The sequence below is a fragment of the Citrus sinensis genome, chromosome 9 (assembly GCF_022201045.2).
Source record: "Citrus sinensis cultivar Valencia sweet orange chromosome 9, DVS_A1.0, whole genome shotgun sequence".
NCBI classification, from domain to species: Eukaryota; Viridiplantae; Streptophyta; class Magnoliopsida; order Sapindales; family Rutaceae; genus Citrus; species Citrus sinensis.
Window position 1 is genome coordinate 28,353,400 of NC_068564.1, and position 139,699 is coordinate 28,493,098.

At 35.6% G+C, this 139,699-nt stretch overlaps 18 protein-coding genes and 2 non-coding genes across 31 annotated transcripts; 6 read left to right on the top strand and 14 right to left on the bottom strand.

The window, feature by feature from the left end:
- Positions 1-5,919: 5,919 nt before the first annotated feature.
- On the bottom strand, positions 5,920-8,074 carry LOC102615900 (cytochrome P450 71D11-like). 2 transcript variants are annotated; one of them, XM_006474858.4, is made up of 2 exons: positions 6,979-8,074; positions 5,920-6,725 (listed from the first exon to the last, which is right to left on the bottom strand). In XM_006474858.4, the coding sequence occupies exons 1-2, from the start codon at positions 7,876-7,878 to the stop codon at positions 6,102-6,104; spliced, it is 1,524 nt and encodes a 507-aa protein (XP_006474921.1). In that variant the 5' UTR covers positions 7,879-8,074; the 3' UTR covers positions 5,920-6,101. The 2 variants fall into 2 exon arrangements, with proteins under 2 accessions (XP_006474921.1, XP_006474920.1); XM_006474857.4 differs by having other exon boundaries at positions 6,970-8,070.
- A 16,126-nt stretch (positions 8,075-24,200) lies between these two features.
- LOC102621109 (desmethyl-deoxy-podophyllotoxin synthase-like) lies at positions 24,201-26,036 on the bottom strand. Its single transcript, XM_006475056.3, has 2 exons — positions 25,097-26,036; positions 24,201-24,920 (listed from the first exon to the last, which is right to left on the bottom strand). Exons 1-2 carry the CDS (start codon positions 25,988-25,990, stop codon positions 24,291-24,293), a joined length of 1,524 nt encoding a protein of 507 aa, XP_006475119.1. The 5' UTR covers positions 25,991-26,036; the 3' UTR covers positions 24,201-24,290.
- Positions 26,037-30,655: 4,619 nt separating this feature from the next.
- Positions 30,656-32,668, bottom strand: LOC102615599 (cytochrome P450 71D11-like). The gene is made up of 2 exons (XM_006474856.4): positions 31,730-32,668; positions 30,656-31,551 (listed from the first exon to the last, which is right to left on the bottom strand). The coding sequence occupies exons 1-2, from the start codon at positions 32,615-32,617 to the stop codon at positions 30,928-30,930; spliced, it is 1,512 nt and encodes a 503-aa protein (XP_006474919.1). The 5' UTR covers positions 32,618-32,668; the 3' UTR covers positions 30,656-30,927.
- Positions 32,669-38,328: 5,660 nt separating this feature from the next.
- Positions 38,329-39,913, bottom strand: LOC102615316 (serine acetyltransferase 1, chloroplastic-like). The gene has a single exon (XM_006474855.4). It carries the CDS (start codon positions 39,836-39,838, stop codon positions 38,639-38,641), a length of 1,200 nt encoding a protein of 399 aa, XP_006474918.1. The 5' UTR covers positions 39,839-39,913; the 3' UTR covers positions 38,329-38,638.
- A 5,463-nt stretch (positions 39,914-45,376) lies between these two features.
- On the bottom strand, positions 45,377-47,804 carry LOC102615024 (30S ribosomal protein S10, chloroplastic). The gene is made up of 3 exons (XM_006474854.4): positions 47,432-47,804; positions 46,768-46,812; positions 45,377-45,837 (listed from the first exon to the last, which is right to left on the bottom strand). Exons 1-3 carry the CDS (start codon positions 47,636-47,638, stop codon positions 45,526-45,528), a joined length of 564 nt encoding a protein of 187 aa, XP_006474917.1. The 5' UTR covers positions 47,639-47,804; the 3' UTR covers positions 45,377-45,525.
- Positions 47,805-50,300: 2,496 nt separating this feature from the next.
- Positions 50,301-52,085, top strand: LOC102620814 (pectinesterase QRT1). The gene is made up of 4 exons (XM_052433499.1): positions 50,301-50,831; positions 50,995-51,190; positions 51,307-51,854; positions 51,938-52,085. The coding sequence occupies exons 1-4, from the start codon at positions 50,536-50,538 to the stop codon at positions 52,083-52,085; spliced, it is 1,188 nt and encodes a 395-aa protein (XP_052289459.1). The 5' UTR covers positions 50,301-50,535.
- A 368-nt stretch (positions 52,086-52,453) lies between these two features.
- Positions 52,454-57,146, bottom strand: LOC102614334 (uncharacterized). Of its 3 annotated transcripts, none has more exons than XM_006474852.4 (6): positions 55,998-57,146; positions 55,513-55,607; positions 55,316-55,438; positions 54,119-54,937; positions 53,448-53,664; positions 52,454-53,311 (listed from the first exon to the last, which is right to left on the bottom strand). In XM_006474852.4, exons 1-6 carry the CDS (start codon positions 56,290-56,292, stop codon positions 52,818-52,820), a joined length of 2,043 nt encoding a protein of 680 aa, XP_006474915.1. In that variant the 5' UTR covers positions 56,293-57,146; the 3' UTR covers positions 52,454-52,817. The 3 variants fall into 3 exon arrangements, with proteins under 3 accessions (XP_006474915.1, XP_006474914.1, XP_006474916.1); XM_006474851.4 differs by having other exon boundaries at positions 55,316-55,441; XM_006474853.4 differs by having other exon boundaries at positions 55,316-55,424; positions 55,998-56,052.
- A 2,090-nt stretch (positions 57,147-59,236) lies between these two features.
- LOC102620551 (DNA-dependent metalloprotease WSS1) lies at positions 59,237-60,833 on the bottom strand. The gene is made up of 5 exons (XM_025097479.1): positions 60,679-60,833; positions 60,399-60,588; positions 59,611-60,070; positions 59,388-59,509; positions 59,237-59,290 (listed from the first exon to the last, which is right to left on the bottom strand). Exons 1-5 carry the CDS (start codon positions 60,831-60,833, stop codon positions 59,237-59,239), a joined length of 981 nt encoding a protein of 326 aa, XP_024953247.1.
- Positions 60,834-62,482: 1,649 nt separating this feature from the next.
- Positions 62,483-65,365, top strand: LOC102614039 (uncharacterized). Its single transcript, XM_006474850.3, has 6 exons — positions 62,483-62,991; positions 63,460-63,802; positions 64,140-64,224; positions 64,407-64,493; positions 64,593-64,838; positions 64,930-65,365. The coding sequence occupies exons 1-6, from the start codon at positions 62,837-62,839 to the stop codon at positions 65,004-65,006; spliced, it is 993 nt and encodes a 330-aa protein (XP_006474913.1). The 5' UTR covers positions 62,483-62,836; the 3' UTR covers positions 65,007-65,365.
- Positions 65,366-68,435: 3,070 nt separating this feature from the next.
- On the bottom strand, positions 68,436-70,999 carry LOC102613261 (zinc transporter 11). Its single transcript, XM_006474847.3, has 3 exons — positions 69,868-70,999; positions 69,238-69,296; positions 68,436-69,159 (listed from the first exon to the last, which is right to left on the bottom strand). Exons 1-3 carry the CDS (start codon positions 70,322-70,324, stop codon positions 68,632-68,634), a joined length of 1,044 nt encoding a protein of 347 aa, XP_006474910.1. The 5' UTR covers positions 70,325-70,999; the 3' UTR covers positions 68,436-68,631.
- Positions 71,000-71,269: 270 nt separating this feature from the next.
- LOC102613553 (mitochondrial import inner membrane translocase subunit TIM50) lies at positions 71,270-75,102 on the bottom strand. Its single transcript, XM_052433493.1, has 11 exons — positions 75,004-75,102; positions 74,632-74,970; positions 73,979-74,067; positions 73,856-73,892; positions 73,441-73,502; positions 73,225-73,338; positions 72,608-72,712; positions 72,428-72,526; positions 72,099-72,255; positions 71,884-71,986; positions 71,270-71,500 (listed from the first exon to the last, which is right to left on the bottom strand). The coding sequence occupies exons 2-11, from the start codon at positions 74,927-74,929 to the stop codon at positions 71,452-71,454; spliced, it is 1,113 nt and encodes a 370-aa protein (XP_052289453.1). The 5' UTR covers positions 74,930-74,970; positions 75,004-75,102; the 3' UTR covers positions 71,270-71,451.
- Positions 75,103-75,164: 62 nt separating this feature from the next.
- Positions 75,165-75,249, bottom strand: TRNAM-CAU (transfer RNA methionine (anticodon CAU)). The gene is given in 2 exon segments: positions 75,165-75,200; positions 75,212-75,249. It is a non-coding gene; the product is annotated as a tRNA-Met (tRNA).
- A 1,787-nt stretch (positions 75,250-77,036) lies between these two features.
- On the top strand, positions 77,037-77,651 carry LOC102612961 (uncharacterized). The gene has a single exon (XM_006474846.4). The coding sequence runs from the start codon at positions 77,207-77,209 to the stop codon at positions 77,516-77,518; it is 312 nt and encodes a 103-aa protein (XP_006474909.1). The 5' UTR covers positions 77,037-77,206; the 3' UTR covers positions 77,519-77,651.
- Positions 77,652-81,232: 3,581 nt separating this feature from the next.
- LOC107176515 (uncharacterized) lies at positions 81,233-82,303 on the top strand. The gene has a single exon (XM_015529171.3). It carries the CDS (start codon positions 81,382-81,384, stop codon positions 82,174-82,176), a length of 795 nt encoding a protein of 264 aa, XP_015384657.1. The 5' UTR covers positions 81,233-81,381; the 3' UTR covers positions 82,177-82,303.
- A 4,995-nt stretch (positions 82,304-87,298) lies between these two features.
- Positions 87,299-88,701, bottom strand: LOC102620265 (uncharacterized). The gene is made up of 2 exons (XM_025097478.1): positions 88,659-88,701; positions 87,299-87,732 (listed from the first exon to the last, which is right to left on the bottom strand). The coding sequence occupies exons 1-2, from the start codon at positions 88,699-88,701 to the stop codon at positions 87,299-87,301; spliced, it is 477 nt and encodes a 158-aa protein (XP_024953246.1).
- On the bottom strand, positions 87,338-92,521 carry LOC102612459 (meiotic recombination protein SPO11-1). 8 transcript variants are annotated; one of them, XM_052433049.1, is made up of 19 exons: positions 92,404-92,521; positions 92,181-92,280; positions 91,618-91,691; positions 91,401-91,502; positions 90,969-91,046; positions 90,623-90,692; positions 90,456-90,525; positions 90,344-90,380; positions 90,020-90,067; positions 89,850-89,908; positions 89,747-89,778; positions 89,507-89,612; positions 89,226-89,346; positions 89,067-89,130; positions 88,882-88,991; positions 88,659-88,804; positions 87,910-87,985; positions 87,682-87,732; positions 87,341-87,464 (listed from the first exon to the last, which is right to left on the bottom strand). In XM_052433049.1, exons 1-16 carry the CDS (start codon positions 92,489-92,491, stop codon positions 88,782-88,784), a joined length of 1,182 nt encoding a protein of 393 aa, XP_052289009.1. In that variant the 5' UTR covers positions 92,492-92,521; the 3' UTR covers positions 87,341-87,464; positions 87,682-87,732; positions 87,910-87,985; positions 88,659-88,781. The 8 variants fall into 8 exon arrangements, with proteins under 8 accessions (XP_052289012.1, XP_052289014.1, XP_052289013.1 ...); XM_052433051.1 differs by having other exon boundaries at positions 87,342-87,464; positions 90,676-90,692; positions 90,976-91,046; XM_052433050.1 differs by having other exon boundaries at positions 87,344-87,464; positions 90,676-90,692; positions 90,973-91,046.
- A 4,001-nt stretch (positions 92,522-96,522) lies between these two features.
- On the top strand, positions 96,523-97,443 carry LOC102612157 (two-pore potassium channel 1-like). The gene has a single exon (XM_025097477.1). It carries the CDS (start codon positions 96,523-96,525, stop codon positions 97,441-97,443), a length of 921 nt encoding a protein of 306 aa, XP_024953245.1.
- Positions 97,444-113,218: 15,775 nt separating this feature from the next.
- On the top strand, positions 113,219-115,923 carry LOC102611284 (two-pore potassium channel 1). 2 transcript variants are annotated; one of them, XM_025097598.2, is made up of 3 exons: positions 113,219-113,565; positions 114,409-115,337; positions 115,456-115,923. In XM_025097598.2, the coding sequence occupies exons 2-3, from the start codon at positions 114,436-114,438 to the stop codon at positions 115,616-115,618; spliced, it is 1,065 nt and encodes a 354-aa protein (XP_024953366.1). In that variant the 5' UTR covers positions 113,219-113,565; positions 114,409-114,435; the 3' UTR covers positions 115,619-115,923. The 2 variants fall into 2 exon arrangements, with proteins under 2 accessions (XP_024953366.1, XP_006474903.1); XM_006474840.4 differs by having other exon boundaries at positions 113,220-113,637.
- A 1,850-nt stretch (positions 115,924-117,773) lies between these two features.
- LOC102610985 (uncharacterized) lies at positions 117,774-118,563 on the bottom strand. Its single transcript, XM_006474839.4, has one exon. It carries the CDS (start codon positions 118,343-118,345, stop codon positions 118,001-118,003), a length of 345 nt encoding a protein of 114 aa, XP_006474902.1. The 5' UTR covers positions 118,346-118,563; the 3' UTR covers positions 117,774-118,000.
- A 10,059-nt stretch (positions 118,564-128,622) lies between these two features.
- On the bottom strand, positions 128,623-128,726 carry LOC127900101 (small nucleolar RNA R71). Its single transcript, XR_008052126.1, has one exon. It is a non-coding gene; the product is annotated as a small nucleolar RNA R71 (small nucleolar RNA).
- Positions 128,727-139,699: the final 10,973 nt, after the last annotated feature.

Below are 139,699 nucleotides of genomic sequence, written 5' to 3' on the forward strand. Positions count from 1 at the left end.
CTGTAAAGAGGATTCCGAGATATATCAGAGGAACCTCCGATGTTGCATTATATTATGGAGGATCAGAATTTACTGTTAGGGGCTATGTGGATTCAGATTTTGCAGGAGACCTTGATAAAAGAAAATCCACTACTGTCTATGTGTTTACACTTGCGGGAGCAGCTGTAAACTGGGTTCCGAAACTGCAGACCGTTGTGGCTTTATCTACAACCGAAGCAGAATACATGGCAGCTACACAAGCTTGTAAGGAAGCTATTTGGATACAAAAGTTATTGGAGGAGCTCGGGCACAAACAAGAGAAAATTTATGTGTTTTGTGATAGTCAGAGTGCCTTGCACATTGCAAGGAATCCAACCTTTTGTTCCAGGACAAAGCACATAGGAGTTCAGTATCACTTCGTTCGAGAAATAGTGGAAGATGGAAGTGTAGATTTGCAGAAAATTCATACCAAGGAGAACCTAGCAGATGTTTTGACCAAACCGATCAATACTGACAAGTTAATCTGGAGCAGATCCTCTTGTGGCCTAGAAGAGATGTGAGCAACGTGACAATGGCGAAGCAGAAAGGATGGTGTGGAGATTGATTGGTTCGCAATCAAATTTCTAAGTAGGAGAATGTCAATGCCCCACCGAAAAGGGCATAGGAAAAGAAGAAAGAAAACAAAAGAGGAAGAAGAAAAAGAAGAAAGAAAGAAGAAAAAAGATAAAGAAGAAAGAAGAAAAAGAAGAAGAAACAAAAGACAAAGCAGCGGGCCGCGTAAAGAAAAAAATAAAATAATAATAAATAATAAAATGCACAGTAGCTGAATTTTAGCTATATAAGGAGGGGCGTTTCCCTTATTTTGTGCATTGAGTTCTTCAATTCTTTTTCTTTATTTAGAGAGTGATTTTAAGAGTTTAGTAATTTAAAAGTTTGGGTGTATTGAGATTTTAGGTAGTGAGCTAAAATACTACAATATTTGTAACTCCTTTTCACTAGTAAAATATTTTCCTTCTGTTTTCGTCCGTGGACGTGGGCTAAAAGCTGAACCACATAATTTCTTGTGTCCCTGTGTGATTTTGTGTCTCATTATTTCTCAATTTCACTTTAGTTGCGTGTCTGCTACACCCATCAATTTACTAACATAACCCCTATCTTTTTTTAACTAAATTAAGATTATATGATGTCGTTATATATTTTGATTTGGCCAAGAATTTCTTATTGGTGAAGGCTTCAATTTAGCCAATAATTTTCTCTTTTCAAATCTTTTGAGATTGGCTAAAATTCTCTCTCCTAATCAGGCTTTCGTTATTTGTAAGAGAAATTACCCATGGATGAAAGTAAATGCTGACTATAAATATTGTCTAAGTTATAATTGTTGTTTTCTCTTATATAATATTTAATGGTCTAGCAATTTCATATTATATCTCTACAATTTTAAGGGAAGATGTGCTTATGAAATTGTGAAGAATAAAAAGTTGGAGAAAGACAAAGAGAAAGATGTAGAAACTGTATTAATTTCATATCAGGGTATAATGGATATTAAAATGAGTTTGTAAAGTAAAATAGAAATTTTTAAATTTTGTAAGTGATTTTATTAAGTAATTGAATTTAATAAGTATTTTTAATGAGTTCAAATAACCTCACTAATTTTATGATTACATTTTAATTTCAATTTCAATTTAATTCCAAAATTAGCCCCATTCCTTCTTCTCCAACTAAAAACTCTCTTGGCTCTTTGCAACTTTACATGTTTTATATATAGAACTTGAAATCTTACTAAAAGAAGATAAAGTCACTTTTTTTTTTAGGTCCTCTCTCTTCGATGATTTGATGATGGATGTCAACTAAATTGAATTTTAAATTTATGAAAAACTTTTAGTTAATCATAAAACAAATACTTGGAATATAGTAAAGTTTTTAATTAATCATAAAAGAAGTTGGTGCTGGTGGTTGGTACGATGACTGAGGGCCGATAGACTAGAGCTGTTGGTTAATTATGGCCAGGATTCATGTGACTACTCTTCTTTGGTGATGAGAAGAAAGGATGAGTTGGTGTAATAGTAGTGTTTTGTTTCTTTTCCATTTTATTTTGCAATACATATTTTATAGAATATGATATTTTAGATTAACAACATTTACGAATGTTTTAAATTTTGAATTAATTCTAAATTATGTAGGACATTATTTTAGAACTTTAGAATTTTTATTATGATCTAATTACGCTTCGATTAGAATGTAATCTAATTGTGTTGGCTTGGTTCAATACTAAAACGATATCTAATGACATCTATCATATCCCGCTTCCGCTACGCCGCTCCGACATTAAATCTCTTACTCTTTTATATCATATTTACCTATTGGTTTTAACTTTCTTGTTTCCATGTTATTTTTCAAAACCTTAAAGGCTAAGGAACAATATAGCATAATACAAATAAACACACACAATTTTAAAAAAGGAAGAGCAGAAGATTTTTGTGGTGTTTTTGTTTTCAACGAAAGGAGTTCTTGAACTTTTATAATACTTTTGAAGGAAGAAAGTTAAAACTGATAGATATTTGATAACCTTTTGAACTTATGGTTTATTTAAGATTTTATGTGTTAAATATAATGATTTGTGTGTTATATTAATGAAATTGTGAAAGCATGATCATATATATTGACTTTATGTTTTTATTGAGTGGAAGTTGTGCTTTTGTGTAATTTTGAAACTATGAACAATGTGGATTGAATGCTATATAACTACTATTTTCATTGAGTCTTATGCAAGAAACTTTATAATTTATTAAACTAGATATCATTAGGTTCTATTGATGTGTTTTGTTGTTTAAAAACTCATAGTTTATTAATTGCAATGATTTTTTGAAATTGAAACACTGGTGATGGAAAATTTTAATTTTTAGCAGCAATTCTCATTTCTATATTTTATTTCATAACCCAAATGAGTTTTGAATATTATGGGAATTTTTATTATGGAACATATGTATGTCTTTTTTCTGTATATGTCAATTGGTAACTTTTACCATTATAGAAAAATCATTAAGAATCATGTTATTGGACTCTTAGCAATCTTGAAAACTGTTTTTTAGAATTGCAAAGGCTGATATTGAAGTCAATTTGAGTTAATTTTTTATCATTAGTACCTTACAAATTTTAATACTAATTTCTTATTATTTCCTCTAATTGTCAAAACTTGAATTACTATTTTTAAACATATGTAATTAAAGTTATGAATTTTTGAATCAATAGACCTATGTTTATATTACCATTGGATAGTTTGACATTTTTGTGGAAAATCTGTTTCCGGGGAATTATTTTTTAACGCTAATTAATTTTATGAAATTTTATATTTGCATGTTTACAGCAGCTCAATGTAATATTTGTGATTTTTTAACATATTTATAGTTTGTTAAAAATTAGCTTGTGTAGGATGGTTGGTTGTAATTTAGCGAATTGAAATGCTTAAGTGTTAACGGCTTAAAGATGTTTGGGTTTCCCATCACGTTTAGAACTAATAATGTTATTGATAAGAATTTTGTCTTGATAATTATAGGCGAGCTTGTGTGATAGAGGTTATTCTTTGATTACTTCATATTAAGGTAAGTGAAGTCACGCATATAGTTTAATATAAAACATATGAAAAGAATATTGTTTACATTATGAATTGGCATTTTATAGTTTTATTACTAGGATATATTTTGTGAAACTGAATATATATCAGTTAAAGTATATTTTAATTGAATAAATTTCTTGTTAAAATTGTACTTTGTCTAAATTATTTTCTAAAATAAATTATAAAATAAATAAATTTCAAACGTTTAGAGAAAGGGACACAAATTTTTTTGGAAAAAAACATTTAAATCTCAATTTGTTAACGGTTTAAATAATTAAAAAAAATTATTATGGTACATTCCTTTAAAAACCCTCTTCTAAAAATCATAAACCTAAAGCACTAAATTCAATTGATTAAACTATAAACCCTAGCGAAAAATTGCAGCCGCTATTCGGCCTAAACCCTTAACAAAATTCTACACGTTGACCCCGCCGCACGCAGACCCCCACTGTATCCCGTACGAAAATAAAAAGAAAAATGCTAAAGAAAGAGAAACACGAGAGAAAGTGTATTGAAAAGGAAGAGAGAGAAAGTGGGCTGGGTAGAGAAAGAGAGTAAAATTCTCTCATTTTCTCTCGTCTTTCTCCCGTTTTTCTCTCTCTTTAGCATTGCTCAAATAAAAATAGGTACAAATTTACTTTTCTTTACAGAACAAGAGCTGGAGTATGAATAAGCTAGCGCCATGAGTTTGGTGATAATCTCACTAACAAGAGAGAGAGTTATAATTAGCCAGAGAGCTATCTCTATCTCTATATCGTTATGCATATCTTGATATTCTCTCTCTATAAGAAATTGGACTTTTCTTCAGCGTTTCAACGCCATCACCCAGTAGCAATCATCGTGCCTTCTTCTCCTTTCTTCTGACTTACCACCATCATCATCGTTACTCCCTCACCACCACTCAATACCTTTCATCCCCTTTCAGTATTTCATATCCCAAAACCAAACCAACAACAATAAAGCACACAATTACAAGCACGAGAAGAATAGAACAAGGAATAGCGGAAATACAAGCAGCCGCTTCATTTCCCCGCTCAATTGCTTACTCACCTGTTCCCTAGTAATTTAATTAAAAATCAAACGGTTAAATTGGGAAAAATAAGAAATTAAATTGGATTTGTACAGAAAAATTCAGACCTTTATAAATAAGGTATGTTTGTAATTTTATTAATAATTTATGGGTAAAATAAACAAGTGAATATATTGATTTGTTTGTTAGAGGGAGATAATAGTAATTATAAGTTGAAAATAAATTTTCTGTTAAAATTAACAAAATTTGTTAATAAATTGGATTTAAATTTCTTTTTTAACACGTTTGAGTTTTGTGTCACTTTCCCTAAACAGTTGGGGTGTAGCAGTCCTTTTCCCTAATAATATAAGAGGTGATGATACAACCACAAACACTTTTACAAACTGATTTGAGATCAATTAATTGGTTGAATAAAAATATAAAATAATAAAAATAAATCATGTGAACCAAGATATATTTAATCTAATTAATTTAATCATGTCATATCAATTTGTTTAAAAAAAAAAAATTATAAGAGTTTGTAGGTATGTTATTACTCTAATAATAATAAACACGGTTATAATAAATAATAATAAACAGTCTCCATCTTTAAGACTCTAACAGCTCCTCTATCGCAGTACTCTTATCTCATAAGTCTTATCTCCCCCTATAATTTATGAACTGAATCTCCTTCTTCTTTTCTTCTTCCTTTTTTTTTTTTTTTGGTATTTTTCGTTTATAGCTCTTTTCTTTATTTGCCTTTTTTTACGCATTTCTAGATTCTAATACAATTTATTTAATTTTATGTTGGTAAAATCACCAAAGATCTGTAAAGATTTACACTAATCTTTGCAGATTTGGGTATTCGGTTCTTCATTGTAAGTAAGCATGTAATCTTTTCTTTAGAAACGCCATATTTAATAATTTTTTATCTGATCAAATATTAAAATGTTGAAAGGACAATTAGATTTTCTTATTTTTGATAAGAAGAAAAATTGTATTTAATATTTATAAAATTCTTTTTTCCTCCTGCTAAATCCTTTTCAAATCTTTGTGGCAAATGATCTAGTCTCGAGCATATAAGATAGGAAGATGGACTGAACAGTTAACACATTATCAAAAAGTAGTCATTTAAAAAAATTAATAACGTATATCAAAATTATAATAATTATCATTATTATTGTAAGTTGGTATATTGAAGAATAAACTAGCTATTATATATATAAATTTTAAACACAAATTTAATTTGCACGTAGTAAAACTGTTAATATATATGTATTATTTAACCATTTTTAAATTTATCTTTGGAACCTGTAGATTATTTTCATTTTTAAAATATAGGATTCAAAAATAGTATTATTTTCCTTTTTGAAATATAACATACAGAAAGTAATACAAAAAGCATATTTAAAACGATAGCAAATAAAATACGTTCCTATGGTTCTGCTCATGTAGCCACTCTGAAACACTCCTCATTTACGAAAATTTTTCTTTAGTTTGTTATGCAACAGATGAAGGATGGTATGGGATAGGAGTCATGCACAAATCTTGTTTTCTTCTTACTGTCACGCCAAAGGCCTCGGTCATGTCCAAATCTTCATGCTTTATTCCATTTGGTAGTTTCCAATCAAAATGGTATAATAACATCGCGAGTGGAAGCTCCACGCTGGCTAGACCGAATGACATTCCGGGGCATATTCTCCTGCCAGCACCAAACGGGATATATTCAAAATTAGTCCCCTTGTAGTCAACTGAATGATCGAGGAACCTCTCTGGAATAAAGCTCTCAGGTTCGGTCCAATACTCAGGATCTCTACCGATCGCCCATGCATTAACAATGACTCTGGCTTTCACAGGTATGTCAAATCCATTAATTTGACATCTCTGTCCACATTCTCTTGGAATCAACAACGGAGCAGCAGGATGTAACCTCAAAGTCTCCTTAACAACTAGCTTCAAAAATTTCATTTCATCAATGCTAGTTTCATTAACCTTTCCTGTTCTATGAAATACTTCTCTCACCTCAGCTTGTGCCTTTTTCATCACCCTTGGATTTTTCATCATTTCACACATTGCCCAATCCACAGTCGTAGCAGATGTCTCACTCCCAGCAGCAAAGATGTCCTGAAAGTGGGTTTATGTGCATGAGTTTGTGCGGATAATAATATAGTGTCACTCATCTTATCACATAATACTCAACTAATGTTGATTTGGGTCCCACGTTAGTTAATAGACGAGAATTATTTGGTTTATAAATAAGATAGGTCACTACGAATTCTACGCCAAAGCCCCCAACAACTAACATTAAAAGAAACAGCGTAATGAAAAACAAAGTGCAATTGATGATAGTAAACGTATAGTTACTCACAGAGATTACCGCTTTAATGTGGTCTGTAGTTAAGAAAGAATCAAGGTCTCCGTGCCCTTGAATTTTCAACAGAACATCAACCAGATCTTCATCATCACCAGTTTTGCAATTCTTCAATGTTGCCTTGCGCTTCTTATGTTCATTGATAATGTTTTCAACTATTCTGACACCTTCTTGATGCAGCGTCTCCACCTGAGACTTGTTTCCAGTAAGCCACTGAAGCAATCCAATGGACGGAAACACATCTGCAATATTAAAACCTGATATCACTTTTGTTGTTTCCTCTATAACTGCGACAAACGCTTCTTGGTCTCTGGATCTGTTTCCAAAGGCTGCCCTTGAAGTGATACCATACATTAATGAGTGAACGTTCTGAGTTAAGTTAATAACTGATCCAGCTTTTGAAGAAATCCAATTAATGAGATCAGACACTTCTGCTTCTCTTATTGATTGGAAAGATTGGACTCTTTTGGCGCTCAAAAGCTCAGATACACAGATTTTTCGCAGTTGTTTCCAAGAATCACCATATGATGAAAAGATTATATCACGATAATTATAAGACAAGATTTGTGCTGCTGGAAAATGAGGCCTGGATGCAAAGACAACATCATGGGTTTTCATAACCTCTTTGGCAACCTCTGGGGAAGATACAATAATGGTTGGAACTTCCCCGAGTTGTAGGAGCATAAGAGGTCCATATTTCTTGCTCAAGTCTCTTAGTCCATGATGGGGTAGGGAGCCAGCAAGCTGGTACAAATTTCCTATAACAGGTAATTTCCATGGCCCTGGTGGTGGATTTGAGATTCTGTTATTGGTTTGTGATCTCTTCTCTAGTTTCAGCACAGCTAAGGCAGAGAGGAGAATAGCCAGAAGGATGGACGAGGTGGTAGACAGCCCAAGAAGCTCCATGTGAAATGAACTGGAGAATGGGGATAGAATTTTTACTAGTCCGTTAGTATATCCACGTTGTGTATCTTTTGTGGTCTTTCATCAAAAATATCTTTAACTGGTATTCTCTGTCGTGTTCTTCATCAAAAATATCTTTAATTAGTATACAATTTGAAAAGGTGAAGGACGCTGTTTGGTTGCATTACCTGTGTCCTATTCTGACACTTCCACAATAATATGGCTAAATATCGGTTGGCCACTATAAAATAGATGAGTAATATATCTCGAATGTCACTGAATATTTCACTTTTATCGATTTAAATGATATTTATAGTATAAAATCTTTATAATATAGGAAGTATAAATAATAAAGGGCTAAGAGAAATAAGCCATGAAAATAATGCTTTTATTCTTCTCATGCACTGCCCTGGGCCCAGCAATCGCACAAATCAAGTGATTATTGCCCGTATTTACAGTGATTTGTGACGAATGAAAGTTAGCCACATGTAAATACAAGTTACCACATCTAATCTAATTTCTTATAGGTGACTTAACAAAACAGCTGTAACAGTATTGGCACTTCAACTAGCTCAGCTAATTAGCTAATATGAACTGGTGGGCTGATGAATCGAGTAAGACGAGGTCATGCATGGAAGCGGTGTGCGCCTCGTAGAAAGCCACCAGTTTCATAACAATTCATTTATTTAGTCTTTGTGACATCAAACACCTTACGCCACCAACCTTCTATGTTATTGGATCAAGTGTCGGGAAATCAAAACCTCTCCGGTTGTTAATAAATCACAACACAGGGTTAAAACTAGGATATTTTAACATGGAGAACTGCTATGAAAATTTGTCAAAAGGAAATAAAGAACTCTTTTGAATGAGTATGATACATTCGAATACAATCAAGTAAGTAATTATCACAATAAAAAATATTAACACTCTCAACAATCTTTAAAATAAAAATTCCCAACAAATCCATCTCGACGAATATTCCATATAAGCATTTCTAAGAATCTCAAGTATGTGAAATCCCAAACTCCACCACCAATTAAATAAATTATATAAACATTAATCTAGGTCAATTAAAATAAATAAATATCCACAGCATAGAGATTTTTATGAGGAAACTTTTGGTCCTCACAATCTAGAGTGAAAACCATAGCACATGATTATATCCATGTGTTGATGAAATAATTCATTATGAAAATAATGTGAGTTCACAATGGATGGACTAAATTCGAATGCGTCAACACTCACCATCCTCATAAATTTTCCTCCGCTTGAATTGAGCGTCAAAATGACCTCAGGAGATAAGGATAAGAGTAATAGGATAATGGCTCAAAGACCTCGCATTAATGAACTTGATGAAGTTAAAGATGAGAGAAGAAATAAAGACTAATTTGATTCTTCGTGTCTAAAAATAACATAGATTGCACTCTAAATTTCAAAAATGACATCCATTCATCCATCTAGAACTCAAAAATATTGAAATGATCATTTTTCTCCTAAACCTATTATGAATAGTTTTTAACACATGATTTTAACAAACCTTGATATATTGGGCATTTCACACTAGATTTTCTCGAAAATTAACTCCACTTGAACTCCACTCAAGTATAATTTTCTTTTTTACACTTTTGTTTATTATTTTTTTCCTTAGTGAGTTTAGGTGGTATTTATTTTTGGGGTGCATATTACTTTTCTTTGACAAGGTGGTGCATCTACCCAATAATGACCTATAATTTAGCATGTCTAATGTGTTCTTGAACGGGACACACAAATTTTTAATTTTAAAATTAAAAATAAAATTTATGAATTTGTGAATCCCATTTGACCGACACACCACCTCAATATGGCGAAACATATGTTGTCTCATTTACCATACACTAACTATGACATGGTCATGGTATACGAAGCAAAAAATAATGATGATGATAATAATAATAATAATAATAATAATTAAAAAAAGCTTGCAAACTGAAACTACAATGATTTAATAAGCATGTGAAATGTTCAGTAATTAAGTTCCAGCTTTCATGCACACATCTACTGATATAGAAGGCATACAAACAAAGGGAACACTGAGACCTGTAGGACATCAAATGCAACACTTAATGAGATTCGCTACATGGCTGCAGTTTTGCCCCTTGCCACTTATTCAACAGTAGGCGCACAATGATAAGGAATGGGGATGATGTGTAGATCATCTTTTCTTCTACTAAATATTTCTCTCACCTCAGCTTGTGCCTTTTGAATTATTGTAGGATTTTTCATCATTTCGCTCATTGCCCAATCTACAATTGTGGCAGATGCATCGCTGCCAGCAGTAAAAACGTCCTGAAATGGGATTTATCATTTGTGTATATGCACGAGTGAATTAAACCATTATGCAGTACTATTTTGTTTCAAAGCACTATATATGCAACTTGCATTCAACTAAGAATATAACGAAAAACAAACTATATAAATTATTTAGTTAAAAGCACGGTCCCCACGGTTTTTGTCACCAAGTAATATTTCGAGGATGAAGTATCGTAAGGCCCAAAATAAATGATAAAGACTTTTTTTTTTTTTTGGCTCTTGTGTACTCAATGAAAAACCTAGGATCTGATCTTAATTAAGAAGCTACTCCAAGCTAGACCTTGGATATTAATTGTATTTTCAAAAAAACTAATAACCGCTTTTTATTATTTTCATTAAATTTAGGCCTTTTTACGTTCACAAAAAATTAATTATTCTTATATTAAAAATATATCATTCGAAATATAATACCAAAAACGCCCTTAATAACTGAAATAAATTATCTCCTGCGTTCGGGTTTTTTCCAAAAAAGGGGAAAAAAAAAAGAACAAGCTTGTTGTAATTAATTACTTGCAGTTATAACTGCTTTGATGTTTTCAGTACTTAAGTGAAATTGATCGTGACCACCAAGTTCTTGAATTTTCAGAAGAATAACAACAAGATCTTAATCTTCTTCAGTCTTCGAAATCTGCAATGATGCCTTGCCCTTCCTATGATCATTGATAATGTTTTCAATAATCCTGTCAACTTTTTGGTGCACCCTCTCCGCCCCTGACCTGATTCCACTCATCGATTCAAGTAATCCAATAGAAGGAAACAATATTAAGATTTCCTTCACCCACTTCCACAAATAGTTCTTGATCTTTGCATTTGTTCCCAAAGGCAGCGCTTGAAGTGATACAATACATCAATGAGTTAACTTCATCACTTAAGTTAATCACTGATCCTGCTCTTGAATCAATCAATTTAATGAGATTAGAAACTTCTTCTTCCCTTATTGATCAGAAAGATTGGACCCTTTTTATGCTTAAAAGCTCCGAAATGCAGATTTTTCTAAGTTGTCTCGAATAATCACCATATGGTGAAAAGATTATGTCACTATAATCATAAGACATGATTTTGGCTGCTACATCTTGAGGCCTTGATGCAAATATGACATCATGTGTTTCATCACTTCTTTTGCAAATTCCGGGGGAGATACAAGGATGGTACAAACTTCTCCGAGTTGAAGGTCCATAATAGGTCCATATTTTTTTGCCAAGCCTCTTCAAGCTCGATGGGGTAGGGACCCAACAAGCTGGTGCATATTTCCGATGATAGGTCGTTTCCATGGTCCCAGGGGTAGATTGGGAATTTTGTTTTTGTTATTAGATTTCTTCCCAAATTTCAGGAAGCAATAAAAGAGAAGAAAGGCAAGAAGGATAGATAAGAAAAAGGAGAATCCAAGCGCCATTTGAAAATTAGAGGATAAAGAGGATTAGGGGAATGTTATTAGTTAGTAGAAATGTTTTTCTTTGATATACAATTAAGTTCTTGATCTCGGGGGTCTTTCATCATGAATATCGTGGGGAAATAAAATTAATAATAATTGCTTTCTTTTTTATTAAATCAAAGCATTGGTTGATCTCTATTTATAGTCGAGCCGGATTTGTTACGAGTTACTCCGTTAGTTTTAGGGCAGTGAGTGTAATTCTAGTACTGAGCTGTTCTAGGTTGTTTCAGAGGTGCAATATTTATTTTTGCCAAAGCATGATTTGAGGATTTATCATGTCTCAAGGAAGTGTAATCAAGCTGCTGATGGGTATCTAAATTTGCTCTCTTAGCTGCTGTAATTTTCTTGTATAAGTGGAAAATTTTCCATAATATTTATGCTATCATCTTTGAAATTCTATTTCTTGAAATAAAGTTGTTTTTCGTTTTTATGAAATAAATTTCACTTATTAAAAAAATATTTCTTGAAATTAAGAGTTCTAATTTAAAAAAACAAACGGCTAATTTTAAGGCAGTATTTTAATTTCCTAAAAAAAATAGTTTTTTAAATCCATTTGGCCAATTGGCCTTGTATGTATGTCATGGGGTCACATCGTGTTTTGGAGATTATACTTAATTTTAACCTATTCAAAGATATTTGTCTCTATCCTATATTTGGAAAAACAAATAAAAAATAAAATGTGATGTTGCAAAAGATTGAGTCTTATATGGCTGCTCTGGGACCGGATTTCTGCTGTATCTTTCATAATTAAAGAGAATTCGTAAAGTGCAAAGGCTATTTGAATTTTTTTTAAGAACAATAAAGTAAAAGAATAAAGAATATTTCCATGAAATAATTAAGTTTATACATTTTTAGAGCTTTCATGTATAAAAATAAAAAATAAAAAACTACAAGGTTAAGGTTCAATTTGAAATAAATGTGCCCAAGTGGAAGTAGCATAGGTAGGTGAGTCATCGTGAGTGCATGCTAAAAAGAATAAGAAGAAGAATTTATGAATTCATAAATAGTATCCATAAATTATAAAATCTCTTATTTTAAGTGACAAATAATATCTTGATTGCGAAGGAAATACCTCAAAATATAAATTTAGGATCCAAACTTGATCCTCAGGCTGGCTGATGTTGAACGATACGTGTAAAAATAAAATTGCCAAGCATTAAGCCAAATGCAATTAGTTTCATCATCATCACATTAATATTTTCAATGATGGTTACTTCTTAATTATCATCGTCGTGATCGCAATCACTTAAAACGTGCCGGAAAAGTATCAAAAACATAGAAAATTAGATCAGTCAGGGAAAAAAAATTAAACAGTACAAAACAAGACAAGCAGAAAGAACAACTCTTTGATGAAACCCTTGACATGCCCTTAAATTAATCAATAAAACCTTTTGGTTTGCATTATTAAAATATTTTAGAAAATTGAATCAGTCGCGGGAGACCGCCGGTACCCTGTAGGGGGAAAAAAACCAATTCAAAATAAATAAGAAACGATAACTCTGGTTGAAACCTTTAACTTTTGGCCTTAAATTAATCAATAAAATTAATTTTTGGGTTTCATTATTAAATTATTTTGCTGTCCTACCGACCAGGATGTAAACATTTCCTGAAGTATCTGTAAGGTCAAAGTTGTGCGGGAAAACAAGAAAATACATTTTTTTAGTGGGAAAATAAATTTATCTAAGACGTGCGCAGATCTATTAGCAGCAGTACTCAGGGACGAAGTTAGGAACTTTTTTTCTAGGTTGGGCTAGATTAATTTTTTTCAAGTGAAAAAAAAAAAAAAAAAAACTTTAAGTAAAGCCGTTAAATCAAAGCATACCCTTAGAGCAACACTTTTTGGGTTTGAGAAATACCTTGTGAATTAAGTTTATTTAACAGTAAAAACTATCAACTTTTAAAATGTGACTATGGTAACTCATGGTCATGGATACTATACTCCCCGACGCGACACTGTTAGATGATTTTAGTTTGTTGATTTTTAATTATACGATGCTCAAATTGTAGGGTACATTATTCTTAAAAAATCGCAGAGACTCCTATTTTAAAGAATTAAAAGTCAAATTAGTAATAAATATTTTACCATCACAAGCATATTTGAAACATAATAAAAAATTTTAAAACAAGATAGAGTGAGAAAGAAGAAGTTAGGAAAAATGTCAGTTGCCAATTGTTATGATATATTAAGCGATGAACACGAAAATAATATTGTGGCAATTGTGTAAATATAACATTGGCATTTTTGTTAATAACGTATGGTAATTTTGTGAAATTACAACACAAGTATTGTAGAAAAAAAAAATTTACCAAATTGTAGCTAGGATATGGCCCATCCCTATCGATGAGCAGCTTTGCCCTTGGCAGTACTTGTACTGAAATAAGCATGATTTCAATGCGTGTCAGTACAAACGAAGGAAAATAACAATAATAATAAATAAATAAATAAATAAAATTAAATGGGAAATAGAGGTGTGAGGATGAAAAATGCATGAGCCTCTATTTGTATTAATGAATATAGAGAAATTAAAGAGCTATAGTGGGATGAAGTTTCTTTGAATTAAAATTGAATAAATCGACTGTATTTATTATATTGCATTAAATATTAGTAGTAATATCATATATGTTACGATGTTAACTAAAACATTCACATAATTAATTTTATTTTTTTTCGTGTTACTTTTTCAAGTTTGTAGTTTATATGGTTATTTTCTCTTTTGTTTTAACCATCATCCTATATTTTTACTATAGAAAAGGTAATGCCTTGAGTCATGTCCTCTAATGAAATTAGATAGAATTTAGATTAGATATATCATAAATGGGAATAGATTTTGATTCTACTAAAAGATAAACAAAAAAAAAATGGAAGACATTTAACTTATTGAGAAGAGAGGGTTTTTAAAAATCTATTGAATATATAAGTGGTAAAAGTAATTATTTTACTGAGACCAAAGTGTCATTCCTCAATAAAAGTATGGGAATATAACAATTCTTCGCTCCAAAGAAGAATTTATTGGTTTACACTCCAATTGTGCTTGCTTAGAATTTAGCCAAACACCTTACATGCAAAAGTGTCTAGCTTGACAGTTGTAGCTAGTAAATTTTCTATATTTCTGATAATAAGATATTTTATAGCTAGAAACACCTCTGAAATATTAAAACCCGTAAATTTTTCGATTTAATTTTCTATTTTTTTTATGGTGGGAGAAAATTTACAGTTGCCCAACTGAAGGATAAGCTAAAAGCATATCTGAAATATTAAGTCTTCGTTTGGTACAACTTTTAAAGTAGAACTTATTTAAATAGAACTTTTATAAATAGAGTTTTTACTAAAAGAAAAGTTTAGTTGTTTTGTTATTAATAAGAATTTTTATTAAAATTTTATAAAATTACTTTAATAGACAACTTTTTTAAAGTTATATTATGAAAAGAATAAATAAGATTGTCAAATAAGTAGAGGATATTTTAGATATTTTGACATTTAAAAAAAACTTTTCAACCTCTACTTCTAAAAACCCAAAATTTGAGTTTTTACTAGTAAATGTAAAATAGCTTATTTAAGCTTCAAAAACTCTATTAGAAAAACAATCAAACAACAACAAAAATTGTAATAAAAATTTATGAAATTAAATAAGCACTCATAGTCATTAAATAAGTTATACCAAAAGGCACTAACCACTCTTATAGTTTCTTCCATAAATGAGAAACGCTTCTTGTTCTCTAGATTTCTTCTCCCAAAGGCTGCCCTTGAGGTGATACCATACATTAATGAGTAAACTTTTTCAATAAAGTTAATCGCAGATCCTCCCTTCGAAGAAATCCAATTAATGAGATTATTAACCTCCTCTTCTCTTTTTGATCGGAAAGATTGCACACGTTTGGTGCTTAACAGCTCGGACACACTGATTCTTCCTAGTTGTTTCCAAGATTCACGATTTGGTGAAAAGATTATATCACCATAATTATAAGAAAGGATTTGTGGTGTTTGAACATGAAGTCTTGATGCAAAGAAAACATCATGGGTTCTCACTTCTTCTTTAGCAACTTGTTGGGAAGATACAACAATGGTGTGAACTTGTCCGAGTTGTAGGAGCATAAGAGGTCCATATTTCTTGGCCAAGTCTCTTAGCTCGAGGTGCGGTAGAGAGCCAACGACCTGGTGCAAATTTCCTAGGACAGGTAGTTTCCACGGCCCTGGTGGAGGTAGATTTGGAGTTCTGTGATTGGTTTTGAATTTCTGCACTAATTTCAGCAAAGTGTAGGCAAACAGAAAGAAGGGGCAAGAAGGGAGAATCCAAGTTCCACGTGTAAAGAAGAAGACATTGCGGGTAAGATTTTATGTTTAGCCAGTTAGTAGAATTGTATTTCTTATCGGCTTGTGTTATGTTATATATTTTTTTTTTTCTCGTAAAAAAATAAAAATCAGAATGTCCTTAAATAAAATCATTTATAGGAAATTAATATTTTAAAAAAAAAATAATGAAACTACTTTGCACAGCCTTCTATCCATGATTCATGAATTGATCATAATTCGAACTATCTTGTCGTTAATTTGCTTTTTTACCCTAATTCGTGTTTGTGGTTAGCCAACGTGACAGGCTGGCCATGAATGACACATATATCGACTTGCACGTCTCCAAACCTTTAATGCTCACAATTTGCGTACAACAAGAGGATTTTCCTACTTATAGGCGAGTAACCAACTTTCTAGTTGCTAATTGCATTAAGTACATACATTCATAGATCAACTTAGAATGGGGTTCATGAAACTGTTTTAAAATTATCGACAGTTTTCTAAATAAATGCACCTTCCGCATTTTAAACATTGATCATGGCACTTCTCTGTGTTTGGTCAGAAGAAATTAGAGGAGAGAAGATAAATAGAAGAGTGCTGCTATTTGCCCCGAAATCGCGCCCCGAAATCGCACCTCGAAATTAAAACGCACCGTTTGTTCTGAGTTAATCACGTGTCTTGCTTTATAAAGGAAAAAGTTGGGGAAAGAAAAAGCAAAAGTTGTTTCTTCACGTTTCTTCAGTCAAACACGTGGGCCTAACTTGTTAAAAAGTTGGGGAAAGAAAAAGCAAAAACAACGTTTCTTTGTTATTTCCTTTGAAATTTTGTCTCCACACGTGTTGTCCAATTTTGTCTTCACTTTCCATTTCACTTCTCTAGTTAGCAGCACTCTGAGCTTTCACTTTCCTGTTGTCAAATTTTGTCTTCACTTTCCATTTCACTTCTCTAGTTAGCAGCACTCTGAGCTTTCACTTTCCATTTCACTTTCCCGTAAAGCAAGGTAAACATTTTGCTTTCACTTTTCATTTCTCTTTCCAGTTAGCAGCACTCTTTTTCTTCAGGCAGATTCGTCACTTAAGTCATTCAGATCTGAACTCAACTCTTGTTCGATGGTTCGTTCTCTTGCTCTCGTTCAATTTTCATTATTGTGTTTGATGCATGTATCATCATCTGATGGGTGGTTTTTATGCTGGCTTCTTGTGGTAGAGGTAGCTTTATTTATTTAATTATTTTTGGTTAATTGAATTAGTTATCGAGTCGGATACTGTGGGTGTGGTTGCTATAACATTTTGTAAATTACAAAAATTAAATTGGACAGATTTTACATATTTCGCTTGCTATCAAGTCGGATACTGGATTTGGATGTTTGGAATGATGAATATCGGTTGTGCTTTGCTGCTACTGTGCTTAGATCCTTAATTATCTGTGTTATGCTTGTTTTGGTCATTTCTTCTGGGGAGGTGGTGTTCTGTTTCTTCAGGGTTGAAACAGAGGGTTGCTTGGTGTTTGGTTATGAACATAGTGATTTTTTGTTTGACTTACTCTTGCTTCTTCTATTTTTTATTAATTTTTTATTATTTAAAAATGTTTAGATTGGTATGTTTTTGATGTATGCCTGAATTGATTGGCTTATTTGAGTTTGATTAAAATGCTAAATAAATGGTGGAAGCAAGGAATTGAAAATTTGATGATAGTTTGTTATTATTGTAGGAACTTGATGTAGTTATATTTTAATGGACGAATATTGCTTCAGTACATGAATCATTATGGGCAACAGATACCATGCTTGTTTAGCAACATGAGCAACCAATCTCGAGAGAGCTTTTCTCATGTTTCTATTTTATTTTCCTTCAGCCCTAGGAATTGGACACTTTGACACCCTGGGAATTTAATTTCTGTTTTATTTGTGTGTAACTGGTGCTGTAATTGTTGTATGTTCTAATTTATTTTCGATTTTTTTTCTGTTTCGTAGTTTCGAAAATCAATTAACCACAATGTCAACTAGCACAAGTGAAATTCGAAACTCACAGCAGCTATGTAACGGATGCGGTAATTACATGGAGTTATTAACGTCACGTACAACAAAGAATCCAAATCGTAAATTTTGGCTTTGTAAAAGATGTAATAATTTTCAATGGGCTGAAGATCGTAAACCAAGCGAAGAGAAAATTGATTTGTTAGTGGAGGAGGTTAGAAAGTTAGCATTAGAGATTGAGTGTTTGTCCATTAAATTCCAATTATTATATGATAACGAACTTCGAAGGAGACAGACACCAAAATATGATTACATTAAAATACTTGTAATTGTTGTGATATGTTATCTATTCAAGTGTTATTTTTAAGTTTTATTATTTTGTACTATGTATTAATTTGCAATTGATTAATTGATTAGTTGATGTCAATTGTTTCTTTATCCCATGGCAATTTCTAGTTTTGTGAATTTCCAAGAAATTTCCTTCGTGTTTTCACTTGTTTATTTTGGAACTAGCTAAGAAATTTATTGACATAATGTACATGCGGAATTTGAACATAACGTTCTTGCATGGCAAAATCTTCATACTTGAAATCGTGACAAAATTTGACAACAGGAAAGTGAAATGGAAAGTGAAAGCTCAGAGTGCTGCTAACTAGAGAAGTGAAATGGAAAGTGAAGACAAAATTGGACAACACGTGTGGAGACAAAATTTCAAAGGAAATAACAAAGAAACGTTGCTTTTGCTTTTTCTTTCCCCAACTTTTTAGCAAGTTAGGCCCACGTGTTTGACTGAAGAAACGTGAAGAAACAGCTTTTGCTTTTTCTTTCCCCAACTTTTTCCTTTATAAAGCAAGACACGTGATTAACTCAGAGCAAACGGTGCGTTTTAATTTCGGGGTGCGATTTCGGGGCACGATTTCGGGGCAAATAGCTTTTTCCTAAATAGAAAGGAGGGAGTCAGAGAAAAATAAGGAAAGTCAACAGGTCGTGCATCAGGAGTTACGGTATGTGTACAACACTCATCCATATAACGTAGCTATAGTACGGCATAGCACAATCACACTTCATCAAGGCACGAAGCATGTCACAGCACACATGCAGGCTGAGTTGGACTTAAATTCTTTTGCACGTGGGTTTTAAAGCACAGCATAATTTGAGATGAAAGCACAACATAATCTAAGATGAGTTAAAGTAATGTGTATGAAAAAAGTTCGTAAAAAGTACGGTTCAAGTTTTGTGACTAAATTTTATTTGAATTATATACTACTACATATTAATTAAATAAATAAAGAAATTTGAATTGAGCAACAATAAATCTAATAACATGTCATTCTATTTTAGTTTAAAAGAATTTTTATGATTAAATTTAATAATAATAATGCGAAAGTCAAGACAAGCATTTTGACAAAGACAAAGCTTTATGATAATTTGTCAAAAAGCTTGACAAATTGGCAAAACATGTTGACATATTGGCCAAAGTTTAGACACCGAATACAACACACACCAATCATCTTGACGATTTGCCAGAGGTAGGTGCAATAGTGCAATTTTGCACTCCTATAAATAGAGAACCAATCTTCACTTGTATGCATCCCAATATTTAAGAGAACAACAATTCAATTGTAAAATTGTTAAGAGAGTGAGCAATTGAAAAGCGTGTAATTGAGAGGTTTTTCCTTTCAAGTGTGTGAGAGTATTGTGTGTATTTAAGTTTTGGGAAGTGGGGTTTTCTTTACTCAAATATTGTACTCTAATAATTGTTAATGATACAATTATTTTTTTTTCTCCCATGGATGTAGACATATTGCCCAACCACGTTAAATTTTGTGTTTTTTATTTTTCTTATAATTATTTAGTGCACTTGATTGTGCCTTATGTGCACAACAAATAATAATATCAAAAAGTAAACTCATCATGAGAACCGCTTTAATGTTATCAGTTGTTAAGGGACATTGAACGTCTACATGTTCCTCAATATCTAAAAGAACATTTACAAGAGCATGTGCTTCACCCATTGCCTTGCATGCTCTATGGTCATTGATGATGTTTGCAAATATCTTATCTGCTTTTTCATGCATCCTCTTAGTTTCAGACGTCATACCACTAAGCATCTCGAGCAATTTTACTGAAGGGAGCATATCGGCAAGACTGAAAACTCCTCCAAGCTCTATCATTTACTGAAAAACTTCTCCTCTGTCTGTGTCTGCCACCGAAGGCCGACCTTGCAGTAACGTCATTTGATAATGAAAATATCATTTTAGTAAAGCTGATCGGCAATCCTGCGCTTGAAGAAGAATTGATGGATCTAATGAGATTTGATGCCTCTTCTACTCTTATTGTGCGGTATAATTGCACACGTTTTAGATTGAGCATGTCTAATGTCCAAATTTTTTGCAGTTATCTCAAGTACTCTTTATATTCTGCGCAAGCGATATTAAAAGTCCAATACTAATTTCATGATCCAATTCAATTACATCTCTCCAAGCCTAAGTTTAAAGCCCAATTTATGGAAGATTCAAAAATTGCGTAGAGAATGACAGATATTTCTAATTTAAAAATATTTAATGGAGATAAAAATATAAGTTTAGAAATTTCTTGGAAATTTACAGATATTTGTAAAATGTAGTGTCAAATATTTTGCAATCTAATATTTGCATAATTTGCATTGGTTCTAAGTTACTATAAATACCTCTAAGCTCTTTGTTATAGGCATCAAGTGAAAAATAAAGAATTAGAAGAGAAAATGAAGAGTGAGCCACCAGTGTTGTAATATTTCTCTTGTAAAATATCAATAAATTCCTTCGGTTTAGTAAAATTCTTCTGTTGTCTAACTATTTTTAGTTTTAAGCAGTTTAGTCCTCCTGGGCTTTCAACAAGCGATGTTTGTAAAGTTGAAGTCAATGTCCTTGCCGCTGTTAGATGGGGCCTTTGAGCAAAATTGAGATCATGATTTTCCTTACCTTCTTTGGCAGCTTCCACCGAAGAAGCAACAATACGTGATACTTCACCAAGTTTAAAGGTGCTTCAAGTAAGCAAGCAAGTGCATGTTTCCTAGGAGAGGTAGCTTCCATGGCCCTGGAGGTAGATTTAATATTGTTGAGTGATGATTGATTTTTGATTGCTTCCAGATTCTCAGGATCATGCAAATGAAAAGAAAGAAGCTCAGGAAAATTGGAAAGGGGTGAAATCGTATTCCATGTTGCATATGTAAGATTTATAGAGGCAGAGATAAAGCATGGCTTAACTGCGAATGCCTGAATTAAATCATCAAAATTTATGCAAGTTGATGGAGCCTTGCAACAAATCTTTTATCGAAATTTTAGAGTACCTTTATTGTATTACATTCAATTAATATATGTATGGCATGTTTGCAAGAATTAATATAACTACTAACTATATGATAATTTTTTAAAATAAATGTACACGTGTCATGTACACATGAAGTGAATGTAATATAACAGAAATACTCTAAAATCTCTCCACTTGAGATGCCTTCTATCAGATTTTGTCATCTAGATCGGCATTTGATATTGTTGCTCATTAACTGCTTGAATCAGAAAGATCTACTTTCAAACGTTTAGACAAGATCTGAAATAAATTTTTTTTTTTTTTTTGACAAAGGTTGTCTAGCTTTAAAGCTTTACATCCTTTCACACTAGTTGTTAAAAACTTTAATAATATCTAATTTTCAAAGAAAAGTTCCATGAAGATCTGAGCATTTACGAATTTCTAAAGTTCCTATGATACATGTCCATTATTGAGATTGAAATTTAGCTATTATTATATCATTTATTATTAATTATCACTTACATAAATTTTACTCAGTAAAAAATACATATCACTTGCAACTCTCAATTTCTCTATATACAATTTAATTTTGAGTGATTTCTTTAGTTAAATATATAATAATTTCTCAACTTTATTCTTCGATTTTATTCTTCGACTAACTACACGTGTTGGATGCCTACCTGCGTAGCTCTTGAAAAGTACGTAGAAATTTGAGAGTATTGGGTAATAAAAATAATAGAAATTTAAATAAATAAATAAAATTGTAGTGCATGTAAATTATCTCAACTCACTAGAAAACATAGTAGAAACTATTACTTGTATCAATTAACATAAATTGACATCTAAACTTTCATTGCACTTGCGGGGAACTTCAATTTTAAACTTTAGAATGAGGATGATAAGGAATGGGAGCTAAAAGTAGATCATTCTTCCTTCGTATTGCAGCGCCAAAATCCTCGGTCATATCTAGATCATTGATCTCTGCCCCATTTAGGAGTTTCCAATTGAAATCATAGAGCAATTGAGAAAGTGGAAGGTCAACACTGGCAATACCAAAAGATATGCCAGGACACATCCTTCTTCCCCAAGTTGAAGATGCTTCAGTGGACTGTGGACCATATTTCTTGGCCAAATCTCTCAGGCAGTGATGGGGCAGAGAGCCAACAAGCTGATGCAAATTTCCTATGAGAGGTAACCTCCAAGGTCCTGGGTGTATATTTAAAGTTGAGTGACTATCTTTTGATTTCTTCCAAATCATGAAAATGATAAGCAGGAAGCTTAAAATGATTGGACATGGTGTTCCATGTTATAAGGGGAGAGAGTTCACTTACTAAGGATTAATTGTAAAAGCAGATTGGTCTGAAATCCAAATTAAATGGGTTCAGGTCGGCGAAGCCTCGAGCAGTTTTCTCTGTTTCACATTTTACGCGGCTCCGCTGAGTTTTGGTTTTGTCTTCTAGCTAGTAGCTAATTTACTGGGGATGGTATCTGCGTACATTTGCAATCTTAGTCTTATAACTCACCATAGAAACCAGTTTTTTTTTTCTACCACTAATATGTATGTTCTAATCAAAATTATAATACTATTTAACCAATTAAGAACCTATTGGAACAGCTTAGTTCAAGTCTCTTATAGTACTACCAGATTTACACCTTTATAAATATTGAAGGAAATCTACTCTTAAGTGAAAAGATTACTACCCGTATCCAATTTTAAAACTAGGAGGGAAGAAGAATCATAGCATATGTTAGGACTCCAACTTATGCCTTCAAAAGTTTTTAAGGGTGTGGATTTTTATGGGTTAGAAGCCTGCCTTAGTTACTACGACTAGAAATTTCTCAAGTTGTCCTTTGTGAGCATTCATAAGTGTGCTGCTGCATTGTTTATTTGTTTTTAAAATATTAAAAGCATAAACACGTTTTGAACTCCCCGGGAATAAATCCATGGCTACGTGGCTGGTGATATCATCGTCCATTCATGTAAGATACTCCTTAATTAGATATTGCAGATAGTTCTGTATTTATCATTAGAAATTCTTGAATACTAGAAATTATACATTTGTGTTAATAATATCAACTTTCCATGACATTTGAAATGGAAATGGAAATCCTTCGAGAAATGAACAGGAATGGGAGATCTTCAGACATTCCTCACCCCTGCTTGTACCCCAAACTTTAAGTTTATGCTAATGTCTATTGCGATGGATCTCTTTTATTAAAATCCGGATCAGATATACCGCTCAAGTAAACCTCAACAAATAAGGGAAAACTTGAAAATTAGCTGTTGAAATGTATATTTAAGAGAAAACTTGAAAAAAGAACAGCCACTGATAGAAAGCAAGTGCATGAGCCCTGGAAGAATGCCAAAGCCAAACCATAAGTATATTACCTGAGAGCATAACTTGACTCCCATGCAAGCCATGCATGACACATGCATGTGCAGTTTCACGTGTGGAAATTGTAAAGATGAGTACTGGAGCCGTGATTTTGGGATGACCTTAATTATCAAGTTGCTTTTGGGATAACCTTATCAAGTTGTTTTTTATTATCTTGTACGAAATATTAGTTAAGTCGTTATTTTAATATTTATTTTATTGATTTCAGCCGTGATTGTAGGTTGAAAATCAAGGTCTTGTGATTATAAATAAGCTCCAGAATATGAATAAAGGCATTGAGATTTTAAACTGCAATTATTTGGTTATTTCTCACCACAAGCAGAAACAATATCACTAGCACTACTTGTAATCGTTAGCTGCATCTGACTGGGACCTAACAGCCACGTTCTCGGAAGATTAGTATATATGATAATCCAGATTCGTCAATTTATTTTATGACACGTCTGGGTTACAATCACATGAAGCTTTCAAGAACTAATAATAATAATAATAGCTTTCCCGCGTTTTGTTTCGGTTTAGCCTTGTTTGGCTACCTTTTATATAAAAAATAATAAAAATAATAATAATAATATGTTAAACAAATAGAAGTCCACACAGTTTAAACAGCACATACATATCAACAATAAGCAAAAGGAGGCAAGCCTGACAATGCATATCTAGAAACTAGGAACACACGCGAGACTATTATTTCAATTCTTCAGAAGGTGGACGATATGGGGTAGGCACTAAAAAAAGATCATTCTTCCTTCGTACTGATCCGCCAAAATTCTCAGCCATGTCTAGATCATTGTTCTGTTCACCATTTGGGAGTTTCCAATTTAAATGGAATAGCAGTTGAGCGAGTGGAAGCTCAATATTAGCCATGCCAAAAAGCATTCCTGGACAAATCCTTCTTCCTGCACCAAATGGGATATACTCAAAATAATTCCCCTTGTAATCAATTGAACTATCCAGAAATCGCTCTGGATAGAAGCTCTCAGCATCGTTCCAGTACCAGGGATCCCTAGCAATCGCCCACGCATTAACAATCACCTTAGATCCTTTAGGTATATCATAACCTAAAATCTTACACCTCTCTCCACATTCTCTTGGCAGTAGCAAGGGAAGAGGGGTGTGCAATCTTAGAGTTTCTTTGACAACTAATTTTAAGTATTGTAACTCATGAAGGCCTATTTCATCAACATTTCCATTTTTCTCAAAGGCTTGCCTCACCTCAGCTTGTGCCTTTTCCATTACTCTTGGATTTTTCATCATTTCTGACATCGCCCATTCTATCACTGTGACTGATGAGTCAGTTCCAGCTATGAAAATATCCTGAAATAGGCAATTGTGCACCTTGGTGAACTAACCATACAGCTTAATTAATTCAATCTTACAATTAACAAAAAATAATACAAAGAAGACTAGGTTTCTGAATCTATAATATAAGGTACCTTAATATTTCGGTAAATTTAAATCATGATAGATCTAGGCACGGGGAAAAGACTTACAGTGATTGCAGCTTTAATGTTATCGGTTGTTAAGATGAAACCAAGTTCTCCATTTTCTTGACAATTCAACAGAACATGCACAAGATCATCTGCCTCACCTTCCACAGTTTTTCCTAGTGCCTTGCCTTCTTTATGCTCGTTGATGATGTTTCCAAGAATTCTATCTAGTGCTTGATGCAGCCTTTCTAATTCAGGCTCAATCCCAGTGAGCTTCCCAAGCAATTTAATCGAAGGGAATACATCAGCAAGATTGAAACCTCCACCCAACTCGATAGCTTTGTGGAAAACTGTCATAAGTTCTTCTTGGTCCTGGCATCTCACACCAAAAGCTGCTCTTGTAGTGATGCCATTTATTAAGGAAAATACCATCTTTGAAAGGTTGACCGGCAATCCTGAGTTTGAAGAAATGGATGTAATGAGATTTGATACTTCTTCTTCCCTGATTGATCGGAAAGATTGCACACGTTTTGCACTAAACAGCTCCAATGTGCAAATTTTTCTCAGTTGTCTCCAATAATCTCCATGTGGTGCAAATGCAATGTTAGTAAAATTATAGGTGAAAAAACTAGCAGCTAGGAGAAAGGGCCTTGAGGCGAAACTCATGTCATGAGTTCTCATTACTTCTTTTGCAGCTTCTGGGGAGGAAATCACAATATGCGAAACCTGGCCAAGTTGCAAGTGCATCAGTGGACCATATTTCTTGGCCAAATCACTGAGGCAGTGATGGGGCAGAGAGCCAACAAGCTGATGCAAATTTCCTATGACAGGCAACCTCCAAGGACCCGGGGGTAGATTTAATAAAGTTGAATGATTGTTTTTTGATTTCTTCCAAATCATGAAAGCAAAAAGAAGGAAGCTTAAAATGATTGGAAAGGGGGGAAATTGGTGTTCCATGTGTAAGGGGAGAGGGTTCGCTTACTAAGGATTAGTTATGGAAAGCAGATCGATAGGCAATCCAATTTAAATAGGTGCAGGTTGGTGGAGCCTCCAGTAGTTTGTCTGCTTCCTATGGGTTTTCAATTGAAAAATAAAAAATAAAAAAAGAAATTGCTATTTCTTTAACAGATTATCCTCGATCACGATGTTCAGACACGTCATGGACGCTTTAGTTTTAAAATAATAATAATAATAAATACATCATCAGACACTGAATAATTCACAACCTCGTCCCATTAACTCACCATAGAAGAAACGTTTTTCTTTCAGTTATAATAATTACCCTTTTTTTCTTCCTTCAAAATCAAAGGCTAATTTTAAGGCAATATTTTATGTTCCTTCAAAAACCCCCCCAAAAAAAAAAGTAATGTCTTCTTTAACTTGTTAGTTTAACAAAACAAAAGTCCATTTTCCTTGTACGAATATCATGAGATCGTGGGGTCTCTTTCTTGTGTATCTGGATTTGGCATATTATATTTTAAACCTACTGAATGATATTTGGCTTTTGTCCTGTATTGGGAAAATAAATGAAGAATAAAATGCGACCTTTGCAATTGCAAAAGATCTAGTCATATATGGTGGCTATGAGACCGGATTTTTTGCCGTATATTTTGATAATTAAAGATTCTTTTAATTTATATACTGAGAAAAATTCCATGAAATAAGGGTCTGGTCTGCTATGTACAATTTCGTTGAGCCCATTTTCTCTATATTATTTATAATTTATTCATAATTATTATAAAACTTTCACATTGTACAATTTCTTTGAGCCCCTTGTACTCTGTTTTATTCATCGAAACCCTTAGAGTACCAATTCGTCCCCTATAATTTTTAAATTTTCAAAATACCCTCCATTTAATAATTATTTTGTTGTAATTATAAATATAACTATAATTTTAAAATGGATTATTATTATTAATTAATTTTTATTAATTACAATAATACAAATGATGTTCAAAGCTTCCATTCTTTTTGGGTCAAAAGAAAAGGATTTTTTTTCCCAAGTTTTTGGTCATCCGTAGGGTGGTCCTTTATACTTAATTCTTTGACATAAATGAACAGATCATACATATAATATTCTGCCCAAAAACAATTTAAAAAAAAAAAACTCTTTTATTTGAATATATCATTTCGTTATGAATTTCTAACAATAAAAATTTTAATTATTGTGATTATTATTATTATAAAAAATAAATTAATAATAATAATTTAACTAAAAACTTATTATCAATTATTATTAATAGATTAATTAATTATAATACTTTTTATTCTTGTTAATACTAATAATAATATAATATAACAAAATAATTATTATAATTATAATTATAATCCATTTAATAATTATTATATTTTTTAATTAAATGGAGGGTATTTTGGAAATTTAAAATTTATAGGGAGCGAATTGATACTCTAAGGGTTTCAATGATATAAAACAGAGTACAAGGGCTCAACAAAATTGTACAATTTATAAAATTTTATTATACTTATGAATAAAGTGTAAATAATATAGAGTATAAGGGGCTCAAAGCAATTTTGTAAAGCAGCTATAAGGTGCAGTTAAGGTAACTTACAGCTGCTTTCGTCTTTTCTGCATTGTTACTATAAATATCTTTAAGCCCCTTGTACTTTATATTATTTACTATTTATTAATAAGTATTATGAAATTTTTTGCATTGCAAAATTGCATTAAGCCGCTTGCACTCTGTTTTATTTCATTACAACCCTTAGAGTATCAAATCTATCCCCTATAATTTTTAAATTTCCAAAATACCCTCCAGTTAAATAAAATATAATAATTATTAAATAGATTATAATTATAATTAAATTTAAGAAAACACTTTAAATAAGCTTTTAATCAAAATATTACTTATTATCATAAATTTTAATAGTATAAAATAACTTCAAGACCATAAAATGCAAACAACGTTATTCTTTTTATAAATATTTACATATATTACTATAATAAACATTATGCTTGAATTCACTTATTTCGATCCGAAACAACCAACAATAACCCCAATCATACGATCTTATCCTTGGCTTACAAATATGAAGATAAGATTCTCATCAATATCTTATTCAATTCTAACCTTGTCAGGAAACCCATAAATTCTTAAACCATTAACTCTAACTTAAGCACGTTAATTCATCAAACTTCTCTCGACCATCTTAGAGGAGCTAATTTCTAATAAGGTATAAATATGTCGTAAAAAATTATAAATATTACAAAGAGCTACTATAAGCATGTTTGCATTCAATAAAAGATTTCACAAAATTAATTAGAGTTCGAAAACATCTCCGAAAACTAATTTTCCATAACAACATCAAAATTGTCCGATGATAATACAAACAGAGGACTGCTAATTCAAAAATTCATAACTTTAGTTACATATGATCAAAAATAGTCATTTTAGTTTTAACTATTAGAGTAACAATAAGGAATCAAAATTAAAATTTATAAGGCACTTAGTGATGAAAAAGTAATCTAAACTGGCTTTAATATCAACCATCACAATTGTGTAAAACAGTTTCTAGGATTGCGGCAGCCCAAATCTATGATTTTTAATTATTCCTATACAAAGCTAAAAACTACGAATTTAGATATACAGAAACTAGACATACACATGTGCAACAATAAAAATTCCGAGAACTTTTAGAAGTCATTTGGGATATGTAATAGATTATAGATTTAAGGATTGTTGCAGTTTTCCAATTTTGAAAAATCATTACAATTAATATACAATGAGTTTTTAAATATTTAATAAACGATAAAGTTTCATGCATGGGGCTTAATGAAAATAGCAATTGTATAGTATTTAACCCACACTATTCACAGTTTTAGGATAACCCAATAACACCACTTCCACTCAATAATATCATAAATCAACACATGATCATGCTTTCACAATTTTTTTTCAATATAACACATGTAAAATCATTCAACCAATATACAAAGTCATAAATAAAACCAGAAGTTCAAAGGATTATAAAATTTTACCTATCTTCAAACTAAATTAAAACTCAAGAACGTTTTTCAATGCAAAACGAAAACACAATCAAAATCTTTTTCTTCTTTTTATTCAAAAATATGAACTTACTCATGTGTTTCATACTGTATTCTTTTCTTTATTAGCCTCTACGCTTTAATGTAAGAGGAGATTTTTTATAAGTCAAGTTTTTTAATACTCTTATCCATTAATGAATCTATTTCTTTTTTTAATAAGGTATTTAATAAATTGGTAAAAAAATTGCATATAAAATACATATAAAAAATAATATTAATAATAAAACAAAGTACGGGTGTTATAGCTTGTGACCTAGCGAATGTTTATTTTATCGTGTTGGATTTTCTTTTATTTAAATCAGGACCAGATATACAGCTCAAAAATGAAAACAGAATTAACTGCTGATACTGCAATGTATAAACACTTGAAATAAGAGGTTATGGTCCAATATCCAATATGGATTTAATATTATAACATAACTGGAAATCGAAGGCACCCCTCCCTCCGACATTCTTCCGAACCGGTGTCCATGGCAGCACCCCATAATCAATTGGGTGATGTCATAATCCCAGACGGATACGGTACCTGCTCTGATACGAGATATAACAACCGATATGGGTAGAACACACCCTTAAAAACTGACTTCTAAAGGAAAGATTTCCCGTGAGCTCATGTTCCTTTATATTATTCTATACCTTGTTGCATATGAATTCTAACACATGATCAACCAAGTACTTGGAAGATTAACATGATCATGTTCCTCAATTTATATTATGACTTGCTTTACATCTATTTGTTCCATGTCGATCGATCGTTTCTGGTTTCCAGCATTGTTGGCGTTAATTGCTTATTCTAGAGCTGTAAACACGCCATGTTGAATGTGTCCTGGAACTGGATTATGATGAAGTCGATGGAAGCAGGTTAAGTTAACTGATTACACAAAGCCAGGTGAGTAAACAGCTTTGACGTTATCATTGTTTATCTTAAATTCAAGTTTGCTATTCTATTACCTGCAACTTTATGCTCTTTGATAAAGCTTCCAACCATCTGTCAATTTCAGGCCCTATTCACTGATGATATGAAACAACTATTATATTGCTCACTTACCTACTTTTTCAAAAATTAAAAAAAAAAAAAGAAAGTTTTGAAGCAACACATCAGCCATACCGACAAAAACCACTGCCACCCACTACTGATAACTTTCCACCAGCTCCTCAAATGATTTTTCCCTTTACATTAATAACATATTTACTAGCGCTCAAATCTTAAAGCCCCAGCCTACAGTAAAGCCATTTATTCTCCAGTACTGTTTTTCTTCACTAATTCTTGTCAGTCTCTCAATTAATTGCTAAATACCACTTTTAATAGCGTTTAATTCAGTACAAAGAAGACTATTTCAAGGACTTGCTACCTCACGAGAACTCTTGGGTACTCCCTTCACACACACACACACACACACACACACACACACTTCCTCATCAATTGAATTCTCACTATGTGTAATATTTCTCATTCAATCACTAAGTATGAATTAGTAAATAAATGAGTAACAAAAATCCAACGGACGAAAGTGTACTTTTAATCTAGTAATAAGTGTACAGCAGTATTATAGGCTGTGTGGTATGTAACTGATGGTGGTGCCTCACCTTAGACATTCTCTTTAATCAATAATTACAATGAATTGTAAAGAAGCATTTGTTTCTGACTATTAACAAAGAGAATAGAACAGCTTACATATAACATTTTCACCCAAGCTTGAAACAAAAACATTATTCAGAAACACGAGTTATTCCCTCCCAACAATATTAGCGGTACTGGCATCACATAACATACCTACATGATGGGGAGAACAATTATTCAAAATTATACTGTAGTTTTTTCTTCTAGAGCTTATGCAACAGCTGGAGGATTATAAGGGGTGGGAATCAGGCACAGATTTTGCTTTCTTTTGACGGTCACACCAAATCCCTCTGTCATGTCTAAGTCCTCATTCTTCATTCCATTTGGTAGCTTCCAATCGAAATGGTACAAAAACATGGCAAGTGGAAGCTCAATGTTGGCATTGGCATATGTCATTCCAGGGCACATCCTCCTACCAGCACCAAATGGGAGAAATTCAAAATTAGCACCCTTAAAGTCTATAGGAGAATCAAGGAACCTCTCTGGAATAAAGCTCTCAGGTTCAGTCCAATATTTGGAATCTCTTGTCATCGCCCATACATTAACAAGTACTTGTGCTTTGGCTGGTATGTCGTATCCATTAATATTACACGTCTCTGCACATTCTCTTGGAAATAACATTGGAGCAGAAGGATGTATTCTCAGAGTCTCTTTTATAGCTAGCTTCAAGTACTTCATTTCCTCAAGGCCCGCTTCATCGACTTTCCCCCTTCTATTAAAGACTTCCCTTACCTCATCTTGTGCCTTTTTCATTATTTTTGGATACTTCATCAGCAAGGACATAGCCCAATCTACAGTTGTTGCTGATGTCTCGGTGCCAGCACTAAAAACATCCTGAAAACGGATTTATGCATCCAACTTAAAAACATTATTCGAAGATGGAGTTTGACACATTAATATTATACAAGCCTTGCGACTGGCATCTCTATGTATATTTATATGAATTCAACTCCAAGGATCTACTAACAGAAGTTTAAACCAAAAAAAAAAAAAAGTTTAATAAAATACTAACCATGACAACAGCTTTGACATTTTTGGTATTTAGGGGAAATTCAAGATTACCATCCTCTTGAGCTTTCAACAGAACATCAACAAGATCTTCAACTTCTTCCTTCTTACCGCTCTTCGATCTCATCGCCCTGCGCTTCTTGTGATCCTCAACAATTTTTGAAAGAATTTTGTCTGTTTTGTTATGCATCCTCTGCATTTTAGCCTTGACTCCAGTGAGTGCTAGAAGAAACTTGATGGAAGGATACAGATCAGCAATACTTGAACCAGCAAACATTTCGGTGGCTTCACTCACAACCGCTTGGAATGCTTCAATGTCTTCATTTTTCTTACCAAAAGCTGCCCTTGAAGTAATACTACACATCAACAAAAATACTTTCTCCGTAAGATTAACAACTGATCCTGCCTTTGAACCAATCCAATCAACAAGATTTGTCACCTCTTCTTCCCTTATTGATCTGAATGATTGGACCCGCTTCACCCCTAAAAGCTCCGTGACACAAATTTTTTTCAATGTTCTCCAGTAAGGACCATATGGTGCAAAAGCAATATCAGAAAAATCATAAGACAGTATTTGGGCAGCAGGAACATGAGGCCTTGATGCAAAGACAAGATCATGAGTTGTCGTAATTTCTTTTGCGTAATCTGGAGAAGATACAACGATGGTGCAAACTTCTCCAAGTCGTAGGTGCATGAGAGGTCCGTATTGCTTAGCCAAGTCTGCTAATCCACGATGAGGCAACTCATAGCGAGCAAGCTGATGCAAGTTGCCAATGATGGGTAATTTCCATGGCCCTGGTGGTAAATTTAGTTTCTCGTTTCTTCTGAATAGCTTCAGAATTATAAAAAGAGAGAGAACAGATATGATAAGGATTGAGAAAGAGAGCTCCATGACCCAAAAAATGGTAAAGAATCGCAATGAAGGTTAAGAGTGTAACTTGCCTGTCCTTGTATTTATATCAACTGCAATCAACTTGTTAGCACTAATTCTTGTTAAGTGTCCACTACTTTAAAGTATTTGTTTCTTTATTGTTGTATTTCATTGACCAACTGTTAATTAATTTTATTAGTATCTAAAAGTAGTGTCGAACTATTTGCTGGGATATATATATTTGTGGGAAATGACAAATGTAGGGAATTGCAATAATGATGATGGAATTTCATTATAATAAATTAATGTGTGTACAATTCTATCGGTACCAAAAAAAAAATTAATATTAATGGATAAATTGTGAAAAAATAAAAAGGATTGTATTTAAAGACACGTTACAAAAGCTATTTTATTTAAGATGTTATTTAAATCACTAATTTAGTGATGTACATGCGTTAAGTAAAAATTCTCTTAGAATATAATAAAGTACTTATTTACTTGCTTATACTACGTGTGCATGAAAATAAACTTGAACCCTCTTAAACGTTGAAAGCCTGCCAATAATCAATATATTATTTCTACAGTAAATAATATATCGGATATTTGATGCATAAAAAACTATATGTTATATGACGAAACTCATTTTAGGAAAAAGGGGTAAGAAAAAAGTGGTATAGGATCATTATTTTTTATGTTTAAATGGCATATACTATTGGATCAAGATTTTATTTGAATCAATAATCCAAATTGAGCCATCATCACTTCGAATTAAATGCTACTATGAAATGATAGCATTCTTAAATAAAAAAGATACTTCTCTTATAAGATACAATTAATAAGACATGTCTTTATAATGAAGCTTCATTTTATTTTGAAATTATTCTAACACAATTATTGTTGCCTCCCCATGAAATCAAATCACTCTCCCTCATCCTCATTTGCTTGACGAAAAACAATAACCTCCCCCTTGAAAGCTTCCACCATCCTCTTCCACCCCCGCCCCCAACCCCAATTCGAACGCTCGGATTTCGAATCAAAAGAGAAAATACAAACCAACTCAATTAAACAGTACTTAGCAAGCTTCCACCGTTTACTGTTTACCAGCATATAATGATTTCATTTACAGTTTCTTAAATTAAAAAAAAAAAAAAGTAATTTTTTTCATTTTTAGTCATTTTCAATCAACCCCACAGGAATAAGGCTCAAGCTCTTCAAAGGAACATTTAGTATTAGTATCAAATTCTTTATAGCTGTGAAATTTTAAGGTAAGATAATTTTATCCGACAATTGTTTAATAAGAAACTTATAATATATTTAGTAATTTGGACAAAAATATTGTAAAAACCATATTTATCAAATACAATTAACTTAATTATGTTTCACAACAACAACTTCTTCATATAAAAATTTAATATCAAACAGGCCCAAGTCATCAGATAGCAATATCCAGGTCCCTAAAATATGATTTCTATAATTCTACATAGAATCATTTATCTGCACCCAACCGAAGATTAGGATTTGCCCGTTATTGTCGATGTCACCGAAATGGCTGTTGCATATATTTTATGTAACAAGAGCGCTCGAATGATCTTTTAACACCAAGGCACACGTGATACTTTTTTCCTTTTGAAGAGGCACACAGCCCGCAGGTAAGACTTAAGACAGAATATATTTATGTAGTACATCATTGACCACCGAAAAGTGGGGATGGGCCTTGGGCATGGACCTCTCGGATTGTCCCCAGCCCATTGACAGGACCCTTCTGCTTCGCATGGCTGTTGCCGACCTCTTCTTCCTCTTACAACTGTGTAGTAGGGGTATTTTTTTTTTTTTTTTTTTTGAAAGAGTGTAGTAGGGGTATTTTAAATTAAATTGCTCATATCTTACCCTCCACCCTTTCAATACCTTGGGCAGTTGGGTTTATTCTTTTGTTAGTCATTGATTATTTTGATTTTTGGGAAGCTACTATTTTTTAGATTTATAGAGAAAGTTTAAAGAAAAAAAAAAGAGATATGAATGATTGTTTTAGTTTTGTAGCAAGAAAATGTTTTAAGGGCAGAAGAATAGAGATATCAAAATTGTATGTTTGGTTGGGCTTCTCTATTAGCCCAAAGAGTTTTTTAAACCCAAAAACTCTTTTGAAAAAATATTGAGTTGTTTGGCTACATTTGTAGTAGAGCTTCTGAGATTAAAAAATGCTCAAAAATACCCTAGTAATTTTTCACTAATTTCAAAAAGAACTAATGCATAGACCTATACAACAAATATTTCTCCACTTGCCACCATTTTTTGCCAAGCAACAATAAGTATGGTTTTTCTTATACTTTCTTTATAGTCATTTTTGTCTCTCATGCTTTCTTTCATAAATGAATTGTTTATTCTTTTCAGTTTATAGCCACTTTTTAACTGCTTTTTCACTTTATTAATTTATTTTATATTGTTTAATATATCCACGTGGTCATATGGTCCACACAAATCAGTATATGTATTATGTGAATTATTCATTTTATTTGTTTGCTAGATATTCATTTAATTATATTTGTACTTGTTTAATATGTTCATATGCTGGATGTTCATCTTATTTATTTTATATTTGTATTTTTTATTATAATAATATTTTTGTTATAATAATATCGTGGTTTGTCTAAATTTATGATTTAAAAGTAAGTTCTCTAAGTTATCTTTTTTGGTAATATGACTCCACAAAAACACTTTTAATATTGTGAAATCAAACAATCTAGTGGTTCAAAAGAGTTTTTTTAATTGACAACCAAACACCCAATAGTTTTTTATCAAAAGCTCTACTTATAGAAACTCGACTTTTAAAAGCTCTACTCAAGAAGTTGTACCAAACAGACCCTAAAAAAATTTGAGAAATTAAAAGATCTACAAATAAAAAGTCTGTTTGTTTATATACATATATATAGACGTACACACATACATATACATATTTGGTATTAAGTGGTGTATAATCGAATAAGGTATTTGCTGTCACATGTTTTGGCTGTATAATGTACCTTTCGAAAGCCTGATTGCATAAATTTGTGTTACATATGCATTTACTTGGAAGCATTGTGCTTCTGAATTTTCTGTATATGTTAGTATTACCTTCTCATGTTAGTATTATTGAGCATGTTAGAAAGCAAAACATTAACAATAACCATCTGCAGAGGCCAATTGGGGCCATCTATTAAAGTTGAGAAAGTGGATGGGCAGAAGCTTCCAAATGGAAAAGAGGAACCGAAAGCCAAGAAGCATGAAGATGGCAACACTCAGGTCGCCAAGATAAATGGGTGCCAATGGCTTTTCATATTGGAAGGATGAAAGTTAGATGTTACGGGAGGAAAGAAACAGAAAGAAACCAAGGGTCTAGGGGGATTGTCATGCTGGCTAGGATCATTTGAGCGGTGGCATGTTCTTACAGCAGCTGCTGTAGTTGGAGCAGTGGCAACTATTGCAGTGGCTTATAGCAATTTTAGAAGGTCAGGCTGAAATATAACTTGTGATCAGGGAAACAGTTTGTTGACCATCCTTGTCTACGGGTAGATGCAAGAGTTTTGATGAAATAATTCTCCAAACAAAAATGCTATCAGCTGGGCATGAATAGCATAATTTTAGCAAGTTAAGTCATGAAGCATGAACCCACCCATTTTTGTTGATTAATGTTATTTTAATGGATCTTTGGTCAATGGCTTATCTTAATACTGAACTTGTTACTAAATTGCCCGGTACAAGCATTAACTAATATAGCAGCTGTATTGCTACTAGATTGCCTGGAGAAACCAATAACCGATATACAGTTTGCAATGGTATTGCTAGGGTTTTGTTAGTTAACTGTTGTCTATCCATCTCAATTTATTACTAACTCACAGAGCATTTTTGGTATGTTATCTGTTGGTTGATTGTGAAACGCAATACTAGTTATGAGTATCATATTGGGGCAAAGATGCTCTCCTTGCATAATCTTTTATCATGATAGCATCTGTAGTAGTTATTCGATGAGCTAGATAGTAGACTGTAGATCAGAGATCAAACTGGGGAGATTTGTGGGTGAACTTGTTGTCCTGCTGTTTTATTTTGCTTTTGTAATATCTGACCATCAAAGAATCATTGTATAAAGAGATCGATTGCCTGGTCAGGGACATTGTTAGCTTGAAGCCTATGCGTGTTAACTTTCTAAACAGGCTAATGAGTATAGTAGCTACTAATTAGATGCCCATGAGGTTCAACTGTCTTCTCACTAGTTTTTACTGTCATTTTCTTTTGAAAAGTACTTGTCCTGACAATTAATTGGCACAAACGAAAAGTGGTATGCTTCATGGCATGCATATTTTGAAGGTTTATCCGAAATTCCGAACGAAAGATGCTCACGGTACTAGAATTGCCCGAATTTGGAGATTTCATTCACATAAAAACAAAAGATCGAACACCTGAATCAGCCAGAGCATAAACTATACCCAGATCTTCACTTACCCAAACCCAAATCCAAACACAAAGTCAAAGGTTGTTCCTCATGTTGTGATGATAATGAGTGATGGATTACCTCTCTTGACAGCAAGCACTAGAATTGTATTGCATATTTGAGTGCTGCCACACATTACAACTGAAAACACCACCATCATCCGTAGTTCCACAATCACAATCAATAAATCCATCGCTCATTATCATTCCCAATCCCGGCTTAGTAGCTCAATTTACAAATCGCATTTCCGCTTAACCAAACGCAGTAAACATAAACTTTCGTATACGATTTGGAGATGATTGCTGCGTTCAAATTTTTCAAAATACATGCTATTCGTAGACGTCAATGCCGCCTCTACAGCTTTCTTGAGATCCAGCCAAATGTGTAGAAGTAGAACTACTCAATGGAAGTAGGACCAGCTCCCCAGATGTCGACTTGGCCTCCACCTCATAAACACACGGCAATTTCACTAAATGGCCGTTTCTTCACAGATTGCTTGCTGTCAAGAACCATCCGCATTACCTCTGCCACTGATTCAAATTTCCAGATAATTCAAAAGCACATTCTTGTGTAAACAAACCAACCAGGTCACTGCAAATGTCAGACTTGGAGTTGGTTGGCTTTGAGCATGTCAGTAGAGTATCATTATAGCCACAAACTTGAGATTCAAGACCTTTTCCTTCAATATTCTGCCCTGATCCTGATCCTGATCCGTGTCACAAAAATCTTGAATAACCTTATCAAGTGTTATATTTTCTTTGATATTCAATCACTTCCTCATATTCGGCCTTCTGGACATTGTAGCTTCCTTGAATTATTTTATATCCACAATTTACCAATCCATGGGCGCCCGTGCCAATAGTATCACTCTTTCTCCAAAACATAACGAGGGAAGCGACGAGAACAGCGGTCGAATTGAAATGGGCTGCTGCTGGACTGGATTCATTCGATTTCACTTTTACACTTCCAATTTTGCGGCCCGTTTCTTTTTTCTTTTCTAATTTTAATTAAATTTAACAAATGAAAAATAAAATAAATAAATAAACTAATAAAGTAATTGGACTGAATCATTTTATCCCAATTAAAATATCCCTGCCAAGAGTCACTGGCTCGTTTGCCATTGGCTCGGTGCCCAATAAATAATGAGGTTTTCAATTTTTTATGCCCCTCCCGCTACCGTTGCCTGATTGCCTGGTGCCACTGCCATGCTCATAAAACAGAGTCTTAAATTGCTTTCAATGCCAATTTCGGTGAAAATCCAACAAGTAGATTGAGAAAATCATTCCATTCTGATCGTCAAATCAAGTATGACATACTGGAAATATGAAACAGAGGATTATTAAACTAACCCGGGGTTGATAACATAATATTTACTGCCAAAAGTAATAGACTTGGCAACATCTTATGACCACACACCGAAAAAGAAGATCAAAAACTACAACATAACATCAACAATGTTGCGAATCTAGCAACATACAATAATCTTAATAAACGACCTGTTTGCTAATGAGGAGAACTTCAGTTCTCACTCACAACTCAAGCAAAATCCACACTAACGAAGATGGAAACAAATTAGCCCTCTAGATAACATAATCAGACCATTCGTGTATATGTGATGTATGGTCCATTGTGAAGCTAGGGATTTTATCAAGCATGAATGGATTTTCCTTTCCCCCAATCAGCCTAGCCGGGTTACCAACAGCAGTTGTTCTTGGTGGAACATCCTTTAAAACTACAGAACCAGCACCAATTTTAGCCCCATCACCGATCTTAATGTTCCCCAAAATGCAAGTGCCCGCACCAACCAACACCCCGTTCCCAATTTTCGGATGCCTATCACCAGACATTTTCCCTGTGCCCCCTAATGTAACATTATGCAAAATTGACACATTATCTCCGATCACCGCCGTCTCTCCGACGACAACTCCGGTGGCGTGATCAAACAGTAACCCACGTCCGATCTTGGCTCCAGGATGAATATCAACGGAGAAAACCTCGGACACCCTGTTTTGTATTAACAGAGCCAAAACTTTTCTCCCTTGTAACCACAGCCGATGTGCTATCCTATGTGCCTGGCAAGCTAAAAACCCTTTGAAATTTAAAAGACAATGCGCATAACTTATGCACGCAGGGTCTCTTTCTTTAATGGCTATCAAATCAGCCTTCACGGCTTTGATAATTTCTTGATCCTCTACAATCACCCCCATGAAAAGTTCAAACAACGTACCGCTTTGAAGGCTCAAACTGCTTAATTTAATTGAAAGATGTTTTGCCAGAGCGCTTTCAAGGGACTTATGCGACAAGATTGAAGCGAAATAGTAGCTTGACAAGACAGGTTCTTCCTCAACGTCCGATCTTGCTTCGTCTTGCATTTTGAGCCATAGATCAACATCAGCATCATCGCCGTCATCAATATTTGAACGTGTGTGTATGGCTTGTTCCTGGTTTCTATTAAAGGGCACGCAAGAAACACGATCGGAAAAACTGGGCCGGCAGTGTTTTGCGTACCTGTATGCATGATCATCATTTTGAGACCTGCTTGGATCCTGGGAAATTTGAGAAGTATCAATACAAGTAGCCATAACTGCTGTGGAAGTTTTTTCGCGATGGTGTTTGGATAGAGAGAAAATTGGTGATGTTCGTGAAGAAGCTTGTGAGGAGAGGAGATGTTTGTGGGGAGAAAAAAAAGGAGCATTATTAATATATAGGGAAGGAAAAAGAGGCCGAGCAACGACCAGAACTTTCATGGGAAAATATGACTTTCTCGGGCAAGCGTGCATTTATTTTATTACAAATGGAAAGAGAAATAATAAGAAAATGGAGAGATTGTGTGGATATTCTTTTGAGATGCGTTAGTCTCAAGTAAGTTTTATGAATCAAACACATAATATTTAAAGAGTTCAAGTCAACTTTTTCCAAGTCTTTTGTGTAGCATCTCCCAGTTGATTATTATCACTACTTTTTTTTCTGATTTTTCAAGTAAGTAAATGACAAAAACGATCGTAGAAGTGGGTCCAATTACGAAACTTTAGGCAAAAATTAATAAATTTATCATTTACACGGTGCATAAACGGTGGAGTATTTTACCCTTACGTTGTCGTTCTTCGCGAAATATAATTTTGGCCGACGTAGTTGAATTAGAGCCATGTCTCATATAAAAGGTGTCATATATCTTTAGGGAATGAAATAGGGCGATCAAAATAAAGGTGTTTGCTCATACATTATCGTACTTTCTTTAAAGTAAAAGTGAGCAAATAGTTGAGCAGATCACTTCGATCAGGATGTTGTTTGGTGACATCGAGCATATCACCTCGAGTAGATCATATCGACCATGATGTTATTGATCACCTCGAGCAGATCGTCTCGACTAGAATGTTATTGGTCACCTTGACCGGAATAATATGTGGTGACCTCGAGCACATCACCTCGACCAAGATGTTATTGATCACCTCGGCCAGGAGGTTACCAGAAAGCACGACTCAGTCAAAATATTTTCTCTGAAATATTAGGGACCATATTCTTAGTGGGCTGAAAATTAGTAGTTTTCTTGAGAATTTTAGGCGAGAGGATAAAAACCGCAATAATTTCCTATAAAAACCCTGGGAAGATGAAGGAAATGGGATTCTATTCTTTTCTCTCTCTCTCTCTGGGTGACTGAACCCATTTGATCTTTTTCTCTCTCTATCACTGGGAAATTTTTCTTTCGCTTATGATTTCTTTAAGATTAATTATTTTCAATTATTTTCCTTTAAATTTATTTAAAAACTTTTTGTTTAAAGCAATCATAATTAAGCCACATGAATTATGCTATTGGTTTTTCCAAGTAAGACCCAAATCGCTGACTTGAGCGTCAGAGGGTTTTCGCCGGAAAAACTTCTGGCACCTCCTGACTGTTGGCTGTGCTCACAAGCTCACAGGTTATTTGCTCATGAATTGTCTGTTCATAGATTGTCTGCTCATAGATCGTTTGCTCATGGGTTGTCTGCTCATGGAACATCTGCTCATGGTGCTAACTAATCAGAGGCTTCCCACCAAACAAATTTAATGCTGATGCAGGGATATGAGATTTGACCAACTCATCCGAATTTCGACATCAACAATATATTCTCTATCAAACAGCAACACTGAGGATGCAATTTCTCACATCACACCATGCACCGAAAGCATCTCCAATGGAACAACACCTTTGTTGCAATACGAAACAATAAGAAATCAAGGATAACCAAATAAATGGTTGTTTTATTGGATAAGTAATTATATATTTATCTGTAATTTAGAAAGGTCGCTGTCACCATATAATCATTTAAAAGCACATAATAACACGTACATCTGAATTGTGATTGCATGATAATCTCAATGGTTTTTTTTTAGCAAGAATTTCTCTTAGTCGGCATTTTGCATGATGTTTTTTTTTTATTAAAGATGAGAATTGAAAGGTCTTTAAAAATATATATACATATGATGGAAGCTAAAGGCAAGTGGGATGGACAAGATAGCATATTTATTTTTGTGGTCCCTAAAGGTTTTCTCATGAAGCCAAAAATTTTCTCGTCATGGGCCCTCAATTTTCCAAATTGGAGGTGAAATTCGTTCATATTATTGATTTCTTTTTTTTTTACATTTACCATATTATTGATTGATTTTAATTATGTTGAGCGATAAATATTTGTAGTGACTTGACTTCAATGCGGAGAGAGTAAACACCTTTATCCCGTGTTATAACACATATATAATTGTAATAGTTTGATCCAAAGCTATTTTGATTTGTTCAAGTTATTGTTTTAAGAGAAATTATTAGCCATATATTCTTAAATGACATTCGTATCAAACGTATTATAACACTTTTCACGTATATCACTCGTCTACCCTAAGTTGACAAAACACTTCTGTTGTCCACAAATTTGTTAACTGTCATTAGAAAGTTAACATAATTGTGACAAATTGACTATTTCGCCCTTAAAACTCAAAATGAAGTAAAAAGATAAATTTACCCCAAAAATTAACATAAATTTTCAATACACACTTTTTTTTAATCTTGTTATTAACAATATATTTTTTATTAAACAAATATGAATTATTAATGGTACATATTATTAACAATTATCCATAAAAAATATTCATATTATACCATAAAAAATTATTAACAACATATTATTTACAATTATACATATTATACCATAAAAAAATTCAGTTGGAGTTTGGAGGAGTAGATCTTCAAAAATTTAGGTTAAATTTTGAAGAAGTAGATTCGGTTGTAAAGTAGCTCTTTTTTTAGCAATTATTAATAATTATCCGATAAATAGGATGACATGTCATTTTTATCAATATATATCATATGACATGTCATGTTTTACTAGGTAAATGAGATGACATATTTTTTTAATCAAAATTTCTTCCATCTTAAAAGATTTTATTACCCTTATGATGTCAGCACTTGCAAACGGTAGTTAACAGATTGGTGGACAGCAGAAGTGTTTTGTCAACTTAGGATATACGAGTAATATACGTGAAAAGTGTCGTAGCATATTTGATACGGGTGTTATTTAAGGATATATGACTGATAATTTTCCTTGTTTTAATGATTGATGTAGGTCTGATATGATATCTATTTTTTAGTAATGCGATCGTATCATTATTAATCTCATCAAAGATTCTGTAATAAAATTCTGTACTTGGGTGAAAGACTAATATCAATGATTGAAAAGTTATTATTTTATATAAGTTACAAGGCTAATGCTAAGTTACATGCATGTAAATGAGGGGATCCAAATTACAATATTATAATTTTTAAGTATCCATAACTGTACCTTAAACAAATCCATAATTGATGCCGTTTTTTATTTGACTTACATAAATAAAACGCAAAATTTAAGTACTCTCCGGGGTTCACGTGAGGTTGAAGTAGGCTGACTATAATATCATTTCTATTAAATTATCATCAAATCCTGCTGAAATTGAGGAAGAGTTTGAATTTAACTTGTTATGTTCAATTAATTTTATAAACCAATCATGCGATTGATATTATAAATAAATCATGTGACTTTTTATAACGTGCGGCTGGGTACAAAGTTACTAGTTGCGCCCTGCAAGTAACATTAACAGTGACAGCGCCTTGACGTCAGCCATGACGCGTCGCTACAGAACCGCTCCATTGAATTTAGCCCTCACAATGGTTAGAAAGTTGACGGCGGCCTGTAGTAACCGTCACTTCAGCGTACCTGATTCCTTTTAGACCGTCTGATGTAAGTGATTACATCTTCCAATAGTTTCGGTCAAATTTTTGGCCGTTTATTTATTGAGGAAATTGTTAAATTTTTCTCTTACGATATGAAGCGAAGTTTACCATGATTTTGAAATTTAAAAGTAATGTGATTAACGTATAGTTGGTTCAAATTGAACCTTAAGGATAAAAGAAAAAACTGTTTTTCTTTCTCCTCTTTCTTAAGTTCGATGAATATTGATCCATGAACCAATGCAGAAAAAAGTCTAAGAATTTTACATTATCTAATCCGAAATGGAGAATTAGGGTATAATAATAATAATAATAATTGATAGTAGTTCAGGATAAACTCGTTAATGTGCAAATGTTTCATTAGTTCCAACACCATCATCTATTTTTACTTTTTAGGACACTCAAGGTTTTTTTTTTTTTATAAGAAAATATGGAAAATTGATCGGCTGGTATTGTTGTAATTCACACAAAGCTAGCTAGACCAATTTAATCATTAATGTGTGGACCCTCCAGTCATTGTCACTTGAAAGGGGTTGTGCTTCGACCAAGTGGGTGTCTCTTAAACAAGCTGAATGACACTTGCACGATAGCATCAAGATATTTGAACTTTAATTAGAGGCCACTTAGGCCTTAGCTTCCGTTAAAAATTGCATCAAGCTGTTATGTATGTATGTGAATATCCGGGGAAAATATGGAATGAATGAAGTATCATAAGAATAGGAAAATTTGTAACCTTAACTGTTAGATTTGTAATCTTCAGTGTTTAACGTTTCAAATTGATCAGTAAATAAACTCGGAAAGAGGTTAGGTTCAGTAGTTACAGCACGTTCCCTATTATTTTTTCATTGGGTATTTTGGGTTCGCTATAATTGAAAATTATTGGAAGGACCTATAAGGTGCGTTGTATGGTGTACCCAGATTATTGACAGAACCTTTTAGCTAGTCAAAAGCTAAACAAAGATCTTTCTAATCATGAAGCCGCCCTTATGATATGAAAGGAGAGGAAGCGAAGTCGCCTAATAAGAAAAATAGATTTTGAAGACGCCCACTACAATGTCAGGCAAGAACACGTTCCTTCATCTAATGATTCGAAGCATTTTATTTTGTGTATGCTTTTTTATTGATTTCAAGCGCAGACTCATGAAGGAGAGTCACTTCATTGGATCACAAAATTTATCACTTTATCACCACTTTTTAATTGGAGCAACCTCTCTTCTTCCTCCACTTGTGCTTTGTTTTTTAATTTGGAAAAATATGACCATTGATAGTGGACACCAGTCACCAGCAGAGATAGCTCAAGCTATATGGACTATGGTGACCCGCAGGCTTGTGAAGTTATGCATCGGCTGAAAAGTAAAAATGCTAATTCAATTCATTTGTGCTTTACGTGAAATTTCCCTCTGGGGCCGTGTTATCACAGGAGAAGAACCAGCTAAACATTTGCTTCCAAGGGAGATTTTTAGCTGGGTAAATTTCGGATTATCTTCTTAGGAATTAATTATTTTTAAATTATTCCTTTATTTTTGAAAACTTTAAAATAGTCCCAAAATCTCTTAAATTTAATTGTTGGGTGACTAATTAAAATACAATAATATCCCTACTGATGAATATGTTACCGTAGTTTGTTACATATATTATTAGAGACATATATCCTTATTTTTCCAGTGCAATATAAAGAAAAAAACAGCATATATCCTCCATTTTTTCTAAACTAACAGATTGATAACTATGTTTAGGGATAACTTGAGATTTTAACAAATGTGGGAGTAATTTAAAGATAATCAATTCATGAAGAATATAATCTAAAATTTACCCTTTTCAGATTAACTAGCAAGCAAGAATGCAGAATTTTTCTGTATATGGTATAGATGGAATTTACACCGAGTGAGTGGAAAAGATTTGCGGTCCTTTTATATGCAGCAGAATCAAGCAATAACAGAGTTCCTTCATCCTGAAATCTACATATCGTTCTGAAAGGGGATTCGAATTATGTCACATTTTGCTTAGTACAAGATAAATGGCTTATTCCACAAGGAAAAGTAGGCATAAAACAATGAATAAAAAAAGCTCCTCAGAACCATTTCAGTTGGTGGTCATAGCCCTGCCATGCAAATATGAACATTATCAATTGATTCAAAATAGTTTAAGATACTTCAGGTTTTCAACCTATATTTTGGTACACACCCAAAACAAAATTTGATCGAAACTTGAAGAAAATTGTAATAATGGTACAGATCAAAGCTTGACCTCTACATCTACGCCGGCAGGAAGGTCCAGTTGCATCAAGGAATCTATTGTCTGGGCAGTCGGGTATAAAATGTCAATGAGACGTTGGTGAGTTCGGATCTCAAAATGGAACCTGGCATCCTTGTGCACATGTGGGGATTTGAGAACACAGTAGATCCGCTTCTTGGTCGGTAATGGCACAGGGCCCATGGTCTTTGCATTGGTAGTTCTTGCAGCATCCATTATCTGCTTGCAAGAGTCCTCGATCAAGGGCACCCAATACGACCTAAGCTTGATTCTGATTTTCTGCTTTGGTGCCATCTGAAAACAGAAATATTTTGAGTAAGTATAAACATCTACAAAAACAATTTTAAAGAGAAGCATCTGCTTGGTTCTGGATAAGAATTAAGAAATGATATAATAACTTGATAAAATAAAAGCTTCGAATAGAATTATCCAGCCTCTAGGCTGTGCACTTGTATCAATTTTAACATCCTCAAAAAGAAAATGCACAAGTAAAGGCAATTAAGAACTTTGGTCGACACCCAGTTACGAATTTTGCCACAGTAGGTGTCAGATGAGAGAATTTATTCACACCTTCACCAAATCATCCTCCATTAAATTGTTAAAAGTTGAAAATATTTAGGCCTAATGAAACTCTGAGATCCATTCATTACTGAGAAGATTCCATTCAGAATAAGTGATCAAGATTATTTGTTGACAGCAATCATGTTAGAACAGAGCTCAATCATAAACAAACTAGTGGCATCCTACATTCAACATTAGGAGAAAGAGGATACCCATTTGGATCATTGTTTTAATTTACAGACTTCATGGTCTCTCATTTTATGCCCATGGACAATATCCAGTCAAGCGAGCATCTTTAGATTTTCAAAGAAAATGTAAGGAAGTTGAGCTAACTACAAATATATTAGAAGCAGATTGCATGATCATAGACTAGTAACAGACAAATACAGACTTCAAGAAGCACATTTTCTACTGTATCACAACAGATCAAAATAAGTCGTTATGAAAGGATTAACCATACACAATCCTCAAACATGGATATTAAACAATGCATTCCACTATTATGAAAATTCAATTAAGTTAAACAATCACAGTGGAGGGGAAAACCTAGCATGTGTATGGGGTTCATCAGAACAAATTCACTGAACTTTACCAATTCATCTCTCTGGTTTAGAATAACATGAGTATCAAACTTTTACCCATTTAGAAAATTTAGAAATATACCTGGTCTGCACCTGAGCTGACACTGAGAGTCTCGGGAACTTCAGCCTGTAGCACAAAAATTCAATGTTTTAGTTATCTCTCCATATGATTATCAATATAGTGTAAATGAAAAATTCAATTTCAAACCAGAGAAACGATCAACCCAGTAAGCATAACAGACATATTGGACTCAACTGATGAGGAGACAATCTATCCATGATCTTTTGCCGCATTAGGTTAGCTATAAAGCAAAAGCATTACTGCAACCGTATAACTAATCTCTTTCAAACAGTGAGCATAATAAGTAACCAAATTAAAAGTGCTTCCCCCATTTTCTCTGTAACTAAAAATCGTACTAACAAACCAGACTACAAAAAGTCAAAACTCAGTGAGACAAACAATTACATTAAGCCCAAAGGAAGGATTAAAAAAAGTCAAATATCTTTCATTTCTTACATTTCCCGGCAACCAACTAAATATGACTAAAATGCACAAGAGGAAACTTAACCACTAAACCAAATGATTAAATTATCCTCAACAGCCAACAAAAGAACAAGAAATCAAAAATTTCTCACTTTCCCACATTTTCTCAGCAACCAAACGGACCAGTAACTAACATTACACCACTAACCCTCCCTAAAAAAAAAATAAATAAATAAATAATAAGTAGCCAGAAAGGACAAACCTCAACAGCAGAACTTTCTGACCCAGCTAGGGTTTCAGGGGCGGAAAAAACCCTAGTATTTGTCGTTGAAAGAGGTTCGAGTTTTAGCGTATTACCGGCATAATTTTTCGAGGGAAAAGATACGGAAAAAACAGGGCATTTTGAATTTGAGGAGATGGGTACGGTTAAGGAAGGGGAAATTGCTGCAGATAATGAAAAAGTTGCCATTTTTTTAGTTGGATATTTTTTCCTTCCCTTTCGTTGTGAAGACTGAAGAAGAGGAAGAAATTCGTACAATGTTCACTCTACTTGCTTTGCTCTCTGTACAGATTTGCAGAATTATCCAAGAATTTTTTTTTTTTTTTTTTTTCTCTTTTGTTATCCGTTATAAATCGCCAACTGTTTTAGGCCAAAGTGAAAACCCCTTATCAAGATCTTCGCTTCGGCCCTTTAAAGATTTATTTGGGCTGGGCTTCTCCTTCCAAACTCCTTTCTGTATTAGCCAATTGGCCCACTTCCATAAATATATATTTTGTTAAATAATAATTCAATTCTTTCCTTTTCAGAAAAAAAAATTTATTAGTATTGATTAATAAATAAATCAGAAGAAGCTCTTTAGGGCCCGCAACTTAGCCTTACTTTGTGGAGACTAGCCTCCATCTATTAAAGTTGAAGTGCAGTCTAAAAAATTTGATCAAATAAAAAAAAAGGGGATTGTTAATTTCTCCCTATTAAAATCAATGTATACCATGAGCTCTATAATTTTCATAATAGCCAATAATTTATCTAACAACATAATTTTATAGTGTTGCCCTTGTGTTTCAAATATACTTTTATTCATATTTATCCTAAATTAATCAATGAAAATTAAAATAATAATTTTAAGTACTAAGAATGAAAAAATATATTTTTCTATGTGAATAAGAAATTAATAATATGATATTTTTCTTATATGTTTCGTTATTTTAAATATTTTTCTTATAATAAATATATGTTTTATATTTCTAAGATAAATTATCAAATAAATGACCTATTTATCCTCTTTTCCTTAAAAATTTTTATACTAGGTAGATTTTTTTATATTATGAAAACTATAGAGGATTAATGGTACATATTAATTTCAATAGAGGTGAATTTGACAATCTCCCTAAAAAAATAACATTCTCTCAAACACACATAGGAAACTCAAATCTCAATCCTAACTCCTAAACAAAGATATTAAGAGACGTCCTCTGTTTATTTATACCTCTTTAAAATAAGTTGCACTCAAATTCAAATATACATCCAATTCTTTTCAATCGAAAATTTTTCATCTCAATTTTAGAAAATTGTAAAGACTAATTGATCTAATCTTCAGAGTACATTATAACCTCTATAAATTAATAACTTCTATTATGTAATAATTTTTTTTGGGGTCCCAACTTGGGCTAATAGGTTAAGGCCTCGTTTGGTATTGAGGTGTTGTCACTTTTAAATTACAATTGTTATGAAAAAAAAAGTTTTAATTACCAAATAAAAGTTAATAATATATCGTAAATATAATTTTTAAATGAAAATTTTAATAAAAATAGAAAAGATATATTAAGTTTTTCATTATATAATTATAAAATCAAATCAATATAAGCTCTAGTAGCTAATGTTTATCAAACACATTAATGCTGTAACTTTTAAGTTATAATTATTCAATCTCAACCTCAAATAAAGCCTAAATTAATAAGATAATACTCTTCCTGACAAAACCCTATATAACTCTATGATCCCACTCTTATTATAAATTACTATTTACTTAAAAAATCGTAACTATAATTATTATAATATTTTATTAAATAAATTATGACTTTATTGTTACTTATTTTTCCTTGAAATTTAAATATAGTTAGTTCTTATCTGGCATCTCTAATTTTATTTTTTATTGCTTCTACAAGTTTCTAGGGTTGAATTCTCAAATTGCAAGAATTTTAATTTTTTTTCTTAATTTACTATATAGTTATGGGATTAATTCATTTTTAATTTATTAGATTAGTAAAATACAACAAATTTTTAGTTGATCAACTTAATATCAATTAAATGTTATATACACTCTAATAAATTTATAATTATTAATTTATCTATTAATTAATACTTTTTTAAATTAGTAAATTTATATGTTCCTGATATTATTAATTTATAGAAAATTTTACTTGTAATAGAAACAAAAGATTTACTTCTTCCTTTGTCTATAAAGTTTTGTATAATATTTTGCTTATCTTAGTTATCACATTACACCACCCAAGTAGATATAATTTTAATTCAAAGGTTCTAATATTATGAGTTTGTTGAAAATATGAAATCAAACAAATTTTCATATTTTATTTGGAGTAATAATATGTTTACTTCCTTTTCAAAAAATATATAAATATACTATAAATCTAATTCATTGCCAATAATGAACCTTATCCAAGGACCTAACTTTGTTATTCTAATTACTTGATTAATTCTCTGTTTGATTAGCTAAACATTCATAGAAAGAGTGTTCAATTTATGTATTACACCAAATTCAAAACTCGAAGTGTTTTTGATACTTTTTTCAGTTTCATCAGCTAAAATAACAAGGAAGCATAACCGCCATTTTGCTTTAAAAGTGTTTATTTAATTAACAACTACTTGCGAACAAACCACCTTCATCTCCTCCATGATCAAAAACTCCCCATAATTGTGTGACCCTCCTTTTCTTTTAAGCTTCATTTATTATTCTCATTTAAGCACAGAAGTTTCATGACTAATTAAACTCTTTCAATCCTTTTGAACCTTAAACTCTACATTATCTTAATTTCCTCAATCTTTGTACAAACCACTTCTTCTTGAACTAGTGTTACTAATTTGACACAATATCTATATATGCTTTCTTTTTCGCTCAAGCAAACGTTTTTAATAAATTAAACCAGGTCTCTTCTTCTTACATTACATTGCATGCGCTCCTCAATTTATTACACTCACCTCACTTTCACACTCTTTCATCTTCCATCAGAACTTCAAACTCTCAAAACCAAAAAAATCCCACGTACAAAACATGAAAAATCTAGCAGTTTGCTTGGCTTTTTAGGCCGGCAAAAGCACTTTTGGCACTCACAAGTTAAGGTTACATTATGGGCAGAAGTGCTTTTCTTGTAGCTTTTGCGGGTTTTCTCCTCATTGTTCAGGTGAGTTTATCACAGCATGAAGCAGCTTACAGTTACAGAAGAAACTTTATAACTTGGGATGATCTGAAAGTGGATTGGCAAAAAGCTTGGCTTGATACAAGAGAGAGTGTCAATAGGACAAGGCTTATAATTGTCGACAAGAATGGTGGTGGCCATTCAAGTACGGTTCAAGGAGCAGTGGATTTGGTTCCGGAATATAATTCTGAAAGAGTTAAAATCTACATTCTCCCTGGAGTCTACAGGTGTCTTTTGAATTTTAACATGACCTGAAAATTTGTCCTTTTTTTTTGGGTTAGTGGGAAATTAATAGCAATGACATGGGTACTTGAGCGGTTACATCGGGGAATTGTAACTGGCTAAATTTGATCAGCTGATGTTGTAATGTTATTATTTGAAATTATGCAGGGAAAAAGTGACAGTGCCACAGAACAAACCTTATATCTCATTCATTGGACACGAGCAACGAGCCTCTGAAACAGTAATCTCTTGGCACAATAAAGCATCTGATAAAGATAGCAATGGGATAGAACTTGGAACTTATAAATCAGCATCCGTTAGCGTATTTGCTGATTTCTTCTGTGCAACTGGGATTACTTTTGCGGTAGTTTCTTCAAAATGTCTTTATTAGCTTTATAATTCAAAACGTATTTTTTGTCAATGCATAATTGATACATAATTTGATGGGGGGACATAATTTGATGGGGGGAATGGTTACAGAATACAGTAGTTGCAGTACCTGGAGGAATTGGGATGCAAGCTGTAGCATTAAGGCTTGCCGGTGACAAAGCTATGTTATATAAGGTTAAAGTGTTGGGAACTCAGGACACACTCCTGGATGACACCGGATCACATTACTTTTATCAATGTCACATACAAGGAAGTATAGACTTCATATTTGGCAGAGCAAGATCACTTTATCAGGTTTTTTCCTTTTCTTTTCTTTTTTTCTTTTTTCAATCCGTTTATGCCAAAAATTGGAAGCTTTGTTTACGATTTCTAGTACTTGGAAGTAATTTGCATGTGAAACAGGATTGTGTGCTTCAGTCAATTGCTGAAAAATCAGGGGCAATAGCGGCTCACCACAGAGACATTCCAGATGACAGTTCCGGGTTTTCGTTTGTAAATTGTGTCATCAATGGAACTGGGAAAATTTATTTAGGGAGAGCCTGGGGAAATTATTCAAGAATAATATACTCATATTCTTATCTCGAGGATATCATATATCCCACAGGATGGAGCGACTGGAACATGCCTTACAGAGACAGGTATAAATTTCACTACAAAAGCTGATAGACAAATTTTCATTTTTTTTTAATACTAAACACAAATTTAAATCTTGTGTTTGCAGGACTGTGGTGTTTGGTGAATACCAGTGCAGTGGAAAAGGAGCTGATAGAAGCCATCGGTCACCATGGTTGAAGAGTTTGAGCTATGAGGAAGTACAGCCATTTCTGAATGTGACATTCATTGATGGGAAGGAATGGCTTAGACTATAATAGCTCTCCTGGCTGAAGCCCTCAATTTGTTAATTCTTTTTATATCTTCATTCTTTACTATACATATCCTCCTCAATGCAGGGGAGCTTGTTGGGGATACATCAGATCATAGGGCCAAACACAGACAACTTTGTGCAGTTTCTTTCTCTCAGCAGCACCCCTACCCATTTAATTATTCCTTCCCCTTTCTTTCATTTCTTTTTCTTGTTCGTAAACAATCTGCACGGTGAGTGTTAGATGAAATGCAACAGTACATGTTATCGTCACTTTGATAGTGTTTTGACCTTGAGTAGATTGTTACATATGCACACTTGCTGCCTGAGATGAGAGGTCTTCCATGAAGAGCCGTACTTAACAAAGGACAGAGAAACGAGAAAACGTGAATTCTTCCATTATAAGAATACGAACTTGATGTTACAAAGTACAAGTAAGAAGCATTTGTGCAAGTCACTGATGCACTTGTCACTCCAACAGAGCTTCTTAACAAAGAAAAATAAATGCCACCCCCAATTCTAATACAATCAGCTAAAATATAAATCCTAAATATCTAGCCTCATTACTGTACACCTACCAAGGCCAACAAGTCAAAACAAAAACATAATGACTTTCAATATTGCCAGAGCCACTATTTACAAACACCATGACCACCGAGAACGAACCCCCACCAAATCAGACAAACAATACTACCACCTATCATCATCAACCAAGGCATTTCAAACTTCTGTAAAAGTTTCATGCAGTCACTTCCATGAAAACTTCTGTAGTTCTAGAGTCATTATGCCCAGAAGTTTCAAAAACTTCTGCATCTACCTTGCCACCATTGTCATCATCATTACCTCGGGCATCATGTACTTCATGATCACTGGCATTGACATGATCAACACCTTGGCCACTACCTTGTTCTAATGATGGAGCTTTCTCCTCGTTGACACAGTCCAAGTCTTCTGGAAGCGTATCGGAACAGGTTAAAGAAGCTAAGTTCGGTTTTCCCTCTTCGACAGTATCAAGCTTTGTAGTAATAGGAACTTCAATACACGCATCTAAGCCATCAGACTTGACAGCATTGGCAATAGTTGAGGACAATGAAATTTTATTTTCCGGACTAATAGTATCAGATATGACTGAGAGTATGTCAGGTTTGTCCTCAATATCAACCCATTGATCCCCAGCCCAATCTCTGGAAATTCTTAGATCATTTTTGTTTACATTCAAGAATAGGCTTTCCCCTAGCACCAACAAGATGATCATGTTAGCAAAATGGGAAAGGTGGAACATAAAAATGAAAAGGAATAATTGAAAGAAAAGGGACAACAGATTTCATGGTAGACTCTTAAAATAAGCATAAAAGTAGTGTAAGCATACCAGAAAGATAAACTTGCAGATTGTCAGTGCTAGAACTATCAACTCCAATTACAACCCCTTCCCACCAGCCATCACTCCACCATGCATCAACTGCTGTCCCAATACCAAGGGAGAGATCTTCTCGATTGTCAGGAGGGGTTGGTCGTATTGTTGGGCGGTCAGAGCACCTCATGCCAAGTTTATCAGGTTTAGCCACTTTGTAGACTGGAATCCATTCCTACAAATTGAATAAATAAATTACTTTTTAGAAAAGATTGTGAATTAAAAGGAGCAATAAAACATACGAAGGCACATAGGAATATACATGTTCATGTTAGAGCTAAATTTGTCACATTGCAATCTGTAGCCATTGAACACAACAACTCTTCCACTAAAGATAGAAAAGGTAAAACCACTAAAGGGAAGAAGAGCGTGGGAATAGATTTCAAACTAACACAAAAGAAAAATATTTTAGCAAAATTGATCCCAATATTTGTAAATCTGTCTTGCAGCTCAAACATTTGCAAAATATGACCATGGGCTTAATTTCTATAAAGTGTAGAACGCCGTTTCCAACCATGGATTGAAATCATTCGTTCTGCATTACATTTCCAATATACATCTGCCAGTACCTATTTTTCCATGAAAAGATCAACTTAGCCTATAGTCTGTTCTGAAATGCCAAAGCATACCTCAAGATTGCCATATCCATCTTCATCCTGCACATCATCATAACGGACTTTCATCTGCTTCCGAGACACCTGCAGGACTATACACCTGAACCAGCAGCCTCGGATTCCACTATCTTGGCAGAGCAACTCTATCTGTGCATTGACCTTATACATTGCACTATACCAAGGCAGGAACTCAATATGCTTGAGGGAAAGCAAGCTCATGCCTGACAAACCACATTTCAACTTCTTGTAAGAAGGTTTGTAAGTCATCAGCTGTGAACCTCTACCAATTCCAACTGTTGAATTATCTGTCAGAAACGTTTGACTCCCTTTAGCACGTCTAGTTCTCTTGATTCCCAGCTTTACATTCTCACCTGCTGTTGTTTCATCTCCAACCCCAGTTATAAGATGACCAGAAGAATTGGTCTCTTGTAAGGTATTGGAATTTAAGAGAGAGAGAATTGGTTGATCATGATAGCCATGTAGTTTACTCAAATCAAAGGGCTTCAATCTGTTGCTTCTAAACTGCCTAGTGCACAAATGTACTCTGGCTAATAAAGCATTTGGAAATGCGGCCAAACATTTTGAGAAATGTTCACGAGTTAAGACTGAGGCAGAACCATCTACACACTCTGCACTAATAACCTGTGAATGAGGTGTGATGAAAACCTCTTTTGGATGAGGATTACGTAGAGAGACAACGCCCTTCACTTCCTGGTTGTGGTGGAACCACCTGACTTTGACCTTTTTCTGTCCCCTCTTATCCTCATACATATCTTCCAAATAGGCAACATAGTGATTCTCCCCCTTAGCCATGACAAAGACAAACGATTGAATCTGCACATCAGAAGAAGAAAGAATGTCAGGGTAATAAATGATAAACAATCAATATGTAACATCAGACAAGAAACTTGCTGCCATTATATGTTAAAATGCAAGTGAGATTTATAACATAAATGTAAAACTAAGCCAAATAGGGAAATAATTATTGGAAAATCTCCGCATCGAACCCTTCGGTTCATGTCACAAATGCAACAATTATGAAATCATCTCAAGTCTGCTAGGGATACCAAGTCAATATTCAAAAAACTGAAATTTTTTGAATTTCTATAAACATGGGATGAATTTTAAGAGAGGAGACCACATCTCACACTTTGTACTTATAAAGTTTCAAATAACTTCGCCTTCCCTTTTGATTCATTTGCAGATACTTACTGATATTGTAGTCCCATTCCTGCAGAATGCAGGGAAATGTTTGAGCTGTTTACCACATGTCCATGCAACACCTGACCATACAATGTCCGAACTCTGTCCATTTATATTCCTGGAAAGATGACCCTGCTAAGAAGGTGTCAGCTAAAACTTCGAAGTATTAATTATCAATCAACCAAAGACCAGCAAAAGAGATATACCATCTCATCTGCTACTTGGACCTTCCGAGCACTGACTCCATTCATTGGACATTCCGGAGATCCTGAAGCTTGCGCTAAATCATGTTTGGGAGATTCTGAATAGCAAAGGTATCAAAGCATAAGATTCTAAATAAATATAGCAGCAATGGTCGCAAGAATATACAACACCATGAAGAAAATCCATTGATATTAAATGATCATTAATAAGTTATTGCTGATACGGAGGACCAGCAAAGATGCCAAGTTAGAGCATCCAGCTCTGGTGATGCTGTCGAATTCAAAATGTGGCTCTTATTAGTAAAAAATTGACATAAAAAACAAACGATCAACATGAAAATGAGAAAAACATAGGGTATAATCTTTGGCCTTTACATATTATTCAAACTTCAGAGACAATCCTCGAATTGTTCGTTATTTAAAGACACAATGTGCAATGGAACAAATACGGAGGAATTCAAAAATCTGATAAAAGGGCTGATACATACTGGACCAGTCTCCCTGATGATGCTGCTTAGATAGCATAGATGTTAACCAATCAACAACTTCTCTCCGTGACCTCCATTTATAACCGGCATGCATGGAATTTTCAGCACCATAAACTCGCACAAACTCCTCAGCTACAACATAGAACATGTGCCTAACGCTTCTCTCAGTGCCCACAACAGCCAATACGGATTCTCCAGCAGAATCCTTCAAAAAGTAGTGAACTACACGATTGCCACGCTCCTGTGAAATAAATTCCTCTTTCCACTCTACAAAACAATGACCACTTCCAGACATTTTGATACCAAGAGAGGCCGCACACAGTACCTTTAATATAATTTTAATTACAAAGCTCCAGATATTCAAAGACCAAAATCTACAAAAGCCATAAACTTAAAATACCCAAAATACAATTAGAAACCCTAATTACATCCCATATAAGCCCTCCAATTAGCTACATATGCTCTAGAAAATCAAATACAACAAAAATAGTTAGCTCCAAAACCAACTCTCTATCACGAATAAAGAAAAACCTCACCATCTAATCGAAGGACAAAGAAAGAAAGAAAGAAAATTTTTAACCCTAGTTATTGATAAACCTTAAAACCACCATGAATTAAGAAGTCAAACTTAAAGAAGCCTAACAAAGAGAAACTGTGAGGTAGAAATAACTGACCAGAAAGCAGAAAAATCTATGGTTTGAAGATCTGAAAGCAGATCAGAAACCAAGTCAAGAAAACTAAGGTCCAAGTTTGAAAGCCTTGAGAAGCACCAGGTTAAGGCTTTGACTGAGTTAACTAAGAGAATCATGAAGAATATTAAATGGGCATCTTATTTTTTGCCCAAAAACAAAACATTGAATGTCACAAAATGAATCTTTACAAGCACTTTCGACAGAACTAGAGTTGTTGGTGATGGGGTTGAAGGGTTTAAGAGAGTGGTAAAAGAAAGAACTTTTGCCTGTACGCTGAAGTGAAACATGAAAATGAAAAAGAGGCAGAGGAAAATGAGCTGTGCGAGAAAGAAAGTAAGGAAAAAGTAGCCATTTCCGGTGAGAAATTTGAAGAGTTGCAGAGGTTTGGCATGGAAATGATGAATAAGAGAGAGAGGGAGAGAGAGGCTGAGAAAAAGGTTAGCAAGAATTTTATTGTTGTAATAATTATGATAAAGAGAATTAATTATATTTGTAAAATATAATAATCTAATGCCCACCTACCTGGAAAAACCTTTTTGGGCCGAGCCCATTTCTGTCATTTGGGTTTAAGGATTTTGGGTTCATTTTGGGTCCTCACACTCAGCCACGAAGACAACACTGAAGGGTGATGGTTGACTTTTTTATTAAAAAAAGAAAAAAAGAAATTGCATTAAATATTCATAATTTAATTACAGAAAAACTTATTAAATCTCCAGAATACTCTATTAATTTTATTTTTTAAATATTTATTTACTTATTTATGTGATAAAAATGAGAGTGAAAAAATATATTATTCTTCAAAAAAATCTTCAAATAAAAATAAGTTAATATTATTTTAATCAAATAAATATTTTTCAACGTAAAAATAAATGGTAATTAAAGCACTACTCTCTCTCCTCAATAAAAAGTAATAAAATATAAATTAAAGAGGAAGAAAGCAATTCTAAGAAATTGAAGAGAGAGAATTATTTCTTATTTGAATAATCTTAATTGAAATATTTTTTAGAGTATTAAATGCTTATGTAACTTTTTAAATAAATAATAAAATCTTATTTAATTTTTTTTTTTTTTTGGAAATGCTCTTGCAATGCTTCATGACTTTGGCTGAATTGAATCAATTACGATCAAATTAGGTCAACGAAGTTTAAACAATTGAATTGAGATCTAAAAAAAAACTGGTGTTTTAGCCTTGGGAGGGAGAAGCATCTCGATTCTGTAATCCTTCTTTTATTGCCATAATAATAATTATTTTTTCTCTCATTTGTCATGCGCCTACGGTTGAAGCAAAACTTTTGTTATAGTATGTATACTCATGTTTTTGGGTTGAAGCAAATGTCTTCTTCCTTTTCCCAATACATGCATTTTCTGAGCCCCAAAGAAACACTTTTTATTCTGACGATTTAATTTCTTCAAATATCAGCCATCCGTTCAATGCTGCCTGTTGCCTCCTTTTTAAGTATCTGCCACCTATAATTCCCTTCAACCACTTGTTCTTAAGAAGCCACACGAACGGCAAGGTTTCTCATAAAATCTGATCATCCAACACATTACAATGTCCCACAAAATTAAAGTTGTGTGTGAAATAATGCATCTCAAAGCATGTGATCCGTTGGTCCCCATACTGCTGATAGAGCCACCGCTTGTGATTCCTCTACGGACAACTTATAATACTTTATTGTGCAAGTCTATATGCGTTCAAAATAAATCCCAATGTGTCAACTTACAACTAAAAGAAAGCCCCTAGGGCTTCCTTTCCCAAATGCGTACCTTATTCTGCTACTGCAACAGCATCGACTTACCATAAGTTTGTCAACAATGGTTTAAAATCCAGAAAAAAAAACAGCTATAATAAACAAAATGGATAAGTTTAGGTACCAAAATGTATCACAGAAAGTCAGCACAAAAGCCAATCCAGCAAAATCAGAATATTAATTCTCAGAATCATTGTTTCTTAAGATGTGGACAGAACGAAACCGGCACAGCCAGAAATTCCTAAGCAGTTAGAAATGTCATGTAACTTTGAAGCAAATGAGTACATTGGCCATGTCGATTGCATCTCTCAAGAGCCAAACATAGGGTGCCGGAGTTGACATTGGATGGCCTAGTGAATATCACCATTGCTATGCTATTTGCTCACACGAGAGCATTTATCCAACTTCACACAGTTTTCCAATGTCCAGAACTTACAGGTCCATACTCTGTCGTTGGCGCTAGCATCTCCTTGGTGTGGTACAGATCTCACAGGATGGAATTAATGACTGCAGATCAACATCATTGAACACTCATATGATGGCAGCAAGATTTAAAAAGAAAAAAGAAAAAGAGGAACAGCTAGGGAGGGACTTGTAAAGGATGCAGTTAAAAAATTAGAAATGTTTGAAATTCAATGAATTTTTACTTCACAAAGGATTATGGAATAGATAGTCAATTCCATTGCGACAAAGACATTAGTTTCTACTGTCATGATTGCCAGCAAATTAGAAAGCAATCCAGGGGTTGATGTACCAGAGAGATTCTCTATACAGGATATTATATGAAGCCTAAAAGCTAAACCCGCATCCCTTTCAGAGAGTTGTCAGAAGCGGAGCAGAGCACACGAAGCTAAAGTTTAACTTTAAACATATGCATTATGTATCTGAATGCAGAAATAACAACAAAATATGTTTAATATACTATTATCATAATTCAACACACTTACATGATTCAAGAAATTGCAAGCTTTACACTCCCACATTGCAGGTTTTTCTGGATTATGAGTTGCACCAGAATTACGCATGGATGCAGAAGATAAAGCACCGGATGACTCCACAGAACCAGAACCTGTACGACGGTTAGATTGAGAAACTGGAGAGGGGGAGATGATTTACCGCTTTTATGAGTTCTGGCATTATGATTTAGCATTGGCTCAGATGTTGAAGTACCTGCTTCCAGATCAACAGAATTGGATTCCGAACTAATATTGGATTCACGATTTCTTTTTCGAGATATCGTATCTGATGCATTTGTAATTGGACCACAAATAATCTTCGAGTGTCCTATATTTTGACACATGTCTACGAGGTCCTTCGAGGTATCAGAGCTACTTTCTCCAATCTCTGAAGTCTGAGAGGCACACCGGAGATCATATTGTAGCCTCTTTTCTGCTGCCACTGCAGCAGCTTGTACTGGACTGAGATCATACATAACGAACCTGTCACCCCCAAGAAGCTTAGGTCCAGACGGTAGAAGAGAGTTTGAATGAGCTCTCTTTTCTGCAGCAGCTAGTGCAGTTTGGGGAAGAGATGACAGAGGGGGCTGAGGAGAAACCCCACCCAAAACCCTCCCAGGACGATCGAAACTCCCTACACCAGTTATTCCTTTGGATCGCAGCTCGTCACATTCCTACATGTACCCCAAAATTAGTAAGTTTGTGACAGACAACTCTTCAAACCAAAACAATTCTTTAGCTTGATTGGTTATACTTACGTATCTAAATTCAAGGTAAACATCACATAAAATATAGGCAACTTTTCCAACTTAAAACTAAAATCTTGAGACAACACCAGCCGAAATAAAAAGATATATCTTGAGAACCTTTTTGAACTCTATAAATGTTGCTAAACATTTGATGAAAATTTTGAAACAAGCTACCGTTAATCAAGTAAATATGGAACCAAAGCACATAAAGAAGCAACGCCAAAACAACTAGGAACCAAAAAAAAAAAAAAACCTCTCTAAGTTCTTCCCAAAGCTTGTAGAACTTGGCATCGTGAGGAGCAATATCATTATGGCAAAGCTCGTGAAGCATTGTGCAAAGAACTTCATGAAATGGAAGGAATTCCCGGTCCCTATTTAGCTTCCGAAGCAGCAATTTTATATGTACCCCAGCTCCCAAATTCAAGCCCAGAGCATTTTTTGAACTGCAACAAGATCGTTAATTAACTACTTCACCAACCCCAATTAAATTGAAAAAAAAAATAGATAGAAAAGTAAAAAAAAAAAAAATTAACTGCATTTCGGAAAGGAGTTTAACTTTCCACTTGTGATTACGCATAATGGGCTGCACTTGTTTGGCAATTCTGTCTAACATCCTCTTTGCTTCTCCTTCTCCCGATCTTCCTAACGCTTCTGTTTCCCATAGTCTGAAACTATCTCCTGTATTCATTTTTCTTTCTTTTCTTTTCGCTTTTCACAGTGAAAAAGAGAAGCCCTAATCAAAATATTTTATGATTTTTATAAGCGTTCGATTTGGTGGAGGATTTTGCAAGTTCGGGTTCTTTTATAGTAACTGAATCCTATCCGATTGCTTTCATTTTTTGGGTTAATCAAGTGCAAGAATGGCGGGATTTTGAATGTCGCACGTGCGAAGCCCAATAGCAATGTGAAAACTAAATACAGGAGCGTCCGCAAAGCTTTCCAATGTACAGGTCGTTGCTGCTATCATCTCCTCGGGTGTCCGACAAACCTCACACATTGGAATTAACGGCTGCAGCAATCCAGCGCCATTAAACACTCGTTAAGTTTTGGCTCATATGTGGGAGTACCTGAGTCTAGATCAATAAAATTGGATTCCAATTTGATGTTTGATTCATGACTTCTTTTTCGAGATACTGTATCTGAAGTGTTTACATTTACACCACTATAAATCTTCGAGTTTCCTGCATTTCTTACGAGCGATTACTGGCATTATGGCAAAGCTAATGTGTTATCAAAGGCGAGAAACTCACCACGCCCATTTGTAGGCCAAAGCTGCAAAATCAGATGCAAGTGCAATGCGAATTTCTTTTTTTATTTTTTATTATTCAGTTGTTTCATCGTCAATGCAATTACAATACTAATTTACTGAATTTCGGATAATGGGTTGCACTTGTTTGGAAATCAAATCTTAAAAAAAATAATCTTTGCTCTCCTTCCTCCCTGTCTTTCCTGCGCTAGCTTCTATTTCCCATGCTTTGAACTTATCATCATCTTCTTCTGTGTTCGTTTTTCGCTTTTCAAGGAGTAAAAAAAAAAAAAAACGAAACCCTAATTTAGATTTGATTTGATTGGATTAAGAAATAAGAATGAACCCCGGAAGGCCAGACGATACTGTTTTTTTTTTTTTTTTTGTGTTTTTGACTTTTTGATTTATCAAGTTCGAAAATGGCGGGATTTTGAACGGGACGCGTGCGAAGCCCAATACCAGTCACATTCCAAATGTAGATTTGGGCCTAAACTATTAAATCAAAGCTTCCCGTTGACGACGAATGGGCCTTTGGTTCAGTTAGAGAATTCTTACACTTACAATGTTGAGTGTAATGGTTCAAACTTTCATAAAAGTATTTATAGGGATTATTTACAATTCTCCCTCAATTATTAAATAATTGAGTGAAGTCAGTCTATCCCTCACGAAATGTGAGTGGAATGAACATCCCTTGAATAAAGAATTTGGACAGCACTTCAGAGGAGTACACGCCACAAAGAAGGTCTTAATTGTAGAATCTATTTATAAATATTAATTGTAATACTTGATGTAATATCAGTAAAATCCTATATAACAGCATTAAAAAAAAAGCTTCCCGTTGATGTGGTGGGTATGTAAATCTAACAAACGAAAAGAAATATGTTATTGGTTAGTGATGTGTGAGGGCTAGGACACATTTTGTCATTTTCAATATCATAAATAATCATAATTTTATGTTATGGTAAAGTGACATAAATTTTGCGTTTTTATTTTTGTGGCAAACGACTAGTTCCCTTTTAAATAAGTGTGGTCTTAAAAGCATTACATTCTATTGTTATGTGTACCGTCACATGGTCAATAGAAACTAATTCCCATCAACATAACATTCCTTTCCTAGTTTCCTTGAACACAACTTCTGCAAAACCAAACAAAGCCCTTAGGAAAGTTCAAGTAAACACCCAATCCAGGGCGGCCGTCTGTCCTTTGTAAGAGAGTTAAACTCGTACGTGAAATCAACAGTCACTCTTTTCTTCCTCTCTTTAATTGTTTATTAATAAACAATATTTCTCCAAAAAAAAACTTTTCTTCTTCTTTCACGAGAAATTAAAGGGAAAATAAAAAGGGTCAGTAGAAAATTTCAACTGGGTTGTGTTTATTTTATTTTCTTGAAACAAAGAAGAGAAAATCAAATCTGGGTATCGGGTTTCTGTTAGTAGGGTATAAAGATGGCGGGAATAGCAATAATATTAGATCTATGGAGGAAAAATCCAAGCTTTTGTTCGCCGCATACTGCTCTTCACTCTTCTGGGCTCCTCTCTGCCACCGCCGCCGCCGCATCTGCCGCTGCCGCTGCCCCTTTTGCCTCTAGGTTCTTGTTCGGGTACTCTATTCTCAATTGCTCGCTTGATGTATATATTGCAATTAAACAACGAATATGTTACGAGTATTTTTAGTATGTGTATTTATGTTTGAGTCTTTTTATTTTGACCGCTTTGCTTTGATTGATTATTAAAGTGCTGCTTTTTAGCTGTTAATATTATTTGTACATTTTGGCTCGTTTACATGTCAATAGTTCAGCCATTTTTGCTTGATGACGGTATTTGGTTGGGAGATAGGTTTCAATGGCCAAATAAGCACAATCTTTGGATTCTAATTGTTATATGTTTAGCTAGCTGAAAGTCTAATGCTCTTGAAGCCACTAACCAGACTGTGGCTTGGTGCTTTGATGAGATGTTTGAAATATGCTATTTTTGCCTTTTATTTTACGATTATAATAGTATCTTTAAAAGTGAATCTGCCTTTGGCGTACTGTTCATATATATTGACTCTCTTCCTAATCATGCTACAGTTCTCCCAAGATTCCGGTTGCTTACAGTGATGCTGGTGCAGCAATAACTGAAGATTACATTCCAAATTTTGGGAAAGTACCTGGAAGTATTTTTCAGCATGATGCTATTAAATACACTACCAAAGAGTACAACATCGAATTAAAGCCTCTTTTTTCAGCTTTTGAGTTGAGAGCACTTGCTATGACCTCGTTGAGGTCATTTCTGATGTTCTATTTGCCTCTTCTGGAGCCTGATATGAGCACAGAAGACGATGATGATGACTTCCCGCAGGACTCTCCAGAACAACGACGTTTAGATCTTGTTGTTCCCTTCAAAAAATCAGTGAAGCAAATTGTTCGTGAGGTAAATTTATTCAATTTTCGATATCTGTGGTCTAGCCAATTTGCATTTTTTCATAAATTCCCAGCAATTAGTCTGTTAACTCCATTATCTATTAACAGTATCCCTTTAGAATTGGGGATTATAATTTTCATTTCTTATAACTCAAAAGCACTATGATAATTTTTCTTTTCTTCATTCAAGAAAAGACATTAGTTTATACAGTTTGCAAAAATTAGCATATAGTGTCAATAAGCTTCAAATGAAGTTTTCAGACTGCTGAAACTTCAGTTCTTTTAGCAGTTGATAATGTTGCTTATTCATCCTGAGATAGTTAATTAATTTTTTTCTACCATCTCAGACAACTGTTGTAACTACCAGACGGATACTGGAAAGACTTGCCGTCCATTATGTTTCGCAGCGGATGGCATGGAAACTTCTCAAAGGTACTCTCTATCGATAATGTTATATGCATGTCATTCAACTGCCATTAGGTGATTGACAGCAGATAGCAATGTGTATCAATACTAGAGAATAAAATTTAAATATTTTATTATTTTTTTTAAAAAATGATGAGTATTAATTTTGAATTACTTATCACACTGATGGACTTTATCAATGTGTGCAGATGTTCCCAAGTCAGCAACGCGGAAGGCTCAAAGAGGATTGCCAACTACGGTTTATTTCTTCAGAGTTAGCAGAACTACACTCAGAGGTCAAAAGCCTTTACATATACTTCCTCTGTGTCTGTTGTATTTGATTGCTCAAACCTTTGTCCTCATTATTCTCTAACTATCCTTGTATGCTAAGCCAGGGCACTTTCTAGGAGTTGCAGCATCATGGATTGTCCAAATTGGAATTGAGATTTACCGGTACTTCAATTGCATTATGAACTCTAAAGAAGAAGACAGTGATGGCGTCAATAAAGCAAAAGAAGCTAAAGTTCTTGGGAAGAAGGTTACTGGTATTACTATCAGGTGTGGTGCTTCACTAGTTTTTGCATCGATTGGAGCAGGGATTGGTGCCACTACTGTTCGCCCTTCAATTGGTCAATGGATAGGTAAGCATATCATCAGTATTTCAATTATCAAGCTATCTTTTGTGGGAAATAAATCCAAATTTATTGGCACTAACTTGTTTACTTTCTACAGGCTGTGCTGTTGGTGATCTGGCTGGGCCAATTGTCGTATCATTTTGCCTCGACAGAGCTCTTCATCTGGACCTTTAAAGCACTGATGATGAGTTGAAGTAGACACTCTTCCTCCTGCATCAAATTGAACTAGTGTATATGTAATTGGGGAATTTTAAGCAGGTGTTGGAGCAGAAGTTGTTCTGGGGAGGCCATTCATCAAAATTTTTGCTTTGGGTGGTCATTGCCATTTTCTCTGTTTTCTGATGAACTTCGGAAATAATCAACTTTAATTTTTTCCCCCTTCTGTTTTCTTTTGTCATAAGCTGTGAACATGTGTTGTACCGGTAACTTCCACATGGCACTGTGATTGTGTGCTGCGATGAAAATGAAAGCATTGTCTTGGACTAAGATAATGTAACTTATGAAAAAGGGGCTCGGACCCCCTTCTTTTGTCATTATCCGGACCAGCCGTTAGATTATAATGACTTTAAGCCAACGGTTGGGATTTTAAAAGTACACAATGACGCAAAGCGAGCAATTATCCAAACCAGTTTCAGCACCAAATTACTCTCGTGGTGTGTTTACTTTCTGGATTGAGGAATGAAATTTAGAATTGAAATGATTGACGGTGTTTACTTCATAAATATGAAGTGGGAATCGGTTTATTTTTTGGATTAGGGAATGGAATCCGGAATCAAAATGATTGTGAAGTAAACGCTTTCCTTTGCAAAAACGATTGCGAAGTAAACACTTTACTTTGCAAAAATGATTGCGAAGTAAACGCTTTACTTTGCAAATATGGAGCGGGAATCGGTTTCTTTTTTGGATTGGGGAATAGAATCCGGAATCAAAATGATTGACGGCGTTTACTTCGCAAATATAGAGCGGGAATCGAAATTGGAATGGTGGGGCTCATCAGTCACCACTATTTGGAAATTGGAAATGAGAGATTGATTCCCATAGGGAGGTGAGAATGAATCTCCCATTCCCAGGATTGATCATTTTATCCTCCCTAAAATTGAAAATGCACACTTTGTTCTCTTTTATAATTAATTAATATAATATTATAATTAATTAATTAATTATGATTAATTAATATATAAATATATTATTAACTATAATTATTAAAAATTATAGTTCTTGAATAAATAATCACAATAATTAATAAATTATTATTATAGTTAATTAATTAATTATTACTATTAATTAATATATTAACATATTACTAATAATAATTAATAATTATTATTATTATTATTGAATAAATAATCACAATAATTAATTTATTATTCTTATTAATTTAATTAATTAATTAATCTACTATTATAATAATTATTAATAATTATAATTTTTGAATAAATAATCACAATAATTAATTTATTATTATTGTAATTAATTAATATACTATTATAATAATTATTAATATAATTATGATAAATAATTCATATATTATTTTTAATTAATTAATATTATTAATTAAATAAATAATATAATTATTACTACTAATTAATATATTATTAACAATAATTATTATTATTAATTTTTGAATAAATAATCACAATAATTAATATATTATTTTAATTAAGTAATTAATATTAATATTATTAGTTAATATATTATTATAATTAATTAATTTTTTTTTACAATTAATTAATATATTAGTTAATAATAATTATGATAATAATCCATGAAGTACTTTTTAGTAATTTGTTACAATCAAACTCATTCCGATTCCGATTCCAAGACAAATTAAACACATTAATGACAATCTAACTCATTTCGATTTCGATTCCTACCGTTTAAGTAAACAATTTATGCTCTCTTCCCATTTCAGCCTATTCCGATTCATACCTATTCCGATTCCAGTTAAGTAAACACAGTATAAGAATTTATACTCGGATTCCTACTGATGTCAGTGAATTTTCTGAATTAGGAATATTTTCATAATTCTAGGTAACTGTAACTAGAGCCGTGATGCCGTATCGAACCTTTTGTAGTTTGTAGTATTGCTCCAGATTAGCGACAGCAGCAGTTCCACGGCTGACAGATGAACAAAGAGTGAACTTTTGTTTTTTGTTCTTTTTTTTTTCCCTCCTCCATTTATATTTGCTGCCCCATTTACTTCATTTATGATCACTCTCCAAAGCTAAATGGAAGCTTTTTTCATTTAGCCAAATAAGGTTATTGGTCGATCAAGAAAGTGAACCCATGGATGCTGGGTATATGGCCGTTCCAGCGTTATTCAACCACCTAATTTCAAATATATGTATATTAATTCAACCCACGTCTATGATCAAATGCGTAGAACAAATCATTAACGATTTTTCAGCTACCGTAAATTCAAAGAGATGTAGTTTGTATCCTTAAATTTTTCTTCCATTAAACTTACGGATACAGTGTTTGTAATCCCATTGCTTGTTTTTTACGGCTACAGCAGTATACCGAAATTGTTGGCTTTGGCAACATAAACTTTTATGTAATGTACATCTTATTGTTCCTTACAAATTAATTGCTGCTAAAACAGTTGTTTCAGCTAATACATTTATTGTTATAATAGATAAACATTTTCTTGTTCCTTAAAACAAATTCACTGCAACTCAAACAGTTCTGGCGTCATGATCTGCATCCCCGTTTGCCTCTGGGGCTAGTGCCCACTCAACAGCTGTACGATCTTGCTCCTTTTCATCAAACGGCAACTTCGCGTGGGTACAGTGCCCATGGGGCATTGTAGATGCAGCCAGTAAAAATTTTTTTTTTTTTGGGGTCTTGTTTTGTGTAAAATGTTTTGATGAAAGGATAAAAGTCTTATGCTTTAGGTCCTCTTTAGTAGTGATGTTCAGTAATTATAATTTTTAAATTAAAAGTTATATTATTATATTGTTTGATAAACAATTATTATTGTATCTTCGAAGATAAGTGATGCAGAGCAAGAAATTGAAGAAATCCTAATTCTATTTAAATGTATAATATTTAGGAATATTTTAATTAATTTGTATTCTAGTTTAATTTGGTTTCCTATTTAGAGTCTTATTGTTTAGGTATTACTTATTTGGGTAATATTTCTAATTTAGGCATAAGTCTTATTAAAATAAGTTTTCTAATCATATTAGGATAAGTCTTACTTAGTATAAATAAGTGTCTTTTGTAGCTTTTACAAGTAGAGAATTTTGAGTTTAATAATATTTCAATTTTCAAATCTCTTTGTGAGTATTTGAACAGTTAATTCTTGGTATTATACGGAATCAACGAGTCTTAACCCCTAAATTCACGGTATTCTTTTGAATCAACGTGAATTTAGTTGTTCTTTTGTTCCGGTATTCTCTAGAATCAACGGAATATTTTGAACATTAAACTTCCGCTGCATCAATAAGATAATTTAATCTTTGTATTAGATGATAAAATTTTTTATAATATCTTCATTATTTTTATTTGAATTATTATTTAAAAATTATATTTTACTATATGTTATTTATTTTATAATTACCACCTTTTTAATAGTAATTATGATTTAAATGCTACATTACCTTAGTAACAAACATGGCATTAACCTTTTGACACAAAATTGAAAATTTGCTTTCACACTGGTACATTTCTGTTCTTACTTGAAAGTCTATCCTAAGGAGCATCAACAATGTGGTAGTCTTGGTAATAATTTAGAGCTAAAAGCAAAGTGCGCCAGACAGAAGTAAACAAGAACCCGACACGCACCCACTTCAGCATTTCAAGTGTCCCAAATCATCACAACGGCGATTACTCCAACACCCAGCACTACAGCTAAGAACTTATAGTTGGGTGTGTCCACTGAAACTGTCTTCTGGGGTGTGTAACCTTTAGATAGCAGATGGTTTATAGATACGTAAATGAACACGCCGCATGCTAAACCCATTGATATGGCAAAAATCCAGTCCGCCACAGGACCTTGAGTTGTGGCATCAATTATAATACCTATGGCCACACCAACTGGACTAGAAATTGCAAATGCGAATGCATAGGCTACACATGATAAGAAGGGGCGATCTGGGATCATTCGAAGAAGAGCTATTCCCATTGCAATGGCTGCAAATATCTTGTGCAAACAAATTGTCCACAAAGCTTTCCACGCATCAGCTTGTGTTTCTGCCACTCCAATTGCAATGCCCTCAAAGACTGAATGGAAACACAAGGCGACAATTAATAAGATGCTATCCCCAAGCGAGCTGGCAGCTGTAAGCGAAAATTTTGAAGAATGCCCATCTGTACCATTTTGGCCCTGTGATGCATACAAAACCAACGGTCGGTCACAATGTCAGAAACAGTAATTCACTCATTTAGAATGAAGATATCCTACCTGAGAAACTGACTGTGAAGTAGCAGAATGGTGACTGCTTTTCCCCCCCTCCAGACCCCCTGCGATGAAGAAAAAAAGTGTTCAAAATTTTATAAGCTTGAATCTTTCCTGGCCTATTTGGAGGATAAACATGAGAACATACTTTGTTTTGTTCCTCTTCATGACTTTTTCCAAGCAGATTCAATAGGATGCAATTCAATTGTCTCGAATTTAAAACAAAGCCAGATATACCCTCTGCGTGCGTGCGTGTCACCAACAAATAAAATCAAAACTTCCAAGACAAATAACTGCCTTGCCTATGTAAGAAATTTTAGCATAACCCTTTTTCCACAAAACCAGCTAAGCCTGGCAAATATAATAAGCTTGGTTCTTTAGCCAATAATTCATCTTCTTCTGGCCTAAATCATTAAAATTTATCTCTGGTTTACTCTGCAGCTTATCAACAATCTATGGGTTTTCTAATTAATGAACAGAGCTACAAATCTCGTTCCAGCCAGAAACATAGTACATAGACAACCCCATATCAATTTCTTCTTTTCCATTTTCATTCTCCCACCAACCAAACAATCACAACACAATACACAAGGATGGACTAAAAATCTTAAAAAAAAAGAAAAAAAAAGGAGTCACCTTGACGCTCAAGATCAGCATTAGAAGCATCCCTCTTCTTGTCAAGCACAAACGAAATCGCACAATCAGCCAACATAGTAAACAAATACCCAGCACAAGCCAACATAAAGGCAAAGGGATACTCTTTACTAGTCAAGTCCCCAAAAGTCTCATTAGCGTCACTTAGAAAATGCATCAAAGCAGTCCCCAGAAACACTCCCCCAGCAAACTGAGTCCCCAGCACAAGAAACCCCTCGTTCCACTTCAAAAAATAAGGTGACACCCCACCAACGAACGTGCCCACAAAGATTATCATCAAACACCATATCTTAACCAATATTAACGGCTTTGAACGGAGGTTGTGGGGCTCAGTTTCAGTATCGTTATCCTCGTCCCCCTCGTCGTCGTGGCCGCTGTGAGCGGTGGTCAGCAGAATCAGAGAGAGAAAGATGGCTAATGCTAATAGAAAACGAGACATGGTTAATTTGGTTTCCGTTGGATTTCAGACAAATAATTATATTACATTAATACATGCATGTCTGTGAGCGTTATACATATAAGGTTTGGTTGTTTGTTCTGTTTGTTTGCTTGCAGTACAAAAGATGAGAGGAAGTACTAAGATCAAGATTTTAAGAAGGGAGTTGTTAGTACAAGAAGAGAAAATGCAAATTATTGGCTAAGATTCAGCGAGTCAAAATTACATGGAAAAACTTGTTGCCGAAACAAGATTTTTCATGCTTGATAGTTAATAGGTTGTCCCAATCGAAACTACGTGTCAAGTGAGATATTTTATCCTCCACATGTTTTTGTTTTGTTTGATTCCATGGAAGATTCAACCTTTCACACCGGAATCTTCAATGGCAATTGCATCGCTAATCCTTACAAGCACCGACAGACATATCTTGTAGTTCTGCAGAGACTGACGGTCAGGATTAAAAGTAAATTATCAAATTAACGACCTTTCGTAGTCTCAGGTCTACTTGGATGCGCATATGATAGCGACAGCATTCGTTAGAAAAAATTCCAACGTGGGATCCAGCGGCTGGAACTCGGAATCTCGTCACCGTAGCAGCGAAGCTATGGCAGGCCAAAGCAGCGCACTTTCATAACTTATACTCCAAGTCGCCAAGGACTCGGAAAGCGATGGGCGGCCAACCTTCTGCGGACCAGAAACAGAAACATCAAAACATAGAGGATTACAGCCGAACCCAATCACATGCATTGCCTGTCATCAAATTTTAGAAACCAAGGTCTGCCAAAATGGGGATGTACAGGAAGTTCTTGGTACTTAAAAAAACAACGGTGATCAACCCAAAATTCTGACTTACTCGAGGAAAAAGATGATGAAAAGGGTAGTACACGACATGAGCCGAAAGAATTACAGATTTTGATAAGGGTTTTAAATGAATGTGTGAAAAATGAATTCGTGAAAAATGAATTCCATTAATCCATATAGTTCAGTTTTGCAGAAGATGGCATTGGCTTGCAAGTACAAAAGGCCTCGACGAATTCCACAACAATGTCTTTCACGACAATCTGTTTCTCCTTCCAAAAAAAAACTATTTCAATCCCACAACTATCTGCTCCGCTTTTTCACATGCGTGCTCAACGTCTCCAGAAGCTTTTATTATGCTGCCTTTGCTCTTGCATTCGCCTGCATCATTGTTGAAGCAAATTAAAATTTCATACCTATAAACTTATTTTACTGGACTTAAAAGTCGTTTGTCTAAGTACGGTTGAACTGACAACTTTATCCCCAATATTGAGAGAGAGAGAGAGAGAGAGACCAAAAAATAAAACATCATTAGACAGTATCCAACCCCAAAATTTTAGATCCATGTCGACAATTGCTAACAAAAGATACTCATGTGTTTGGTCCGGTATTTTAGAACTGTTGGGGTAACTTTGACAACTTATTGAAAAGCAAGGGTTTCAAAATGTCATTATTCCCATTTGAAATAAATACATATGGGAAGAATTGATCTTCATACCCTCTAGTGCGATTCAATCACCCACAAAATCAGGTACACACTTTACCTTTGATAGTCTTTAGAGCGCTCAAGGAACTCTTTTGCAATATCTTTTTTTTCATATGATGCTAGTACCGCTCTGATATCAGCTGGACTATTGCGGGCAACGTCTGCAAACCAGGAATAACAAATGTACCAGCAGTTTTGACAATAGAAACAACCTGATAAAACATAACTATTGTTGAAATATTCTGAGCTACTTGATGAGCACAAGATACTTACATTCAAGGAATGGAATAAGATCCAGCAGTGCTGTATCATCAGGCTCAAGCTTATACGGCTTTATCGGAACACAGTTTTCCGGCTGAAGACTCGACTCAAATGCATGGCCACTCACATATAAAATTTTAGCGGGGTCTCTATTCAACTTAGAAAGATCCTGCCAACCAGAACATGTTAACAGCATTGTCCATTACACAGAAGTAGTAGGTCTAAACATGGCATTTAGAACAATTGCACCAAAAGAAATTGGTGTTTGAAAGAACCCACACAAAAGCAGAAGTTGTATATCAGAAGGTGAAATGATATGACGGAAGTAATGGATTGCATACCCTATAATGCTTGCCATCCTGATACTTGGTAGCGCCCCTTGATAGCCTGTACCGTATACAATGGTTCGTATCCAACCGCTCACAAACAGGATCAACATACTGCACAAGGAAAAGAGTTAATGAGATACATAAAACAAATCATTTACAGGGAGCAACCATAAAGGTTAAAAATCAAATTACCATATTAAGCTGGTCAGAGTAAACAACAATTTCGTAGAACTTTGCCATATGCTCCAAGAAAGCATCAACTCCAGGTCGTTTGAATGTACGCCAGCCTCTATCACGCTATAAACACCAAAAAAGAAAACATGACAACCACAAAGCACTTACAAATCCTTCATGCACAGCAAGCATAAATAAATGAGAGTCTATTTATGCAACATGGCCAGAGAGAGGCCAGCATACAACTTGAACTTTCAATTGACGAGTGAACCAATCAAGAAGATTTAGAACTAGTTTAGTTCAATTGCAGTTTTTTTTTTTGGTTGAGGGGGGGGGGGGGGGGGGGGGGGGGGGGGGGGGGGAAACTGACATCAGGTTACTGAACTAACCTATAAAGAATTTTGAAAACCTATATATAATTTAACTATCAATGTGGAAGGCGCAAGCCAGTGCATCTACCATATGTTATGCATAAATGTATATCATGTTGGATTTGTTATCAATCCAAAAAGAGTATGAAATAACTCATAAAAAATCATGCCAAATAATATTATGCATTCTAGAATCTAGAGCCTCCAACATGAAAGCTTAAAAAGAGTGAAAAACAAAGCAATTTTTTCAAATGTAATACTTACCTTCCAATCAGAGTAAAGCAATGTTTCGTTCAGATCTAGAACAAGTGTGAAAACATGTTGCTCTGCAGGATGCAAATCTGGAAGAAGCTTATCAGAGGTTGGTTCAGTAAACCCCTATGACAAATCAAGAACTTTCAATCAAAATAATGACCATAAAACCAAAACAGAGGGAAATACAGACAAATAAGATGATAACAGAGAAAACATAACACTCACTCTAACTTGTTCTTCAATAAGCCTCCTTAGATCCAAGTAAATTTCAACTGCTTTGGCAGGAACTGAAATATCAAAGACAAACATCTATAAGAATCTTTTTGAAAATTTCAGTGGGGATGAGAATCCTCGCCCACTAAACACCAGCCCTTTGGTAAACATCAATAAGGAAAGATAGATGGTCTCTGATATCTAAAATATAAGAGCATTTGCAAACATTACAATTAATAAGGTATGTAGCAATAGCAGACACCATTAACAAGCCCATGTCAGCCCAACAAAAACAGAAGGCAAAACTTTCCTTGAAAATAATAGTTGCATCCAACAATACCAAAATCACTACAACTACAGACCAAAGCTTAGATTAAAAAGCGCATGTTTATAAGCTTTTGTTGAAAATATAGTCCAGGAAACCTACCTGTCATTGCAGCTGAGTAAAGCAAACCCTGATATTTCTGCACAAACGTATTAACATTAGAGTGTTATTCCCTGACATCTCACTTTCAAAATGTGAACAAGCAAAGCTTCCAATCGCACTTACCTCAGAAGCAGATGTGTCATCCCCAGCAGTATAATTCACTGATTCTCTTAGTGACCTTGTCTTCTCCTCTATCTCATCAGTGCTGTATGCTGCAGATAAACATAGAAAATAAAAATTATTACCTTTCCCCGTATTGAATAAGAAATTAAAAACAGTAAAACTTCAAGAAGCGCAATAACCATGTCACCCTTAGATGAGTTACATGTAAGACGCTAGCCATTTAGCATCGAAAAAATAGCAATAGCACTTTCAGAAATGCTAAATTATCAGTAATAGTCCACAACTCAGAAATAGTAATAAAAATTGAATCTATTCAGTTATCAAGATTAACATTTTTGCTTTAATCGATGCAAATTTGTGATATAAGTCCGCTAAATGAAAATTCAAATACTCAATGTAGTTTCCTGGCGTCAATGAACATACATGAAAGTAAAACAAAAATTGATTTTCGAATCACCAAAATTGCAACCATAAAGAACACCAACAAATAAAACATCCCAAAATGAAGTCCTTTCGAAGAAAACCAAATCAAGGCAAAATCTTGTCACCAAGAACATTAAAAACGCAAAATAATATAACAGCCCGCATATCAAGAAAAACATTGTAAGCCCAGATTCCAAAAATAAAATAAAAAGGAAAAAAAAGAACTTCACCATAAGTAAGATAACCAGCGCCAGCAGTAACGCCGGTCAGGGTGGCAACAATTCCATACGTGAGAAACCTCCACGACGACTTCCGCACTTCATTTGGCGCGGCCGCCTCCCCCGCTGCCTCAACCTCCGGCGGCGCCGAGATGTCGCCGACGATCGATTGAGAAGCAATGATCGGCTCCTTCTTCGGAGCACCAGAAACGGTGTCGGAGCTAAAACCTCTTCTGTATTTACTGCAATTACGATTACTTATTTTCGATAAAATTTGAAATATTCGAGGCCGGACAACATTTGAAGACATTTTCTTTTACATTCGGGAAGGAAAAAATATTTGGCTTTTTTTTTTGGGGGTTTCTTTATTTTATGGGGTTTTTATTTTATGGGGTTTTAGAGGTGTTGGGGGGGCCGTCGTAGGGTTTTGAGTTGGCTGTTAAGTACTAATTACGATCGATCGAGAAAGATTGGAGGTGTTTGGGAGTCGGTTTAACGAGACCTTCTTACATAAAAATAAAATAAATTTTTAAAAAAGAATGGAATGGGGTGAGAGAGGCTCGAACTCTCGACCTCAGGATCACTCAGAAGCTATGAGACCTACGCGCTAGCCAACTGCGCCACCACCCCGGTTGTGTTGATTTTTACTTATATTAATTGATATTTCGCTTCTAGTTAACCTAATCACATTCAACGCTTTTTGCAAAGGTCCACTACTAGTTCTAGAGAATAAGATCCGTGCTGCCCCAAACGGCTCCTAAATGGTAAAATGGGCTTAGACTTGGATTGAAAACAATTTGCTTTGCTTGTACCAGCTTTCAGTATGTATTTTTACCCTTGATCTTCTTGCATTTTGAAATAAAAACGTTGAAATGATTTTTCCACTAGCTTTAAAAAAATAAAAATAAAAATTGATCTTTCATATCAGCAATCCTAGCTTTTCCAGGTGAAATTGCCCAAATTTTAGCATGCTTGGGTAAAATTAGAACAGTTTTATTTGGGCAAACTAAATCTTTGAAGGAAGAGGAGAGAATAGCACATGTTGAAAAGATAATGATGTAAGTTGATTCGACCACAGAAAGTCTTTTTTTTAATACTTATTACACATCAAATTACTGTATTACACGTATATTTATAACTGTTATTAGAGCATACATTACACTGATATTTACCATCATATATATAACTTGAGATTTACATTATTATATTAATTTTATGAAGTACATGCTTAGACATATAACATTCACAGACGAGAGATGTTTCTGCTCCACTCACATTTCGCAAGGAATAAAAACTTACAAATTAACTCCATACAATTTTTTGTTTAATTGAGGGAGATTGAGCCTATGGAGAGTCGAACCACTTTTTCAGGTGAAATAATCCTTAATTTTGAGAGTAGTGGTTCACCACTGGGCTAAAGCTCAAGTGGCCACAAAAAGTCTATTAAAGTGATACAAGAAGCAATCTTGCAATTGAATCTCATTAAGAATCGGATTGATTATATAAATCACGTTATTGTTTTCTATTATAAGATTAAAAAACGTTTGCTTATAATTATGTCAATTTTTTTTAACTTTGAACAAATTCACGTGAAAATTAATTATAAATTTTAAAATTAATTTCATAACCATGGTTTTAAATATTCAACCTGTTAATATTTTTTTTATACTTATTATGTTTATTGCATCAAGTTTAATATGAATGTAATATATATTACTTTTTTATTTTATTTGATTTCTTTTTTCACTTTGTATAATTGTACATGTTTTAAAAAGAAAAAAAAACATATCTAAACATCATTAAATATACTCCAAAAAAATAAAAAGTAATTTAAACTTATGTTTATTTTAGTCATTATATAATAGAATAATACATTTGTAATAAATTTTACCAAACGCATATGCAATACTTTTTCAAACTCACAGCAACTGCAACAACATAGTTTACCAAACATCAAATTTTTTTTTAATCAGCTGCTTATTGCATCCACACAGTGAAAGCAGCTTATTTAATCAGCAATCGCAATCCTAAACTGACCCATAGATAGTTCAATGGTACATCACACGTCACTCACGTGAATTGTGATGAGAAATTGTTTTGAATACAGTAATATCTTCATCCTGTTTCTCCAATCTTTTTCATACGAAATTAATGAACATATGAAGACATTTTTGCAGACATTTATTTTGGTCCTTGTTTGCGTCGCTTTAAACAACATTAAATGATTCATTTCCTTAGAATGAGCACCACCAACTTAAATTTAACAACCGCAGTGGGAAATCACTAGAAAAATGTTTGAAAAATACACATTCATTTATTTAAGCGCTTTCAATCTAAGCTAGCTTTAATTAGCTGGTGACTTCAAAAGATCAAAGCGACTGACAACTACTAGAATATGGTAGCTGCCCCATGAATTTTCTGGAAACCAAAGATATTTTGACAACAACTTCATTTAGAAATCATGTAGCTTTCTAGATATAAATTCATCACCTAGCTAACGAACTATCTTCCTATATATATGCACACACACACACACACAAGGGCAGATTTTTCTTTGCTTTGAGTTCTTGAGTCTTGTTGGCTCCGGATGATGGCTTTCAAATGGGTTCTTTCATTCACTCATGTTCTTGGCCACACCGAAAATCTCAAAGTTCTCAACAAGGACACCGAGCTGAAAGCAGCTAATAAATCCCGGGTGAAAATGATGAAGCAAGAGGAGTATCCAAATGGATTTGAAATGCCACTTCATTATCCGAGGTACAAGAAGTCAGATTATGAGAAGATGGAAGAATGGAAGCTGGACTTGCTTTTGAAACAATACGGCCTCAGTTTCCAGGGAACCCTTGATGAGAAAAGGGCTTTCGCTATGGGAGCTTTCTTGTGGCCTGATCAATTTTGATTTTAATTTGGCAGCCCTTATCTCTACTTGCATTATTTCATGTAGATTCATATGATTTAAGTCTTTCTATTGATCGTATTTCACCTCATATCTGCTGCATGCCTTGCAAGTAACAAAAAATAGTTAATATTATTCTTTTTTCGTTTTTTTTTTGTCAATTTAGAGTATAAAATGAATTCATTATCTTCTTCATATTATTATCATTACTTTGGTAATTTTGACTTTTTGCTTGCCAATTAACTAATGAGTGATTTACTAATTTGTATTAAGTTGGAATAGAGGGACAAAAAATAAAATAAAATAAAATAAATCTTTAGCCTTAAACAATTCATTACAATTGTTTATTACACGTAGCTTATATATTCAGACCATAGATGACATGTTTACTATTTCGTACTTTACAGTAAAAATAGTACGACACTGTTTATAAATTCATTGACAAACTTATATTTACATGTTGTTTATAGTTTCAGCACATGGATGGCATGTTGTAAGCTTTTGGAAGCCATAGATCTTGTAAATTCAGGTTGGGCTATGTAAGCCATGAATTTGAGTAGTCCAAACAAATTATCGTTTCTACCAAGTAAATTGAATGCAAACTCCAAATTTTGAAGACGAATTTGGGATTTTTTGTGGGTATTTTCAAGGCTCTCTTTCTGTTCTTAAAAGAATGGTGTTATGGTGAGGATGGACTTGTGGTAGTGGTTATGGTGATGTTAAAGAGAGAGAGAGAGAGAGAGAGAGGTGTGTGCAGATGAGAGAGAAAATGATATTTTTATTAAGTGTAATTTTAGAAATTAATAGAGTTAATATAGAAGTAGAGGCTATATATATATATATCACTACTTAAAAGCTATTTTACTTTACTCTAGCTAGGAATAAGAGACAAAGTTAATTTTAGGCAGAGTCCAAAAGATCATTAAAAACTTTGATAAGTGTTTTTGATCTTTTAATAGCCAAACCAAACATACACATAATTTGTAAGTTACAGCCTTTGCAAAATGTGTAATTGAATGTGAACAAAAGAGAAAAGACTGTATCTTACAGATTATGCAAGATAGCATGACCCTCGAGTTATCATTGAAAATATTTGATACTTCCAAATAATTAATTATATTTGTTTTTTGCTCCACAATGCTGTTAAGAATTCCAGATTATATGTTCTGCTATTTGCTTCATTATATTCTGCTGTGGTAGTGTAGTGAATTGGGTGCTTTAGAAAACAATGAACAACCCAATACACTGCGCAAGATCACAAATCAGACCAACAAGATGCTAAGATCCTAAACAATGAAGTTTTAAGTATTAACAGAACCTTTAAAAAAAATAGTTGTAATCAGAAGACACCAAGAACCAGAATTAAAAGCTAATCTGTCTCAGAAACAAGAAAGAGTTTTACGTGGTTCAAATGTGCAGAGGAGCACAATCTACATCCACGGGAGAAGCCAACAGAACAAGCTTTATTGATGATTCAAGCAATCTTTACAGTGTAATACAAGAGCTAACTACTAGGATCAAGACTAAGCTTTCTCTCTATCTTAACTCTCTCTATCATGCTCTCAGATCATTGTTGAAGCTGCCCCATTAACCAGCTTATATAACAGCTGATATCAATTCCAGAATGCACAGATTCTTGCCACCTGTACTAACAGCTTTGTAACTAACTTGATTCTCCTCTTCACGTGCACTCCACATGTTCCACTTAAGCCTTTGTTCAAAACGTCATAAGTCCCTGCCGTTTCAGACTTAAGTAACCCACATGCCAAGCTCATGATACCTGAGCTCATTAGACACAACTAAAACGCTGCCGTTTAACATGCTCAAGTTTTGGATTCACCATTTTAGTCTACACAATTAACTGATAATTTTTTTTTAGACAAAAATTTATTGATTGATTTTCACTATAAAAAAAAAAAATATTCTCTTTTATGGATAAATGAATAAAGCAAATTTATTAAAATTGTAAGGCAAAAGAACATACTTTTAACATTCAGTAAGGTTCCTTCTTCTATGCCGAACAAGATCAAAAGGTGGGGTTCATAGACAGAATCATTCAAATTAGAAAGTAAAAGTAAAAATAAAGTAGAGGGTCAAAATCATAATAAAAGAAATTTTCAGAGGGTAGACACGTAGCCTTCGCTTCGCATCAACGAAAAATTGAGAATTATTCCAGGTGATTAATAAGAAAATGTACACATTTTTTACGCAAAAATATATTTACTTGTATCTTATTTTCAAATTTGTGGTATAATTAAGGGCTAACAATTATATACAGAATAATTGAGAGATACTTTAGACATGTGCGTGGTGAAGAGAATAGTTCTCGTGTCGGCTTTTGCTTGTAAGAATATTTATAATGTCTGAGAATACTTTTTTTTTTTTTTTGGCCCAATTTTATTCGATTTTTGCTTGTCTGTATACATGGATTAGCTTTTAAGGAAAGAATCTTGAGACAGTCTATTCATAGTAGAATTAGAGCACTTCAATTGGGTGGAGCAAAATGCTTCAACTAAGGAATGTTTTGGAGAAAATTAACAATGAAGTTGAAACTCAATATATCCATGATCAAAATCTAGAAGTTTGGGGAGATTCTTTTTCACAAAAGAAGATTGTGATGTGCCAAAAAAAGAGATGGGAAATATAGAATTTGGATTTCTCCAAGAAATTAATTAAAAGATAGATTCATCTTTACAAAAAGTTTGAAATAATTAAAGCAGGTGCACTAAAGAATATTGCTACAAGGCTTTCTTAGAATCTTTTCTTACAATCTTCGAAGATTAAATCTAATATTAACAAGACAATGAAAGCAAAACCCTTCTCGTTTAACTATTGATTGAATATTTCTTATCTTTCAATTTTGCTCATATCTAAGACAATGAATTGCTTAAATTTTCTTATTAAAAATAAACCCCCACCTAAGCATTTTTGTTGTTCCTCAATAATTACTATAATTACCTAATACTTGAAACTACTTGAAGAGAAAACATGAGTAATTTAGATCAAGGCATCAAATACACGAGCTTAAAAGTCAAGTACCAATGCACCAAATCCAAATTTCCACAGTTACCATTCCTTTTTTCTTTAGATTCCAACTGAAACCCCCAAAAGTAGAAGGAATCATCCATTACCCAAAAAATGAAACAGAAAAAAAAGAAGGCTACAGAGTCTTGTACATTTGGAACATCCACAAAATCATTGGGGATTTTTGTACTAATCCAAATACCAAGACGTATATGAGATGACTCTTGAAAATGCTCTCTCTTTTAATCTTATAGCTAGGGTTTTGGTTCCAGGATGATAATTAAATACCACCCTCTCAATCATGTAAGCCAAAAACTATTGGTCAAGCACTCATCAAATTGGTAAATAAGAAGATAACTCTTACCTAATTTTAATGGGTTTTGGACACCTAGACTCGATTTGTCCCACAAGTCTCAAGGGTAGGTGGGGTTACTTGAAATTCCATTAAAAGATAATATTTAAGGTATGTACATCTCCTACGGACACATGTTGAGGAGGAGACTTTCAGAACGGACAAGATAAGTTGGAAGTTATCTTAAAAAAATATTAACCACTTAAAATGTGTGCTCCGGAGACACAAATTAGAAGGAATCAGTTTGTGAATTTTTTATCGCATGCAAAAAGTAGTGAGGGTATTTTTGTAAACTTGATCCAAACTCTCTATCAAATTTCCCTATATAAGCACCTTCGTGGTTTCTTCATTCACACACTCGAACCAACCAAACCAGCTTATTAATTCATAAAACAATTCAACTGCTTTCCCACATTTCCCCTCGTTCATCCAAAGAGCCAAAAATATTCAAAGAGCCCAAAATAGAAAGATAGAAAGAAAGAAAGAAACCATGGATACTCAAAATCAAGGGGAGCAATATTACCAAAAACAAGAGAGCTTGAGTCAGTTCATAAACTCCCAGTTTCTGAGGAAAGCTGTTACCAAATTAATAGTATCAGTTTCAGTATTTTCCCTTTTCTTTTCTCACACAACCTTGATCTCTTTTCTCCATTATTTCAACTTCTACTTCTCAACTTTACCCTTGAAATTGTTCAGCCACACTTTGGACAAAAACTGCACATTCCTTCTTTGTAATGGCCTCTTAGTTTTTTTGGCAAAGTACTCTGGCTTATTATCTGTATCATCATCGCCATCACCATCAAATAATAACAAGTATAATCTTACGGTTGATCATCATGAGTCTTTCAAGAACTACGAAGATGATCCGCAGCCCCAAATGACCATCATCGAAACAACGACAGATGAAGTTCCAATGACGTTGGAACAAGAAGCTGAGCTGGAAATTACTCAAACGCAGCAAAAACAAAATGCGGAGGAGCAAGAAAGTGAAAACACAGAAAGTGAAGCGGCGATAACAAAGACAGAAACAGAGGAAACACGTGAAGAGCAAGAAAAAGAAGAAACAGAAGAAGAAAGTGCTGTTCTTGAAGAAGATGAAGAAGAAGAAGCAGAAGCAGAGAGCAGCTTTTTTATTGATGAAGTTGAAGAAGGAGAAGAAGAAGAAGAAGAAGAAGGAAATGGGAAGTTGACTGATGAGGAATTGAACAAAAAATTTGAAGATTTTATTAGAAAGATGAAAGAAGAATTAAGGATTGAGGCTAGACAGCAATTAATCATGGTTTAAGGAATACACATATCATTTTCTAATTAATATTGATATATATATAAATATATAATTAAGCAATTAGTGAATCATTAACGCCTTTTCAGCTGTACATAGAGATTCTACTACTTTTTTTTATTATTATTCTTGCTTTATTCTCTCTTTCTTTTTAGCCTTTTGTTTTTATGTCTAATAATATATGTTTGTTTATGGTTTATCTCCTTTCTAATTTTATATTATGTTGCCATCTTTGGTACTTAAATTAGATTCCAATGCTCATAGTCGAAACAGCCAAAATGATCATTAATTAATTCAATTAACTGCATGAATATATGCAGACATGCTGATAGCTATATCACTAATCAAACCAAAAGGCACTTCCCATGTTCAACCTTTGCTTATTAAATTATGATCAAAGTAATTTTATCAAATAGGGTTCATAATATTTTCTTTCCTGGGAGGAGTTCAAAAGGAATCAGAATGGCTAGCAGTAATTAATTAATTTTCCTAGATAAAATTTTGCGTTAAGCTACTGTAAAAATTTTTTATAAAAAAAATTAGAGAATACAAAGTGAGCTGGCCGAACCCAGACCATGATTTCGACACCCAAAATCTACTGATTAGAGGTCAACCAATGAAATGTCTCATACTGATCCCACAATAATAATGAGAAATAGTGTACCATATAACATAATAATGCCATGTGTATAGTCTTTGGTTCCCTTCGTTTATTTTAATGAGTTGCCGGTTAATTTTTCTGATTGCTTTCGTATTAAGTGGCAGGAGCGCCAAGGCCCTTCTATCATTCAAGAAAATTTAAGTAATTACTTGTTATCTTCGTATTGGACACAAATGTTCATCCGAAAATGATAGTCAATTTAATTAATTAATCAATCAAAAATTTTTGCGGTGGATAAATGCAGAGGTTATTAGGATGTCAATGCGGTGGGTTTGGGGTGGAGAAGCCTATCCACTCTCCATCCTATTAAAAACTTTTACTTTCCTTCTCTACCTTATTCTCTAAAAAAATTATTGGGGCCATGTGAAAAATAATTTTTTCATCTCCACATTATTTTTTATTTTCCTATTTTATAATAGATATAGATACACAATTTTAGTAAATTAAAAATTAAAGACTTAAAATAAAAGTATCACCATACTATAAAAATATTTAAATTATTTTTAAAAAAAACTCTAAAAGCTTAAAACAATATCTTAAAATGATATCAAAACTAAAAAATATTTGAAGAGAACAACACCATAAAAAAGAAAAAAATATAACAATATTTTAGAGTTGAAAAAGAATTATATTATAAGGTTTTCTTTTAGTTATATCATGTTTATATTACATAAAAATAAAAAGAAAATTTATTAATTGACATTATATTTGATAAAATAAAAATTATTAAATAAGAATAAAAAAATATTTATATATAATGGGAGTGGGGGGATGGAGTACAAAACTAAATCTCACCCTGTTAAGAATTCAGGGATTATTTTTTCCCAATTTTCTAAAAATTATTCAAATTTTTCTCCATTTAGTGTGGGGCTCCATAAGATCCTTGGAGATTATTTAATCAAATACGAAATTAATGGGGGGCTTTGCTCATGTCATATTTAGATATTAAGCAATATCATTAACAAGCCTCCACTTTACAATTTTTTTAGGATTATCATTTTCAGTGCTTCGTAAAGATTTTCCCCTTGACTTGGGAATTTTGTTTTGGATGAGCGACAAATTAAAATGAAGTGGAGGCAAAACTTATCAAATAAGTCTAATGATTAAAATTCAGAACACAAATGATGAAAAGTAATGACTCAGGGGATTTGGTCGGCTATGCTTGTTGTCTAAACCACGGCAATTTTAAGGTTTCAAATAATTGTGTTAGGTCAAGCTTAAGTTGGTGATTGTCATAGTGATGATCATCTTTAGTAAATTCAATGATGCATTCATAATGTCATAAAACTCAATTACTGTAGATACACGAGTCATGTTCTCTTGTACGGGTGTACAAATCAATGTGAAACCAACTGTATTTTGATATATATATTATATAATTTTTTATATATCATGAGGCTCGAAGACCATGTGGGGAAAAAAAAAAAAAAGATAAGGTCTAAAATTTTATTTAAATTAAACTGACCAAACATAATCAATTTAAATTTAACTCAAATTAGTTCAGTTCAGCTCATTCAATTTTCTTTATGTTTTTCATTGTTTCCAAAAACCGAAGAAAACTAGAAATTTAACCTGTTGGTTTCATCATTTTAAAATTGAATCTACACCGATTAAAAAAAAAAATTAAATTCTTGAATCGAAAAACTGAACCAAACCGAATGCCTACATTCAATTCACTAAATTGCATAACTTTGTCAAAGAAATTGAACATATGAGATTAGTGATAGGGTAAAATTTACAAAACTTAATAAGTGATGTTATGCTTATGAAATGACTAACATGTCAAATATGTGGATCTATTTTGATAAAATATTTTAATTGACTAACATGTGAAATATGTAGATCTATTCTAATCAAATATTTTAAGTTACGTTATAATAGAATTATTTGAATCCAACAGTCTGTCTTCAAAGGTAAACTAATTAATTGGTGCCTCTTACGACATCAAAATCCTAATTACTCCTAGTCATCATCTACAACCAATCATATTAAATTTCATCTCACTTTCAAGACATCATTACTTAAAACTGTTTAAGAATGTGATTCACGGCCATATTTAAGAGATAGATATCATTGAACAGAAAATACAAACAAGAGATATATATATGTGTATTTATGTATGTACGTGACCCCTAATGAGGCTTTACACGTGCAGCTAGTCCTTTGAATTTGAACGCCACTCAGCTACCGGTACTTGTATAGCCACTTATTGTGGGGAACAAACCAAATTAGGATGTGACGCTGTTTCTTTTCTTCTCCCAAAATTTGCAAATAAATTTCTGCTAAGAACAAGCCCTTTTATTTTTATTTTTATTTTCAATGAGATATTATAAGAAACAGATAAAAAGGAAAATATGCTTATGATTTGCTGGGGAAGCATATTTAAAAGCTTTGACAGTGCCACAAGTACTTTCAAAATGGACCAACTGATAGTCTCATACTTAAGTCATATTAATCTGTTCACTCAAGAAAAACACTATAAGTTTAATGGTCCGGCTCGCTAATAATGTGGTTACAGAAAAAAAATGACACTTAAAATATGCTCTTCTGGCCGAAAAAGATTGAAACTGCCATCTACTGATACAGGTGGCAGAATGATCCCACGAGCTCTTTACACTTATGTGGTCATAATCTGAAGAGCTTTCGTTTTCAACTTCTTCATCCTTGTATTTGGATTTACATCAGAGCATGTTGTTAGTCCAAGATTGGGTCCTCTTTCTTCAAAGTGAAATCAATTTCGCATTGAATGAAGCAGTATTGTCTGGTTCACTCAAATTTGGCACATCGATCAGCAGTGAGTATCCAGAAGCACCCAACACCCCCACTCTATGCGAAAGTAGGCATAGGTATAGCATTTTTAAAAAATGACCAAAAATTTTCCTATCTTCAAGCCTAAAAATATTTCAGGGTGCCAAAATCTGCAATCCCGGGGCCCCGGATCAGGCGTGCACGTATCAGATGAATGTGGGGCGGCTGTCAAATCAGTCATCTGAATTGATGAGTGATCAGGGAACTGAAACTATTTTGATTGAATGCAAAGTGAATAATGAGGGATACACATAAGAGTGCAATCAAAGACTTAAGGTTTGTCCAATTCCCGAAATAATGCAGTGTAATCAAAGACTTAAGGTTTGTCCAATTCCTGAAATAATGCAGTGTAACAATACAAATTCAATCAATTATGAGGTGTGGGGTATGTGAGAAAGGAATAGATTGGCCCAAGAGGGAAACCTAAACATATCATTTCGAGTGCCAATAATTTACCAAAAAATCTGTAAAAGAAACAAAAAAGGGCAATAACTTTTATGTATCCTGACCAGAATGATGCATATCATGCATTGATTTGGAGATACGAGTCCCAATAATTCTGAATAGAACCTCCCAACACCCGTCATTGAAGGAGCTGTTTTAACTGTTCCAAGGTCATGCAATTTTCACAGGATATGATCCACAAGTGAATATGGTGACGAGATATGCTCGCATTACTTCCCAGAACGTGTACCACAAAATGCAATCGGGCTACATCAATTCAAGACTTTCTGTTCAATTATTGACATCGACAAATCAATTAAGTCTAGTTTTCTCCTCAAAGCATGAATTAATGAAATTTGAACTGATCAAAGTACAAGAAATTGAGGGCAGCATAGCATGATGCCAAATTCATGATGTGATTTTGCATCTGCTTCGAAGCAAGATAGAAAAATTCATTCTGCATACAAGCGTTAATGCATATATCAAGGAACTGTGGCCTCATCAGTCCGGTCCCCTAAAATTTATCGTATTTGCTTGTAGATTTTTCGGTCAATAAGAATCCAAAAAACAGCAACGATCTGTTTCGTTCATTTTCATAGCAGATGAAAAAGGCCAAAGAAAAAGAAAAGAGGAAAAAAGAAGTATACGTGTTCCTATGATTGCCAAATGATCTCGATACTGTGTTGTGGGGCAAGCAACCGGCTGGTGATTATGACTGCACACAGATAAATCCAATTTTACAGATTCCTGAGCTGCAATATTAAGCTTCTTGATCTTGATAAAGTTATATGGGTCCCTTGTACTTGGTTTGCAAAGAGACAAAACCTTTTGCATTTCTTTGTTTTCATTAGCCGTATATAGATGATACATTGACCATATCCAAATCGGCCTAATCATGAAATGAACCTCGCCGCACCAAATAAAACAAGCCGATTTCTGGAAAATTTTATCGGCTTTATATTGAACCTCTGCCTCTTGGATAACATAATCAATCATTCGTTGGTGGAAAGCTCAACAAAGGACTCAATGCTTTGGACACTGTAATCACATGATTCAGATGATGTGCTGTGTGCCAATACCATTACATTTGAAACAAGGAAGAAAGGAACTTGGAACATGCAAAAAAAATCTATTAATTAAAATGCCACAATGATCCGCTAGTAAACCACCAATGAGGACAAAACCTGCCAAAATTTATCTAATTAAACATTTTCACATTATGGTACAACATTTAGACTTCTGACTTGGGGTTACGGCCTTCGCTTGTGGGGCTGCTGATGAAGTTTCACTAACTGCTGGTGGTGGTGGTCGTGGTGGCGGAGGTCGAGGTGGCAGAGGTGGTAATGGTGGCGGCGGCGGCGGTAAGAATGGTGGGTACCTTTCATAATATGAAAATTCAGGCCCCAGCATTGGATATGATGAGTAAGGCACAGGCACCCTAGGTGGAATATATCCATGATCTCCATAATAATAACAGTGATCATTTTCCACATAATTATTTTTCTCAACTTGACCATGAAATTCAAGACATGAGAACTCTGCATGTCTCCCATTCTTATCAAGAATCCTCAACATTGTATTTGGATTCACTTTACCTGAAATATTCACTGTTCCTTTTTCTGCATCTATCACAACTGAATATACTCCTGCAACCAAAAACTTTTAAACGTTTTAAAAAAAAAAGAAGCGTCATGCAGCACAAATTGAACTATATGTATTAATACAAGCTTAGGGCAATAGTATTTCATAGTTTAATTAGACTTTGATGAATGGATTAATATTTATTAAAATGAAATAATGGAAAATAAGAAATGGCGTGTTACCATGGAGATTCTGCAACACTTGCATAACCTTCCTTTTACATATATCACAATGGATGTTTACTTTCAGATTACAAGTCTGCATATATTTAACCAGCGAAAATGAGAATCAAAATTCAAAGTATAATGATAGCAAAACATCAAGTTATAGATGATACCATTTCTGCCATGGGCTCCATTGGAACAATTTCTGATTCTCTTAGGGAAAAATAATAAACTATGACGCTATGACCATGAGAATGTCAAACTGTTAACGGTGGTCTCAATGTTTGACTTAAGAGAAAATACAGAAGGGTGTTGCAAAGCCAAATAGAGCAACGAGATTAAAATACCAAATTAAGCATTAAAAAATGGACACAAATCTGTTCTAGAAATTATGTTTTCCATAAATAAATAATAGTAATCTTGATTCCTCAAAATTTTCATTCCTCTGTGAGCTGTCACTCTCACATTTATTCCTAAATCTCTCTACCCTTTTTAATTTCCCTTTGTTAAATGGAGATTAATTTCTTTGATCAGTGGCCAACGCAATTTTTTGGTTTCTGCAGTTGACTTGTTTTACTTTGAATCTTGAATTCATTTGACGTATTTAAAAGAATTAATAGATGATAGTATATAGTAAATATAGTTTTTTTATTATAATTTTTAAATAATAATTTTGATAAAAATAATAAATTTTTAGCTAGTGGAGAAAATATCTCCAAATATCTGAAACATGCAACTTCAAAATTGAACAACAAAAAAGTTCAGACCTTGAATGGTTACATCAACAGCCTTGGAAAATACAAGATACATTTCAATTCCAAAGACTCTACTGCCGCCACCCTAATCACGTGGAACAATAAGACGATGTCCTACAACTCCGAAGCAATATTTCAAACTGCTAGCCTCTCAAATTCTGCGAAAATTGTAATCATTTGTTAGTATAATCAAGTGTAGCCTCAAGCTATTAAATGCTTAGGAAATGGACTCCACCTTGAATCTTGGATGGTATGTACTTCTCTGACAAGAAGGAAAACGAGCAGGCGCAGAATGCCTCAATCTCGAATTTCACTCCTGATTGCAGCATCAACTCTAATTCGGACCTATCATGGGAAAGCGCGGCGGGTTAGTACTATGAAAATAACAGCTTTATATGATGCTTTGTGAAGGAATTCTACCTCCAGTGTGGAACTTCTCTTTGCAAGTAGCACCTATGTAACATGGCTTCAGTTTTTCTCGTATCTAACAAGAGTCCCGGTACAATTACACAAACTTGGGTAAGGGCAACAATTAAAAGAAACCCATCTCAAAAAGGCCTTAGTTCACATCTACCTCACCTTCCACTGTCAATTTAAGGCGACAATTCTTAGGAAGACCATATTTCTCGAAATCTGAGGGAAAAGCACCAAGCCAATGCATCTCTGGGATGCGCAAAAACTTTGCATCATAGGCCATTTGCTTCAAACAAAGTATAATAAGAGAGGAAACAATTTAAGGGTAGTGAATAACGAAAAGCCTTGGTGCCATCTTTTGCTAGTCTATTGTAGTAACCTTAAATAGCTACAGAGTATGAAGCTAGCAAGCAAAGAAGTTGCAAATTATAAAACAAAAACCCTACCATTGAACCAAACCGGTATGTGGTAAGGATGTCAAAGCCGTATGGATCACAATCTACCAGGCAAAAGGTGGGCAGACGTAACTTCTCGATGAGGAGTCGCAAAAACCTGAAAGCAGAGGATATGCTCATATTTACACAAATACAAGCAGATGATAGAGAAACCAAAGCATGAGAGTTGCCCAAATTTCCACACAAACATTATCCCTATTTCCTTTCAAATATACAAGGGGAGTTTCCTACCTTCTTGTGGAGATATCTGGATACCCTCTCCCCTAGAAGAAAACAAAGAAGAGATACTTAAGAATGACTTTAAGAAGAGAAGATGAACAATATATTTACTTACTGTGATGACAATGCAGCGGTTTCTGGTGCAGTATTGATCATTTGCTAAACGATGGAACACTGCATCCAGGATATACATAATAATGGTTTCATGAGAATAGCAATCCTGGAAATAAATTCCTCTTCCAAAATTATGAGAAACTTATGAACATTGAGAATAAGAGCCGTTACCTGATTCTTTCTCTACAACTAGTATGTAATTGGCGGTACTAACAATATCTACACAGAAGCAAGAATCAAGGACCACTTATCTCTTACAGCTTTAATAATGTAGATTATAAGCAACAATCGCAAGGGTGCTTATCAAACAACTTTTTCTATTAAAGCAGTTTACTACAAGTTAGTATTGATAATATTATTATAATTATTTATAAATATATGTATAAATATAGTTCAAGCCTCTGTAATTTCCTTTTTAGTTTTTTTTTTTCTTATTAAAGCGTAACACCAAAAACCAATGTTCATAAATGCAATGACAGTCGATAGTTTGGATGCCTTTGACTTTCTCAACGAATGTAGGAATTGGATGGGCCTGCAAATGAATCAGATAAACGATTATAAACTAGTCACTGATGCAAGCAAATGTATATATCATTCTTCCACTCACATCATTGGGACTGTTTATACAATCAAATTTAGCTCCAGATTCCAGGAATCTTAACCAGCCCATCACCATTCTACAGCACAGTGAAATGGAATGGTAAATATTCACATCCAATTTTCGCCCACTATAACTTGAATGAGAATCTAAGAAATAAGCAATTGAGCACATACGAAACATGATAGAACAACAAATTTTCCAGGTTTTTCAGGTAAGAAGAACTCACCCTTTCCCAGCAGATACCTGCACGAAGAAGACATGAAGTAAATTATAATACACAGCAGAAATTCTCTTTGCAAATAACCTGTAACTTTTATTTTACATGGGTAGAAACCAATATCCAAACATCGAATAAAAACTGATGATTAATTGAAATGGATTAAATGTGGTATTCTACTTGAAATACTAATCATCATCATCTAACAACATATCATGCTTCAGCGTTGTATTGTATGCTAGCCGCATCGCTCATAGATTAATTCACATAACGAGGCAAAATCAAAAGTTCAAGTGAAGTACCAACCACATTTATGTTGTGGCGACTGCACTGCAGAAGGATGCATATGTCATTAATTGCTTGGTCCACAATTGACTGTTCTGCATTCCAAAATAAAAGGAAAAAAGTAAGGTAGCAGAACCAATATTGTCCCAAAAGCCATGACATCTTGAAACAGACAATTGATATCCACCTACAAGCCAAAGCTTCACCGATGTCAATTAGCACTAACTCATTAGAACTCAGAATATTAGATTAAACCACACCAAAATGTGCCAGTAAAGTTAGCAGGTAAGAAGACAATTATGGATTTATGGTGCTAAGCAACTGTAAATGGTATTTTTTACAATGTCCTTAAGCCACGATACAGAATAACTGAGAATATGAATACCATGTGATTACAACTTACAGTAAAAACACAAGGGATGTTAAAGCTGCAATTCATCCAGATTCACCTGAATATAGAGATGGATGCATGTAATATATATCTCTCTTTGACATATGTATATTTTCTTGCAGAAGTTTTTGCACAATCAGTAGCACACTCAGCAAAATATCTGAAAACAAGGACCAACAAAATTTGAACCTCACAATAATCAGTCTGCAAAAAGCATGTAAATTACTTCATCAAACAAGCCCTTGACTCAATTAATCTAATGACACTTCACTCACCAATTCTACGTGCATGGCATTGCTTCTCAAGTGTGAGAATTTCCTGCCCCTGTGGAAAATCATAGCTGCAGGAGCTGCATAAACCAATAGTAGGGCATGAAAAACACATAAAATCACACAGAAACAACTATGCAAGTCTGGAAGTGATACACACATATATTTTACTTTGTCTTTGTTGTAGAAAGAAAATTGGAAATGCTTCCTACGAAAGCACTTTCAGATAAAAAGCACTTCAATTGTATTTTGCAAGATTTTTATTTTTATTTTTCTTTTTTCTTTTTAATTTTTTTGGGGTAAAAAAGCACTCATAGGTAACTTTTTTCTGAAAAATATATTCAAATACAGAACAAAATGTTAATTAATTAATTAATTAAATTTGTTGAAAGATAATCAAAATAGATTACCCAAAAGTGCTTTCTACTGAGCACTTGGCCACTTCCAAACACAACTAAATTAATTAACAACTATTTCAATTCACTCCAATTTTAACTGTAATTTAACATAAAACTTAAAAAATCATGAAATTAAGGTTATTAAACGAGCAGAAGAAGCAATGATCAAACCAGTGAGCGTCTAGATTCTTGCAGTAGTTTCTGAATTGATTGATTGAAATCGATAGTGATCGTCTCTCTGTTATGTCTTTCAAAATTGATTTACAGAACTCTGCAAGCGCAATTAAACACAAAACAGTATATAAAATTTCAGAAACGAAAGCTATTTGATTGAAATGTGAGTGCATTTGTTTATTCATTATCATTTTGTTATTATTGTTGCCACTAAAATTACCTTTTATTTTTCGAAGCAAATCGTGGCGTTCTAAGTGTGAACGCCGACGATTTCCCTCCATTTTCTTGCTTTGCTTCCACTTCAACATCTACAAAGAAGCAAACATGGTCAATCATTTTCAACCGGGATCGATTTATACCACTGACCAGAATCATTGGGCCGGGCTGATATGTCGTCCAAATGGTCAATCAAAATTATAAAACAGCTGGCCCAGCCCAATCTCTAATTATTTTTATTTCTTTTTCATTTCACAATATAATAAAAATTTTCAACCATTAAGTCATTAACTTATTAAGCTATTTTTAAAAAAAATTTGCTTAATACAAAAAGTCTGAATGATATCATTAAAGATATTATCTAAAATATCTCTATCTAAGTAATTAATTTTTATCCTTACGTAAATAAAATTTAATAATTTACATTATTACCCATCTATATATAACTTGTGATAATATATAATTGTAGACCATTAAAATTATGGATATTTTTCATATAAAACATCATGAACTACAATAAAATTGATTTAACATATCCTAATTTAGAATATTAAAGGGTTGTATTCAATTGAACATGATTTATATTATAATAATATATTATCTTATTTATGTTATTTAAGATGTTTATTATTTGTTTAACATTTATGGTTTGTAAGGGCACAAATGTAAAAATACTAGTTTTCAAAATTTTTAAGTTAAAAAACAAACAACTTACTATTTATTTTTAGCGATTCAAACAAAAAAAAAATCCAAATTTAGACATTAAGCTCTATTCAAATTTAAGACTAATTCAAGTTTATTCAAATTTCAGACAAAAAAAATAAATATCACCTTAGTCTATGAATTACTCTTAAAGAATCAATATTTTTATATTTAACAATGAAAAGCAAATAGCTTATATGATAGAACGAAAATATAAAGATTGATAAAAGGTATGGAAACAATTTTTTTTAAATTAAGAATATTTTTTAATTAATTCTTAATGATAAATAGGATTTAAGGCCCTTTTATATTAATCCTAACTAATGCAAATTTATCAAAATAGACAAATCTAAATTGTTATTACATACTAAAATTCCACTATTTGGAATAAGAAAAACAAAATAAATGGCAGTTAAAGATAAAAATCCTCAAAGTAAAAAGAAAATCAAAATCATAGAGTCAAGACAACCTAGTGCCAGTGGGTTAAATTCATTTATAACAAACTTCGAAATGATATATATTATTATAAGCCAAAAATGAATATTTATAGTTCAAGTTATTATTCTAGAAAAATACTCTATATATTCTACACAACCATCCTACATCATTATATGTTTTTCATCGTAAAACGTTTTGGATATTTTAGAAAAAAAAAAAAATCCTGACACATGTAAAATTTGAATTAGATTGGATTAGGTCAGCTTTTGAGGGCTTTTGGCAAGTGTATCATGCTGTAAATAATTTATAAGGGTATCTTTATCGATAACAACTATATATTTAGAAAAACTAACGAAACTAACTTCAAATTTAGATGTAGACTTTGAGACACGTAAATAGAAAATATAATTAAAAACTTAATTATATTAAAAGAGCAAAAGACTTGAATAGTATTTCAATCAATGGTATTAAAAAAAAAACAATTAAAAAGTAAAGAGCGAAATAAGACTTAAAAAAAGTAAAAATTATTTTTTATGTCAACCACATTAAATACAAATTACCAACGTTCATGATCAGTAACAGCTATCAAAATTTTTCATAATCAAAGATAATCACTTTCAGAAGCTTGAACTTCCTGATTGCACCGGGGGATCAAATTGCTTGAATTACCCTCGATTTTTCAGAGTAGTTGCAGCTACAAGCCAATTATTTTCTTTGGAAAAGCACTTGGAATTGGACTTATAAAGCTGCTTTCTTTGCTTGACCTGCAAGTCTCACAAGACAGACGGACAGTAAAGTTTCTTGCTTGATCTGGCTGGATTTGGTAGTTAGCTTTAGCAGTGGAGCTCTGAGCTTAATTAATGATGAGAATATTCTAATTTGATGTAATTAATTAGTTTTGTAATATTCGGTACAAATTGAACGATTATTTGCTGCAGGTCCGCCCGAATATTGCTCCATCTCTTTAATTTTGCTAATCTAATGGCCTGCAACAATGCAAACCGTGAGCCATTGCTTTCAGGATTAGTAGATGAGCCGTTGGACTTTACATTAGCAGAATTAAAAAAATAAAACAAATAACAAAGATGCTCCCAATGGAAGAAGAAGGAGCAGCCTTCGTCGCAGTGCAAGTGCCCCTGCAGCTCCATTACCATACTCAATTCCTGCTCCTGAATCCATTTTTGCTATAAGTCTCCCAAGTATTCGCAAGGCGGTTGTGTTCCTGACCATCTATCTTGGCATAGGCACCGCCTGCTTCTACGCCGCCAAGAGCCAAATCAAAGGAGTAAATGGGACCGTAGATTCTGTCCATTTCTTCGTGGTGACAATCACCACCATAGGTTACGGGAACCTTCTGCCTAATAGTGTCCTCTCAAAACTACTTGTGTGCGCTTTTGTTTTCACATGAATTGTTCTCTTCCTACTACTAATATTGACCAATGCAGTCGAGTAACTATTCAATAAGCATGAAATTTTGATGGTTAAAGCACTACACAGTACACGCGTATAAAATAGCTGATCTAAATGGTATCATAAATGAGATTGACACAAGCAAAGTGACATACAAATGCATCAGGATGTTGATCATTTTGTTGCTTCTCATGCTTGTCGGTACCGTCATCCCAAGTTACCGTTGGTAAAATGGACGTTGTTGATGCATTCTACTGCGTTTGTGCAACCATCACGACTTTAGGCTATGGTGGCAGGAGCTTGTTCTCCACGTCAGGAGGACGTATTTTTGCTGCAGTTTGGATCCTGGTTAGTTGTGTTTCATTAGCTCTGCTATTTCTGTATGTTGCCGAGCTCAGTATTGAAAGAAGATTGAGGCCACTCGTCAAGTGCATTCTTGATTTTAAAATGCAAAATGATGATTTGGAGGCACGTTTACCTGATTTCTAGTTGCAACTTGCAAGTGTTCCCCTCATGGCCATATATCTGTGCGTGTGTCAATAGTTGACACACACACACATATTTTGCTTTCTATTGCGCATTTCATGCGTATCTAAGTTAATTAAATCTTATATTTCACATATTACTGTATTTGCTTTTATTTTCTCAAGATAAAATGCACAACACACACTGCCGGTGTTCATTTCATTTCAATGTTTATATACAAAGTTCATATCTTGCTGAGCAAGATGAGTGTTGTACCATTATTACAGCTCTACACCCGATCCAATGGTCTATATGAGTTCAATCAATGGCTATTAGACTCGCCTTTTCATCCTTACAGCTGCTCATTTGTCTTCGTGGATCTTTTATCTTCCTGTGAATCCTTGGCATAGGCTGAGTTTCTTTACAGATGAGCAACATCTGATTACATGTTAAGTGATTCTGGTTTTCACAATTTCAAACTGATGCTTGATGAGGATAGATACTGAGGCAATTCATCAAACACTCTCATTCTCTGGAGCTCATTGGATTAGATCAGCGTTTGAAAATTTTTGCCGCGTGTATCGTATTGTAAATAAATTATGAGGTTGTTTTTATCCATGCCAACTGCTAAGTTATATAAATTAAACATCAATGGTCAAGCCTTACATTTTCCATTAGCAAATATTCAAATAGAAAAAAAAAAAAAATGAATACTTCTTCGGTCAATGTTAGAAAATAATAATAATAATAATAATGACAAGTGATTGTACAAGGGATCAAATTGCTTAAATTTTTTCCCAAATATTTTTCTTTGGAAGAGCACTTGGAATAGGATTCGTAAAGCTACTTGCTTTGCGTCATCTGGTAATTTTCATAAGGCACTCACTTTGGTAGAGTTTCTTGCTTGATCTAATGATCTGCTTCTTGTGAGAACTTAAATAACGATTTTTGAGGATACCCATTTGGTTTGTTTAGATTATTGTCCTCCTCTATGTGCTTTGGTTTTCATAGCAATAATTAGATTGATATACTATTTGATATAAACTGAATGAGTAATTTGCAGCACGTCCCTGCGAATTGTGCTTCATCGCTTAAATTTTGCTATCTAATGGCCTGCAACGATGCAAATCTTGAACCGTTGCTCTCTGGACTAGCAGATGAGCAATTGGCCTCTGCATTAGTAGGATCAACAAATCAAACAAACAACAAAGATGCTCCCAATGGAAGAAGAAGAAGGCTTCATCGCAGTACAAGTGCCCCTGCAGCTCCACTACAAAACTCAATTCCTCCTCCTGAATCCAATTCTGCCATACGCCGTCCAAATACTAGGAAGGCGGTTGTGTTCCTGGCCATATATCTTGGCATAGGCACCATTTGCTTCTACGCCGTCAAGAGCCAAATCAAAGGAATGAAAAATGATGGAATCCTAGACGGAATCATAGATTCCGTCTATTTCTGCGTGGTGACAATGACTGCTATAGGGCATGGAGATCTCATGCCTAATAGCGTCCTCTCAAAACTACTTGTATGTGCTTTTGTTTTGACAGGAATGGCTCTATTCGCACTACTAGTGCTGGCCAAAGCAGTCGACTATCTATTCAATAAGCATGCAGTTTTGATAGTTAAAGCGCTGCACACGTATGAAATAGCTGATCTAAACGGCATTCTGAATGAGATCGAGACAAGCAAAGTGAGATACAAATGCATCAAGATATTGATCAGTTTGCCACTTCTAATACTTGTCAGTGCCGTCTTCCAAGTTACCATTGATAAAATGGATGTCGTTGACGCAATCTGTTGCTCATGTGCTACGATCACGACTTTAGGCTGTGGTGACATGAGCTTCTCAAAGTCAGAAGGACGAATTTTTGCTGTGTATTGGATCTTGATCAGTTGTATTTCTTTAACTCTGTTATTCCTCTACGTTGCTGAGCTAAATATAGAAAGAAGATTAAGTTCACTCGTGAAGCGGGTTCTTGCTTATAAAACTAGACATGAAGATTTGGAGACATGTGTAGCTGATGCCTGATATATGGCAGAATGCAACTGTTTCCCTAAGGGTTATATACATTCATATGTCAATAAAGTTGGTGTGAGAACGCATGGAAATATTTTGCTTTTTTATTGAGCATTTCATGTTTATCTAATTTAAATAAACCTAGTATTTGGCATATTACTAGATAATGTATATACAAAGTTCATTTCTTGCTGATCAAGATGAGCGTTGTAATAATACAGTTATGCAACCGATTCAAAGGCCTATATGAATTCAATCTAATGGCCATTACACTTGGCGTATCGTGGTTCATCCTTGCTGCTGCTCATTTGTCTTCTTTGAATTGTTGATCTTATATTCATGTTTCCTGTGAATTCTAGGCATGTGATGAGTCATTTGCATGTCTGCATCATCTGAGTACATGTCGCTTGACTCTGGTATTCTAACTGATGCTTGAAGAGGATGGATATTGGAGCATGCTTCATTGAGGCAGTTCATCAAATTCAGTATATTCGCCCAAGCAAACAAGATTAGATCAGCTTTTGAATATTTTTGGCTTTTTGCCCAGGTGCATCGTATTGTAGATAATTTATAAGGATGTTTCTATCCGTGCCGACTCTCAAGTAAACAAAATTGATAATAGTAATAAAAACTTCAATTGTTAAATCTCAAATTTTCTAATATCAAATGTTAAAATAGAAAAAAGATTTGAATACTTCAATCAATGTAACAATAGATATTAACAATTAAAATACTGATGAGTGATTGCACAAGGGATCAAAATTGCTTAGATTTTCCCAAATCCTTTGTCTTCAAAAGCACTTGGAATTGGATTCTGTTGATGCGAGATTCTGGTTACACTCTTCCTACGACCAGGATATCTGCTCGACCAACCTCACCTCGATCAGGATCTCTCCTCGTACGCTTTCTACTCCAGGTATTCCTGCGTCCACAGAAACAAGTCAGAGCACGCCGGTTGTTTTTCCGGCGTAAACCCTCCGACGCTCAAGTCAGATATGAAGGTTCCGGGAACGCTTGCCACGGATCTTATGGCTTTTCTGTAATCTCAGTTCTTTAGAGTTCTCTTTTCTTAGTTCTAAATAGCAAAAATTCTAACATTTTTACCTTCGTTGGCTACCTTTTTATAGGCTTCCTCTGAATCCCGGTCTTCCGCAGTCTACGCCCGTCATTCTCCCCACTCTCGGATGTGGACGCCCCATTATCGCCATTGTGGGCGAATGGAGTCGGACCTCGTGCCTTAATTCTCGGATAGGAACGCACGTCCTGCCAACTGTCGTTGACTGGGTCTCCTCGCCTCGACCTTTAGCATGAATGACCTTATGCCTCTAACGGGAGTTCGGCCTCGCGAATGGCATATTCGTGGATGAGCAGAATATTTCTACTCCTATTCCCTTGCTACTTGGCTCTTACAGGACACACCTGCTCGCAGAACTCTGCCACCAGACACCTGCTCATCACGTCTGGTCTCCTCGATATATTTCCCTCGAACACCGGTCCCCCAGTTTCTGGTGTTGGGTAATGTAATGGACCAGCAGTAGAAACTCAATAGCTCTTGCTCGCGTGGGACTGGGAAAGGCTGCTAAGAGTCATATCGCATTTAATTGCGGAGAAGGTGAGGTGGCAGAAATCTGCCCCTCCATTCGAATTTCAAACCAACGGTTACGAGGCCCTTAGGATTTGGTGCCGTTAAATGCTGGCAACCCAAGAATCCGTCCCCATTAGGTAACCCATATCCTTTCGAATCGGCAAACTCATATTTCCCTCCGTCTTCGTCTCTGTCTCTCCGGCGAAGAAGTTCCGGCATAAAGGCCTCCATCTCTGTCTTTCACCGACTGAACCATTACTTCAGGTATTTCTTCTATCTCCTTCGTCTCGGATAGTTATAGATAATTTCTCTTCTCTTTTGTTTGGGTAGTAGTTGGTGGTAGTGTTGTGGTTAGAGCTTAGGGAATGTCGAAAGGTAAAGAAAAAGTCATTGAGGTTGACGACGGTGGGTTGGACTTCCTGCCTAGTCTGCTCACCGATCCTGCTTTTGATCCCGGGATCCCCTTGGAGCCTATTAGATCCAGTGTTGGCACTAGCGCTAGGAGGATGTCCCCCCAAACAACCTCCTCGAGCGGACATAGCGATGAAGAATGGTCTTCAGGCTCGGAGAACACCTTGAGTGAGGGTCGATGAGATAATTCTGGTGAGGTGTCCCCATCAGGAGCGTCGCGACCAGAAGGGCAGAGTACAGTAGGGGGTAGAGCCCTATTGCGGGATTACGCTATTGATTATATGACGTGCACGACCACGTTTGGCGAGCTCGATGACCTCCGGCTTAGGTATAGCATTCATGGTGAAATAATTCTTAAGGTCCCAAGAAAGAAGGATACCCTTAGCCGGCCTTCTAGGGGTTATGTTACCTTGTTCTTGGAGAGTTTCAGGCACGGGCTGAGGTGTCCTTTGCAACCCTACTTTGCCCGGATTCTTAACGGGCTAAATCTAGCTCCTGGTCAGCTGAACCCAAACGGGTGGAGAGTGCTCTCTGGTCTGTTCATACTGTGGGACAGATGTTGCCAAAGCGAGCCCACGGTCGATGAGGTGAAGCACCTATACCAGCTGAAAAGCAGCCCCAAAGACACCGGCTGGTATTACTTCCAATCAAGTACCAAAACCAGGAAACCCATAACTGATCTTCCTACTGGTGGTGGTGGGAATTGGAAGAGGAAGTTCTTTTTTGTAGGGGGTCCCTGGGGTCAAGTTGCACAGGTTGATGGGCAGAACTTCCGCGTCCCACCCCGTTTCGTGGTCCCAGGTTGCCTGCTCGTATTAGACGTCTTGTCTCCCTTCTTGTTTGCACTTTACTGGTTTGTCCCTAACCAAGAGTTTGTTTGTGTTGCAGGTTCTTGGGGTGTTCACTTCCCGCTCAAACCTGACCAGCTTAAACGGGTCGAGGCTGTACTGGCCAATTCCTGCTCGAGCCGAGAACTGCTAACTACATACAACCAGGAAACGTTCTCGTCCTCCAGCCACGAAGAGGGACCAGAGTAAGGACGCCCCTACTGCAAAGCGGGCCAACATCGTGCAGCAGGTCTCTCCCTTGAAGACTTTGCCTCCTCCTCCTGCCAAAGCCGGAGAAACTAGTGGAGCAGCCACTGATCCTGTTTCCTCTTCTCCTCCTGTTGGGCCTCGGTTTCGTCTACCTGACAACCGAGCAGAGCATTTGGCCCCCTATCTCAACGAGCTTTCCAAACTCGTGAGCAAGAAAGACCTCGAGGATTTTGATGGCTGCACCTTAGGCGAGCTGGTGGGAGCCATGCAGTACAACGCTTTCCATCTCAGCTGCATGACCACCTACTATAAGGCCAAGGTTGGACGCTACGACCGGAAGATGAAGGAGGATATTCAATCGGCGACGACCAGAGCTGACGTTGCCGAGAAGAAAGCAAGGGAGCTGAATGTTGAGAACCTCAAGCTGATAGAACAAGAATCTCTTACTCAAGCAAAAGCCATTACCCTCGAGGAGGAGCTGAACAAGGTCAAGGAGGATCTGCGAAGGCAGAAGGCTATGTATGAGGCTCAGCTCGAATCTCTTCGCGATTCCCACCGAGCTCAGGTCGAAAACTTGGAGAGGGAAGCCGACAACCAGTACGACCAGGGACTTCGGCATTCCTACCGTTGTATTATGGCCGTCCTCGGGAAGCAGCACCCTGATCTGAAGATGGATGACCTTGCAGCTGGTGTTGCTCAACATATGGATGAGGAGGCGGCCAAGGAAGATGCCGAAGGGATAGAACCGATCGTGATTGAGGAGGAAAATTCTCCTCCACGTGTAGTCCCTACTGACGTTGGCGAGGCGAGCACCCCTGCCGTCGTTGGCGAGGCGAGCACCCCCCCGGACGCAACTGGTGATACTCCCCCTGCACCTGAGGAGGTCCAGCCAACTGATGCTGCTCGGCTTACCGATCCACCATCTTCTTGAACATATTTCTTGTGTTGTAATGAACAATGTTTGTGAAGATTACCTCTTCTGTTAATTATTAACAAATTAATAAAGATGTTTTTGATTACTTTCTTGCGTTGGAATCATGAGTTATTTTCCGTTTGAGAATCTGCTCGTCTTCGTCTGGTTGAGCAGGTTCTAGCTTGGCATATGGTTTTGCCACATGCCTTAGAGAATTCTTCAATGCTTGGGATTCTGCTCGCCTTCGCGTGGTCGAGCAGATCCTGGCATGCTTGGCTTCCGGTCTCGCCATGGCGCAGGCTTTGAGACTTGACGAGCTTTTGCATGTCTTAGAACTTTTTTTGAATGCTTTGGAGTCTGCTCGCCTTCACGTGGTCGAGCAGATCCTGGCACGCTTGGCTTCTGTCTCGCCATAAAACAGGCTTTGAGACTTGACGAGCCTTTGCGTGCCTTAGAACTTTTTTCGGATGCTTTGGAGTCTGCTCGCCTTCACGTGGTCGAGCAGATCCTGGCACGCTTGGCTTCTGTCTCGCCATAAAACAGGCTTTGAGACTTGACGAGCCTTTGCATGCCTTAGAACTTTTTTTGAATGCTTTAGAGCCTGCTCGCCTTCACGTGGTCGAGCAGATCCTGGCACGCTTGGCTTCTGTCTCGCCATAAAATAGGCTTTGAGACTTGACGAGCCTTTGCATGCCTTAGAACTTTTTTGAATGCTTTGGAGTCTGCTCGCCTTCACGTGGTCGAGCAGATCCTGGCACGCTTGACTTCTGTCTCGCCATAAAACAGGCTTTGAGACTTGACGAGCCTTTGCATGCCTTAGAAATTTTCACGGTTTCCAGTGACTGAATTTCCTCGACGTTCCATTAATTACAGGATTCAACTTACATGGAATTGTTTGTACATAAAATAAATAACGGCAAATACTAACAGAAAGAACTTGAAAATATTAACGACTCTTACTGGAAATATTTCCTGAGATGTGCTACGTTCCATGGGCGCTTCACCTCGTGGCCATCCATACGAACCAGCTTGTACGCTCCTGGTCCAACTAGCTGCTTGACTCTATATGGTCCCTCCCAATTCGGACCGAGCACTCCCTGAGTCAAGTCTTTGGTGTTCTGATTTACTCTCCTTAACACCCAATCTCCGACCTTGAACTGCCGTACATTCACCTTCTGGTTATAATATCGGGCAACCCTCTGCTGGTAAATGACTGATCGCTCGGCTGCTTGCTCCCTTTTTTTCCATTAGCAAATCCAAATTCAAACACATCTGCTCGTCGTTTTCTTGCTCGTTGAAATGATCTGTTCGGTGTGTGGTCGTTCCTATCTCAGCTGGTATGACCGCTTCATGTCCGAAAGCCAAGGCGAACGGTGTTTCCCCCGTTGCTGTCTTATGGGTTGTCCTGTATGCCCATAGTACGCCTGATAGCTCATCAACCCAAGCACCTTTCTTTGCTCCAAGCCTGGTTTTCAAAAGCCTCTTGATGGTTTTGTTGGCTGCTTCTACTTGTCCATTCGATTGGGGGTGAGCAGGCGAGCAATACTTTAGCTCTATCCCGAGGTTCTGGCAGAAATCCCTGAAGCTGTGATTATCGAACTGCCTGCCATTATCCGTTACCAAGGCATAAGGGATCCCGTATCGACAGACCAGGTTTCTCCACATAAAGTCTGTTGTTTTCTTCTCTGTGATCTTGCTAAGGACTTTTACCTCTATCCACTTCGTGAAGTAGTCTATAACAACTATTGCATGTGTTGCTGCTCCTCGTCCCTTTGGCAGCGGGCCGATCAGGTCAATTCCCCATTGAGCAAATGGCCAAGGGGAGGCCATAGAGGTGAGCTTCTCTGGTGGCTGGTTGGAGAAACATGCAAAACTCTGGCAGCTTACACAGCTCCTGGTCTTCTTTTGTGCATCCTGGTGTATTGTCGGCCAGAAATATCTCTGCCTTAAAACCTTGTGGGCCAAGGACCTCCCACCAGCATGATTCCCGCAAATTCCTTCATGTACTTCTCTCAGTACGTAATCTGCGTCGTCCTCATCCAAACATCGCAGGAAGGGTAATGTATATCCTCGCCGATACAATACCCCGTCGATCATCGTGTATCTTGAGGCCTGTGCTTTAATCTTCCGAGCTCGCAGCTTATCTGGTGGCAATACCTCGTCTGTAAGGTATGAAGTTATCGGATCCATCCACGAGCATTTTCGTTCTATCTGCAATACCCCCAAATTCTACTCGATACTCGGGCTGGACTTCACTTCTAGAGGGATTGACTTTGGCATTTTTGGGTCTGCTACCGCTGCCATCCTGGCCAAAATATCTGCTCTACTATTCTGCTCCCTAGGGATTTGTACCACCTCCACTGCTTCAAATTTCCCTATCATCTGCCTGACTATCTTCAGGTATTGTTCCATCTTCTCCTCTCTTGGTTGAAATTTTTCACTGACATGATTCGCGACCAGCTGGGAATCAGTTCTGATCTTAACCCTATCTGCTTTCATGGCCTTAGCTAATTCCAATCCTGCTATCAAGGCTTCATACTCTACCTGGTTATTTGTGGCCGCGAATTCTAATTTTATCGCATAAGAGATCTCCTCCCCCTCTGGGCCTTCTAAGAAAATTCCTGCTCCTGATCTCTGCTCCCCTGATGACCCATCTACTGACATATGCCATATTCGGGCTTCGTTGCTATCTAAGGCAACATCCAGTAGGTCCAAGCATATTTCAGGCTCTGCGAACTCTGCTACGAAGTCGGCCATTGCTTGCGCCTTTATCGATGCTCGGGGTTTGTAGTCTATGTCGAACTCGCTCAGCTCTATAGCCCATTTGACGAGCCGACTAGAAGCATCTGACTTGTGCAGAGTTTGACGTAATGGCTGGTTTGTTATTACCGAGATGGGGAATGCCTGAAAATATGGCCTCAATTTCCAAGCAGCAACCACAAGGGCAAGCATCCATTTCTCCAACGGTGGGTATCTGGTCTCAGCATCGAGTAGGGCCTTGCTGGTGTAGTATATCGGATACTGAACTCTCTCTTCCTCTCTCACCAGAACAGAACTGACGGTCCGATCCGATACCACTAAATACAAAAATAACTTGTCCCAATCTCTCGGTGTAGATAGCAGAGGGGCTTGCTGCAAATACTGTTTCAAGTTCTGGAAGGCTTCCTCGCATTCTGGAGTCCATTCTGTTTTCTTTCCCCTCCTTATTACTTGAAAGAATGGCTGACACTTATCTGTAGCCTTGGATATGAACCGACTCAATGCCGCCAATCTCCCCGTAAGGCTCTGCATCTTCTTCAGGTTACGAGGAGACCTCATCTGCACGATCGCCTGGATCTTCTCGGGGTTTGTTTCAATCCCCCTATGGCTTACCATGAATCCAAGGAACTTCCCTGACTCGACCCCAAAAGCACACTTCTCCGGGTTGAGCTTCATCTTATACTTCCTCAAAAGCCCGAATGTCTCCTCGAGGTGTCCGACATGATCCTTCAGGATTTTGGATTTGGTGATCATGTCATCCACGTACACCTCCATGGTTTTCCTAATCAACGGCTTAAAGACTTTATTCACCAGCCTCTGATAGGTGGCCCCAGCATTTTTTAGACCAAATGGCATTACCCTGTAACAGAATAAACCTTGGTTAGTGATAAAAGCAGTACTCTCCTCATCCTGCTCGTACATGGGAATTTGGTTATATCCCGAGAACGCGTCCATGAAACTGAGCAGGCCGTGCCCAGCTGTTGAATCTACTAGCTGGTCGATTTTTGGCAAAGGGAAGCTATCTTTCGGGCATGCTTTATTAAGATCTGTGAAGTCCACACACATCCTCCATTTGCCGTTTGCCTTCTTTACCAACACCACATTCGATATCCACTCAGGATAATTGACTTCCCGAATGAACCCTGCTCTTAAGAGCTTTTCCACCTCGCCATTTATAGCCTCATACCTCTCCTGGTTGAAGTACCTCCTTTTCTGCCTTACTGTTCGAGCACCTTTCTTTATTACCAGCTTATGACATGCTACCTCAGGATCAATCCCTGGCATGTCTTCATGTGTCCAAGCAAACACATCTACATGAGCCTGTAAGCATTTCACCAACTCCTGCTTATGCTCTTCCTGAAGTCTCGACCCGATTTTGATCGTCTTTCCCGGATTCTCTGGTCCCAGGCTTACGGTCTCCAACTCCTCTACGGGTTCTTGTCTACCATTCTTGTTTTTCACTCGGGCATCAAGGGATGTTATCTACATTGCTTCCCTTGCTGCCGAGGAGTAACAGCTTCTAGCGATTCTCTGGTCTCCTCGTACCACCCCGACTACCCCGTTCACCCGGTACTTGAGAGCCAGATAATGGTTAGACAGTACTGCTTTGCTCATCCTCAGAAACGGCCGACTTAGGATCATCTGATATGGACCTTCTTCATCCACCACCACAAAGTCTAGTATCATAGTTCTTTCTATCGGGGAGCTCCCAATTGTGATAGGCAGCTCGACCACACCTAGGGGGACCAGCTTTCCTCCTCCGAATCCCTTCAAGGAGGTATTGGTGTATTCCAACTTCAGGTCTGTTATTCCCATTTCCTCCAGGGTTGACTTAAACAACACGTCAACTGAGCTCCCTGTGTCAACCAGTATCCTGTCAAACTTCTTGCTAGCGATAGTGGTCTTGATGACCAAAGCATCCTCATGGGGGTACAGAATTCTTTCTTCATCCTCATCTGTCCACATAATTGGCACTTGCCTGACTCTTACACGTTTGGCTGCTGGGGTGTTGAAGAATACATTTTTGCTAGTCATGGCGTATCTAGCATAGTTCTTCCTCGACTTGTTGGAATCTTCGGCCAATGTTGGGCCCCCAGCTATCACCCTAACTGCAGGCTGCTCGCGTCTCAAGTTCCTGTCTCTCTGCTCCCCTTCACTTGTCGAGGCTACCATTGGGAAGGTCCCATCTATAAACTCGTCCAGGTACCGATTTCTCACCAAATCTTCAACCTGGGTCTTGAGATCTCTACACTCTGCTGTGGTATGGCCATGAGTGCCATGGAACTTACAATAGCGTCCTTTATCTCTCCTGCCGGGTAGCTTTATTATTGGGGCATGGAGGTACAGCAATCTTCGGTCTTTTATGGCCTCGTACAGCTCGTCCAAGGACATCTTCAATGAAGTATACCACCCATAGTCCTGGTTCTGGTCGATCAGGTGTACTGCCCTTTCTCTATTTGCTCCGTTTTGAGTTGGGGGTAGTGGCAGCACTTCTGGTCTGCTCCCTCTACTGCCGTGGGAGTATTGATGAAGACCACCATATGTCGAATCATGCCTTTTCCAAGGCTCCCTAGCTGGGGAACGAGGAGGCTGCGCCCTGCTGCGCTGATATTGTGGTGGCCTCTGATGAGGCTGGTAAGCTGTTACCCGACCTCCTGCTCCACTACCTGAGGCCTGGTGGTCCCTCCTCTTGATCGGCCCATTCCCTGGTGGTGCCCTCTTCTCTTTCTTTTCCAACCCTTCTAGCTGGTCAGTCTTAATCCGAGCCGCCTTTTCTTCCTCGATCTCTATGTCTTTTTTAGCCTGCTCATATACGGCCGCATATGACTGAATAACTGGGCTTCTCAAGTTGTACCACAGCCTTCCTATCTTCACTCCCTCTTTCAATCCCCTTAGTGCCTGAGGATGGTTGAAGGCTCCCAAATCGAGGACAGCACGATGAAACCTCTTGATGAATTCCCGAAGGGTTTCTTGCTCCCCCTGTTTCATGCTTTTCAGCTCCATCATGTCATCTTCTGGTGCCATCGCCCCACTAAACTGCTCTGCGAATTCCTGACACATCTGCTCGAAGGTTTTAATGCTGCCCCGAGGAAGTTTCCTGCACCACTCTCGTGCACGTCCCTCAAGGGATAGTGGGAACACCCTGCACTTTTGGGATTGAGATAATCATTGTACCCCAGTTATCTCGTTGAAGCGCTCTATGTGCATCAACAGATCAGTTCTTCCTGCGTATCTAAGGTCTGGGAGGCGGAAATCCCTTGGAATAATTGCCCTCATGATCTCTGCTGCGAGCGGTGATTCTCCGTCCAGCATTATCCTCCAACCAGGAGCTCTGCTCCTTCCTTGCATGTAGTCAATTATCTGCACTAGTCTGCGCACTTCCTCCTCCAGCTGCACTGCACGACCAGGGTCACGTGTTGCAACTTGATTCCGCTCTTGCTCTACATCATGCAAGTGTTGCCTCAACTCCGTTTCCTCTGCATTCGCCACCCCGTCGTCCTCGTCAAAAATCTGTCTTGCTGGGGACTGCTCTTCCTCTCTATGAAATTCTCCCCGCAGAGGTATGTTATCTCTCTCACCACCAAATCTCCCAGTTGTTTGACTTCTCCTCGCACTATCAGGACCTGGTGCCACTCCACCACCTCTCACCCTTTCCTCCTGGGTTACCCTGCGTTCACTCCGCAGCTCATGTAGGATGGTTGTCAGGGTCTCCATTTGCTTTTCCATCCGGTCGAACATGGCTTTTTCCCGTGCTTCACTGGCTATCTCCCTCAGCGTCACGGAATCGTTAAGCCTAATATCACCCCCTTGTGCACTGCTTCCTCATGTGTCCATTGCTTTTCACTTGCTTAACTCATCTTCTTGCTATCAATAGAAGCTTTTTGCTCAGTTCCCCACAGACGGCGCCAAAATGTTGATGCGATATTCTGGTTACACTCTTCCTACGACCAGGATATCTGTGAAATATAAGTGTGCAACCCAAGAGGGGGGTGAATTGGAAATTTAAAAATTATCCTAGCAAATCCACACAACAAGCAATCTAATGTCTTAATAAAAATTGAAAGCAATAAGTTTAATAAAGGCACAATAATTAAAAGAGTAAGGGAAGAGAAAAACGAACACAATGATTTTTACGTGGTTCGGCTATCCCCGCCTACGTCCACGCCTCCAAGCACACCGGGCTTGAGGATTTCACTATCCAAGCCTTTCCAAGGCTTCAACAATTACAATTGACTTCGAGGTGTCAATAAACCTTTACAACAAAGAGATTATCTCCCAATCTCTTCACTCAAGTGTCTCACACACTCAAACTCTTACAAATGAAATGAAGAAATGAAAGTTACAATCAAACTCACTCAATGAGTAGATATTCAAAGATGAAGAACAATGAATGATTCAATGTTTTGTGTTTTGCAAGTTGTAAGTTCAAGATATCATGTGTGCCTTTTGTTTTTGCTTGTTGGAGAGCTTCAAAATGAGTTGGATTTGAGTTCTTATAGCTTGAGCTCGAAAACTAGCCGTTATTCACATTCTGGGCTATCCGGTTTGCCGTTTAATGGAATCCGGTAAGCCGGATTTATGTTACCGTTAAGGCAAAATTCAAAATTTTGCCTAACCGGCTTGCCGGATTCGGAATCCGGTAAGCCGTTTTCGTTCTGGTGCTTACTGCCCCGAATTCGGCTTGTCGTTTATCAGTAATCGGTAAGCCGCTTGCTACAGTAACCTGCTACAGTAAAATATTTCCCGAAATTTATAGTTTAACCCCAAAACTTTATAAAACTGTAGTATGGCCTAAAAAGTTATAAAAGTTTACAAACAGGTCCAATTTCAGAATTTTAAATAATGCTTTCTCAATCCCACAATTTTTTGAAATTATGACTTCGCCCAAACTTTATGAAATTACAGAATGGCCCAAAAATATTTAAATAGTTTCAAATAGGTCCAAATCCGAAATTTAAAACACTATTAAAGATTTTGAAATTACTTTCATTTTAGTCCAAAATGCTTTAATTCCATAACATCATTTTCTTATTATAAAAGCACAATTCATAAATCTTTACTCAATAAATACATGTGGTTTGTTATCATCAAAATCAATATTTATAGCCATATAGGCTAACAATCTGCTCGACCAACCTCACCTCGATCAGGATCTCTCCTCGTACGCTTTCTGCTCCAGGTATTCCTGCGTCCACAGAAACAAGTCAGAGCACGCCGGTTGTTTTTCCGGCGTAAACCCTCCGACGCTCAAGTCAGATATGAAGGTTCCGGGAACGCTTGCCACGGATCTTATGGCTTTTCTGTAATCTCCGTTCTTTAGAGTTCTCTTTTCTTAGTTCTAAATAGCAAAAATTCTAACCCTTTTACCTTCGTTGGCTACCTTTTTATAGGCTTCCTCTGAATCCCGGTCTTCCGCAGTCTACGCCCGTCATTCTCCCCACTCTCGGATGTGGACGCCCCATTATCGCCATTGTGGGCGAATGGAGTCGGACCTCGTGCCTTAATTCTCGGATAGGAACGCACGTCCTGCCAACTGTCGTTGACTGGGTCTCCTCGCCTCGACCTTTAGCAGGAATGACCTTATGCCTCTAACGGGAGTTCGGCCTTGCGAATGGCATATTCGTGGATGAGCAGAATATTTCTACTCCTATTCCCTTGCTACTTGGCTCTTACAGGACACACCTGCTCGCAGAACTCTGCCACCAGACACCTGCTCATCACGTCTGGTCTCCTCGATATATTTCCCTCGAACATATTCATTTAAAGCTTGCTCCGCTTCATCCGGTAAGTCTCACAATGCTTGGTCTGGGTGGATTCTTGTGTGTGAACTTCAATAACGATTTTTGAGTATACCATTTGTTTTGTTTTAATTAATTACTGTCTCTCAAAACTACTTGTGTGTGCTTTTGTTTTCACAGGAATGGCTCTAATGGGACTAATAATAATACTAAAAAAAGCAGTCGAGTACCTTATCTAGTCAATAAGCAGGATACATCGCTGGTCCAAGCCTTGGATATGAATCAAATAGTTGATCTGATTAATATTCTAAAGCAGAGTGAAAGTGAAACGAGCCTAGTGTGGTATAAATGCATCGGGATGTTGATCATTCTGTTGCTTCTTATACTTGCTGGGGCCATGTCCAAGTTACTGTTGACAAATGGACACTGTTGGTGCATTCTGTTTCGTTTGTGCAACCATCACAGCATTAGGCTATGGCGACAAGAGCTTCTCAACTACAACTGGACGTATTTTTGCTGGATTTTGGATCTTGGGCAGTAGTATTTCCCTTAGCTTGGTTTTCTCTCCATGTTGTTGAGCTCAATACTGAGAGAAGATTAAGAGCACTGATCAAGTAGGTTCTTGCTCAGAAAATAATAGATGAAGATTTCGGAGGCATAGCAGAAGCTGATATTTTGATCTACCTAGTTGCACGCCGTGCAAGTAAATTTCAAACTTAGATGTGGACTTCCAGACACGTAAACAAAAAATATAATTTTTTTTTTTTGGAGTTAAATCTAGCAATAAAATTTTATATTAAAATTGAAGAAGATTTGATTACATCAAAGTTAAAAAAATGTTATAAAAAGTAATTAACAAATGAAAAAACTGAGAAGCTATTACACAGGGGGAAGCAAATTGCTTGAATTCTTTTTCTTTGGATGTGGCAAGTCTCTCACAAGGCTATAACCACCAATTTCTTGCTTGATCAGTGTGGATTTGTGTAACTTAAATAATGATTTTGGTAGATACCCATTTGGTTTGTTTTGATTGTGATAGTTGTTTCTTTAATTTTTGTGAAGCATTTAGTTGACTCAATTTAACTCGAGTCTCTGAATTGTTCTTTTGTTTTTGGATGGTGATTCATTGTAGAAATCCTGCATATGTTGGAATTATTTTTGGTTTTTTTTTTGTTATTTTAATTCATCATCATTTATTGAATGATTAATTTGCAGGTCCGGGTAGTGGTTCACTTTTGCTGTCCTCTAAAGCTCTAATGGCCCGCAACACTGCAGGGCAGCTGTTCCTCTCAGGATTTGTTGAATCAACCTCTCAAAGAACCAACAAATTAGATGCTTTTAATAGAACAAGAAGAAGGCTTCAGCGGAGTACAAGTGCTCCTGCAACTCCATTGATTACAAACTCAATTCCTCCTCCTGAATCCATTATAATACACGCCCAAATATTAGGAAGGCGGCTGTGTTCCTGGCTAACTACCTTGGCATAGGCACCATTTGCTTCTATGCCGTCAAGAACCAAATCAAAGGAGTGAACGCTGACAGAATCCTAGACGGAATCATTGATTCTGTCTAGTTCTGGGTGGTAACAATGACCACCATAGGTTATGGAGACGGTGTGCCTAATGGTATCTTCTCAGAAGTACTTGTATGTGCTTTTGTTTTCGCAGGAATTGTTCTATTTGCACTAATAATACTGAGCAAAGCAGTCGAGTATCTATTCAAGAAGCATGAAATTTTGCTCGTTAAAGCCCTGCCCACGTATCAAATAGATGGTCTGAATGACATTCTAAATGAGATTGAGATGACAGGCAACGCGAGAGCTACAAATGCGTCAAGATGTTGATCGTTTTGTTGCTTCTCATACTACTTGGTGCCGTCCACCAAGTTACCATTGGTAAAATGGCAATTGTTGATGCGTTCTTTTGCGTCTGTGCCACCATCACGACTTTAGGCTGTGGTGACAAGAGCTTGTTCTCGAGGACAAGACGTAGTTTTGCTGTGTATTGGATCTTGTTCAGTACTATTTCCTTAGCTCTGTTTTTCCTATATGTGGCCGAGCTCCGTATTGAAAGAAGATTAAGGGCACTCCTCAAGTGGGTTCTTGCTTTTAAAATGACACATGAAGATTTGGAGGCGCAGGCATAGCTGATGTTGAATGAATCATGGATGTGTTACCCACATGACCATACATGCCATTAGTTGGTGTGCAAATGAATGAGAATATTTTGCTTTTTATTGAGCATTTCATGCGTATATCTAGTTTAATTAAATCTTGTGTTTCACATATTACTGTAAAATATATATATAATACTCTGTTAAGGGTGCTTAATAGAAATAGAATCACCCTGGTGTGTTCGATGAAATGTCAGCATTCAGCAGTTCAAAGAGTTCGCTTAAACCGCAAGCAAATTGGATCAATTTACATATCCTTGCTCGGATATTTTGGGCTGGGCCAACGTGTCCAACATTGTTTTCATAAGAGGCATCAATGAAACGTTTCATCCAACGTGCTATTTTTTTGGGTAGTGCCTAACGTATTACTATTTTTTTTTTTCTTGATGGGGGCTAATGTATTGTTACTATTACTATTACCATTTATTTATTTGATTATCCTTTGTGGTGTTCATGCCGCGTGAAGCCGACGTAATTGATCAATAAATTATGGGAAATTATCACCGCATTATTTTTATTTTTTTTTATATTTATTCAATCATTATAAAATTTTAACATGTTTATTGTACTATTTTTTTAAAATTTGTATTAATTAATCACTTTTATACTAACACTATTAAATAATTTAAATTAAATAATAATTTTATCTCTAAATAAATTAAAAGATCATTTTATTTTATAAAAACTTTAAAAATAAAAAAATATTATTATAAAAATACCCATAGATTTAATAAAATTAAATTTCAAAATTAAATTTTTTTATTTTTTAATAAAAAATATAATTATAAAAATAATTGTAAAATTTTGAGATTTAATAAAAATTTCCTAAATTATTAAAATTTAGGATTTATTTTTTTAATAAATAAATTCAACTGAGCACCTCTATTTGAAATTGTTTTTATTAAACTTAGGAATATTTTTATAATTATAATTTTATTTTTTAAAAATTTTATAAGATAAAATAATTTTTTAATTTATTTAAAAATAAAATTATTATTTTATTTAAATTATTGTAAGGGTATTAGTATAAAAATAATTAATTGATATAAATTTAAAAAAATAATATAATAAATATATTAAAATTTTATAATAATTAGATAAATATAAAGTTCAATAAAAATGGTGCAATCGTAATTTCCCATATAACTATTAATTTACAGCGAACAAACTTTTTGATAAAACAGATTAGAAAGCAGACAAAATGCTTAAGCCAAGCCAAGCACTTCAGATCTTCAAGATAAACTAAACTAAACAACCACTGTAGGATTCATTTCGCAGATTCTGTTACAGCTTCACTACACTGTCTGAAGGTGGAAAAAAGCAACAGCCTTTTTTTCATCCCAAAGAGTACATATTCAGAAGCTGGCTTTGGTAAGCTGAAAGCAGACAAGTGATTGCACAAGGGATCAAATTTCTTGAATTTTCCAGGAATTTTCAGAGAAGTTTCTGGCCATGTTCCTTTCTTTGTCAAAGCCCTAGGAATTGGATTTATAAAGTTGCTTCCTTTCGCTTGATCTGGTAGGGCTCACAACACACTCACTTCATAAAGTTTCTTCCTTGATCTGGGGGTGGTCTTGTGTCAGCTTGATAGTAAGTGTTCTAAACTTAAATAATGATTTTTATGCATACCAATTTGGTTTGTTGAGATGATGTTTCTTTTATCTGGATATCATTTACTTGACGTATTAATTTGATAGTCTCTCAATAATAGTTCTTTTGTCTATAGTGCTTATTAGGAATGGAATTATGGAAATTTCCTGTTGTTATTGTTTGTGATTAAGTCATCACTGTAGGAATCTTGCATATGTTGGAATTACGATTTGTTCCATTATATTTTTTTTAGTTATTTCAGCTAAGTTTTCCTCAATGGTTATGAAAGGAAGTGCTACCATATCATGATTTGGATTATTTAGTTATTTTCCAATCATTGTTTCAAAAGGGTCAACTCAGATATGAATCAGGTTTTTATTTTCCACACATTAAGTTTGGGTTGATTTTGAAGAATTGTCTTGTATATGTTTTCTTCCTGTTGATTTGGGAATTAGGACTGGAAAGTAAGAGGATTGGATAATTTTGATAAATATTTGGTTGTTTATCTGTCCCTCTTTGTGAATTGTGATTGTGATCTTAATTTTTGTTATGCTAGATGAACTCTAGAAGAATATAAACTGATTTTCCACTGGCAATTATGTTTATAATGTAAAGTTAACTCCCCAGAAGTATTGTATATCATCTGATATCCTTGCAGTGACTGTGTTCATAATTCTAAAGGCAATACATCAATTTCTGGGTGACATTTACTAGAAGTTGGGTCTGAAAATGTTGCCAAGTTTATAATTTAGTATTGTAATTGGTTTGCAGGTCTGAGTCTGCTTTTGCTATCCTCTAATGGCCTCCAATGGTGCAAATCAGCCGCTGCTCTCAGGATTTGTTGATTCAACGCCTCAAACAAATAATAAAGATGCTCCCAAGAGAAGAAGGCTTCGTCGGTGTAGAAGTGCTCCCCAGACTGATGTTGCTGCTCTAGACATAAATGAAAAAGACTCAACTCACCTTTCTGAGTCCCTTTTTGGCAAACCCCGCCCAAATTTTAAGAGGGTACTTGTCTACCTGGCTGCCTACCTTGGTGGGGGGTCATTATCCTTCTATGCTGTCAACAGTCAAATCGAAGGACTAAAAACCAATGAAATTCTAGATTCTATTTATTTCTGCATCGTGACAATGACCACTGTAGGGTATGGAGACCTTGTGCCTAATAGTGTCGTTTCGAAACTACTTTCCTGTGCTTTTGTTTTCACAGGGATGGGTCTAGTTGGTATGTTTCTGAGCAAAGCAGCCGACTATCTGGTCGACAAGCAGGAAATATTGCTGGTTAAAGCCCTACACAGGTATCAAAAAGTTGGCCCGACTGATATTCTAAAGGAGATTGAAACCAACAAAGTGAGATACAAATGCATCATCATGTTGGTCCTTGAGTTGGTTCTCATTCTCGTTGGGACCATCTTCCTGGTTGTGGTTGAGAAAATGAGCTTTGTTGATGCGTTCTATTGTGTTTGTTCTACCATCACCACCTTAGGCTATGGTGACAAGAGCTTCTCAACTACGGGAGGGCGTGCTTTTGGTGTAGTTTGGATCTCAAGTAGTACTATGACCTTAGCACAGTTCTTTCTGTACGTTGCCGAGTTCAATACTGAAAAAAGACAAAAGGCACTCGTCAATTGGGTTCTTACTCGAAAAATGACCCACGTTGATTTGGAGGCAGCTGATATTGATGAAGATGGGGTTGTCAGGTAAGTTGATTTTCAGTAAGTTCAAGCTTATGCTTTCTTTCCAATTACTATATATCTTGTTTATTGCCTTCAATTTAAACTACCGCCGATTCTTTTTTCCCGCGCTCTATTACTGCAGTGCTGCTGAGTTCATAATATATAAGCTGAAAGAAATGGGCAAGATTAGCCAAGAAGATATTGCACTAGTAATGGAGGAGTTTCAGGATCTTGATTTTGATCAATCCGGAACCTTGTCGCCGTCGGATCTATTTCTTGCCCAAGATTCTCAAACAAAGAGCTGAGCTGACTGCTCCGTCACATTGTTGCTAGTGACTCCTTGCATTCCGGGAAAAATAATCTTATCTTACGGCTACTTTTTGTACATATGAAGGTCGCTCGCTTGTGATTTATCTACACTACCGAAGATTAAAACGTTATTCGTCCATGTTCCTTTCTTTGAGTTGGCTGGGCCTGGACTGGATCCAAAACAACTCCTTGCATGCGCCTTATCTATGGGCTTTCCTTTATTGCAGCGCTGTATGGCCTTTTATTTATAGTATACGTTTTGACAACTAATAAAAAATGTCTCGAAATATTAATTGATTAATTATTATTATTATTTTTCATATGAAAATGCGTACATATAAATGATGCCTAGAAGTTTGTGGTGAGTGCAATTCACCTCCCCTGCCCAATCTTGTAATGGTGGAACGTACAACTCTCCATAGAAATCCTTGTAACGCCCGTTTTGAGTTCTATTCCCTCAATTACACAACTGAATTTATAAAATACTAGCCTATAAAATTAAAATCAACCATTTTGTCATTAATTTTCACCTTAAAAAAAGTATTTCTTTTGAATTTTTATTTGTAAATGCACACAAATCTTAAAATTTTTAAATATTTTCTGCTTGTTACGTAATTTCTATCTCCATAATTGTTAGTTCTTAAAAAGTTTGTCAAAAAATATTTAATTAAAATTTAAAATATAAATATAAAAGTAAAAAAAAAAATCATTCTTTTTAATAATTTATTTTAGGTGTTTAATTAAAATTTTGTACTTAAAATAATAAAAGTTAATTTATCTTTAATTATCTAACTAATTTCAATTAAAGAATGATTTTATAAAGAAGTTAGAAACGGGTAAAAAGGCTTACTCATCTTGTGAACTTCAGACCGGATCCGCCCCCCCAAAAAAACAGAAAAAAAAAACACTGAAGAAGAAACAAAACCACACGTAAACCCAACGTCAAGTTTTGAATGATTGTAAACTTGTGGGGCCCACCGGTCCCTGTGGTCTGGTCCGCATCATCCATTCATCATCATCTAGAGAATGATCACGCAGCATCTTGAACTTAAACCTGGCCACATTAAAGTAGGCCCCACTTTACCCACTAGATGACTGGATCCATTGTTTGACCGTACAGGCACCTAACGAGTAGACAAACAATCAGATTGGTCAATTGATGATCACATCATAGTTACCTTTTGTGCCCCACGTTGGAAGTGAATCTGACGTAAAATATTGAACGGCATCAAACAGAGAGTAGGCTAGCGTAGTACCTAACCAAAGCGTTCCGGGGCCACGTCCCACATGGGAAGCACAACGCAAAAGGTATCTGTACAAGGTACAGTCACAAAGTATGAAAATTCTCGAGAATCCACCAATTTTTTTTTTTAATATGCCGATTTTTTTTTAAAAAAAGTACTTTCTTTGAATCAAAACAAGATTTTTAATATTTATTTCGTCATGATCAACACAAAAATTATTTTTTTATGTTAATATTAAAAGGATTTAAATTCCTTAAGGAATCTATGCAGAGAATGACCAGATTTTTTAGGGCATACGTGGAAGGCTACCACAGCGAGAGCATGATTCGAAAGTTTACTTTAACATTTTTAAAAAATCTTTCTGAAGATTAAGAATTTTCTAATGGAGTTGTGTTAATAAAGAGTTTAAACATCTTTTAACTTACCTCTTAATTAAATAACTTAACGGATCTCCCATCAGAACATTACTACAATCAACATAATCTGGACATTTCAAGTGGTATTATCAATTAACGACTTATCCTAATTAAGAATGTATTTTTTTTAACTATTATTCATGATATAACGGTGAAAAGACAAAACGTTTTTAAGATTTGAATAATTGGGGAATTTTATTGAAAATCTTTTAAAATTTTCCATTATTTTGATCGAATCTTAAGAGTATGTTTACATACATAATAGTGAATCACTCATTAATTAGTACGAATAGATTTGCTTGGCACGTGATCAAGCAGCACACAGACAGGCCCCCTGAAATATGAAATATGATTGCTCATTCGTATGGTCGTAATACTGTATTTTTAATCAACATCAATAATTTAGTCAAGTGGTCCAACTAACATCATCATCATCATCATCATCTTGAAATCAAACGATATATGAAGATAAAAAGTAAAAAAAAAAAAAATTGCATAAATTTTATCTATTTGCAGTAGTAAATAATATCATTATTTTTCCCAGAATCTACAGTTCACATTCCGCCAACAGAGTCCAAATGGGAAGAAAATAAAACCCAAAAGAAAGTTAGAGATAATAATAATTATTATTACTATTACACTGTAGAATGAAAAATCAGGTCTCTAGGGTTACCTAAGAGAAGAAGAGAGAGAGAGAGAGAGAGAGAGAGAGAGATTATTACTCAGACTCAGACTTGGCGGTTTCTACTGAAGCTTCATGATGGGGATGATGAGGTTGTACAAGTTCAACGGCGGGGTGGTGGCCGTGGTGGCCAGCAACATAATCAAGAAGGCCTTCAGCAGAAGGAGAAGAATCAGCAGAAGCGGGGGCCGAGGTTTTGCCAAAGAAGAGGACCGTGACCAGAAAGAGAGCTGTCGAGAGGAACAAAGGCCAAAAGTAGGCTAAAATGGTGAGGAAGCTTGGTGCTAGAACGATGACCGAGATAAGCACAATAGACAAAACCAGGGCGAGTATTATGTGGTACTTGAACTTGAGAAGCTTTTCTTGGATCTCCATGGCCATTGATTCTTGATCTGATCAGATGAGAGACTCAAAAGGAGAGTGATTGAGAGTTTTGTTATTGGCGTGTTGGTTAAAGTGTGAAAAAGATAGAGAGAGAAAGTGAGAGTGAGAGTGGGGGTGTGTGGGTGTGGGTTGAATTTGATTAATATTATTGTTGTTTTTATCTCTTTCTGCACAGAGATTCTCTGGTTTTGTTGGGCCTTTGATTTTGAACAGAGGAGACTGGTAACTGGTAATCTTTGAAGCCCTTTGACAAAATTGTTTGCTTAATTAGTTTGGTTTGGTTACTTTTTATGGCTTTTTTACTGTCTGTCCGTCCGTCCGTCTGTCTGCTTGGGCAGTGAAATTTTGGTTTCCTAAAATGCCCATTTGTTGGGTTGGTGCAACAACTGTACAGTGGAGTGAAATTGACTGTCTTGCCGTCTGCCCAAGTAGTAAAATTTTACTACACATCTTAAATTATTATTTTTTTAAATTTATCTTTTATTAATTGTTTAATAATGATGCTATAATTAATTCACTTATATCTTATAAAAGGTTACTAATCAATCAATTAATGATATATCATTTAGAATAGAATTTAAAATGAAGAATTTAGAATTCTTATCGATACCATATGTGCATTTGTTATTTATTATGTTAGTTATAAATACTTATTTTAGAGATGAGTCACAATCTCTTGTCATTAAAATTTTTCTAAAATTTAGGTATAATAATAAATGAATTTGTAAGTTATTAATTATGAATGAATATTTATTATTATTATTATTATTATTATTAAAATATTATTGAAAGACATCGTTATTCGTTCAAAGTTTTTTTTTTTTAAAGAAAAAAGAAAATCAAACCTACTATTTTTGTTTGATTTACATCAAGCACCAAAATGCAAATAGTTAGGATACAATGCATGGATTCCAAATATTGATATGACACTTGTTAGTAATTATCATTAGTCGGGTTAATCAATTTTATAATTGTTGTCTATTACAATAATCACAAAATTTTTATTACAGTTTTGAATTGTTTGTTGCGTTTCTAAAAGTTTATTTTAAACACCTAATTATAAATTAAGACATAAGTTCCACACAAAATTAAAAAAATGGAAATGTAATGATTAATGAACAATTTGCGGTAATTGAAAATTATGTTAGTATTTTTAATACTGATAGTAATTTGAAATAAAACAAAAGAAAAGAGAATGAAGGGTGAGAATGACATTTCACCGATTGAATTAATTAAATTTTTTCGAGGTTTACTTTTGGTCGATCTTCATGTACCCTCTTTGTCGTTTTACTGAAATAGTTTGTCGGCTATTATTTGTTTTTTAAATGAAATTGATTCTACTTTTTAACCAAAGTTTTTGTAAGCTTGTGGAGGAGATATGATCTGGCATGCATTGATTGGGAGAAATTCGAGGCCCAGCGGCTGTTCCAATTTGGAATAATTCCCCTTCTGAAATATTTTAATTTAAGATTAGGGGACGGCTTGAAAATTTGGTTTCGACAAAATGGAAATAATTCATGCCCCTGTCATTTATTGCTTCCGGCCTTTTTAGCTTTCCTGCAGCAAAAATTAGAAGATCGATTCTCCCAAATTGAGATTTTGTTTTATGGGTTCTGATGCTGTAACTTTTTTTTTTTTTTTTTTTTACAGTATCAATAATGTGTTTGGGAAAAATTCATCGATGAGACCAACTATACCCTGGACGAGGAGCCAGCTTCCTTATAAGCGAGCAGGTGGGCAGAAATCTGGTGGCAGGTATCAACGAGCAGGAATCTTCTGCTCGGTCACGAGGACGCCCTCTTCTGGACCATAGCGCGTGTCGGCCTCCTGTTAGGAGCTGAGAGCCATTCTTGTTGAAGACCTGAGCTAACAGACCCGATCCATAACGATTAACGAGATGTGCACTCCTATATGAGAATCTAAGCACGAAGCCCACTCAGCCACAACTACGATAGTCAAGTACCCACTTCCGAGAGCTGGTGGAAGTTATGGACGTGGATCGTGGGGGGGGGGGATTCGTAGGAATGCTATAAAAAGGTAATCAACGAAGGTAAACGGGTTAGACATTTTCACATTAGAATTTAAAGAAAAGCATCTTTATTGAGAGAATAAAGAAAAACTCAGAGGCATTTTTTATTGTCTAAGAGATTAAAGAACAGCCACGAGATTAGTGGCCAAATTTCCCACAAAAGTAAACTAACATTTTTGACTTGAGCGTCAGAGGGTTTACGCCGGAAAAACTCCCGGCGTGCTCTGACCAATTTCTGTATGCGTAGGAGTCTGGTAAAGTAGAAGTCATACTAGGCATTGTTCTGCTCGGTTAGAAGGGTTACGAGGAGAATCTGCTATTGGTCGTGAATTTGAGAGTTGAGGAAAGATCCTAGTCGTGAACGAGCAGACACCAGAATCTCGCATCAACATTTTGGAGCCGTCTGTGGGGAGCTGAACAAAAAGCTTCCGTTAATAGAGAGGAGAAGAAGAAAAAGAGTGAGGAGACAATGGACGTTGGTGGGGGTAGTGCCCAAGGGGGTTATTTGAGGCTTAACGAGTCTGTGACACTGAGAGAGATAACCAATGAAGCACGAGAAAAAGTAATGTATGACCGGATGGAACAGATGGAGAAACAGATGAAGACTCTGACAATTATCTTACACGAGATGAGAAATGAGCGAAGGGGAATTCAAGAGGAGGGGATGAAAAGTGGTGGAATAACACGAGGGCACGTTGACAAAAGGAACAACAATGACATGATGAGAGGTAGGACCACCGGGGGATTTGGTGGTGAAGCGGGTAACCGATCTCTACGAGGAGAAAGTCATGGGAGAGGAGATCAATCCCCGGAGAAACAGGTCTTTGATAATGATGACGAAGTTGTGAATGAAGAGGAAAGGGAACTCTGGCAACACTTGCATGACGTCGAGCAAGAACGAGATCGAGTTGCAGCACGTGACCTTAGTCGAGCCATACAACTCGAGGAAGAAGTGCGCAGACTAGCGCAGATAATAGATGACATGCAAGGACGGAGCAGAGAACCTGGTCGGAGGATAATGTTGGACGGTGAATCGCCCCTCTTGGCAGAAATCATGAGTGCAGTCATCCCGATGAATTTTTGCTTCCCAAACCTAAAGTACTCAGGGTGAACCGATCCATTGGTGCACATAGAGCGCTTCAATGATATAATTGGGGTACATGGATTATCTCATGCTCAAAAGTGCAGGGTGTTCTCGCACCTTAAGTCATTCGAGCAGATGTGCAAGGAATTTGCAGAGCAATTTCGGGGGGCAATGGCACCTGAAGATGATATGATGGAGCTGACAAGCATGAACTAAGGAGATGATGAAACCCTTCGAGAGTTCATCAAAAGGTTCCATCGCTCTGTCATTGATTTGGGGGCCTTCAACCATCCCCAAACATTGAGGGGATTGAAAGAAGGGGTGAAGATAGGACGGCTGTGGTACAATTTGAAGAGACCAGCCATTTAGACATATTTTGCAGCTTATGAGTAGGCCAAGAGAGATATAGAGGTTGAGGAAGAAAAGACAGCAATGATCAAGACAGACCAACTGGAAGGGTTGAGAATGAAAGAGAAGAGAGCCCTACTAGGAAATTGGTCGATTAAGAAAAAAGACCATCATGCCTCAAGCAGTGGTACAGGAGGCCGGGTCACCTCTTACCAACCTCATTAGAGGCCACCCCAATATCAGCGTAGCAGGATGCAATCTCCTCGTTCACCAGCCAGAGATTCCTGAAGAAGGCATGACCAGACATACAGTCATCCTTATCCACACCCACACGGTGGTAGAGGAAGCAGACCAGAGGCACCGATGCCCCCTCCAGCTCAGAACGGCACCCACAGGGAAATGGCGGTGCATATGATCGACCAGGGCCAAAGCTATGGGCGGTATACTTTCTTGAAGGTGCTCCTGGATGAGGTGTATGTTGAGTGTTAGAAAATGCATATTTATAAAGGAGAAAATCATCATTTTACACTTTAAGTCTTACTAACACCCTTACTTTTATATAATTAAGCTTCTTGTGATTTAATTACGTGTGTTTTATTTTAATTAAGTATTTTATATATTTTAGGGGCATTATGATCATTTCACAATGAACGAGAGATCAGACGGCAAAACGTACATCACTTTTGAACTCAGGATGGTTGAAAACCTTAGGAAGAGTATAAAAGGAAAAATGACATTAGAGATGGCAAAACCCCGGGCCGGGTCCAGGTATTGCCATGATCGAACCCTGCCCGGATGCAACCGGTCCGGGTCCGGGTTCGGGCCGGGTTTTAATCCGGGTACCCGGATTTTATATTTTTTAATATTTTATGTGTATATATTTTTTATTTTTTGGTAATTTTATAAGTTTTAAATTTATTTCAATAAAATTTGACATGAAAATATAAACTTTAAGTGTTTAAAACTTTATATATGTATAATAAATAAGTTAAATAAATATAAAATATTTAAAATAATATATATTTTATAATTTTTTTTAATAAAATCAGGGTTCCGGGTTTATCAAGTGATGCCCAAGACCGACCCGGCTTCATACCCGGGCCGGGTAGCAATGCCTGGGTACGGTCTGGGTCCGGACCGGGCGGATATTTTTGCCACCTCTAAATGACATTATTCACATGTACGGTACTGTCTACGTTACTGTTCACGACACTGTTGGCATAGACGAATCGATGACGTGGCATTGACCGATGATGTGGCATTGACTGATGAGGTGTCACGATCCTGTTGGACTAAAATTCTTATGCAATGTTGATCGATGACGTGGCATTATATCAGTGGACCAAAAATCTCACGTATGGTACATGCATTACACATGATTATTTTCAACAAAACTGCGTCATTGTTCAAGCTGGATCAAACCGTGTTACTGTTCACCCGCGTGGTCAAACCGCGTACTGTTGACTGATGACGTGGCGCAATCTTGAGCGTCCGAATTATTTTCAATCCAATGGTCATGATTTACTCAATGTATCTATAAAAAGGGGGCTCTCCCCCCCTAATTTGATATATCTGAATTCATTTTTGGACTCCATTTTCTGTAATTCCCTCTCCATCTTGTATTTTCTACGTATTTTAATAAATTTTCTTTTTGCCCCTAGTTCAATTATGAGTCGACAAATAATAATAATCTTGTCTAGATACCGCCTTGGTTTCACCGGCTCTTTAGTACAAGATTATTATTATTTGGCACGATAAGCCTTTAGCACCATATTGATTAGAGTGTGGTTCATGAGGTGTGGATTCCCCCCTCATGATTTAATTGGTATTAATAAAGAATATTTAGCCCATGGTGCATGTTGATACGGATCCAGATACCCAAATACGTCAATTTAATAGACTTTCACTTCAATTTACTCTTGCCATCTTAATTTGAATTTTAGGATAATCCAAATCATTTTCACCACAAATCCAATCACATTCATACAAAATTAATTCTACATATAATTAAAATCCACCTCTGCGTGGGATCGACACTCGTCACCATTGATCTATACTACAATAGATTCGTGCACTTGCGAGTTCAATAAAATTTACACAACAGTGTATGAGGCCATAAAGGACCGGGGATTATTGTACCCTCTACACCAATAACAAAGCTGCCCAGCAGGAGAGATAAGGGGTGATATTGTAATTTTCATGGTACCCACGGTCATACTACGACCGAATGCAGGGATCTTAAGACTCAGGTTGAAGATTTGGTAAGAAATCGTTACATGGACGAGTTTGTAGATGGGGCTATCTCGATCGTGAGTTCGTAATGTGAAGGGGAGCAGAGTAATAGAAACATAAGCCACGAGCAGCCGATGGTAAGGGTAATCGCGGGGGGCCCAACGTTGGCGGGAGTCTCCATCATATCGAGGAAGAACTACGCTAGGTATGCCATGACTAGCAAAGAAGTGTTCTTTAATACCCCAATAGCCAAGCGAGCAAGAATCAGGCAAGTGCCGATCATGTGGACGGATGACGATGACGAGGGAATTCTATATCCACATGAGGACGCCTTAGTCATTAAGGCCACCGCAGCCGCCAAGAGGTTTGATCGGATCCTGGTAGATACGGGAAGTTCAGTCGATGTCCTGTTCAAGTCAACTCTGGAGGAGATGAAAATAATAGACTTGAGGTTAGAGCATACCAATACCTCCTTGAAGGGGTTTGGTGGAGGAAAGCTGGTCCCTCTAGGCATAGTCGAACTGCCCATCACAATTGGTAGCTCACTGACAGAAAAAACCATGATCTTGGATTTTGTGGTGGTTGATGAAGAGAGTCCTTACCAGATGATTCTGGGCCGCCCCTTCCTGAGGACGAGCAAAGCAATGCTCTCCAACCATTACTTAGCTCTCAAGTATCGAGTGAATGGAGTAATGAGGGTGGTACGAGGAGCCCATAGAATTGTCCGAAGCTGTTACTCCACAGCAGCAAGGGAAGCAATGCAGATCACATCGTTTGATACTCGAGTGAAAGTCAAGGATGGCAGACAAGAGCCGGTTAAGGAACTCGAAACGGTAAATTTGGAACAAGGTGACTCGAGAAAAACAATATGAATCGGGTCAAAGCTTAAAGAAGACCAGAAGCAAGAGCTAGTGCATTGTCTGTGGGCTCACATAGATGTGTTTGCTTGGACACATGAAGATATGCCAGGAATCGACCTTGAGGTGGCTTGCCATAGGTTGGCAATAATAAAGGGTGTTCGACAGGTAAGGTAAAAAAGAAGATGTTTCAATCAGGAGAGGTACGAAGTAATAAATGGTGAAGTAGAGAAGCCCTTGAAGGCGGGGTGCATTCGGGAAGTCAACTACCCCGAATGGATATCGAATGTTGTTATGGTAAAGAAGGCTAATGGGAAATAGAGAATGTGCATTGATTTCACCGACCTCCACAAGGCGTGCCCGAAAAATAGTTTTCCCTTGCCGAAGATCGACCAGCTGGTTGATTCAACAGCCGGTCATGGGCTGCTTAGCTTCATGGATGCATTTTCAGGATATAATCAAATCCCAATGTACGAGCAGGATGAGGAGAGCACGACATTTATCACTAACCAAGGTTTGTTCTGTAACAGGATAATGTCATTTGGTCTAAAAAATGGGGGTGCCACATACCAGAGGTTGGTGAACAAAATCTTTAAATCGTTAATTGGAAGGACGATGGAGGTTAATCTTTAAGCTGTTGATTAAGAGGATGATAGAGGTTTATGTGGACGACATGATAACCAAATCGAAGAGCCCGAATGAACATGTCATGCATCTCGAGGAGACATTTGAGCTTTTGAGGAAGTACAAGATGAAGCTCAACCCGAGCCTTTGGGGTCGAGTCGGGAAAATTCCTAGGATTCATGGTGAGTCATCGGGGGATCGAGGCAAATCTTGAAAAGATCCAGGCAATCGTGCAGATGAGGTCCCCTCGTAACCTGAAGGAGATACAGAGCCTTACGGGGAAGTTGGCAGCACTGAGTCGATTCATATCCAAGGCGACAGATAAGTGTCAAGCCTTTTTTCAAGTGATAAGGAGATGAAGGAAAACAGAATGGACCCCCGAATGTGAAGAAGCCTTCCAAAACTTGAAACAATATCTGCAGTGAGCACCTTTGTTGTCCACGCCGCGGAAGGAGGACGTATTGTTCCTATATATGGCGGTATCAGATCATTCTACGAGCTCGGTTCTAGTGAGAGAGGAAGAAAGGGTTCAGTATCCGATATATTACGCAAGTAAGGCCCTACTCAATGCTGAGACTAGATACCCACCGTTGGAGAAATGAGCACTTGCTCTTGTGGTTGCTGCTCGAAAGTTGAGACCATACTTTCAAGCATTCCCCGTCTCGGTAATAAAAAACCAACCGTTGCGGCAGACTATACACAAGACAGATGCTTCTGGCCAGCTAGTGAAATGGGCCATAGAACTGAGCGAGTTCGATGTAAGTTATAAACCCCGAGCAGAAATAAAAGCCCAGGCAGTAGCAGACTTCGTGGCAGAATTCACAGAGCCCGAAGTAGGTTTCGACCAGCTGGGTGCTGCTACAGTCATCAACGAGGATCGGGTATGGCAGGTGTTGAGTGTTAGAAAATGCATATTTATAAAGGAGAAAACCGTCATTTTACATTTCAAGTCTTACTAACACTTTTACTTTTATGAATTTAACATTCTTCTGATTTAATTCCGTTTGTTTTATTTTAATTAAGTATTTTATGTATTTTAGGGGCATCATAGTTATTTCACAATAAACGAGAGATCAGATGGCAAAACGGACATCACTTTTGAACTCAGGACGGTCGAAAACCTTAGGAGGAGCATAAAAGGAAAAATAGCACTATTCACATGTACGGTACTATTCACGTGTACGGTACTGTATACGTTACTGTTCACGACACTGTTCACATAGACAGACGATGACGTGGCATTGACCGATGATGTGGCATTGACTGATGAGGTGTCACGATCCTGTTGGGCTAAAATTCTTATGTACTGTTGATGGTGATGTGGCAGCATATCAGTGGACGAAACATCTCGCGTACGGTACATGCATCACACAGGATTATTTTCAACCAAACCACGTTATTACTCATCCGGGTCAAACCGTGTTACTGTTCATCCGCGTGGTCAAACTGCGTACTGTTGACTGATGACGTGGCGCAATCCTGAGTGTCCAAACTGTTTTTAATCTGATGGCCATGATTTACTCCATGTATCTATAAAAAGGGGGCCTCTCCCCCCTAATTTGATATCTCTGAATCCATTTTCTGTAATTCCTTCTCCATCTTGTATTTTCTTCATATTTTAATAAATTTCCATTTTGCCCCTAGTTCAATTATGAGTGGCTAATTTTCTTTCAAGCTTGGATTGAAGGTGAAGTCTCAACATGTGTCATGGGTTTTATTTGGTAAATTTATTTTCTCTTCCCCTCTAATTTTTGTGGATGTTTTGACTTCTCGTCGACAAATAATAATAGTCTTGTCTAGATACCGCATTGGTTACATCGGCTCTCTAGTATAAGGTTATTATTATTTGGCACGATAAGCCCTTAGCACCATATTGATTAGAGCGTGGTTCATGAGGTGTGGATTCCTCCCTCATGATTTAATTGGTATTAATAAGGAATATTTAGCCCATGATGCATGTTGATACGGATCCAGATACCCAAGTTCGTCATTTCAATAGAATTCTCTTCAATTTATTCTCACCATTTCAATACCAATTTTAGAATTTATTCTCGCCATTTTAATTTAAGTTTTAGCATATTCCAAATCATTTCCACCACAAATCCAATCACCCATTCACAAAATTAATTCTACACAATTAAAATCTACCTCCTCGTGGGATCGACACTCGTCACTATTGATCTATACTACAATAGATTCGTGCGTTTGCGAGTACATTAAAATTTGCACAATAAGTTTTTGGCGCCGTTGTCGGAGAGGTAAGTAATTTTAATTCATAGAATTAATTTGTGTGAATAATTTCTTTTAAATTGTTGTCTTGTATTTTTTTTTTAAAAAAAGAAAAAAAGTGAATCTGCATTTAGAGGTTAGTATTTCTTTTCTTTCTCTATTCTTTACAATTATGCAATTTAATTTTAAGTTATTTTTCTTTGTAATTTTTGTTTATCTTAATTTAATTTTCTTTATTAAGTTTTAATTTAATTTTTAGTTAATTTCATGTATTTGTTTTTGTGTATTTTTATAGAAAGGTTGTAATAGCGCAATAAGGTTAGTATCGTAATTTCTCACTCTTCTTTATTTTTATTTGTTTTGTTCCCATCTTTATTTTTTTTATTTGTTTTGCATGCATGGTCGTAGGTCATTATTACCTAATCTTGAACCTATAGACCTTGAACTAGAAAAAACACTTCCCACGCACAAGAACGTTAAAAATAAAATGGATTTACAAGCACCACAGGAGAGCCCATTTAAGGACTATTTTAGTCCCTTAGCTAATTTGAGCACATCATGCATAAGATACCCAAATGTAGCTGCTAGGAGTTTTGAATTAAAACCCAGTATGCTAAATTGTCTCCCAACATTCTATGGCCTAGAAAATGAGGACCCATATAATCATCTGAATGATTTTCATGCCATTTGTCAAACTTTTAAATATGAAAATTTTTCAGACGATGATGTTAAACTTAGACTATTCCCATTTTCTTTAAAAAATAGAGCTCGTTCATGGTTAAATACTTTACCTGCTAATAGCATTTCATCATGGGAACAAATGGTAACGAAATTTTTGAATAAATATTTCCCAGTGCATAAAACCAATGCTATTCGCAGGGAAATCTCAGAGTTTACTCAGAGAGAAGACGAGCAGTTTTTTGAAACATGGGAGCGATTCAATGGGCTACTCTTGAAGTGTCCACATCATGGGTATGAGAAATGGCACAAATGCCAATACTTTTTAGAGGGATTACTGCCGAATGTGCGAGAATGGCTAATGGCAAAAAGTGGAGGAGAATGGCTAATCGATCACTCAGGAATACTAGAAGAATTAAAGGAGTGAATGAGGTTCACATTGGCGAGTCAACTTCGGGAATCAAAGAAGTCAAGGAGATGGTTGAAGGTCTTGCTCGACAAATAGCATCGTTATCGACTGCTAAATCAACAAAGCCATATGACCCTGACTCATATCCAGATCAAGCCAATGCCATAGGTGTAATGAGAAAGCCATCAAATTATAACCCATACTCCAACACATATAACCCTGGATGGAGAGACCACCCCAATTTTTCATGGTCTCAAGGACTTCAACAGAATGGACCAGCAGCTCCAGCTCTACCAATGCAACCAATTCCTCAAATTCCTCAAATTCCTCAAGCCTCTCAGCCCCCATTTAGACCATACAATCAGAACCAGAACTACACTCAGCCCAGACCATGGGAGGATTCATTCTAGAATCTTAAGAATCTTACTCACTCCACGATTGAGCAACAGAACCGCACCATTGATGGACTACGAAATGAGTTGAGAGCAAGCTTCAATTCACAAGCCCAATCAATTTCAAGCCTTGAAAAGATGGTGGGATAACTTGCTTCTTCAGTTCAGACCTTGGCAATGACTGTTGAGAAAGGCAAATTTCCAAGTCAACTAGTGCCTAATCCTAAAGGAGTGCATGAAGCAAGCACCAGTTCACCACAACAGCATGGAGAAGTCAAAGCAGTTATGATCTTGTGAAAAGGAAAAGAAGTCGACAACAAAGTGGAGATGCCGGTGACAAAAAAAAATCAAATTGTACCTGTGAGTGTTGACGACTCATCACCGGAGGAGAAAGAAGAAACCAACCCACAAGAATATGTTCCTAAGGCTCCATTTCCTCAGAGGTTAGCTAAAGGAAAAAAGGGAAAATCCACAGGTGAGATTCTTGAAATCTTCAAACAGGTAAGTGTTAACATCCCTTTGCTTGATGCTATTAAACAAGTTCCATTTTATGCCAAGTTTCTTAAAGACCTTTGTACTAAAAAGAGAAATATGCATGTTCAAAATAAGGTATTTTTAACAGAAAACGTTAGTTCTATACTCCAACATAAAATTCCTTTAAAATGCAAGGACCCAGGCTCCCCCACTATCTCATGTAGTATAGGGAACCACACAATTGAGAATGCTTTGTTGGATTTAGGAGCTAGTGTAAATCTATTGCCTTACTCAGTATTTTTTAAACTTGGACTTGGAGAATTACACCCAACTCCAGTGGTGTTACAACTTACAGATCGGTCCACGAAAATACCTCGTGGTATTGTGGAGGACGTGCTTATCCAGGTAGACAAGTTTTATTTCCCTGTTGATTTCATTGTAATTGACACTCAACCAATACAAGATTCAAGGAAGCACATCCCCATTATTCTAGGCCGACCTTTCTTAGCAACTGCGGATGCTCACATTCAATGCAGGACTGAAAATATGCAGTTGTCCTTCGGCAACATGACTATGGAACTGAACATCTTCAACATTGCCAAACAACCTCACAATGCAGATGATGGAATTGTTGATGTGGATTTAATTGAAGCATTAGTTGATGACACTTTTCTTTCAAATCTTAGTGATGATCCTTTACAAACATGTTTAACTCACTTTGGTTTGGATTTTGATATTAACAGATCAGTAGATGAGGTTAATGCCCTACTTGACTCAGCACCATCCATGGACACTAATAAATGGAAGTCAAGAGTTGAACAACTAGCACCATCAGAAAAGAAACTCATCCCATCATCAGAATCACCACCGAAACTCGAGCTCAAACCATTGCCCAACACTCTAGAATATGCATTTTTGGGAGAAGAAAGCACTCTGCCGGTTATCATTTCATCATCCCTCAATGACGAACAAAAAGGTAAGTTGTTGGATGTTTTAAAAGAGCACAAAGGAGCATTAGGATGGACCATAGCAGACATAAAAGGTATAAACCCAGTAGACTGCATGCATTACATTCACCTTGATGAAAATGCTAAAACTACTAGGAAAATGCAACGTTGGTTAAATCCTAACATGAAAGAAGTTGTTAGAACTGAAGTCCTTAAGCTATTAGATGCAGGTATCATTTACCCAATTTCTGATAGTTCATGGGTCAGTCCTGTACAAGTTGTCCCTAAAAAGTCAGGAGTCACAGTAGTTACGAATGTTGATAATGAATTGATACCCACTAGAGTAACTACAGGATGACGTGTATGCATTGATTATAGAAAATTGAATTCTGTCACACGTAAAGACCATTTTCCTTTACCATTTATTGATCAAATGCTCGATAGATTAGCAGGTCATGAATTTTATTGCTTTTTAGATGGCTACTCAGGATATAATCAGATTCTCATAGCACCAAAAGATCAAGAGAAAACTACTTTCACTTGCCCTTTTGGCACATTTGCATATAGGAGAATGCCATTTGGATTATGTAATGCACCTGCTACATTTCAACGATGCATGGTAAGCATTTTTTTTGATATGGTCGAACGATTCCTTGAAGTCTTTATGGATGACTTTTCTGTCTTTGGTGATTCGTTTGATCAATGTTTACATCATCTAACACTAGTTCTGCAGAGATGTATCGAGAAGAACTTGGTCTTAAATTGGGAGAAATGCCATTTTATGGTAAAACAAGGTATTGTTCTCAGTCACATCATTTCGAGCAAAGGTATTGAGGTTGACAAAGCCAAGGTAGATCTCATTTCTAATCTTCCTCCACCCAAAACAGTCAGAGAAGTAAGATCTTTTCTTGGGCATGCTGGTTTCTATAGACGTTTCATTAAAGATTTTAGCAAAGTTTCTAGACCCTTATGCAATTTACTTGCTAAGGATGTACCTTTTATCTTTAATGATTCATGTCTTGTGGCTTTTGAAAAATTAAAACAGTTGTTGACATCATCACCCATCATTCAGGCCCCGAACTGGAGCTTACCATTTGAGCTCATGTGTGATGCATCTGATTATGCAGTATGAGCAGTTTTAGGACAAAGAGTTGATCGAATTCCCCACGTTATTTACTATGCTAGTATGACATTGAATGATGCACAGTTGAACTATTCAACTACTGAAAAAGAAATGCTAGCAGTAGTGTTTGCATTAGAAAAATTTCGATCTTATCTCATTGGTTGTAAAATAATTGTGTTCACAGATCATGCTGCTCTTAAATATCTTCTCACAAAGAAAGATGCAAAAGCCAGACTAATTCGTTGGGTGTTACTTTTGCAGGAATTTGACTTGGAATTCAAAGATAAGAAAGGGACAAAAAATGTTGTGGCGGATCATCTCTCTCGTCTCCATTTTGACACAATTACAGAGCCATTAATATTGAATGAGTCATTTTCAGATGAACAATTAATGAGTGTGGAAGTATTACCTTGGTATGCTGATATAGTTAATTATCTTGTTACAGGTAAACTTCCAGAGCATTGGACCAAGCAAGACAAGGCTAAATTCTTTGCAGAGATAAAAAATTTCTTTTGGGATGACCCGTATTTGTTCAAGTATTGTGCTGATCAAATTGTTAGACGATGTGTCCCAGAAAATGAAATTCATAATATTCTTTCATTCTGCCATGAACAAGCTTGTGGAGGCCATTTCAGTGCTAAGAAAACAGCAACTAAAGTTTTACAATGTGGTTTCTATTGGCAAATTATATTTCGAGACGCTTACACTTTCTGTTCTTCATGTGATAGGTGTCAACGAATGGGGAGCATTACGCGAAGGAATATGATGCCACTAAATCCAATTTTAGTGGTTGAGATTTTTAATGTATGGGGTATTGACTTCATGGGACCATTTCCCCCGTCTTTTGGCCATCAATACATATTGGTTGCTGTTGACTACATATCGAAATGGGTAGAAGCAATTCCATGTAGGACCAATGATCACAAGGTGGTGATAGCATTTTTGAAAAGCAATATTGTTTCACGCTTTGAATTCCCTCGAGCGATAATCAGTGATGGTGGTGCCCACTTTTGTAACAAAGCATTCAAAGCTCTTTTGACAAAGTATTCAATCACACACAAAGTGGCAACCCCATATCATCCGCAAACCAGTGGCCAAGTTGAGATATCCAATCGAGAAATAAAGCACATATTAGAAAAAACGGTGAGGCCAAACAGGAAAGATTGGTCATCAAGACTTGATGATGCATTATGGGCATATAGAACGGCTTTCAAGACCCCGATTGGGATGTCACCCTACAGGCTAGTGTATGGAAAAGCTTGCCACCTACTTGTGGAACTCGAGCATCGTGCATATTGGGCCATCAAGAAATTCAATTTTGACATGCAGCAAGCCAGCTCAGAAAGAAGATTACAGCTGACAGAACTTGAAGAAATTCGCAATGAGGCATACGAAAATACCAAGATTTACAAGCAACGAATGAAAGTCTTCCATGATAAGCAAATTATGAGAAAATCGTTCACTCCAGGTCAGAAAGTGCTTTTATTCAATTCTCGCTTGCACCTATTCCCAGGTAAGCTACGCTCTCGTTGGTCTGGCCCATTTATTGTTCATACTATTTTTCCACGTGGGGCAATTGAAATTAAGGACCCAAGAACGGTGTAACGTTTAAAGTTAATGGTCAAATATTAAAGCCATATCTAGAATACCAACCACATGGAGAAGACATCGAAATAAATTTGAGAGACCCACCAAATTTGAATTGATTTTTTTCTTTTCAGTGATTTGATTTTTTCTTTCTTTCTTTCTTTATATTATTCTTTTGCTAATTGAAATTATTTTTGCATAAGTGTGTTTGTTTAACTATTAAGTTTTCTCTTATCATTTTTAATCATGAGTACCTTACTTAGACCGTTCCTCCTGAACATTCTTAAACCACTTCAACGTGTCAAAACTCATCTCAAAAGGCAGATTCAATTTTGTAAAACACATCGCATTTGGGCTCTACAGCCACCAGAGTTAGTAGCCTATGTTGAGGGTTTAAAAAGCCAACTCAGAGACATTGAGAGAAGTGTTTATGACATCCAGTTGGAGCTTGAGGTAAATTCAATAAGAGGACGATTTTAATTTTCTTTGTGTGTTTTAATTTATTTTTCTGTTTGTGTGCTTTAGTTTGTTACCCCAGTGAAGTGGCGGATAACGGTACTCCGTGACAATCAAGTCGGTTACTTCAGTTTCCTATAATAACTGATATTCTGAGGTGAAAGTATGGACAGAAACGATACTCTAGCGAAGCTTCACAAGCGATTCCCTTCACTTACTCAGAATGCCCTCCTTATGATTTATAAAGCTCGGTCCGAACGCATGCGATTGCTCATGAGGAATAACATACCTGCTGATATCCGTTGGTTAATTGAGGCGAAAGTACGATCGGCTGGTGAGTTGCCTCCAAAATTTATTGCATACATGCCTGGTTGTGGTAAAGGAAATTATGCAAGAAAACGACGAGCTCGAAGAATTTCTATTGCTTGTCATAAGTGTGCCAGAATGAGTTGCAATACAAACCCATGTTCTTTAGGAATGGTGTCTGATAACAGGGAAGATAAAATTCAATTCATTAGGGATGACTTGAATAAGGAGTCATTGGATGATATCCTTTTGTCTCTTGAAACACATCCCAGTGGATATGTGCAAGGAGCGATTCTCCAGTTATGGCCATTATTCCAGAAAGAGCATGCACGATATAGCCTCGGAAATCTGACTGTAAACGACCATGTTTGCCAGTTTATAAGAAAACTGGATATGAAGCCTATCCTCGACCCATAGAGGGCGTTCAAGCCGTTTCTGGACGTAAAATTAGAGGAAGATGTGAGCCACAGTCGCAACTACCTGTAAATATTCTTTCACTTTACTTTTTTTTTATTTCACTATTGCTTTATTGTGTGTATTATTGTCTTTAATAATTTTATTACTGTTTGCTTTTTCTTTTTTTTACTGTTTCCTTTTTTACTTGCGAGCCCCGTGCTTTACGCGTTATTTGACACTGACATGTTACCTCATACACAACTATGACCCACTGTCACCAAGACTCTTAAATGTGATTTTTTTTGTCAAGCACTTACAAATTATTTTTTGAGAAGTATCCCAATGGCAACTACTCCAAATAGACAATTCAAGAACATTTGTGTGCTTTCTGGATTTACATATGGCAAACATAAAGAGTTCGTTGAGGCAGCCATAGATCTTGGTCGCAGCATAGCAGCGAGAAAATTACACTTGGTGTATGGAGGAGGTAACCGAGGGTCATAAAAAATGGTCTCAGAAGCAGCTTTTATCAGAGGAAGTCAAGTGTTAGGCATCATCCCAAGAGTCTTAAAACCATTGGGCAGTTCGTCTGACTCATCAACTGGAGAAGAGTTAGTCGTCTCAGGTATGCAAGAAAGAATAACTGAAATGCTTAATCATACTGATACTTTTATTTTCCTTCCAGGAGATCTTGCAACACTAGAGGCACTTATCACACTAGCATCTTGGGCCCATTTGCACATCCACTAGAAACCCATCGGTTTCTTAAATGTCAATAACTTTTATGATGGCTTTATCGCATTTCTTAACCATGCAATAAAAAACTATTTCATTCCTTCTAATGTGAAAAAACTTTTTATTTGTGCTCACACTGTTAATGAGCTACTTGATCTGTTACAAGCTTATAAACCGGAGCCAGACCCATGGACCTTTGTGTTGGAGCGCCCAAATAATGATGGTAACAGTAGCCGCAGTAAGAAGTACAAATTAGATTTAACTCTCCGCTTGTAAATATTTTCTTTTGTGTTACACCACCCAGGTGATGTCTTCTAAACTCTACTTCTTTCCTTTCAAACATTGAGGACAATGTTTCGTTCTGGTTGGGGGGAGGGAATAGTCGACAATTGTTGAATCTTTGTTAAGTTTTTACTAATTTTTTGTTGTAAAAACTAACTGTTACTAACTTTTTGTGTTGAAGATGGCTGAATATGGAGTGTAGTGACTCTAGAAACGCATCTTCATCGTTTAAAAAAAAAATAAAAAAAAATCAGACATTTTCTTTTTGGTTTTGGTGTTTTTATGTTTATTTTTCTTCTTTTTAATTTCTCCTCTATAAATATACATTTTCCAACTTGTGAATCGAAAATGGCTGAATATGGAGTGTAGTGCCTTTAGAAACGCATCTTCTTAATTAAAAAAAAAAACATTTCTTTTTCTAATTAATTTTTCTACATCATTTTTATATTTCTGCATGCATATTTTCCTTTCATGTTTAGAATAGGTTGGGGGGTAGAATGTTGTTTAAAAAAATTTGTGTTATTTGTTTTAACATTGGATGACATGATTAATTTCAAATTTTAGTATTTGTATTATCTTTGATCTTAAGTGATGTTACATTATGTTTGCTACTCTACATGTTGATGTCGGAGACAAATATGAGTTGCTTGAAGGAATGAACATGTCATAATAAGTACCAAGTGAGTTTTTGAGCCTATCATTTTTCTTAGAGAGTAACCCTTTTGCCCATTCTTTATACAGCTTAGCAGTTTATTATTTTATATACGACCTCTAGATTTCTTTTGAGTTAACTCTTAAAAAAATTGTAAAATAAAAAAAAGAAAAAAGAAGAAAAAGAAAAAAAATGTGTGTTGCTACATTGGGAGGCCCATCTAACTAGTAGATATGGATGATTATTTAGAGCCCTAAAAGACGATGGAAATGCCATCTTTGATCCGTTTGAGCCTTTCTAGCCATCCCTTTTATTAAATATCCATAGTTACCCCTTTTGAGCCTTAAAAAAAAAAAAAAACTTTTTTTTTGTCAACTTATCATCTTGACCCACTCCGATTTGGAGTATTACCCAATGTCTTATAAGTTCCATCACCTATTTATGTTTAAGAAAAATGTAAATAATTATTTTGTTTAGTGACGTTGTGCCAAACAAAAGCAAAAAAAAAAATGTTTCAAAAAAAAGAAAAAAAAACAATAATAGGTGAAATACACCTTGCAACTTCCACAAAAAAAAAAATTTCCTCTGCATTTTTCTCAAACATATACTTTGTTTTCCTTATTTCCCTTCTTTGTTAACAATGTCCCTAGCCTACATTACGTCCTAATAAAATTCCTTCTTGATTTTAGGGACTTATAGTTTGAAGTAGAAGCTAGTTATATGGGCTAAAAAGATGTAGTGGTGCATAAGAAAAAATAAATAAAAAAAGAAAGATAAATAAATTGGGTTTACTAGCATTTTTGTTTGACTTGAGATCGTATTATTTTTAAGCTGAGGGCATATTTATTTCATCTTGGTGAGAGCATGTGATATCACTTCTTTATTATTTTTTCTCAATTACCATTCATTGGAGTGACTATTTTTATTGGGTTTAATTTCTTTGTGAGAGTGTCACTACTTCCAGTGAGATTTTGGGGATTGACATGCCATTCTTGAAAGTAGCTATAACAAAGTCTACTGGACTGATTCATGTGGATGGTTGATGTTGCTTTAGACTGGAGATAATGCTTATACTTTTATTTGATTGCTATCATTAATCTGATCGAATAAACACGAGTGTTTCTAAATTAAAAAAAAAAATCATTTTGGTTTTGAATTTTGTTTTCGCTTTATTTGCTAGGGACTAGCAATAAGCTGGTTGGGGGGGTGTGTTGAGTGTTAGAAAATGCATATTTATAAAGGAGAAAACCGTTATTTTACATTTCAAGTCTTACTAACACTTTTACTTTTATGAATTTAACCTTCTTCTGATTTAATTCTGTTTGTTTTATTTTAATTAAGTATTTTATGTATTTTAGGGGCATCATAGTCATTTCACAATAAACGAAAGATCAAATGGCAAAACGGACATCACTTTTGAACTCAGGACGATCGAAAACCTTAGGAGGAGCATAAAAGGAAAAATAGTACTGTTCACATGTACGGTACTATTCACATGTACGGTACTGTATATGTTACTGTTCACGACACTGTTCACATAGACGGACGATGACGTGGCATTGAACGATGATTTAACATTGACTGATGAGGTATCACGATCCTGTTGGGCTAAAATTCTTATGTACTGTTGATGGTGATGTGGCAGCATATCAGTGGACGAAAAATCTCGCGTACGGTACATGCATCACACAAGATTATTTTCAACCAAACCACGTTATTGTTCATCCGGGTCAAACCGTGTTACTGTTCATCCGCGTGGTCAAACCTCGTACTGTTGACTGATGACGTGGCGCAATCCTGAGCATCCAAACTGTTTTTAATCCGATGGCCATGATTTACTCCATGTATCTATAAAAAGGGGGTCTCTCCCCTAGGGATGGCAATGGGGTGGGGTGGGGGTGGGGAGGCCTACTCCATTCCCCACCCCGTTAGAAATTTTTTCCTCCATTCCCCAATAAATTTAGTTGGGTGGGGATGGAGAATCTCCATGTGGGGAATGATTTCCCCATCCCCACCCCATTCCCCATTTATCTATTTTATAATATGTATAAATATATTATTTTAGTAAGTTAAAAATTAGAGACTTAAAATAAAATCATCATCATATTATAAAGTATTTAAATTATTTTTAAAAAAATCTAAAAGTTTAAAACAATATCTTAAAATAATATTAAAAGTGAAAAATATTTAAAGAGCGTATCACCTTAAAAGAAAAAAGAAAATATAACAATGTTTCAGAGTTGAAAAATATTATAAGATTTTCTTTCATTCATATCTTGTTTATATTGCATAAAAATTAAAAAAAAATTAATTGACATTATAATTGATAAAATTAAAATTTTTAAACAAGAATTAAAAACATATTTATATTTAATGGGGATTGAGATGGGGGTGGGGTGGAGAGTACAAAACCAAACCCCACCCCATTAAGAATTTGGGGATTATTTTTCTCCCACTCCCCACCCCATTCCCCACAAATTATTTAAAATTTTTTCCATTTGGGGTGGTGCTCCATGGGGCTCCAAACCCGTGGAGGATTTTGCCATCCCTACTCTCCCCCCTAATTTGATATATCTGAATCCATTTTTGGGATCCATTTTCTGTAATTCCTTCTCCATCTTATATTTTCTTCATATTTTAATAAATTTCCATTTTGCCCCTAGTTCAATTATGAGTGGCTAATTTTCTTTCAAGCTTGGGTTGAAGGTGAAGTCTCAACATGTGTCATGGGCTTTATTTGGTAAATTTATTTTCTCTTCCCCTCCAATTTTTGTGGATGTTTTGACTTCTCGTCGACAAATAATAATAGTCTTGTCTAGATACTGCCTTGGTTACACCGGCTCTCTAGTATAAGGTTATTATTATTTGGCACGATAAGCCCTTAGCACCATATTGATTAGAGCGTGGTTCATGAGGTGTGGATTCCCCCCTCATGATTTAATTGGTATTAATAAGGAATATTTAGCCCATGATGCATGTTGATACGGATCCAGATACCCAAGTACGCCATTTCAATATAATTCTCTTCAATTTATTCTCACAATTTCAATACCAATTTTAGAATTTATTCTCGCCATTTTAATTTAAGTTTTAGCATATTCCAAATCATTTCCACCACAAATCCAATTACCCATTCACAAAATTAATTCTACACAATTAAAATCCACCTCCTCTTGGGATCGACACTCGTCACCATTGATCTATACTACAATAGATTCGTGCGCTTGCGAGTACATTAAAATTTGCACAACAGCAGGTGTCAATGGATAGATCTTCAGGGGAGCAGGAATTTTTTTGGAAGGCTCAGAAGGGGAGGAGATCTCTTATGCTGTAAGATTGGAGTTCACAGCCACAAACAACCAAACAGAATACGAAGCTCTAATAGCGGGCTTGGAATTGGCTAAGGCAGTGAAAGCGGATAAGGTGAAAATCCAAACCGATTCTCAACTGGTTGCTAATCATGTCAGTGAAAGATTTCAGCCGAGAGATGGGAAGATGGAGCAGTACCTAA

What these genes read in the sequence shown, in the direction of transcription:
- LOC102615900 (XM_006474857.4), bottom strand. Translation starts at nt 7,878, where the DNA reads ATGGAGCTTCTTGGGCTGTCTACCACCTCGTCCATCCTTCTGGCTATT. An exon ending in ACATTAAAGCGGTAATCTCT is followed by an intron (nt 6,726 to 6,969) that starts GTGAGTAACTAT and finishes ACCCACTTTCAG; the next exon opens with GACATCTTTGCTGCTGGGAG.
- LOC102621109 (XM_006475056.3), bottom strand. Translation starts at nt 25,990, where the DNA reads ATGGAACACCAATTTCCCCCCTTTCCAATCATTTTAAGCTTCCTTCTT. An exon ending in ACATTAAAGCTGCAATCACT is followed by an intron (nt 24,921 to 25,096) that starts GTAAGTCTTTTC and finishes TGCCTATTTCAG; the next exon opens with GATATTTTCATAGCTGGAAC.
- LOC102615599 (XM_006474856.4), bottom strand. Translation starts at nt 32,617, where the DNA reads ATGGAGCTCTCTTTCTCAATCCTTATCATATCTGTTCTCTCTCTTTTT. An exon ending in ATGTCAAAGCTGTTGTCATG is followed by an intron (nt 31,552 to 31,729) that starts GTTAGTATTTTA and finishes ATCCGTTTTCAG; the next exon opens with GATGTTTTTAGTGCTGGCAC.
- LOC102615316 (XM_006474855.4), bottom strand. Translation starts at nt 39,838, where the DNA reads ATGCACGCTTGCCCGAGAAAGTCATATTTTCCCATGAAAGTTCTGGTC.
- LOC102615024 (XM_006474854.4), bottom strand. Translation starts at nt 47,638, where the DNA reads ATGGCAACTTTTTCATTATCTGCAGCAATTTCCCCTTCCTTAACCGTA. An exon ending in CAGAAAGTTCTGCTGTTGAG is followed by an intron (nt 46,813 to 47,431) that starts GTTTGTCCTTTC and finishes TTTGTGCTACAG; the next exon opens with GCTGAAGTTCCCGAGACTCT. An exon ending in TCAGCTCAGGTGCAGACCAG is followed by an intron (nt 45,838 to 46,767) that starts GTATATTTCTAA and finishes TTCTGTTTTCAG; the next exon opens with ATGGCACCAAAGCAGAAAAT.
- LOC102620814 (XM_052433499.1), top strand. Translation starts at nt 50,536, where the DNA reads ATGGGCAGAAGTGCTTTTCTTGTAGCTTTTGCGGGTTTTCTCCTCATT. An exon ending in ATTCTCCCTGGAGTCTACAG is followed by an intron (nt 50,832 to 50,994) that starts GTGTCTTTTGAA and finishes GAAATTATGCAG; the next exon opens with GGAAAAAGTGACAGTGCCAC. An exon ending in CAACTGGGATTACTTTTGCG is followed by an intron (nt 51,191 to 51,306) that starts GTAGTTTCTTCA and finishes GAATGGTTACAG; the next exon opens with AATACAGTAGTTGCAGTACC.
- LOC102614334 (XM_006474851.4), bottom strand. Translation starts at nt 56,292, where the DNA reads ATGTCTGGAAGTGGTCATTGTTTTGTAGAGTGGAAAGAGGAATTTATT. An exon ending in TCCAAGTAGCAGATGAGATG is followed by an intron (nt 55,442 to 55,512) that starts GTATATCTCTTT and finishes ACACCTTCTTAG; the next exon opens with CAGGGTCATCTTTCCAGGAA. An exon ending in TCTGCAAGTTTATCTTTCTG is followed by an intron (nt 53,312 to 53,447) that starts GTATGCTTACAC and finishes TGTTGGTGCTAG; the next exon opens with GGGAAAGCCTATTCTTGAAT.
- LOC102620551 (XM_025097479.1), bottom strand. Translation starts at nt 60,833, where the DNA reads ATGAATACAGGAGATAGTTTCAGACTATGGGAAACAGAAGCGTTAGGA. An exon ending in AAACTCCTTTCCGAAATGCA is followed by an intron (nt 60,589 to 60,678) that starts GTTAATTTTTTT and finishes ATCTTGTTGCAG; the next exon opens with TTCAAAAAATGCTCTGGGCT. An exon ending in CTTGCAATTTCTTGAATCAT is followed by an intron (nt 59,291 to 59,387) that starts GTAAGTGTGTTG and finishes GTTAAACTTTAG; the next exon opens with CTTCGTGTGCTCTGCTCCGC.
- LOC102614039 (XM_006474850.3), top strand. Translation starts at nt 62,837, where the DNA reads ATGGCGGGAATAGCAATAATATTAGATCTATGGAGGAAAAATCCAAGC. An exon ending in TGAAGCAAATTGTTCGTGAG is followed by an intron (nt 63,803 to 64,139) that starts GTAAATTTATTC and finishes CTACCATCTCAG; the next exon opens with ACAACTGTTGTAACTACCAG. An exon ending in GGCATGGAAACTTCTCAAAG is followed by an intron (nt 64,225 to 64,406) that starts GTACTCTCTATC and finishes CAATGTGTGCAG; the next exon opens with ATGTTCCCAAGTCAGCAACG.
- LOC102613261 (XM_006474847.3), bottom strand. Translation starts at nt 70,324, where the DNA reads ATGTCTCGTTTTCTATTAGCATTAGCCATCTTTCTCTCTCTGATTCTG. An exon ending in TGCTGATCTTGAGCGTCAAG is followed by an intron (nt 69,297 to 69,867) that starts GTGACTCCTTTT and finishes TCTTCATCGCAG; the next exon opens with GGGGTCTGGAGGGGGGGAAA. An exon ending in CTTCACAGTCAGTTTCTCAG is followed by an intron (nt 69,160 to 69,237) that starts GTAGGATATCTT and finishes TATGCATCACAG; the next exon opens with GGCCAAAATGGTACAGATGG.
- LOC102613553 (XM_052433493.1), bottom strand. Translation starts at nt 74,929, where the DNA reads ATGTCTTCAAATGTTGTCCGGCCTCGAATATTTCAAATTTTATCGAAA. An exon ending in ACTCTGACCAGCTTAATATG is followed by an intron (nt 72,527 to 72,607) that starts GTAATTTGATTT and finishes TTCCTTGTGCAG; the next exon opens with TATGTTGATCCTGTTTGTGA. An exon ending in CGCTCTAAAGACTATCAAAG is followed by an intron (nt 71,501 to 71,883) that starts GTAAAGTGTGTA and finishes ACAATGATGCAG; the next exon opens with GCGAATGCAAGAGCAAAGGC.
- LOC102612961 (XM_006474846.4), top strand. Translation starts at nt 77,207, where the DNA reads ATGATGGCTTTCAAATGGGTTCTTTCATTCACTCATGTTCTTGGCCAC.
- LOC107176515 (XM_015529171.3), top strand. Translation starts at nt 81,382, where the DNA reads ATGGATACTCAAAATCAAGGGGAGCAATATTACCAAAAACAAGAGAGC.
- LOC102620265 (XM_025097478.1), bottom strand. Translation starts at nt 88,701, where the DNA reads ATGTATCTTGTATTTTCCAAGGCTGTTGATGTAACCATTCAAG. An exon ending in TGTTGATGTAACCATTCAAG is followed by an intron (nt 87,733 to 88,658) that starts GTCTGAACTTTT and finishes TTTTGGTTGCAG; the next exon opens with GAGTATATTCAGTTGTGATA.
- LOC102612459 (XM_052433049.1), bottom strand. Translation starts at nt 92,491, where the DNA reads ATGTTGAAGTGGAAGCAAAGCAAGAAAATGGAGGGAAATCGTCGGCGT. An exon ending in CATACCGGTTTGGTTCAATG is followed by an intron (nt 89,347 to 89,506) that starts GTAGGGTTTTTG and finishes CTTTGTTTGAAG; the next exon opens with CAAATGGCCTATGATGCAAA. An exon ending in AGAGAAGTTCCACACTGGAG is followed by an intron (nt 88,992 to 89,066) that starts GTAGAATTCCTT and finishes TTCCCATGATAG; the next exon opens with GTCCGAATTAGAGTTGATGC.
- LOC102612157 (XM_025097477.1), top strand. Translation starts at nt 96,523, where the DNA reads ATGGCCTGCAACGATGCAAATCTTGAACCGTTGCTCTCTGGACTAGCA.
- LOC102611284 (XM_025097598.2), top strand. Translation starts at nt 114,436, where the DNA reads ATGGCCTCCAATGGTGCAAATCAGCCGCTGCTCTCAGGATTTGTTGAT. An exon ending in GATGAAGATGGGGTTGTCAG is followed by an intron (nt 115,338 to 115,455) that starts GTAAGTTGATTT and finishes CTATTACTGCAG; the next exon opens with TGCTGCTGAGTTCATAATAT.
- LOC102610985 (XM_006474839.4), bottom strand. Translation starts at nt 118,345, where the DNA reads ATGGCCATGGAGATCCAAGAAAAGCTTCTCAAGTTCAAGTACCACATA.